The sequence below is a fragment of the Podarcis muralis genome, chromosome 3, assembly GCF_964188315.1.
Source record: "Podarcis muralis chromosome 3, rPodMur119.hap1.1, whole genome shotgun sequence".
NCBI lineage: Eukaryota > Metazoa > Chordata > Lepidosauria > Squamata > Lacertidae > Podarcis > Podarcis muralis.
In genome coordinates this window covers 32,915,971-33,060,149 of record NC_135657.1, presented here as the reverse complement: position 1 = coordinate 33,060,149, position 144,179 = coordinate 32,915,971, and the positions used below count along the sequence as shown (strand labels likewise).

Below are 144,179 nucleotides of genomic sequence, written 5' to 3'. Positions count from 1 at the left end.
TGTTGTAGTCTGTTACTCTGGTTACTTAAGCAGACAGGCGCATGGAGTTTTGCTCAATGGCCTGTTATTAAACAGAAGAGGATAATGTTACCTCCGAGATCAGGTTATAAGCTTAGGACTTAACAGCCTGTCTCAGAAGCCAGAGCCCCTTATTTCCATGCCTTGCTGCTTGGTGGTTTGCATGAGGGTTAAAGAGATGATGTTGCATTCTCTCCCCCCCCCCCTCAATGCCCCCCAAGACTGACTGGCAGGATGGGTCAGCTAGGGGACAGTTGCTCTGCAGATCCTATTTCCTTAAGGTCTATATGGAAAATAGCGTTGGGGGGTGATGAGGGGAGAGGTGTGTTCTGCAAGAGCACTTGAATTATCTGAGAAGCCTATGTATCAATTAGCTAAGATGGGAAGGCAAAATAAAGGGAAATGGTTGAGGTCCTGCTTTTATCTCTTGGCTGAGAGGTGGATGGCACAGCAACTGCGGTACAAAGGATGGATTCACTGGGACCCATGTAGGTCACTCAGCAGCTACAATTTTGACTAGAGATGGCAGACAAATTTGATCCAGTTCCCATATAAGAATAGATTTATCAAATTTGTACTTTCAAAAACAACACAGCCATTCTTCAAAATTCGCACTCATCCAAATTTTGCAATGCAGTTTTCCAGTCTACCAATGTTGGCCAAACATGCATCTGTTAGGTAAAAGTGTACATAAAGATGAATATATAAATGAAAATAACATACATAAATGCATTTTATTGGGATGCAAAAATGTGTACATGAGTGAAAACTGCATACACACATGTATTTATTAGGAGAAATTCAGACTGATAAAATGCTGGTGACTTTTCATAAAGATTAAAAAGAAATCACAAATTGCTACAAAATGTGGCATGATATGAGCTAGAAGCTAGCAGTGGGAAAGCAACATGCTGGCAGTCAGAGTGATGTTTTCTGTGGTTATGGAAGAAGTAGAACCCTCTTGGGGTGTTAATGCTGCGAACCTCTCCATTGCAGACTCAGGTTGTATATAAGTGTAAATAAACCATATATCATAAGGACTCCACAGTCTCCACTGTGCCTTCATTCTGATGGAAACACAAATCCTGAGTAAGTGCCTCAAACTCCTGGTATCTTGCACCACTCAGAGATTGGGGTGGTGTGCAACAATACTTTATAAGATCACTGCCTCTGAAAGTAACCAGTTCTGCTCTTTTGGCTGCAGAACTCTTCAAAAGTAATTATTTGAATGTGAGAGCCAGTGTGGTGTAGTGGTTAAGAGTGGTAGTCTCATAATCTGGGAAACCAGGTTCGCGTCTCCGCTCCTCCACATGCAGCTGCTGGGTGACCTTGGGCCAGTCACACTTCTTTGAAGTCTCTCAGCCCCACTCACCTCACAGAGTGTTTGTTGTGGGGGAGGAAGGGAAAGGAGATTGTTAGCCGCTTTGAGACTCCTTAAAGGGAGTGAAAGGCGGGATATCAAATCCAAACTCTTCTTCTTCTTCTTATAGACTGGTGTATAGATGGTTTCTAGTAATTTTCATTGTTGTATACTCTATCTTTTTCTGTCTTTAAATAACTTTGCTCACAGTTAAAAGAAATAAGCAAAGTAAGTAAGCTGTTCAGTATACATTTCTGCCCTTGAGAGTCCAATTCATTTCAATTACCATATTTTTCCATGTATAACACGGCCTCATGTATAAGACGACCCTTATTTGGGGGGGGGGGGATGTTGGTGTAAAGCAGAGTTCCGTGCCCAGCGGAAGGATGAGGAGTACGTACTACATACTCTATATTGCTTTATTTACAGTTCAAAGCAGATATATTACAGAAAGACATCTTGCCTCTGCCGGAGCAGAAAATGCATCCTCTCTCCTCGACAGCTTGGAGAGAATCACACAGTGAAAAACAGGAAACCAGTGTACGTCACATCCAGTCTCCCTTTCCCGTGAGAAACTCCAACAGTACAGACTGTGGAATGTAAACACCTGTCTCGTGACAAGCCCTTTCGCTGCACAGTGAAGGAAAGCAGAAACCAACATCCTCCCCCTTTCTGTGAACATCACTGGGCAGCGTGTTCGTACAATATCAGTACAAACCCAACTTCTGCACATAGGTACAGTGTTGATCCCTTGATACAATCTTGGACAATACATCAGCAGGAATTTCATTACCTGGCATATAGGACACCGTTACGAGTCCCTTCTGAATACATTCCCTAGCATGCTGCAACTTTAATTGCAAGTGCTTCGTGCTTTGCTTACAACCTTCAGACTTCAGCAAAGCCAAACATGCTTTGTTGTCCTGGTAAACCTGGATTGGACATTTGACAGGAATTTTCATATCTTTGCACAATTGTATCAACCATTCACAATCCTTAAGTGAATAAGACAGTGCATTCAGTTCGGCTTCACAAGTACTTAAGCTAACTGTTGTTTGCTTCTTGCATGACCAATCAAACAGACCCTGATTGTACATGTAGCAAACTCCAGACGTACTTTTCCTGTCTGCAGTGTCACTTCCAAAACTTGCATCTGCAAATATTTCAAGACCACCAGACTTCTGATTGTTAAATCTCAGTCTGTAATGCATAGTGCCTTTCAAATACCGCGCTATGCGTTTCAGAGCTTTCCAATCCTTGACACTAGGATTGTTGACTTGTCTGCTTAGCAAATTACAGCTAACAGCAATGTCTGGTCTTGAACATCTGGCAATGAAGTTTAGCTTGCCTAGCACACTTCTGTACAGTGTAGTGTCAGAAAATGCTTCTTCAGTGTCATCTACCTGATAACCTGTTGTCATCGGTGTGTCTACAGGGTTAGCATCCATCAGGTTTAGTTTGCTTAACACATCAGCAATTTTCCGCGACTGGTGTACTAGAATGTTACCATCTTGATCTCTCTCTATTTCAAGAGATAGGTAGTTGTTTACCTCACCAAGATCTTTCATGTCAAAGTGCTCTTTCAGTTGAGCTAGGGCGTTATTGTACATTGCGACATCTTTCCAAAAGAATAATAAATCATCAACATAAAACAAACAGTACAGTTTCTTTTGCCCCTCCTCTTTGACAAATACACATGGATCAGCTTTCCCTTGCTGAAAACCTAGAGAAAACAATACTTCAGTGAGTTTTGTGTGCCAACACCGTGCACTTTGTTTGAGACCATAAAGGGATTTCTTCAGAGCACAAACAAATCCCTGTTTTACCTGTACGCCATCAGGTGGAAGCATATAAAGTGATTCATCTAGAGATCCGTACAGAAAAGCTGTATTAATATCATGGTGACTAATGTGTAGATTTTGCTCTGCAGCTAGCTTGAGCATAAGCCTAATGCTTTCATACCTCACTGTGGGTGAGTAGGTCTCGTGATAGTCTTCACCTGGTACCTGTGCAAAACCTCTGGCTACCAATCTGGCTTTGTGTCTGACTATCTTGCCATTTTGATCTGTCTTCGCTTTGAAGACCCATTTGCTTCCAAGCAGTTTCATTCCTGGAACTACTGGAACTAGTTCCCAAGTTTTGTTCCTTTCTAAGGAATCAAGCTCAGCCTTCATGGCATTTAACCATGGCTCAGCTTCCTTTGAATCCAAATCCTGGATTTCTTGGAAACTTGAAGGTTCAAATACCTTCTTGGAGCTTTTAACAGCTGTTACTGCTATCGTAGCAAACTCATCAGCAAATCTCTTTGGAGGTTTGCCTTTTGTGGCTCTCTGTGACCTACGAATTAGCCTTAAGTCTTCAACACTCTCCTCTTCCTTCTTAGGAGAAAAGCGACCTATTGTGAACAATGGTTCCTCCAATTCTTCTCGATCAGAGCATTCAGAGGGTCGCATAGAGGCTTTCGCACTCTTGAAATCCTCTGAATCACCCGATTCAGTTTCAGATTCAGACTCAGAACCTTCATCAGTGGGTGTGGGTTGCTTTTGACTATCCTCAGTCTCATCACTGTCATCAGGATAACATTGGAAAATTCCCACATTCTCCCCCCACTTTGCATTGTACTCAACACTTCTCGTGAGCTTAATTGTCTTAGAGTCAGTCATCATTATTCTGTAAGACCCTTTCTGATAACCTAGAAAGATACCATGCAATCCACGCTTGTCTAACTTGGAGTTTTGTGGTGAGTGAACCCACATGTCAGAACCAAAAATTTTCATGTGTTTGATGTATGGCTTCTTGCCAAACATCTTCTCATAGGGGGTACAACCAATCGCTGAAGATAACCTGCGATTGTAACTGTAAACAAAACACGAGAGAGATTCGGCCCAATAACTCTCTGTAAGATTGGCATCATGCAGCAAGGTTTTTATCCCTTGAAGCAATGTCTGATTTGCCCGTTCCGCAAGTCCATTCTGCCATGGCGAGCGAGGACTAGACAAATCGTGTTGAATTCCTTTCTCAGTCAGAAAAGCTTCAAACTGCTGAGAAGTGAATTCTCCCCCGCGATCACTGAAAAGAGTTTTTATCTTCTTACCATGGACATTTTCCAACCAAGCACAGAATTCCTTGAACCTAGGAAAAGCCTCTGATTTCTGCTTGAGATTGTACACAAAAATATATCTAGAAAATGCGTCAATGAGAACCATGAAGTACCTATTTCCACCCAAAGAGGGCGCTAGTGGTCCAACCAAATCAGCATGAATAATCTGGTATGGTTCCGTAGCTTGCCTACTAGACACCTTACCTTTCGCAGCCATTTTCACCTTGTTTGCTGCGCATGCTTTGCACTTCATGTGGTACCTGCAGGGTTTAATAGTCATACCTTCAACTAAGGCAGGCATTTTAGATACTGCCTCAAAATGCAAATGACCAAATTTTCGATGAAAATCATGAATACATTCTGCATGCAAACTTTTGTTAGAACCTGCAATGCAACAAGTGTCATCCTGCACAACATCATCATAATACAAAACAAACAAACGATCAACATATTCAGCATGCAATTCATAGTCATTTTTCTTTGTGATGATGCACTTCTTGTTCTTGAAGGACACGTCAATGTTCCGCTCATTCAGCTGTCCAACGCTGAGAAGATTATGTTTGGCGTCTGGCACGTAAAGGACATTCTGTATCGATAAGTCCAAACTGTGAAGAACAACAGTTCCGTAGCCTTTACTGGGAATCGTGTGGTCATCCGCCTGGTGAATCGCACCTTCCTGCGGTGTAAAAGACACAAACAGTCTTTTATCATTGCACATGTGGTGGGTCGCCGCCGAATCAACAACGAAGAAAGATCTAGACGTCTTCTGGACCTCTGCAACCTTTGGAGTGAAGCGTGAAACCATAGCCTTGTGCTGCGTTGTCCTAGACACCGGACCTTTGCCTTTGCCTCGGCCTTTTCTGCGCGATGAGCTTTCGCTGCGCTGCTCTGTCTTGGCCTTGGGATATCTGCATTCCCTCTTCATATGGCCTAGACGTCCACAAGAGTAGCATTTCACTGCCTTCAAAGCTTTGGCGCCATCTGGTGGTTCCACTGCACTATGGGATGACGTCTGTGAAGACTCCCCCTTGCCCATGCAGCTAGCACCCCGGCGATCTGCTTCATTTAAAACCACGGCAGTAACAAAGTCCACTGTCAGCTGAGCTGTTGGCTGCACAGCAATCTGGGTTGCAACAGACTCCCAACCTGAACCCAAAGATTGTAGTATCATGAAAGAATACACAGCCTCTGGAAAGTTGAGTCCTCTCTGTTGCAGCTCATGTCTCAGATTTTGCATCTCCATCAGATGTAAACGCACATCTCCACCTTCAGCAAGAGCCATATTATGCAGCTTGTTAAAGTAAAACATAGTAGATCCAGCTTCTGTCCTTAAGTGAGCCTCTCTCAAAGATTCCCAAATTTCTCTGGCTGAGGTCTTATCACGCAATAGACAGAGCTCTTCTGGGGATACTATCAATGTAAGTGCTCCCCGTGCTTTGGAATCCTTAGCTTTCCATGCATCTGTAACTGGAGCTGGGGGGGGTTTCTGTAATCACCTCAAACAAACCCTCTTTCCGCAGAATTGCCTCTGCATACAAAACCCAGTCCGCATAATTTTTCTTGTTGAGCTTAGGAATCCCACAAGCATCCTGAAGGGCCATCATGACTCTGGCATTAGCCTTCAGCGTCATATATGCTGCTTTAAATCCTGCTGCGTCACTGCTGCAGCTGCTTTATTCCAAAAGCGCACTTAAAAGTTACTTTCGATTTCCCCAGCATAGAAACTTGTGCCTGGGAGCCTTTTGCGTATTCCCGGCAAAACGGCTTTAAAAGTTCAAAGTCCAGCCATAAAGCCATTAACTAGAAGCTGGCAGGCTGCCCGGAGCAGTAGTACATACCTCATCAATCACTTTTACGCGCAGAGCAGATTCCAATCCGATCTGTCCCTCTGCATTCCGATCCTTTGCCGGCACTCCGATTCGACTTCTGGAGCCCATAACCACGTGTTGGTGTAAAGCAGAGTTCCGTGCCCAGCGGAAGGATGAGGAGTACGTACTACATACTCTATATTGCTTTATTTACAGTTCAAAGCAGATATATTACAGAAAGACATCTTGCCTCTGCCGGAGCAGAAAATGCATCCTCTCTCCTCGACAGCTTGGAGAGAATCACACAGTGAAAAACAGGAAACCAGTGTACGTCACATCCAGTCTCCCTTTCCCGTGAGAAACTCCAACAGTACAGACTGTGGAATGTAAACACCTGTCTCGTGACAAGCCCTTTCGCTGCACAGTGAAGGAAAGCAGAAACCAACAGGGGACACCAAAATTAAGAAATTTAAAAATTAAGGATGTTGCTGAGAGCTAAAGTGTGAGGATGGAAAGGGAGGCCTAGGAGCTGTTGGAAAAGGTCCCTGACATCAGCTCCCCTGACCACTGAAGGTCCTGCTTTGAGACATCAGCAGACACTGTGCAATCGTATTAGAAACTTGTTTCTTCTTTTAATGGAAATATAAAAACCAAAGGAGGTCAAGTCCTGAATCATGCTCCATTTGTGGCCTTCCCACAGACACCTGGTTGGCCACTGTGAGAACATGATGCTGGACTAGATGGGCCATTGGCCTGATCCCTCAGGCTCATCTTAAATTCTTCATTGCACAAATGTTAATCTATTTGCATGTCACTGTGTCAATGGTTGGTGTGGTTGGCTACCTGCCTAGGTCCATGCCCTAATAAGCAGCCCATAGCTGAAGGTAGGAGTTATGGGCCAGCAATAAATGGAGGTCCACAGATTAGCTAGCACCACAGTGAGACCACTGCAGAGGTGAGCCTCAAACCAAGGCCTCCAACCTCCAAGTCAGACAGCTGCCTTAGCACTTGCACAATATAAATTTCCCATTCTCCATAGCAACCTCAGAGTGATGAAGTCTCTGCTGAGCTTCCAGACCCGACTTAGATTCCATTGTTGACCCTCTTCCTTGTTGAACCCTACAAAGACAACCCTTCTTTTCACGCCACTGACAGCTGGGACTAAAGAAGAGAGTTTTACGGGCACAGTAGATGGAAACACTCACCTTAGGAATTCTCATTCTGTCTATTAAGTTTAGACTCTCTGGTGCCTCTTTTATACCTTTCCTTTTTTATTAGCTTCTCCTCAAGGTCATAAAAGAGCTGGTCTGAGAAACACATGGATGCATTATCTGAAGAGAGTGTTTTTCTTAGGCACGTCATACACCTCAATATTTCCAAGTACCTCATCAGTTGTGGATCTGGGCCTGTGCATGCATGTCCCTAATTTGCTTCCTCTTTGATCATACATCAACATACTTGCGTATTCTGCCATTGAGAAAGGCGCAACCATGAGCTAGATGATCTTTATCTCCTGCACTAACATCACAACTCTTCGGGCTGAGCGCCAACTTTTCTCATACTGGTAACAAGTTGAGTGACAGCGATTGGTTTTAATTGAGAAATGGGATCCAGCAGCTATCATTACTGCTTACATCTCAAAATTATGTGCTGATGTGGGACATAGGAAGTTCTTAGGTCCGCACAATTAAAGAATACTGTGAGCTGTAGTTTGTTAAAGGTGCTGGGAATTGTAGCTCTGCAGGGGGATAAACTTACAGAGTTATATCCCATTCCCAGGATTCTTTGGGGGAAACCATGTGCTTTAAGTGTAGGGTGTGGATGCGACCTCATTTTGAGGCAGACCATTGGCCCTTCTAGCTCAGCCTTTGCAGACAAGCAGTGGTTGTTCCTAGTTTCCTGCGGAGGCATTTCCTAGACCTACCTGGGGTGCAAAAGACTTTGGATTTTTTGCATGCAAAACATGTGCTCTACCACTAAGTTTTGACCCATCCCAGAGCATGCAGAAGCAAGGCCCATTTCAAGCAAAACACTTGGGATTGCTGAGATGTAAGCTCTAATTGAGTAATTTATTCATATTCCCTCACCACCCCTCATTCATGTCCAAGAAGCTTATGATGGAATAGATAGGGTTTTCCTCATTTTATCCCCTCAGCAACCCTTTGAGGTAAGTTAGGCAGAGAGAGAAAGAGAGAAAGAGAAAGAGAGATCTTGCGAGCTTTATGGATGTGCAGGAATCTGAATCCAACTCCAATATTCTGTCCAGTACAGCACCCTGTTGTAATGAGATTAAAGCTTAACGAAAGAGGTGGAGAAGCTTTATTCTTTTAAGGTCAGTGTGCTTCATTGTCCTTCTGTCAGAGGCAATATAGTGGACTGGTCCAAAGCCAGTCATGGATGAAGCCAGAGCCCTTCAGTCAGGTTGACCATCCCCTCTTTTGAACATTTTAAAGGTGCATCAGATAATTAGACAAGCAACTGGAACGTTCCTAGACAGTAGGCTGGTCACTTGCACACTACACACACAAAAAGAGGATGAAAGAGGATATGGATCTGCTTTATTTTTTCATATGCTAATTTGTCAGCATGGGTGCAGATTTAGAAATAATAGATATAATTAAATAAGAAACACACCTCAGCTTAGTAGCGAGAACTGAGAGAAGGTGAACTGTGTGCCTGCTCAGTCTGTTGTCTCGATGCTCCCTGTCAATGAGGCAACTTCATGCCCCTTCTCTGCTCTCCCTTCTGATGGTTCTTTATCTTTAAACTGAATTTAGGCCTTCAAACAGAGGCCTGTCCTCTACGGAGTATGACACATGGCCGTCCTACCAAAGAGTACCTTAGCTAGAGCAAGGAAATGTAGAGTTTAGCAATGAAAGTGTCATGCATCTCACCAGTACGCTTCAGTGCCTTATGAAAGGGCATTCACTGTACATTTCTTTGCTCCTCTAAACCCAGTCAACATTGCAGCAGAGGTGGTATGCGGTGCGCACAAATATTATGGCATAACAACCCTGTGCAAATGATTCTGTCCATTAACAGAGATGGAATTCAACCGGGGGGGGGGGGTTGCTTGCAGAGGTACCCTCCATCTTTTGAGTAACGTGCAGTTCTGTCCTCAATCAAAATCTTTTCCGCTTCAACGGGCTTTATGTGTGTAAGCTATTATTAATAGCAACTATTTGTCATTATAAAGCACTGATATTCTTCTTGTTGTTTAAAATATGCTGCACCCCAGATCAAATGCCTGCAAGGCAGCTCTATGGGTCCCATTATCAGTACTTCTCACATAGCGATGGTGGTGTATAATGCCGAGGAAGATGCCTGAAATTCTTTCCAAACCACAAAACACTCTCCAACCCATCACAAAGATATCGTCTGTTGCTCCAGTCTCTGGAACTCTTGAAAATGCAATTAAAATTAAAAAGTTGGAGGCTGAAATATCTCCACTTCAGTCGGTTTCTCTGCCTATAAAACATTCATTAACAAAGCCAGCCTTATATGACATTGATTCAATAGAGGCAGCTGTCGGCCTCTATCCCAGATCATCAAAAGTTCATTAGAGCTCAGTTCCAAAACAGAACCCGGCTCAGAATTAAGACCGCTTTCCCAGAGGTTGTGGGGAAAGCTCATTTAATGGTTTAATGACCTTGAAATTGCCAGTTACTGAGCTGATGACACACTTCAGCGCCACGCCACAAACTCAGTGTTCGGCTGTGCAAGTTGCAGATGCAATCAAGAAAATGTGGGTCAGAGAAGGCTTGCACAACTCACTTGCTAACAATGTAGCATGTATGTGCCACACATGGTCCACATGGAATGCATTAGTACCATTCAAACTAAGTCCTATGGTCCTCCAGACATTGCTGAACACCAGGTCCCATCTTCCCTGGCCATTGCCCAGGCTCACTGGGGCCGATGAGAGTTGTAGTTCAGCAAATTATCCATTCTTAAGGAAATCAGCCCTGAGTGCTCACTGGAAGGACAGATCATGAAGCTGAGGCTCCTATACTTTGGCCACCTCATGAAAAGAGAAGACTCCCTAGAAAAGACCCTGATGTTGGGAAAGATTGAGGGCACAAGGAGAAGGGGACGACAGAGGACGAGATGGTTGGATAGTGTTCTCAAAGCTACGAACGTGAGTTTGACCAAACTGCGGGAGGCAGTGGAAGACAGGAGTGCCTGGCGTGCTCTGGTCCATGGGGTCACGAAGAGTCGGACATGACTAAATGACTAAACAACAACAACATCTGGAGGGCCAAAGTCTCAAACCTGCAATGGGAAGACTCACGTCGTTTCAGGCTGTGTACTAAACATGATTTGGGAGGTCTTGGCCCCAAAGGCCAAATCTGTTGCTCTGATCATCTTTTTTTTTACAATTCCCCCTTTGCCTTATTAGCTTGACCCCCAAGTCCATATACAGCTTTGCCTTCAAAGGCCATGGATGCCATTTATAATAACACAGGCAAGATCTCACCGCTTTTTACTGAGAATGTATATTTCTAGTGAGATAAATATGGGAATGATTTATTTGTGGGAACACGTGGTATCAGGAGCCACCTCAGAACATTCATCTGTTCCAGCTGTCCCTCAGTCACTGCTTCCTCATACCTGTCTCAGGTAAATCACATGGATACAGAAGGCCATTTTGCTGTTTCCCTTCTATGACTCCCTCTGCCCCCATAACCACTTAGTCAGAAAATGAGTGTTGATAAATACATGTTTGTCACGGGCAAGGCTTTTTTTCAGGGGGAACTCACAGGAACTCAGTTCTGGCACCTCTCAGGTGGGCCCATTGCCATTCTAAGCGAGGGAGAGAGGTGTTCAGGGTGAGTTGCGGCACCTCTTTTTCTAGAAAAATAGTGACCATGGGCATTCTCTAAATACAACCAGATCCATTGTAAGACATGCGTCCTCCATGTTTCTCTAACAGTTCTAGTAGACGAGAATCTAGAGCAGTTCCAGCCTAGGTTTAATTTAACAGTTCAGCTGAAAATCTGCCTCTCTATTCACAAACTAGGCCTGGTATGGTAACAATGAAAGGTTTGAGTAGGCATCGTAAGAACATAAGAAAATAGGAGTTGTGGGATGTCAGAAGCTACAGAAAATGTTGTAGAATCTTCCCATGTAGTTACAGGGTAATAAATAAATAAATAAATAAATTTCAAGCCGTGTTAAGTTAAAGGCCATTATTTAGCCTTTAGCTGGAGTCAGAAAAAGGAGTCAGAAGCACAAGCCAGCTGTCAGGACTCCTTCCTGCCCAGAAGGATCCAATGATCAGCTGGGGTGGGTAGAGTCAATCTGGAAGGTTCTTTGTCAAGAAACTGCTTCCTGCAACTCATTAGTTCACCACATGGAGGAGCTGCACACAGGTCCAGCAACTGTCGACAATGTGGCATCCCCTGTTCCTTTGAACAGGTACTTGCACCCTTTACTATCTCTCAAATAGATTGCATTGATGGATCTTTTCAATAGAGACAAATGTAAGGTTCTACACTTAGGCAGGAAGAACCAGATGCACAATTTTAAGATGGGGGACACCTGGCATGCCAGTAGCATGTGTGAAAAGGATCTAGGGGTCTTAGTAGACCACAAGCTTAACATGAGTCAACAGTGTGATGTGGCAGCAAAAAAACCCCTAATGCTATTCTAGGTTGCATCAACAGAAGTATAATGTCCAAATCAAGTGTGTCCAGTTCTGGGTGCCACAATTTAAGAATGATATTGACAAGCTGGAATGTGTGCAGAGGAGGGCAACCAGGGTGAACAAGGGTCTGGAAACCAAGTCTTATGAGGAGCAGTTGAGGGAACTGGGTATGTTTAGCCTGAAAAAGAGAAGACCTAGAGGATAGCCATCTTCAAATATCTAAAGGGCTGTCACATGGAAGATGGAGCAAGCTTGTTTTCTCCTGCTCCGGAGGGTAGGACCTGAACCAATGGATTCAAGTTACAAGAAAGGAGACTCTGGCTAAACATCAGGAAGACCTTTCTGATGGTAAGAGCTGCTTGTGGAATGGACTCCCATGGAAGGTGGTGGTCTCTCCTTCACTGGAGGTTTTTAAGCAGAGGTTGGATGGTCACCTGTCATGGATGCTTAGGGGGTTGGACTAGATGACTCTCAGGGCCTCTTCCAACTCTACAATTCTACAATTATATGAAATAGAAGTTGCCTTCAAATAAAGCGCTGTTCTCTGCAACATAGGGCATGTGGCCACCCACTCATATACATGGTGCTTTAGGGTGCATTCAGACAAGTGGAACACTGCATTAGTGTTGTTGTTTTTCATTATAATGCTAACGTTTCTCTCTTGTTTTCTAGCATTCCTTTCACACTGCAATGCCCATTGCATTATATAACTGTGACTTTTTGACAGATATACGGGCATGCTGTGCTCAGTTTCATGACATAACAATGAACATCATTGGACAACATGGCTACTCTCCCACCGTTTCCCCACATGCGTGCTTCTGTTCCCTCATGATTCACAGCAGGGAAACGGCAAGAAAAAGGCGTATGCCAGTATACCATCTCAAATTTCATCACTTAACTCCCACAGTTTTCTAGGTTAATGAGTTTTGGGGAATTTTTTTCCCCCTGGAAGCAATCAACACAGAAATGAGCACCAAACCTCTACTGTATTCCACAGAGTTCCAGAAGTGGCTCTTACATTGTGTGGAAATTCAAATTAACAGTTGGGGAGCCAGAATAAACTGCTGTGTGAATGCGGCCTTGTAGAGCACCAGAAGAAAGGAGATAGCAAGCAGACTGTCCCAGAATATCCAAGAAAATAGGTCGCCTTGGTCCAAAGTTTTTCAATGAGAAGTTAAACTTCAGATGTGAGAATGCTTTACCAACTCCCTTTATGATAATTTCAGCAGTGGACCCAGCCAAGATATCAGCCTTCTGTTTCTTTCACAGAGCTGAGTGTTTCTGAGGCACCCCATTCTTTACAGAGGGAACAAGATTAAAGTGAGCTACACGGTGTGCACAGTCTAAATGGCTCCTCCAGGGCACAGGACGTTGAAGTGAAGCTTGGGTCAACTTGAACCAGGCTGCCATGGTCTGGAAAGAACATTGTTATGTAACTTTGCTGCCTGGAGACATTTATACCCTGCAAGATTTCACAAAGGAATTGAGATGTGAGAGTTTTATGTTACAGGTGCAAGGGATTCCTAAGAAGAACCAGCAGGTTGCAGTGGTTAGGGTGTTGAACTAGGACCCAGGAGACCCAGATGTGGTTGCTACCTCAGCCGTGAAGCTCTCTGGGTAACCTTGAGCCAGTCACAATTTTCCAGCCTAACTTACCCCACAGGGCTGTTATGAGGATAAAACTGGGAAGGGAGGAGCCTCAAGCAACTCGGAGAAAAAAGTGGGGTAGAAATCTAATATATCATTAAATACTGTGTTAGTAAGCGATAGTTGATTGAGTTCTGTGGGAATTTGATTTCATACTTTTGAAAGGAAGGAAGCCACTGTGTATACTCAGCAAACAGCCCTTCCACCCTGCCACATATGTGTATCTTTAACACATATTTGTGTTAAAAATATAATGAGTGCATTAATAACACAAAGTGACCAACAGTTTTTAAGGGCCCTAAGGGTTGTTAGGAAATGCCTATTCCTCTCAGAGCTACAGTTCTCAGACTTCCCTGAGAGGATTTGACTGTTCATCCACTCTGAGAATCATAGCTCTGTGTGCACTCAGTATCCCTAACTAACTATAATTCCCAGGATTCTTTGGGAAAGCCATGACAGTTTAAAGTGGTTTGATACTGCTTTCAATGTGTAGCACCGATGAGGCCTTGTTTTCCTCAGCGTCATGATCACCAGAGATGCTACACTTTCACAGCATTCCTCCACTTATATTTTTATATGCAGACACAGCTCTTCAAATAATATTTAAATGTTGACTCTGACACTCTGGGAAAAGTAACAATTCGAGTCAGCGATGGACCCTGGTCAAGCCATTTCCCATGATCCTCTTCTCCCTACTACACCTCACATCGTATTTTAGAGATCGGGGAGCAGCAAAGTGTCGTCAAGCTGCCCTCTGGAATAACATTTGTCGAGAAACATGCCGGATAATCTGGAAAATGCATGAGTAATAGGGACTTCTGAAGAAACCTTTCCACAAAAATATTATCAGCATGAGAGTCTGAGCCAAAAGGGGAATGATTCATATTAAAAATGAGTGTGCCAAAAGAACCGAAGAAGGGGATAGGATAGCGCAGGATCCCATCATCTGACCCTCGCCAGAGGAAAGGAAATGATAAAGCAATGACTCTTTCAACAGCCATATAAAGCTATCTCAATGGCTTGTGGATGACGGATGCTCTTGGAAAGAATGTAGCAGAGAAAGGAGACGTAATGCTTGGCAGAGAGGCATCCTGGAGGTAGGAAAACTTGGTGCTGAGATTGACAAGTAACCGCCAAAAGAGTTATATGGTGTTTGCAGGCCTTCTGCGATTTCTTTGGCAAAGCCAGGCAAAATCACTTATCCTCTTTGAACCTGATCCTTTCAGAAAAAGGAAGAAAGAGAAGGGGGAAAGAACAAAATACTTCTCTCTCAGGAAGATTGTCTCATGCACTGAAGGTACTGCTTTTGCTATACAGCAGGAATGGGGAACATTTCCAGCCCAAGAGTCATGTTCCCTTTCAGACCACCTTCTGAGAGCTGCATGCCAGTGAACTGTGAGGGGGAGTAGAGGGAAATGTAAATGTTAACTTGGTTCTGTAGGCTAGTTTCCACACACACACTCACACACCCCTTTGTGTCTTCTGTTAAGATAAGCAAGAGGCATTATCAGAACTCAAGGCAAAAAACACTCCAGGAGCTTGTGAAGCAGGGCTGGCAAGGAATATGGCCTAGGGAGAGGAGATATGGCCTAGGGAGGGGGGTGTGGCCTGGGAAGAGTCCCAAGGGCCAGATTCACCCTCCCCTCAGATCTGAGGTTCCCCAGCCATGTTATCTGGGAAACTGAAGCTGCTAGCTCAGGGTGGACATGTGTGTCCTAATATCAGGAAGTAAAGGCCAGAAATGATGCTTTGTGCCCAAGAGGGAGAAAAACACTTCTTTCTCCACTTTCTCTGTGCCATGCCTAATTGGTGGAGACCACTTCTACCATCCCTCCTCTTACCTGACTTTTCTCGAAACTAAAAAGCCAAAATGTTGTAACCTTCCTTCATAGGGGAGTCGCTCCATCTCCTTGATACACTTTTGAGAACCCTTTCCAACTCCGCAATATCCTTTTTGTGGTGAGATGATCAAATACGGTGCACAGTATTCTAAGCACGGCCACACCATCGATTTGCATAACAACATTATGATGCTGGTACTTTTATTTTCAATTCTTTTCCTAATGGTTCCTAGCATGGAATTTGCCTTTTTCACAGTTTCTGCACACTGGGCTGACATCTTCACTGAGATATCCACTTTGCCCCCTACGGCCTCTTTCCAGGTCGGTCAACACCATTCAGAGCGTATATGTGAAATTTTGAAATTTTTTTGCCCTAGCGTGCGTCACTTTCCACTTGCTTACACTGTATTGCGTTTGCCATTTTACTGCCCACTCATCCAGTTTGGAGACATCCTTTCAGAGCTCTTCACAATCCCTTTTTGTCTTACACACCCTGAACAATTTGATATCAGCACACTTGGCAGCCTCCTACAGCCATGCTGGCACACTACTTTCCATTAACTATGAACATGTCAGTCTGGAGAATGCATCATATTCTATACTGATATTCTTGTTATCCACAATATGTGAAAGGAGAAAAATTGGGGCTTCTTCTCTACACGACTCCCAAAAGTCATTCTTGTGACTACAGAAATCTGCAAACATCTTGTCTGAATGACTAATGCAGATGGCTAGTTGGACTCACAAGGCATAACCTTCAGGAAGTGGCTGAGCAGTTTACAGGTCTGGCTGGGAGACAAGATGTTCAGAATCAGACATGATCTCTGCATATCTTTGCAGACTCTAGATGCAGGAGCAACTCTGGGGAGTATTCATCGACAATGTGTCGGAATCAACACGAAAAAGAAAAAGCTGGTTAGTAGAAGATTTAACTGAAGCAGCTCAATCATTGGCTGATTGAGTTTGCTGAGCGGGATGTCAATAAATAGGGGGGGACCCTTTGTAGGGGCTGGCAGAACAGAAAGGAAAGTCACAATGCTTTTGTGTGTTTATTATGGCGCGGCACATTCAGGTTTTATACTGTGTGTTGTATAATATTTTATGGGGTAAAAGTTTCTGCCCTCACTTTGCCCCTACAAAATGCATGCCATAGATTGCTGTAAAACTTAACTAGCCAGCACTAACTGCAAATGTTTAAATATCTGGAAGGTGGTGCTTTTTTTGTTTTTAACTTGCTGAGGTTAGTTAAGCTTAGAGGAGGCACAGCTGGGAAGACTTCCTACTTAGCCATTAGCAGAACACAGAATTGTAAGCAGGGAGAACAGCACTGGCACTTTCTGGTTATCTTTTAGAAGAACAAGAGATGCAAACATGCTGGAACAATATTTACTTATTAACCTACAACTGCCACCCCCCACCCCCCTACTCCTCAGCCATGCACAGTACTGTATAGGGAGGTGAAGCACATTTTAAGAACAGCTCCTCCTGAACTCTTTGTACAACACAATAAATAAAATGCTGACTGCTCTGAACTTAAATAAACTCTCATGAGAGCCACAGCCCTGAAGAATGCAGCCAGGGAACTTGGAGTCTGGGAAGAATTTCAAAAGGGGGAAAGCTTTGCTCGACGTCCGGAGAGCGAGACTGACTGCAACGATCCCAGATAGTGCAATTTGGTAGGTGGGAACTCTTTTTGAATTTAGCAGGAGGACACTTTCACATCCAAGCCTTGCCACTTCATTGTCCAAGCAAGCACTCTGATTTTGTTTCCACACAATGGCCATCCTATTCACAAAATGGTGCTTGATGTGAACATTCATGCTCAGTGGTAGCTGGTGTCCCTTCAGACTGGTGGGGCGGAAAGTGCCAAGAGGAGGTGGAGTGAGAGGCAATAATAGACAGAACCAGAGCAAGTCGCAGGCAGAGCCGACTAATTTCAGTTGCATCCCCAACCTCGGCCCCGCCTGTTGGTTTCCACAAGGGACAACACTGAGACGAAGGAGGAGGAGGAGACTGGCAGGCAGCCACCCACCTGGCCTGGATGAAAGAAAGATGGCAGGCAGGCAAGTGGGACCTGTCTGAGGGCAGAATCATCTAGGTAGGGTAGTGCCCCACCTGCCCTCTTGAGCCAACATCCACTACTCATGCTGTAATATTTTTATACTGTAACTTTTATGAAGTGACAACACTCTACTAGGTATAATATGCAGCAGGGATGGGCAATGATTTATAAGCTGGCAACTGTACGTCTAAATTACTGCTTGCAAAATCTATGCAGATTGTGTCTTCTTTCCTCCTCAGTTTTGGCAATGCGTAAGTGAAGAAACCTTAATGTTGAGATTTCATTTAGACACCGAGGCTATGAGGTATTGATAGAGCTCCCTTTTGGCAAGCGCAAACTAAGGGTAGTTTTCTTGTGAAAACATGTGACTTCGTCTTAATTTATTTCCACAAGGTGTATTTCTTTTCTTAAAAAAAAAAAAGGAAAGGAAAAGGAAAGTCAGGGTGACAAAATGGAAACCAACCAACATAACACAGAAAGAGTCTAAAAATACATAGCTATTGTTCCTTTATTTATGACCCAGATGAGGTGAATTGTTTTGGAGAGGAAGCTGGAAGATAAACAATTCCAACAGGCTGAGGGTTTTATTCCAACCAGATCCATGAATAAGAACTTGAGACTCTTTGCCACTGATGGTAACCTGCTAGCTGAGTCTCTAGCTGGGCTGAGCCAACAACTCAGGCTGCAGCCCACTCCTAAATGCAGGAGAGCAGGGACACTATTGGGGGAGCACAGCTCCCCCCCCCCCATAATAAGTCAAAGCCTGCATTGTTTATTTACCCCACCCCCACTTTTCCCGTCTTTCCTCCAAGGTTCAGAATTTTAAGAAAGTTATAAAACCTCATCTGTTATCCCAGCCATTTAATTGCAAGTTTTATTGTACCTGCTTCTTCTAACACAGTCCTTAACAGCATTTTTATACTCAGTCTTGTTTTAATTTTATTTATTGCTTTATGATCGGTTCTGTTTTATGTCATTACATCTGCTGTACACCGCCCAGGTATCCTTTGAAAGAGGAGCAGAACGGAAAGGTGTTAAATGAAGGTGCTCAGGCGACAACCACAGTGTCACTCAGCCACGGTTCATGGCTAAGCAAGAATTTGAACCCGGGCCGTTTTGGTTCCATTCCAGGACTCTGTTCGCATACTGACTTTCCACTTGAGGTTCTTGTGGACCAACTCAGGCACACCAAGGAAGAGTGGAAATATTTTGTTTGCTTTATCCTGGCCTAACATATGAGCTGAGCTTTGAAGGGAAAAGCACACGGCCGTAAAGGGAACTGGAGGAATGGATACTCTCTGGAAAGTCTGGTTGGCTTAACAAGCTCTGCGTCACCACTAATGTTTTGTGGGGGAGAAAGCTGGCTTCTTCTATGCCAGCTTGCATGCTTGGGCAAGCAATTCCTCACATACTGAAAATAAGCTATAATTACCATTGCTTTCAGCAGCTTTTACTTTTCTAGGCCTAGCCCAGTAATTACCAAAACAGTAATTGCAACTTTGCTTGGTCAGATTGTCCAACGTCTGAAATGCTCCCCGCCCTGCCCTTTGTCTCTCATCTTGTTGTGTGGCCTGTTCAAATTCCTGTTGGAGGCTTAAAGGCCGACACAAATCAAAGAGGCCCCATTGCGTTTCACTCTGGCTTCTTAAGGGAAGTTCAAGCAGGATGGGTGAATCTGTCAGTTTTGGTTTCTCTGTTTCAATTTTTTACAATCTTAAATTCAATTCCTCACATTTCCCCTTCAGACTGATTTTTTTTAAAAAAAGTCATCATGAAGAGTCATCAGCATTTTAGTGCAAAGCTCCCCGTTTTATGTACTTTTGTCAAACACCCACACATTTTTGCAAGCGGTTTCCTCTAATATAATGCATTTGTGTAAGTTGTTTTCGCCAATATATGCAGTTTTATGCACATCCCCACACCACCCCCACCCCCAGTAAATGCATTTTTGTGTGTTACTCGGTTGGAGAACTGCATTGCAAAATTCAGAGTAGTGTGAATGTTGAAGATGGCTGTGTTTTGGTTCACATTTTGCTTCAGAAAGTGCAAATTGCATAGGTTTGCTTTTAAATGCAGTATGAACTGAGCTTCTACCCCGCACCCCAAGGCAGAGAGGAGGATTCCTTCTGACAATATGGCCAGCTGCTGTGTTAAGTTCCTCTGAGGAAAGAATGCCTCTTACCCAAAAGCCCTTCCATCTAACTAGGGTGTATGGGGTGGCAAAGGCCCTTTATTCAGGTTTAGTACCAAAACGTATTACAAGGAAGAGCCACACTGAGGATGCATCCACAAAACAACTTTAGACAAATGGCCTATGGAGGGGGAAACCATGTGGAACAGGAACTAAAAGAACAATGCCCGTGAGCCAACTGAGGTAGTTCTGGTATGGCAACTTAGAAAGGCCATTATACTACAGAAACCACTCTACATGTTATTGTTTCACATGTTCTGAGACTGGTCCAGGATCTGAGGCTAACTTTGTTTTGGTTTTGGTTTGTAAGTTTTTATTCATAATTTTCATTTATATAAAAACAATAATAATTTCAAACTCTGGCTCCATTCCCCCTCTTTCTGTGGTTCTTTACATTTCTTTTCATCTTCCTACATACTCCAAATTATCTCAACATATTCTTTTATATATCTGTTCCTGCATATATCCCATACATATTTTGAAACTGCAGGTTTTTACATTAATCCTGACAATGTCTTAATCTGTTTGCAGCTTGATTGTAAATTCTCAATAAACCGTTTCCATTCCTTTCTTTTCTCGATTTCTTATTCTCCCTGTAAGTTTCACCATTTCTGCGTAGTCCATTAACTTCTGTATCCATTCTTCTCTCGTCAGGGCCTCATCTTCCTTCCATTTTTGGGCAAATAACATTATTGCAGCTGTGGTTACATAAATTTCTATACTGTTTAGGTAGTTCTGATCCCACAATTTCCAAAAGAAAGCTTCTGGGGTTTGTTTTTTTAAAAAAATAAGTGTTATCTTAAACATCTTTTTCAGTTCATTATATATCATTTCCCAGTACAGTAAGTTTTAACCTTATGGATCTGAGGCTAACTTTGAATCAGACTAAACTACGGATGGGGAACTTGAAGCCCCTCCAGATATTGTTGAACTCTATCTCCCATCAACCCCAGCCAGCATGGGGAGCAGTCAGGTATGAATCGAGCTGTCATCCAGCCAGATCTGGAGGGCTGGGTTAAATGTGGCGTATATGGGCTTTCAAATCTGGTTCAGCACAACCATTACAAACTTGCCACAAGAGCATTGCCTGAACTTTCAACTTGCCTCACCCTGATCTGTCTCCCTCTCGCTTTGCTCTGTGTGGAAGCATCCCTAGTGTTTGACATTTTGAGAGGGCTGCCAGGGATCCTCATGAATTTTGAAACAAATTGTCTGTATGTGATGGGTGACAGCTTTTGTAAACATTTCAGAGGTGGCTCCGGAAGGCCCCGCTGACTCTCTTTCTCCCTACCTCCGCCGAGGCGGTGCCTCCCAGGTCCCTCATTTTCTTCTCATCAAGCTGCGGTCCAGAGACAAGCAACTTCTCTCGCAGCTGGAAGCGGCTGACTAATGAAGATCTGAGAACATTCATCAGCTCCTGCATTATGCAGCGAGGCTCTAAAAATAGCGAGTGGTGCAGGTCTGAGTCCAACTTTGTCAAGAGAGATTCATACGCCAGATTCAAAAAATGATTAATCACTTGGTGGCCATGGCAACAGCCATCGCTGAGAGAGATAAAGGGGTCTTGGTGGAAGGGGCAAAGGCATGATAACCATCTCTGAGTCCAGAGCTGCACTCCCTTATCCCGGTGTCTGCAAACCATGAGTCCTATTCAATGCTAAGAAGCAGGCTTCTAAAATGGATGAGTGTCGGTACCCTTTGTGCGCAGACACATTGACTCTCCCCAGTCACTGAGGAACCAGAATATACAGGCCCTTCCTACACGCGCACACAAAATGATGCATTTCTGTAACTGCAGCTCTGTGACACAGGTAACTGTTATAACTGCTTTGCAGATGGAGAACAAAGGTATTTCCAAATGAAGCCTCTTACCTGGGAGGGGGAAATGCTGGTTGATGTGGTTCCGCCCTAAATCAATATTTCCATCTCCACATAACGGAAAGAGCAGGCCTGACTTGCTGTGTGTGTGTGTGTGTGTCGTGCTCTGGGTGTAATAGCAATGGCTCAGTGTTTTGTTTTTTTGTTTAAGTATGTACTGGCAATGTCTCATTTACATGTGTCCAAGGCGCATGTGAACTCACCTGGAGTACTGTGTCCAAGGTGCAGACCTCACCTGGAGTACTGTGTCCAGTTCTGGGCACCACAGTTCAAGAAGGACAGTGACAAACTGGAACGTGTCCAGAGGAGGGCAACCAAAATGGTCAAAGGCCTGGAAACGATGCCTTATGAGGAACGGCTAAGGGAGCTGGGCATGTTTAGCCTGGAGAAGAGGAGGTTAAGGGGTGATATGATAGCCATGTTCAAATATATAAAAGGATGTCACATAGAGGAGGGAGAAAGGTGGTTTTCTGCTGCTCCAGAGAAGCGGACACGGAGCAATGGATCCAAACTACAAGAAAGAAGATTCCACCTAAACATTAGGAAGAACTTCCTGACAGTAAGAGCTGTTCGACAGTGGAATTTGCTGCCAAGGAGTGTGGTGGAGGTCTTTAAGCAGAGGCTTGACAACCATATGTCAGGAGTGCTCTGATGGTGTTTCCTGCTTGGCAGGGGGTTGGACTCGATGGCCCTTGTGGTCTCTTCCAACTCTATGATTCTATTCTATGATTCTATGATATCACCGCAAACCCACAAGTGGCATGAAAAGGGGGGAAATGGCCCTTGAAAGAGCATGAAAATGGCAAAAATTATGCAAGAACAGCGTCTAGCAATCCCAAGAGCCTTTGCAAGTGCAATACCAGGAGCCCTTGCACCAACCTTTGAGGCCTGTGGAGAGTTGGAGCTTGAATGAGGCAGTTGGGAGGGAGCGACTGCTATGTTTGCAGGCTTTTTCAATGGTGTTCCCAATACAGTGGTACCTCGGGTTACATACGCTTCAGGTTACATACGCTTCAGGTTACACACTCCACTAAGCCAGAAATAGTGCTTCAGGTTAAGAACTTTGCTTCAGGATAAGAACAGAAATCGTGCTCCAGCGGCGCAGCAGCAGCAGGAGGCCCCATTAGCTAAAGTGGTGCTTCAGGTTAAGAACAGTTTCAGGTTAAGAACGGACCTCCGGAACGTATTAAGTAAGTACCCGAGGTACCACTGTATACGCAATTTAACTTAAATGTGCAGTGCCTCGGAAAGCAACCCCTGCATAAATGGGGAGTTGCCTGTACTGAAAAGAACAAGTACACACATGATCAATGAAGGAAAAGGGAGAAGGATAAAAAAATGGGGGGGGGGATTCAGCATGGTGTGGAAGGAGGAAGTGTGTTAAGAATCTTTCTGTGATGTCACAGACATTTAACCAAAGGCATTCACAGCAGTAGGACAGCCATATTCCACACAGCAACAGCGGTGTAATAATTACCCTTTACCCTGGCCTTTGTTACTTAAGAGTTTTGTGGTTTTCGTGAGACCACCTCAATTGCCTGATGTATTTTCTTTGATTAGTTTTCCATTGTATTATTGGATTTTAATATTGCATGATTGTAACCCACCCTGAGACCTTGTGGTGAAGGGTGGGTAAGAAATCTCTTAATTAATAAATCATGCTTTTTTTAGAGCAAGCGTTGCAACTTGAACAACAAGAGTTAGCAGTCTGAGTGCTGGTTCAATTATGACCGTACAGCCTTCTCGAGTAAATGTCAGTCTTCTTTGCTGCAAAATGAAATAGAAAGTTAAGACTGGCCATTATGGACAGCAATTGCTCTATTCTGTGCTTACACGGGAGGTCAAACAGGGTCAATTCCATTCTCATGAGAGATGGAGGTCATTTTGCTGTCACTAGAAAATCAAGACAAACCTCAGAAAAGAAAGGCTAAAGAGCATTTGATTCAGCTTGTTCTAAAGATAGGTTCAAAATGAAAAAATCCACCTTCAGGTTTTCAGTTTCAAGAACTTCAGCTTTTTGGTTTATGTTGGGGGTTCACTTTGCTGTGTTTGTCCACACACACTGACAGCTGAACATTTCTTCTTCTGCCAGCTTGTTTTGTGTGGCAATGACAGTTATAACCTTTTCAGAATTCTTCCTCGGTGCTTTCTTTCTTTTCGAAGCTGGGTGAGAATGGGCCGATCAGTGGAAGGAGGGGAGCGGAATAGAAAACATTCAAGTTAAAAGTAATTGTGAGACAGCTGTTCCATGTACCTTTTACAGGTTGGGCAGTCTCTCCTTGCCCCCCTCGGATGCCGGAGTGGCTTGAACAATGCAGATGAAATTACCAGCTCCTGGAAATGAAAGGTTCCCGTCTCCTGTAAAATGAGCACTTCAAGCCACAGTGTGTGCAGCGGGGACCAGACACACAGAGAATTCAAATAGGCCCCGGCTGCTCAATCCTATTAAACCATAATGAAATATAGTGTATCTCGGGGAAGTTGTTGACAGGAAGCGCTGTACGTGACTGGGAGCCACGGAGCACACATTAGCCCCAACAGGAGTAGAAAGCGTGAAGAGCAGGAAGGGAGAGCGAGGGAGAAATGGGAAATGAGGGCGGCAAGAAGGCAAGATGCTAATGAGAAGGTGGAGAGGAAGGCAGAAGGGACGTTGCTAACAGGAGGTGGCAGGGCTGAGATAAAAGGACATAAGAAGAACAGCTGTTCTGGACATGCCGCCCATCAGTTCTATCTGGTCTCCTGTCTCCAAGGGAAGGGAGGGCATGTGCAGGAAAAGAGAGCTCTTCTGCCTTTAATATACAGTGGTACCTCGGGTTAAGAACTTAATTCGTTCTGGAGGTCCATTCTTAACCTGAAACTGTTCTTAACCTGAGGTATCACTTTAGCTAATGGGGCCTCCTGCTGCCGCTGTGCGATTTCTGTTCTCATCCTGAAGCAAAGTTCTTAACCTGAGGTACTATTTCCGGGTTAGTGGAGTCTGTAACCTGAAGCATCTGTAATCCGAGGTACCACTGTACAGGGATAGCCAACATGGTGCAGTCCATATATTGTTGGAGTGCAGCTCCATTAATTCCTTACCACTGGTCTTGCTTTTGCGGTACCTGTGTGTGTGAGAGAGAGTGTATATATATCCTATATTTATTACTATGTAGTGCTTATTGTTATGAATTGTATTTATATGATGGTTTGGGTTTGCTTGTATTTTATGGATATTACTGTATGTATGTATGTATGTACGTACGTACGCACACACACACACACACACACAGTTTATTATGTTCTATGTTGTCAACTGCCCTGTGGTATTTTGATGAATGGTGGTATATTAGCTTTTAAATTAACAAATAGTAACATCTGGGGGCGCCATATTGGCTATCCCTGCTTTTAAAATTACAGGTGACTAATAGAGGTGTTAGAGGGATGTGGGTGGTGCTGTGGTCTAAACCACAGAGCCTCTTGGGCTTGCTGATCGGAAGGTCGGTGGTTCGAATCCCTGCAACGGGGTGAGCTCCCGTTGCTCGGTCCCAGCTCCTGCCAACCTAGAAGTTCGAAAGCACATCAAAGTGCAAGTAGATAAATAGGTACTGCTCCGGCAGGAAGGTAAACGGTGTTTCTGTGCACTGCTCTGGGTTTGCCAGAAGCAGCTCAGTCACATGACCCGGAAAAACTGTCTGCAGACAAACGCCGGCTTCCTCGGCCAGTAAAGCGAGATGAGCGCCGCAACCCCAGAGTCGTTCGGGACTGGACTTAACTGTCAGGAGTCTTTTATCTTTAATAGAGGTGTTGCTCTTCTATGTTCTGTCTCTATATGACCGCCTGCAGACATTCCTTCTGCTTCACAGAATTGAAAGTTCGGGAGTCCTGTCCTCCTCTGCATTTGATAAGCATTCCCAATATTCATCACAAGGATCAGTATGCCTATGGCAAATTTCCTACCACCACTCCAGCCAAATTGTCACTGGTAAATTGAGCGGCCTACGTAATTTTGTTGAGGACACTACACTTGATGTCATGGACGACCATATACAAAATAATGTGGGTTGATGCTGCGGCCAGTCAGATTCAATGGCAGTGAGGGCAACTAGGGTGAAAAGAAAAATATTTATGCAAAAAAGAATCACTACCCAGAGGAACAAAAGGGCATGCTAAATTTTTATTCTACTGGTAATCTGTTCAGATTTTTATGGTTCGTAGCCGGTAGCCATTACAATATAATCTGTTCGGCTTTGTTGAACATGCAGATTCTGCAGTGGGCATCAAAAATTAAAGACTATTTGGTAGGGCTTCTAGTTATAACAGCACAGGCTCCTAAAAAGAGTCAGTGTTGCGGATCTCAGAGCATGGGAAGCAAGCAGCATGTGAGAATGCATGGGAATTCTGCATTCTAAGCACACGTGATGTCCTTCACATCCAAGGTGTGAAGGGGTTGTGGGTTCGCACCACCCAGCCCCTCCACCAGCCACATGTTTGACCTGTGAGAAATGGCCACTGTGAGAATGGGTCTTATGCACATACAAATGTACAGATATAGAGCTACAGATATACAAATGTACAGATATACAAATGTACAGATATACAAATGTACAGAGTACAGATATACAGATATAAATGTACAAATGTACAGATATATACATCTCTATGTACACAGGGCCCCTTAATACGGTGGCTGAACATGTGGTTGTTGTGTGGCCGGCGGGCTGGTGTGCATGTTGGTGATGTGGGTGGGCCTATGCCAGGCATAGGCAAACTCGGCCCTCCAGATTTTTTGGGACTACAACTCCCATCATCCCTAGCTAACAGGACCAGTGGTCAGGGATGATGGGAATTGTAGTCTCAAAACATCTGGAGGGCCGAGTTTGACTATGCCTGGCCTATGCTGTGCAACCTCATAACACCTTGCAATAGGAGCCCTGCTGTTGACTAACAGATCAGATGTAGGGAACCTGTGATGCATCAGATGTAGCTGGACTATAGCTCCATTAATCCCTGGCCATGGGCCATGCTGATTTGGCCGACAGGAGTTGAAGTTCAATAATGTCTGGAGGGCCGCAGGTCCCCCTGGAATAGTTTACTAAATTTATCTTTGTTGAAAATATAGACCAATTCCAGACCATTGCTATTTTGTGGGTGGAATTCAGTTAGATACTAGCAAATTCTGTTTGCGCAATTAAAGTGTGGAGTCTATACTTTCGTGCAATAAGCCCACTTCCAATCTAAATCAGACTTTTTGCAGTAAGGAAGGTGATGGGAAAATTCACTGGGATAACAATTGCCTGCTGTGACATCACATCACTTCCCCACAAGAAAATCAGAATGCATGCTGAATAAACAGCAGACATTGTATATAACCTCCGCACAAACTTTGTGCAAATGAATCAGGATGAATGCTCAATAAAAAGGTCACCTCAAAGAGACCCGAGGTCCAGCATATAGTACTTGCTTTAAAAGTTATTGTTTGTGTCATTGGTGATCATTATTCTCATGAAATATTGTAAAGGCAATAAACATAATCAGAGCTGTCTTTCCCATAGGGTTTAGTGGTGTGTTGCGCCAGGGCGCCGGCCTCTCAGGGGCACCCCAGCAAGTGGGGGAGCTGTGCGGCTTTGCCTCTCCTTTCCCTGCACGCCGCCAGCTTCCCTCCCAAGCCTCCTTGAGAGAAGAGCAATCCCTGCAGAGGCTTAGGATGGAAGCTGCGTCCCACCAACCATATGGCTGGGGGGGGGGCGCACAGCTTCATTCCCAAGCCTCTGCAGGGATCGCTCCCCTGCAGCTGCATGGGGGAGAAATTGCACACACCCCCCAGATGGCTGGCAGTGCGCAGCTACAGCCACCCCAGCACTATCCGTGGTAATTTGGGGGCGCTGGGCTGATATTTGCACCCTGGTGCCGCATCTGCTAAAGACAGCCCTGAACATAATAAATAGATTGTGAAATGAAGTACTTCTTTTCTGCAACTGAGCCTTGAATATATCAGACAGTGAGTCTTTGACTCTTGTCCCCCCCCCCCCCCGCCCCATTTTCTTAGGGCAATCTAAAGTGGCACACTTGGATAATAACAATCATCACAGCCAGACTTCTGCTTCGGAGAATATATTCAGCTACTTTTTCAATTGGGCTTATTCAATTTAATTTTACCTCACTCATTCAAAATGAGGGAAAGACCAAAACAAATTATTCTTTTTTAATAACGCTGGATGGAAAGTGAAGTCCAAGCGATGGCAAATATATCAAAAACAAATGAGTTCCGTTTACATCCTGTAGGCAATAAACAAACACGGGTTAAAATTTTATGGCCTTTTAAAGGGAACTTTATGAGCTTTTAGGGAGCAGCAGTATAATTTTAAGCCAGTGGTGGTGGTGACAATATAATATGAAACATGTGTACCTGGAACACGCTGCTAACATTGTAATATATTATTATATAAAACAGAGAGAGAGGAGCACAGAGTTGTATCCCACACTGGGTGCTTCAGGTTCCATTCCTACAATGGGACCTCTCCTTCTCCTTCTTCCCATCACCTGGCATGCCCTTGAAATCTGCCCCTCAACCCCTCTGGAGCAGATTTTGAGAGTTCCCAGAGGGCTTCAGGGGAGAGGAGAGGAATGGGAATTTCTGTTGTGGAAGTGTGCTTCACTAGCAGAACAGCAACATTGGATACTGCCCAATATTTTGTCCCGTTTGATGGTTCCATGTGCCCCTTATTTTCTCAGTCACGTTTCTTCACTGGCCTTACCTTTATGAGTTTATCCAGTAGGGAGAAGTTACCAGAGTGGCTGCTCCCTCGGGAAGAGATTGGCCAGTAATCAGACAGAATGGGCTGCATGTGGGAAAAGGTGGGGCTGATGAAAGGCTTGCAAGGCTCCTCCTGAAGCAGGGTTTCTTTTTAAGCCAGAACTCACCGGAACTCAGTGCCAGCACCTCTTAGTGGGTGCCACTGCCGTTATAAGAGAATTCATATTGATTTTTATATGTTCGTTACTTTGTAACATTTCTATATGTAACTGCATTTTTGTAATATTAAGAATAAGTTGTCTGAGGCTGCTTGCGTTTTTCTGCACATTTTCTGCACATTAAATGGTATGTTGTTGTTGTCATCCATCTTTCTTGAGAGTCAATGGAGTGTGCCTCTGGGGGTGAAGCCAAACCACTGTGTTAGCAGCAGTGAAGTGACTTCCCCAGGGTGCGAGTCTGGGGAGTGTGTATGGAGGCCCTGGTGCTATGGAGATTAAATAATCAATAAATCAATCAATCAATTCAGGGGGGAAAGCTCATCTGTTATCTGAGAGTCCACTCCTGAATAGTGGGACGATGAGGTTTAAAAACTTGCTTTCTGGAAACAGTTAGAAATCTAAATTCTGCTTTAGTTACCAGATTTCCTGTGCAATCCGGTGTAGTTTAGGGGTGGAGATGAATAGCTCAGCTCACATTCGCTTTGCATGTTTTTCATTTCTGCAGCAAAATTCTCATGAGATCCACAGAGCTGATCACTGAGCCCTGAATTCTAAATATGGCTGTCCTGGATGAGAACAGCATGCATTGTCCCAAAGAAATACCTACAATGTTACTAACAATAGCAGGCTTTGGCTCAAAGGTCATCATGCCCAATGTCTCCCACAATGATGATAGGAGAGGTTGGCCACTGTCCATGACATTGAACCATGTGCCCGATGAGAAAGAGAGATTGGACAAGATTATCTCAGAGGCAATCTTCAAGTCCTTCATTTGCATGCAGACTAAGTCTAGCTTTTCCTAATGCACCTACTCAGCTTATTCTGCAATTATAGAAAGATCGTGTTTAATGCTAAATCACTGTTAAAAAAGAAAAAAGAAAAAGCACTCCTGAATAATCTGTCCATTGCCTGGTGTCCAGCTTTTCTAGCCATAAATGACCTTGAGCTGTGGGTTTCAGTTATTAGTTTTTCCAAATGTATTAATAAAGGACACAGAGTGGAAAAATATCTCCACATGACTGCAGCATTGTTTGCTGATGATGATATATTTGGCAGATTCCTGCTCTGCTAGAGGTTCATAAAATAGCCACTGTTGCTGTTGTTTTCTTTCCCCCTCTGTGGCAGAGATTGTAGCATGGAGAAGTCAAAAAAATGCTACTTAGAAATTCACGTTAGTAGTACCCACCCATCTGCATGTGCTCTAACTGGGACATTGGTTTTCCATGCTGTGCAAAAAGCCTCTGGCCAATGTAACTTACAGCTGTGCAAGTCAATCCTATGTAAGTTTCCCCAAAAGTATTCAGTGGGGTTGTCTCCTTAGTAAGCATGTTTAGTATTGCAGACTTCCTTTCAATATACACTCAATGGCTTAGCATTTTCTCTACAAGAACACTATTGTGTTCTATTGATTTGATCATCTCAGAAATCTCATGAATTGCTTGTGAACCCAAGACCAGAGTAACAGGATTTGCTAAGGCCATCAGAGTCTTTTCTCCAGCTATTCCTGACTTGGGCAGATGGTGACTGGGAATAAGACCTTTTGCAAAATCTCATTCTTGCATCCCCTAATGCATTGAGGGTGGAGCCTCCTAACCAAAGCCTGACATCCTTCACTGTGTTGGCCCCATCCCTCATCAACCACATGTTGAACACCAAATTCTGCAAAGGGAGGCCCATGTATTTGCTGCTTTTCTCTTCCAAGTGACAGTCTGAACATGACAGGGGTCCTGATCCAAGGAAATAATTCAGGTTTGAGCAAGCAGAGGCTAAACAGAGCAAGATCTAGGCTGAGGCAAGGGCTTGCGATTTAGAGACACCCTGGACACCTTCATGTTATACATGTAAGTGCCCTTCTACCACCTCTTTAACAGTCATGGTTTCCCCAAAGATTCCTGGGAACTGTGTAAAAAAGGGGTGTGTGTAAATGGATATATTGATTGATAATCCGGCTGTTAAAATTTCTCTCTCTCTCTCTCTCTATATATATATATATATATGAACAACTCTGGCTTACAGGCCCTGCGGAAAGATGTCAAATCCCGCAGGATCCTGATCTCTTGTGGCAGAGCATTCCACCAGGCCAGGGCCAAGGTCAAAAAGGCACTTTGAGAACTGCTGGGTGGAGCAGTGTGCTACTGGAGAATATATGTGTATTACTATGCAGATGTGGGCAAAGAGGCATGGTAACAGCATGAATAACGTAGCCAAAGCTGCAATCCTGCACATAATTGCCTGTGAATAACTCCCATTGGTCTCAACAGCTCTTATGTCTGAGTAGTAGACATGCACCATTAGAATGACTTACGGTAGCCCTAATTTTTAGAACTATACACACTGCTTCTCGTGAGCATTTCCAGCTGTCCCAAAATATGCTCCCCTTTCTCAGAATATCATTTTTTTAAATCGCTATCGTTTAAATGGCCTTCATGAGTTCTCATTCCCTGTCACCCTCAGTTACCATATTTTCCCATGTATAAGATGCCCATATGTATAAGACAACCCCTATTATTTTGAACCAAAAATTAAGAAATCAATATTTTAAACAGAGCATGCTCCACCAAGCATGTCAAGCTTTTTTGGCAGTTCCAGCAGTTTCTTCATGACAGCCACAGCAAGGTAATTTAAAAAAACATTGTCTTAAACATGGGAAAATACAGTATACGTGACGTAACTATCTCTGATTGATTGTATCAACCAAAATGATCCTAGATAGGAGGGTGGAGGTTGTTGGACACTAGTAAGCAGGAATGTGTGCCCATTCTATAAACAAAAGAGCATTAAGCATTTTCTACCCCTGGCCAGCAACAAATCAAAACAGAACCAGGATGGTTTGCCAGAGCTCTGATCCCACTGACAAATGGCCCAGGACCAAATCCCATTGCTGTGGATGCTGTTCACCAACATCACTCTCTACTTTGGATGTTGTTGACAGCACTGAAGCCGGAAGATACCCCATAGGGTGGGTGGAAAGTAGACCTGGAAATACTGGTAGATCGGAGTGATTTGCAGTAGCTTTCAAAGGCTTCCTGACTCCCGATTGTTTAATAACAACAGCAACAAAGTGACCCTTCTCCTACCCTAAATTATACTGCTGAAATGGAAAGAGGGGGGAAACACCTTGGGCAACAAAGCTTGCGTGAAAGGATTATGAGCTCCATTGAATTCCAAAACTCAAAACAAACTCCTGGGCTCAGAAATTTTTAATTCTATGACTTTGGTAGATCTTGAGATTCTTGTAAAAACAAGTGAAAGAAGCCTGAAGTCTGCCCACGGATGGTGTAAGGGACTGGATTTAATCCAGGGACCACCAGCTGCTGGTGTACCTGCATTTCCTTGCAAATCCTGAAAGATTCACTATTCAACCAGGAAATTGCTCATATGTTGATCCTTTGTCATTTCATTATGGACCATTTGTTATTCTCCCACCAAATTTCAGTCATCTAGTCAATGATATCCCACAGCCTCCACACGCAATGAGCAACAAACAGCAGAAACCAACTGTTAGCCAGGAAATCCAAATTAGTCCAGATTCTACTGTTAGTCTGAATATAGAATGTGTTTGAAGCTGATATGAGTAGTTTGGGAGTGATTCATTAAGTGCTGGTGAGTCCAGAGCACTTTGCGTAGAGTAACAATGAAGGAAAAACAACCCCACTCTGCAAAGAGTTATTAACCACTATGATGGAATCAAACAGGCTTGAATGGAGCTGAGTAATTTTCAGCATATCCGCACAGAAAAGAATTCTTCTGTTTGTTTTCTTACCATCTAACCTACCGGAGGATACAGACAGAATGCAAGGAATGAAAAATAGGATCTGTGGCTAAGGCACAGCTGTTGTGCTGTTCTTCTTATTATTTTTGCCACAAACTTGGGACAAGTTCACACATGAAAGCTCATCGTACGATGACTGCATGTGTGAATGGGCCATCAAAAACAACACATAACTTATTTTATGTTATGTCATATACAGCATTGTGATATATCAAACACAATGGCAATTCCGTGCAATCGGTTCATGCATTCAACTGCCTTCAGGGGGGTGGTAATCAAATGATACGTCCATATGTCAACTGTCCCTTTTTTGCAGGCAATCATCTCTTGTAACCAGTATTTATACCATAAACACACACACACACCTTTGGGTGTTCTTTGTTTTGCTTTAAAAAAAATTTTTTTTAATGTTATTATTGAAAGAAATGAGATATAGAAAAGAACAAAGGTGCTGCAGGAGATATGAAATCATGTAGGCATGATTTTGGAACTTTCTACAAAGCTATGTGCATATGAATATCTGAACAGTTGCTGAGAAGAAGAGGAAAGAAAAAGGAAGGTGGATCCATCTTGGGCAGGCTGGCTGCAGGCTGGCTGGGAGAGATGCCTTGGACTCCAGGGCTGCACTGCTGTGGGGTAAAAGCCCCTCTTAAAATGACCATGCGATAAGATCTGGACTCCCTCCATGCAGACTGAAGGTGTAAATAGGTGAGGAAACCAAATTTCTTAAAGCTACGGCAGTCTGCAGTGTGTCTCAATTCTCCAAAATACCACAGACCGTGGAACCCCATGGGCTTTTGCCACTGCACCCAAGTTTTGTAACAGTAACTGCCGAAAGTGAAGAACAGAGATGCAAAGACTTTGGGGGATAATAGGCTTGTGCTATCACACCCATTGACCTACATTTCTGGACTGAGCTAAAACCATCCTGAAAATCAAGCGGCTTCTGGCAGAACTTTGGGCTGAGGCCACTCTCTGCATCTTCTTCGCCAGTTCCTGTTCGACCTAGCTGCTTGCGCACTGTGTTGTGAATCACATCAGGTGACACAGACGCTGTGACACACATACACACACTGCAGCTCACAGAAAAGTGCTAATATGAGTAATTATTGCAGTATGTCACTGTGCTATTTAAAGGCTGCTCGCCGTGTGCCAGAAAGTGCTCTGTGCAGGGTTTTCATTGCAAGTGTCTGCCAAAGCACTTCCCAAGGGGATAGTGATAAATATAGATAGCAGAGAGCCAGTCTGAAGCCATTGGAGTGAAGAACGGCTAAGCACATGCCTCGGGGTCTGCAGAGCTCATAACCCAAGAGATAGTTAATGTGCCTGGCTCGACTCCCTGAAATGTTTCGGAAGAGTCTGGCAAACTCAAGTGATGGATTTTTCAGGTAGCCTTTTGATATCCTGTAATACCTCAATCTGGAGAGTCAGCTCTCATAGGCATTGCTACCTTTGCCTCTAGTCCCTAATTAATCATTTCTTTCGGAGCCATGAAAATAATATTTTTGTAGCTTTTTCTTATGCCATGGCTCATTGCATTCCATTGTCACAGGCAAACATATGACAAAGAAAGCTCACCAATTAAATGCACCCTTGCTAGCACTGTGGGGAAGGGCCAGCAGTGCAGTAGCAGGATACCATATAACACTGGTCCTGAAAGATCTTCATTGGCTCCCAGTACGTTTCCGAGCACAATTCAAAGAGTTGGTGCTGACCTTTAAAGCCCTAAACGGCCTCGGTCCTGTATACCTGAAGGAGCGTCTCCACCCCCATTGTTCAACCCGGACACTGAGATCCAGCGCCGAGGGCCTTCTGGCGGTTCCCTCATTGCAAGAAGTGAGGCTACAGGGAACCAGACAGAGGGCCTTCTCGGTAGTGGCGCCAGCCCTGTGAAACGCCCTCCCAGCAGATGTCAAGGCAATAAACAACTATTTTACTTTTAAAAGACAACTGGAGGCGGCCCTGTTTAGGGAAGTTTTTAATGTCTGATGCTGTATTGTTTTTAATATTCAGTTGGAAGCCACCCAGAGTGGCTGAGGAAACCCAACCAGATGGGTGGGGTATAAATTATTATTATTATTATTATTATTATTATTATTATTATTATTATTACTACTTGTACTGCATGCAAAAAGTCCCAGGTTCAATACCATGTATATTCAAGTAGCACTGGGGGAAATCCCTTGCCTGTAACCCTGGAGAGCTACCACACAGCAGTAGAGAAAACTGACAGCACAGAGCTAGATGGAGCAATGATTTGACTCGATATGAGGCAGTCTCCCATTCCAATCCATCTAAGCAGGAATGATCCTGATTTGCATATAACACCTCAGTCCTGGTGGATTGCTGGTTTTGACTGACTAAGCATATCAAGTACAATGCTTCAGCACCAGTGTTTTGTCTTGGGGAAGGCTATTGCTCCCACATGGATACCAGGCAGTAAGACAGTTGCACTATACTGATTAAAACAATCACTTAAGGATATTAGGTAGAAAGAAAGAATGATAAAGTAATGACCTAGAGAGATCACCTGTGCCTCTTCTGGTTTGTCTAAGTGACTTATTGGGGTCACCCAATGAAACGGATTGGCAGGAGATTCAGGACAGACAGAAGGCAAAAGAGAGTTGGTGATGCCACTGATTTAGATGGCTTTAAAGGAGAATTAGGCAGATTCGTGGAGGGTATGTCTAGCAAAGCCAAAAAGTCATGATTGCTTTATGTACCTCCAGCATCAGAGGTAGCATTCAATAAAGTTACTGGAGAAGAGAGGGCTATGACTTCCGTGCCTTGTTTGTGAGCTTCCCATAGGCCAGGGGTTGCCAGCTGTTTGGAAACAGGGAGATCAATTGGAATTTTGAAATAGTGCTGTGGCTCCATATAGGTGTAACATAACACAAAATGGTAACTGCATCTAAAACAGCCAAAAGAGAGAAATGGCCTCACCCTCCATCAGTGGGGGAAAGAACCTATATCAGCCTCCACCAACAGGGAATACTCTTTGCACCCTTCCTCTGTTCAGAATGGGACAGTGGATGTCCAATCCTAGCATCCAATGGAACGTTGGAGTGCTTAAGTGGATGTATTCAACATAAGAGAGACTGAATCAGTGCAAACAGGCACTGAGCAGGAAGAGCAAATGGTCTCTCATGCATTGTGGATTTTTGATGGGATATATACTGAGACCTTTTGCAGGCACCATAGGAGGGGCAGGGCTCTTCTTATGTTCTTGTATGTCACACAAGAGCACCCATCCTTGATGAGTTTTTCCATCAACAATAAATATTAAAGGCACATGACTGGAGTTCTCTTCAAACAAAAGCATTAGAAAACATACAAGTTTCAGTCTTTAAAACACAATGAGTATATATTAATAGCATTCCTGGGAGCATTTAGAACTAAGCAAGAACACAAGCACACACCCATTATTAGAAAAACTGTCTGCTGTAGCAGTTTTTTTGTTTCCTTATGAAGAACTTTCTCACCTGTTGGAAACAGGAAGAACAACTGATTTTAGGGCCTTCTTCCTTTCTCATGACCTCTAGAGCAGTGTTTCCCAACCTTGGGCCTCCAGCTGTTTTTGAACTACAATTCCCATCATCCCTGACCACTGATCTTGCTAGCTAGGGATGATGGGAGTTGTAGTCCAAAAACAGCTGGAGCCCAAGGTTGGGAAACACTGCTCTAGAGGGACCATTTCCACCATTCATTCCAGAGAGAGTCCTGCTGTGGGTAATGGAAATGGGCAATGAGAAGAGATAGCCATGAAAGCCTTGGATTGGGGTTACAGGTGTAGAAGACATGGAAAGTTCCACTGCAGACAGCAGGGTGATGCTCCTCTGACCCATGTTAAATATAGCTCTGGTGAGTTCCATTTTAGGAAATGCATTGATTTAAATCAAGGCCACTGTCAAGGGTCGGCATCCTGTTATGGGGCCCATTAACAACAACAAACCCTTGAATGACTGTGGTGAGGAGATAGGCGCACTTAGGGATGGGGTTTCATGCAGTGTGTCTTGCCCGGGGCCCCTCTAAAACCTGGAAATGACACTGAGCAAAATTTTAATTTTTCACTCCTGTCTTACAGATGAAAGACACTGGTTTCATGTTACTTTTATTATATATCTAATTTGTGTGGGGCTGTTGTTGCTATACAGTGGTACCTGGGGTTAAGTACTTAATTCGTTCCAGAGGTCCGTACTTAACCTGAAACTGTTCTTAACCTGAAGCACCACTTTAGCTAATGGGGCCTCCTGCTGCCACGCCGCCAGAGCATGATTTCTGTTCTCATCCTGAAGCAAAGTTCTTAACCCGAGGTACTATTTCTGGGTTAGCGGACTCTGTAACCTGAACCGTATGTAACCTGAAGTGTATGTAACCCGAGGTACCACTCTAAATAGGGAATGTTGCTGGGCTCCCATCAGTATAGTGAATGGTTAGGGTTGATGGGAGTTTCAGTTCAACAACATCTGGATGCCACAGGTTCCCAACCCCATATTAGGGAACCAAGGTGTTTCCTTTTGTCCTTGAAATATAACAGCATGTGTTTAACATATAATCATCAGGATGCCCACAGAGTTGTGGAATGCACATGGCAAACACAAGTGATTGTATGATTAGCAGAACTTGGGTTTTGTTTTTTGCTTGGTCCCAACCCTCAGAAAATATGCCTCTGCCCCCTCAATGCCCTGCACAAAACTGAGCTTCCAGACCCTGATTTTTCTAGTTGTTGCTCACTCTAGATGCATGTCTTTATTCCTTCTAGGGCAGTGTTTCCCAACCTTGTGCCTCCAGCTGTTTTTGAACTACAACTCCCATCATCCCTGACTAGCAAGACCAGTGGCAAGGGATGATGGGAATTGTAGTCCAAAAACAGCTGGAGGCACAAGGTTGGGAAACACTGTTCTAGGGTCACAAAGCATGTCAGTCTTTCCTCCTTAAGGACACAAGAAGAGCTCTGCAGGATCAGGTAAAAGTCTCATCTGGTCCCGCACTCTGTTCTCACAGTGGCCAAGTATATGCCTTTTGGAAACCTATAAACAAGGCCTGCTCTTTCCTTACTCCTGAGGTACAGGGGCATACAGATTGGTACCATAGCCAATGATGACACATGCAGTTCCTGGGACTAAGGGAGAGCTTTCTCTTTTGGGGGAAAGGTCCTAATTCGCTCAGACATCGTCTATTTACCTTATCTTCCATCTCCGCTTTCACACGGCTCTTTCCCCACCCAATGCTGGCAAAGCAATTCAAGAGGAAAAGGCAAGCAGGCAGATATGTGGAAACATTATTATGTAAAATGACACAAGGGCACAGGGGGATTAACACAGTTCAGTAATGTATTCTAGTGTTTGGTATGTGGGAAGCAAATTACAGAAAATTTATTACCCAGATTTTCCTGCTTACTCAAACTTTTCCTACAGAAGGCAGTTTTGGGCAAAAGACCAAGAAGCAGAGAGGCCTGAAGCTGAATCTTGTTCCAGGTTTCTCTGAAACAATCAAAAACATGACATCCCCTTCAAACCACTCAACTTTGTTTGTGTTTTCACTCCCCCCTCAAAAATTATGGTATAATTATGGGTCCTTATAAACCGGAGGTGGGGAACCTGTGGCCCTCTAAATGTTGTTGGACTCCAGCACCCATCAGCCCTAGTCCAAGGTCAAGGATGATGGGAGCTGTAGTCCAAACTGCATCTGGTTGGTCACATTTCCCTTGCCACTGCCTTGTGAAAAAGCAACAATCTAGACACAAGTGATTGATTCTTTGGTCTCATTTCTGCAGTGCTATTTTTTTAGAAAAAGAGGTGTCGGGACTCACCATGAACACCTCCCTCATTCTCTTAGAATAGCAATGAAGGTGCCAGAACTGCATTCATGTGAGTTCCCCCTGGAAAAAAAAGCAGCCCTGCACTTCTGAGAAATTAGAACCCACAGTTCTCCTTTCATCTTCTTTTAGAATTATAATCAGTAATTCCAGGGGCAAATACTCCAGTTCTATATTTAGAGATCATCAGCACTTCATGAATATCAAATTTGCGCTGTTGTTCTCTGCATACAAAGATGAACATAATTGTTAATTGTTATGCGAAATGTTAGGGAAACAGGTTGGGATCCCCCAAACAGGCAAAGAAAAAGATGCAGCACAACCACTAACAGAGTAAAGATATTAATACATCCTCATCATCATCTGTTTATTTCTAAAGCATTCATATCAATGGCTACTAACTCGTAACTCTCAGAGGTTGGGGTGGCATACAATAATAGATCTCTAGGTGTCATAGGCCAGGGTAACAAGGCAGTGGCTGGTGCCCATTGAGGCTGGTAGGGCAGAAGGCAGGGAGCTCAACAGTAGGTTGAGACAGAGCCAATGACAAGCAGAGCCAGCTAATTCTAGTTTTGTTCCCATCCTTCTCTCTGCTGCGTTCTACAGGGGCAACTCTGGCATTAAGCAGAAAGAAGCTGACAGGCAACACCACCCACAACCTGGGGACTGGATGAGAACCAGCCTCTACTGGCATCCTCAACATACAATGAAAACCAATGAAGGTGCCAGATTTGGGGAGGAAATTCCAAAGCTATGGGGCTGCCACAGAGGATCTCCTTTCATGCCCCCCTGAATTTTTGAGGGTGGTGGAATTACAACCCCTCTGCTGATCTTAACCGATGGGGTCTGTAGGGATGAAGGGCTGAGGGATGGAGGGCTGTAGGGATGGAGGGCTGAGGAATTTCATGGCTAATAATCCCAAAGCACTATCAGGTTTTGACCATGAAACCAGGATGCAACACCAGTGAGAGGGCAACGTGTTATTGGAAGCACACTAGCAACTAGCTATCATTGTAGGGAAAATATTTGTTTAACACTGACTTCAGTGACTCTGAAACCTTGGGACAAAAATAGCTGATCCCAACAGTTTACCAGGAGAAGAAAGAAAGAGTGAACTGCTTTGAGTGGGCCTTGGAGTTATTTGGCCTTTCACCTGTCTCACAAGCTGACATATCTTTCTTTTTAGGATGACATTGGGGGGAGGCAGTGTTGTAAGCGAACAGCCTACTCTTGGAAGAGACACGCTTGTTTGACAAAACCTGAATTTATCCATGTAATCCTTCCTCACATCTCCACAGCCAGATTGGAGCAGCCGGTGGAAAAAATTCCTGTCTATTTTCAGAAACAGATAAAAGCATTCAGATTATGAAGTGCAGATCTCAGCTCAAAATGGCTGGAAAAATCCATTCAGCACCCCTGTCACTGACCCCCATGGCCCCTCCAAGTAATGAATTTCCGCAATCCTAGCTCCCTCCCCTCCTTTCTGGCAAGCTTGCCTCACACTCATCACCACTCCCGGAACCGCTTTATGCACCCAACATCTGCAAAATGTCATAGTCCTGTCATAAGTGTTTATGCTGCGAGGGGATGAAGCAGGGAGGTGTTTTGTAAAACAGCTGGGCTTGCAGATATTGTTTACTAATTGTTTTGAATCCCACCATTCCTCCAAAGGGCTTGGAGTGACATGCCTGAGGTTTCCAGGTGGTCTCTCATCCCAGGACTGCCCAGGCCTAGATCTGTTTTACTTCAGACTACTATGCAGTCTTGGTTTTCCTACTTTCTCTGTTGTCTTTTTAGAAGAAGAAGATAAAGAAGACATAACTTAGTCTGAGATCCTATTTCTAGGATCAATCCAGAAAAAAAGCAAGGGTGTGTTTGCCTGGGTTTTGCTGAATATGCTGGTTCAGCACCTGAGGTTTCACAAGGAAAGTGGATGCCATCTGCCCTGTGGGAAGGAAGGCTGGCAAACGAAACAGCAGGGACTGCTCTAGTTGGACTGCTCCTCACACAGCACTACCACCCAAAGGGCCAACATTGCATTTAATATCATTTCTTTGTTTTGGTATTTTGAAACTAAACAGCTTTGGATGTCTCAGGAGGAAGGCAGTCTATATAACTGCAATACACAAGATTCAATCAATAATAAAATGACACTTTCAGCCCTTATGACAAATTGTAGGGCCAACCCTACCGTGAGGCACCTGCCTCAGGTGGCAAATGCCAAGAGGCAGGGAGGGGGACAGAGATGTATGCCTTGCCCTGCATCCCCTGCTGCCCTCAAGTTCTGTGGGGAGGGGGGCTGCCAATTGCCAGAGTCAAAGGAAGATTCAACTGCCAATCTGATAGGTTTTTGTACATGGAATGTGTGTGTTGGTGGGGAGGGCACTATCTTGTCATTCACCTCAGGAAGCACAATGTATTGTTCCACCCTTAGCAGATAGGGTAGAATGACAAAATCAACATAGATGGCACAATCTGTCCAGAAAAATAATGCTCAAAATGTAGTGCAAGGTAGCGCTTCCTTTTCTGAGGTAATGCTTTCTGAAGGAGGAGGTGGTTCATTCCCTCCTTGAGATGATGTTCCTCAGAATTGGGGGATGGAAAAGCCAGCTGGCTCGGCTAGAGCGTCTCCCCTCTCAGCTTTGCCGCTGTGGATATCCATCGACCTCTACTCCTCCAACGTTCATCAGTGACTCAAGCTGCAGTGCATACTTGAGCACACATTACTCAGCAGTGTAAACTACACAACAGATGAGGCTTGAGGCTTGGACACGTACTAAACTACACACTTATTATACATAAATAAGGACAAAGAAAACATGGCATATCTCTTTGCTGTCTTCTCAGAGAGAGACTGAAAACAAAAGCAATACAGAGCAGAAGTTCCGCTCATGCCAGCAATCTGTGCTGGAATGTAAACAGACATGTGACATGTAACAATCCACATATCTGCAGCAAAAGGTGGAATGGAATTCCCAACATCTGGACCCAGAAGTGCTTGGCAACTGTTGACTGAATGCTAACATCCCCTTCTTGGGCAAAGTGCTTGAGGAGCTGATGTTTGGATGAAACATGCCTGTTTCAGTCTGTCTTCAGGTCTGGTTTAGGGACCAAGGGACCCAAACTGTCCTGGTCAGCTTGGTTGATGGCCTTAGTTGCAGGAGAGGTATTGCTTTGTGGTGGCTCTGCTCCTAACTCCAAGGGCAATTCCAAAAAGTAGCATTGGATGATTATTGCTCAGCACTGTGAGAGTTGTCTAGTGAGATCCTGCAGAGTCTGATTTCTAAGGCAAATGAGCTACAGATATTATTATGTTATTTTATAATACAATGCAGTGCAGTTTGATATAATATTTATTTATCCTATATTGTTTATTTATTATTTACATTTCTAAACTGTCCTTCAACAATTATAATCTTAGGGCAGTTTACAGTCCAAAATGTCAGTGCATTAAAACAATAATATCCCAATAACAATTTAAAACCAACATTAAAATACAACCACAATTTACAATGCAGCAATTCATCAGTGCACAGTTGGTGTCATCCAGATTATCTTCCTCCAAAGGCCTAAGAGAGGTGCAACTGGCACTGAAAACAAACAGTGAAGATGCCAGCTGTACCTCTGAGAGCAGGGAGCTTCATAGACGTTTCAGAGAGTAGGATAGAATATTCATTCATAAGTCTATTGCTGATCTGAATGTGAACCTTTGATGACTGTTCATAATGGAATAATAATCACACATCTGGCAAACAAAAGAGTGAATATGCCTGCATCAAATTTAAATGTGAGTGGACTGCATTTAATACCCCTAAAAATGTCATTGTGGAAGTCTTCAGAGACTAACCATGTAAATATTTTTTTCCACTGCTTCGCCAGCACTCCTTTTTATATAAATGATTGCATCATAGTTTTATATAATGGTTGCATATGGCAGACCAAAATAATTTTGAATTTAAGCTGCAAAATACTAATCTCACTGCCCTCCAGCTAATTAATAATAATAGCAAAATTGGTGGGATATCAAAAATAGCCCATAGTGACTGTATTCCATTATTCTGGAGAACACACATGCCAGTTTTGACCTAAGTCTAAATTAAAAGCAGAGACATCAGTCTTGGAGTAGCCAATCTTCTACATAACATAGCTGAAAGATGCACAAATTCAACCCAGTAAAGATTCTGGATCATGTCATTTTTAGATAACTGGATACATATTCAACCTTCATTGCTTGTGAGAAGAAAGAGTGATGGCTTTGATCCAAATATTGTCATGCGTTACAGGCTGCCATGTGCAACAATTGGCCCAAGATAGTGCATAGTGGATAATTACAACTGAGAGAAGAATGATTTTGCAGCTTCCAATTGGCTGCAGGAGCTTCCTGCAGCCAATCAGAAGCCTTGCTTTGGTTTCCAAACGTTCTGGAGGTCCGTTCTTAACCTGAAACTGTTCTTAACCTGAGGTACCACTTTAGCTAATGGAACCTCCCACTGCCACCACACCGCCGCTGCACAATTTCTGTTCTCATCCTGAAAAAGTTCTTAACCTGAGGTACTATTTCTGGGTTAGCGGAGTCTGTAACCTGAAGCGTCTGTAACTTGAAGCATCTGTAACCCGAGGTACCATTGTAATCCTTTCCGGAAGATTGTTCAAGTTCTGAAACGTTTGAAAATTGAAAACTCAACAGCCAACAGCTAGGCCTCAGGATCTTTCACTCAACAGAAGCTGTGTGCCATGTTCAACTTCTGAGGCGTGTTTGAAAACCAAAGCATTTACTTCCAGGTTTATGGCGTTCGAAAACCGAAATGTTCATCAACGGCGACATTCAAAAACCGAGGTACCCCTGTATATGAAAACACATGCATGAGCTAGCCTTTGGAAAGGGCCATAGCTCAATGGTAGACCATAGGCTTTGTAGGCAGAAAGACCATGGATCAACCCCCTGGTTGTTGTTGTTTAGTTGTTTAGTCGTGTCCGACTCTTCGTGACCCCATGGACCAGAGCACGCCAGGCACCTCTGTCCTCCACTACCTCCCGCAGTTTGGTCAAACTCATGCTGGTAACCTCGAAAACACTATCCAACCATCTTGTCCTCTGTTGCCCCCTTCTCCTTGTGCCCTCCATCTTTCCCAGCATCAGTGTCTTCTCCAGGGAGTCTTCTCTTCTCATGAGGTGGCCAAAGTACTGGAGCCTCAGCTTCACGATCCGTCCTTCCAGTGAGCACTCAGGGCTGATTTCCTTAAGAATGGATGCGTTTGATCTTCTTGCAGTCCATGGGACTCTCAAGAGTCTTCTCCAGCACCATAATTCAAAAGCATCAATTCTTCAGCGATCAGCCTTCTTTATGGTCCAGCTCTCACTTCCATACACCACTACTGGGAAAACCATGGCTTTAACTATACGGACCTTTGTTGGCAAGGTATATAACCCCCTGGTATATCCAGTTAAAATGATAATGTGATGGGAAAAACTCTGGAGAGCTACAGTCAGGCAGCAAATGTGTCAGCTCGTCTGACCTGGTTTATAGCAGCTACCTATGTGTCAGTGTCCTTGATGATGTTGCTAACACTTTATGCTAACTTTCTCATGGAGTTGTTGCGAGGTTATAAACCTTGGATGCTTCTGACTGAGTGAAAAAAAAAGGGGGGGGGGAACCATCCAAGTAATAAAATTATGCCTTTCCCCACAGAAACCTCTGGAATGTTTTCTCCTCATTACAAATTATAATCTATTGTTCCAACTAGCAATATAGTTCAGGGTTGCTCTACATATCATGGTTTTCTGCATCAGATCAAGTTCTTCTTGGATGCAGGCCACCTCCCACTGAGCTCACTGGCAAAAATCCCACTGTTTCTGGATCGTATTCCTTGTGTCAAAATTCCATACATTTCTCAAGTGTAGCAACTTTTAATAACAATAGAAATAATAAAGATAATAAGATCTCATCGCTGTTCAAAATGTTCTAAACACGTAAGGCAAGCCCAGAAAAAAATAAGTTGAACTCTGTCATAACTGTCAAGGGAAAAGAACACATACTGCATGTATTATCAGGTTTACTCGACATATGGGTGTTAGGATATTTCCGTTCCACCTTAAGAGGGAGCAGGCTTTGAGAGTCACAGAGTCTGCGCATGTCCTAGTCACAGGATGTTTATGCTTGCTGTTTCCTTTCGTTTTCAGTCGGTCAGAGACACTGACACAGAACGGTCATGTTTTCCTTTGTTCTGTTCAACGCTAAATAAAGTCTATAAATTATGCTCTCTTCTGCGGTGCAAGCTTTCTGGCTGTGTTTTCTGCTGATAAAGAACAGTGTGCACAAGCCTGGAATGTGGCAATCTATTTCTGAGGCTTCGTGTCGCTAACTGCTGGATCTGCCTGGCTACGGGAGATCGATGGAAGTCCGGCAGCCGGCTTGGGGCCATGATGGACTATATCTCCCTGGCAGTTTCCCAACAACAAGGTTTCGGGCCCAGATTCACAGCACCTACAGGAGAGTAAAGCTGCAACAGACTGCGTTTGAGAGGTATGTGAAAAGCGAAAGCAGCGAGAGGGAGGCTTTTCTGTTTTACCTCGGACGGAGCCTTTGAACTCCGGCAAGGCTTAATTGGCCTGGGAGCCGAGCCAAAAGGCATCGTGATTAATGAGCTGCCGAGATAAGAAGGCATAAAGGCTCACGGCTCAAGTAAAAAGCTGGAATGGAGTTTTTCCACGCTTTTGAAGCTTCAGAGGCCACTGAGTGCCCAAAGTTAAATCGGCACAACTATCAGACCTGGGCAAAATGGTGTGAGAGTTTGCTGCGTCAGTTTAGGGTGTGGCATACCGTGAGTGAGGCCCCCCCAGTTCCTCTGACAGAGAGATGGAAAGCCGATGATTCGAGGGCGATAGACGTAATAGTCTTATCCGTATCTCTTGAGGAAATTAAGACGCTGGCTGGCAACACCACTGCACGTGGAATGTGGTATGCTTTGATGAAAGCTCACAACTCAGTTGTCCCAGCCCAGAGTTTGACTGCATCGGAGGTCCAAGCTGTTTCCCAGAATGCGAGTGTATGCAGGGATGCTGAGGGCACCGGTTGCAAGCTGCAGGGGGAGCAGACTGTGATGTCATCCCAGGCAGCATTCCAGCCTCCAGGGGGAGCCAAGGAGTCGGCAGCTGAGAGCTCTGTTTCTCGTGAGAACCAAGGTCATCGCCTTTGCAGAGGCCGGAAAGGCAAAGGTAAACAGGCGTCTGCAGATGGCCAGGAGCGAAGGGAGGGTGAAGAGCCCACGCCAGTGGAAAACAATGCTTTGTTAGCTGGCACTGCTTCACCAAAGGCTAAAGGCAAGTCTCATGGCCAGGAGCAGGGGGGCAGGCTGCAAAAGCCCACGCCAGTGGAAGACAAGGCTATGTTTGCTGGCACAGCTTCACCAAAGGCTAAAGGCACGTCTGCTGACCAGAAGCAGGGGGGCAAGCTGCAAAAGCCCACGCCAGTGGAAGACAAGGCTATGTCTGCTGGCACAGCTTCACCAAAGGCTAAAGGCACGTCTGCTGGCCAGGAGCAGCAGGGGGGCAAGCTGCAAAAGCCCAAGCAAGTGGAAAACAAGGGTTTGCTTGCTGTGAAGACTGCTCCAACAGCCAAAGGCAGCTTTGTTGTTGATTCGGGCTGTACCCGCCACATCTCGAAGGATCGGCACCTCTTTATCTCCTTCAAGCCTCAGGAAGGTGAGATCCACCTGGCTGATGGAAGGACGTTGCAAATTGCAGGAGAAGGGACTGTGAAACTTGCAAGTTTGCATACAACCATCAGTAATGTTCTGTATGTTCCTGGAGCTGCGGACAATTTGCTGAGCGTCCCGCAGCTTACTGGACGTGGTTTTCAGATTTCCTTCAAGAGGAGCATCTGTGTCATCAGTAAAGGCAAAGAGGACTATTTGCATGCAAAGTTTATGGATGGTTTGTTCCATATAACTTATGATGACACTGCTGTTGTATCTAATGCTGATTCTTGTTGTGTTGCACAAACTAACAAAGTTCTTCATGCAGGTTGCATTCATGAAGCGCATCGAAGGTTTGGTCACCTCTCTTGGAAGGCACTGGCCAAGATGCCAGAGGTGGTTGAGGGTTTGAACATCAAACCCTGTAAATTTCATATGAAATGTGTATCTTGTGCAGAGAACAAGGTGAAGGTTGCTCCAAAAGGCAAAGAGTCTAGCAGGCAGGCTTCCAAGCCCTACCAGCTAGTGCACGCAGACCTGGTTGGGCCACTTACGCCCTCTTTAGGAGGAGCAAGGTTCTTCATGGTTCTAATTGATTCTTTTTCTAGGTACATTCATGTGTTTTTGCTCGAACAGAAATCGCAAGCGTTTCCGAAGTTTAAGGCATTCTATGCTTGGTTGGAGAATGCTCACGGTAAACGTATCGGCTGTCTTTTTACCGATCGGGGTGGGGAATTCACTTCTCAGCAGTTTGAAGCTTTCCTGACTGAGAAGGGAATCCAGCATGACATGTCAACCCCCAGATCGCCATGGATGAATGGGCTTGCGGAGAGAGCAAATCAGACATTGCTGCAAGGAATGAAAACCTTGTTGCATGATGCCAATCTCCCTGATAAGTTTTGGGGGGAGGCTTTAGGGAATCTGGTTTACTCCGTTAATCGCAGATTGTCATCACCCATTGGTTGTACCCCCTATGAGAAGATGTTTGGCAAGAAACCCAACACCAAACACATGAGAATATTTGGTTCTGACATGTGGGTACGCACCCCACAAACCAACAAGCTTGGGAAGCGTGGGGCACATGGTTTGTTCATGGGGTACGAAAAAGGTGCATACAGGGTATGGATGACTGACTCTAAGTCCATAAAGTTCACAAGGAGTGTTGAGTACAATCCTAAGTGGGGGGAAAATGTGGGAATTTTCCAGAGTTACCCAGAGGAGGATGAAGGTGATGTCAAGCAAGCAGCTAAAGCTGAGGAAGCTGCTGAGGATGATGATGATGATGATCAGAGTTCGGATTCCAGTTCAGTGGGCGGCGCGGCTGCTGGTGTCAGTGACAGTGATGACACAGCAGACTACAAGAGTGCAAAGGCCTCAGTCAGACCATCTGATGCGTCTGACAATGAACTGGAAGAACCACTGTTCACCATTGGTCATTTTTCTCCTAAGAAAGAGGAGATGAGTCCAGAAGACTTGCGTCTAGTACGTAGGTCTGAAAGGGCGACCAAAGGCAGACCTCCAAAGAGATTTGCTGATGAGTTTGCTAAGACTGCAACTGCTGTTCTTAGTAGCTCAGAGAAGGTGTGGGAACCTTCAAGCTTCAAAGAGGTTCAGGAGTTAACCTCTAAAGATGCTGAGCCTTGGCTTAATGCCATGAAGGCTGAAGTTGATTCCTTGAACAGGAACCAAACTTGGGAACTGGTACCGGTAGTCCCAGGAATGAGACTGGTTGGCAGCAAATGGGTCTTCAAGGCCAAGACAGACCAGAATGGCAAGGTTGTCAGACACAAAGCCAGATTGGTTGCCAGAGGTTTTCCACAGGTACCAGGACAGGATTACCACGAGACCTACTCTCCCACTGTCAAATATGAGAGCATTCGGCTGATGCTCAAGATCGCTGCGGAGGAGAAACTGCATGTTTCCCACCACGACATTAATACAGCTTTTTTGTACGGGATTTTGAACGAGGAGCTGTTTATGCTTCCACCTGATGGGATGCAGATACAGAAGGGAATGGTCTGTAAACTGCGGAAATCCTTATATGGTCTCAAGCAGAGTGCCAGGTGTTGGAACACAAAACTCACTGAAACGTTGCTTTCTCTAGGTTTTCACCAGGGCAAAGCTGATCCATGTGTGTTTGTCAAGGAGGAGGGGCAAAACAAACTGTATTGTTTATGTTTTGTTGATGATCTTCTGATGTTTTGGAAGAATCAGGCTTTCTACCAAAGCACCCTAGCTCAGCTGAAGGAGCACTTTGACATGAAGGATCTTGGTGAGGTATCCAACTATCTTTCTCTGCAGGTGGAGAAGGACCAAGCAGGTAATTTTCTGGTACACCAAACACAGAAAATTGCTGATGTATTAACCAGGTTGAATTTGGTTGATGCAAACCCAGCAGACACACCGATGGTGACAGGTTACCAGGTAGACAGTACTGCTGAAGCGTTTTCTGACACAACGCTGTACAGATGCATTCTAGGCAAGCTGAATTTCATTGCCAGATGTTCAAGACCTGACATAGCTGTAAGCTGTAATCTGCTTAGCAGACATGCCAACAATCCTACGGTTCAGGATTGGAAAGCTCTGAAGCGCATAGCCCGCTATTTGAAAGGGACTATGCACTACAGGCTGAGGTTCACCAGTCAGAAGACTGGAGGTCTTGAAATCTTTGCAGATGCAAGTTTAGGAAGTGACACCACAGATGGTACAAGCACTTCTGGAGTATGCTACATGTACAACCACTGCCTGTTTGACTGGTTGTGCAAGAAGCAAACAACTGTGAGCCTAAGTTCCTGTGAAGCAGAACTCAATGCTCTGTCATTTTCACTCATGGATTGTGAATGGTTGATGCAACTGTTTAAGGACATCGGGGTTTCTGTGAAATGTCCTATACAAGTGTATCAAGACAATAGATCGTGTTTGGCTTTGCTGAACTCGGAGAGTTGCAAGCAGAGAACCAAGTACTTGCAGATTAAGCTACATCGTGCAAGAGAGTGTATTCAGAAAGGACTGATTCAGGTGTCCTACATGCCAGGAAATGAAATTCCTGCTGATCTGTTGTCTAAGGTTGTTAACAGAGAACAACTTAAGGTTTACACACAGAGGTTGCAATTGGGTGAACCACAGGTACAACAGGTTACACGGAAAGGGGGAGGATGTTAGGATATTTCCGTTCCACCTTAAGAGGGAGCAGGCTTTGAGAGTCACAGAGTCTGCGCATGTCCTAGTCACAGGATGTTTATGCTTGCTGTTTCCTTTCGTTTTCAGTCGGTCAGAGACACTGACACAGAACGGTCATGTTTTCCTTTGTTCTGTTCAACGCTAAATAAAGTCTATAAATTATGCTCTCTTCTGCGGTGCAAGCTTTCTGGCTGTGTTTTCTGCTGATAAAGAACAGTGTGCACAAGCCTGGAATGTGGCAATCTATTTCTGAGGCTTCGTGTCGCTAACTGCTGGATCTGCCTGGCTACGGGAGATCGATGGAAGTCCGGCAGCCGGCTTGGGGCCATGATGGACTATATCTCCCTGGCAGTTTCCCAACAATGGGAGCAATACCAGTTATAGAACTACATTTGCATGCAGATGCAAATATCTGCATATGTTATCTGCCTGGATATGAACTTTAAATATTATAGACCTCAGAGGAAATAAGCCATAGAAATGTACTCAGATATCATCCCTGAAAATCATCCAGTTACTAGGAACAACATTCCTTGTATATATAAAGATATTTTTGATTTGAAAAGAGTTCCAATGAATATGCAAACACTTTGCAGAAAGGCATTCATCCTTAGTATGGGAACAATAGGCAAAACATCATTGCTATACATCTCAATTTATTTTAGTGGGGCAATGGAAGAGTTTTGCACAGAAAAAGAACAGCAGATGTTCTTAGCCACTTCTGCCCCATCACTGACCTTGCTTGTATGTCGTTATAAACCATAGCTAAACGTTTACTTAGCTGCTTTGCTCTTCCTGCTATTGCATGGGGGGGGGGGGGACGGGACACAAACCATGATCCCTAATTCAGTGTTATGTCCAATATGGGAATCATGGTTTGTTTTTCTCCCAACAACCATGATCTGTGGGCCAAGGTTTATTTCAGGCTTACTGATTGTGACTTCTTTTGAAATAAACCACAGTCTCCAAGTTGGATGTAACACTCACCCTGGGGTTATGGTTTGTTTTCCCTACTCTCAAGAGGAGAGAAGTAAAATTCCCTAGATTGGAGCGCTCCTAGTAAACCATCAACTATGATGCACTGGGTCACTGTAATATTCCCTGTTTAATGATGAGCAGTTGAACAAGAAGTATTTTTCTTAAAGAACTATGCACAACAGGTCCTTGAGCTACTTTCTCACTGGCTTCTCCCTATCCTCCTTACCTAGATATTGGAGGCATCCTTAAAGGTATAGTCACGTTTATCCTCACAGCCTCTGCTATGATCTGTTTAAGTCCATGAAAGTGAATCTGCTTGCAGGTCAACAGGATATAGGAATAGAAACTAATGGGTAATTAAAATAAGCGTTGCAGGACCTGAGCTGCTTAGAACAAACCTTTGCAAGAATATAGAACTCCTTAAGATTTCTGCTTTAAATATGAGAGAAATTAATTCATTGGCAAATGGCAGTGGAGCATTGCTGTGGCAGAACATCATTGTGCACTGGTTTACAAATTAAAGAATTAGTGGTATGTGAGATCTGGTCAGAGATATCAAATAAGAAAATGAGAAAATCCAAATGAAAATATTTGGGTACCTGAAGATGGACTAGGCAACAGAAGTGGCGTGAACACAAGAAATGCTGGATTTAGGAACAGAAATGGCAAGTTTGTGATATTTCAAAAGCTGGAGGGCACTGGGTAGAGCAACAAGAGATTGCACACTTACTGCCCAAGATTGCGAATCTTAAGAACAGCCTGCACATGTATAAAAGAACATTCATTTCTCATAATCCATGGAGGATATAGCACTGCAACAATAGGTTATGGTGATGTTGCAGACAATGAAAGAGCTGTTCCACAAGCTGTTACTTTAAGTTATACACCAGGGAGTATTAAAACAGTGAATCTCATTCAAGGAGCTGAAAACCTGTGACAAAGGCAGGTAAACCTTTCATTGTGATTATGCTTAGCAGATGGAAAACATTGCATGGACCGTCTGGGGTCATGCAGTGCTGCTGGGTTTTGCTGTTGTACAATCATTTTGGTCCTGTGTCAAGGCTGAAAGACAACAGAAGATGAAATGCACAATAAAAAGCAGGTAAATGACATAAAAGCGACTAAAACAGTAGGCAGGTGTCCAATGCAGCTGAAAGGTAATTGCCTCCAGAGCCTCTTCTAGCCCTACCTAGAGATATTGGGGATATATTCACAGGCAAGATATGTGTTCTGCCACCGGTGAGCTATAGCCTTTCCCTATACTGTATTTATGCACAAAATGGAATTGGAGGTCCACCATCATTTTGCCTCCCTGACCTCCTTTGGAAGGAAGGGTAGGATATCAATGTAACAATAAATTAATTAAATAAACAAATCATTTTAATTGTATTTACTTCTTTAACCATCCTCCACAATATTAACCCAGGGTAGTCTACAAGGCAAATGAAAGCAACAACATAGAATCAACCCATGAAGACCAAGAAACAAGTGAAACAATTAAATATCAATTAAAACAACAGTGATTCTAGATTTCCACTGTTTCATAGACAACACTGTTCCAATACTTTATACATACAAACCCAAGAATAACCCAATGCCTATGATGCACCTAGTTTCATATCTGGGGCACTACAAATGAGAAAGCCTGCTAATTTTGGACTTTCTGTTCATACCATAGTCACGGGAAGGGCTTAGTGTAACCTTCAGCAAATCTGTCAATGGCTTTTTACCATGATGGCTAGTTGAAAATAGAGAGTGCCAAATATGTCAGTTTTGGTTTTTCTCAGTTTCTCATTTCTCATAAGTTGAGTTCTCTACTTTTCTGCATCAGTTTTTTTATACAAACATACACATATATTCAGCAACACTTTAGTGCAAATTTTGTATGTAATTTCACCTAATATGCACATTTTTGCAAAGCTATTCCCCCAAATGGAATGCACTTTTGGATGCTATTTGCACTAATATACATATTTATATGCATTTTTAATGCACACTTTACCCTAGTATGTGGATTCCTGGAGACCAACAATTGGGAGATGTGCTCTGATAAAAGAAAGAGTGATTTAACCAAGTGAAAGCAAATTGGGCATGCTGATATTATAATAAGGCAATTCAAATATTCCTTGGTGGATAATTTTTCATCATTCACACCCTGCGTTATTGACTACTTCCTCTGTCGGTGCTGACAGAACTCATTGTTTATGGCTTTCAGTGCAACACAAGGTTTTGGTTGAGGCTGCAGGATGTTCAAAAAACCCTCAATCTGAAGTTGCAGGAAACCTCCAGTGCTTGATTCGGCTAGGAAGGAAGGGGCTTGGCTCAGGCCTTGAGATTAGCTAGAACAGATTCTAGGTCTTAAAGCAGTTCAGGATGTCAGATTGAGATCGACCAGATAAAGCTGGATTTGCATTCTGCAAATTTGGAAACAAATTCTTTTTGGCATCTTCCAGCGACAATGTGGGCCGAGAGGGGAAGCGCATTTTCCACTTGTCTTCTCTCTCGCTTCCTTCTGGACACACAGTGACTATCCTAGAGGCCATTCACAGAAGTGGCTATTGATGCTTGAATGTGAACATTTATCCTGCATTGTGACTTTTAAAAAGTGGCAGCATTGTACTAGATATAATACACAGCAAAGGGCAGGTCATGTCAGTCTTGTCAGATCTCTCAGTGAGAGCCAGATGCAAAAGACATACAGATAGAGCTAAAGAAGAGGGTGCCTCTGAGCACATTAGTTTTTAGTACCAGAACTGAACTCAGCTTATGCAGTCTTTTCACACAACCCCCCCCTTCCCGGTTTACTGTCTTTATTTTGCCTATTTTAGTTGCCCCCCCCCCCCGTCAATCTTTATTAAGTTAAAATGAATACATCCATACAGTATTTGCCATTACAAGCTTATAACATAAGAAAGAAAAGCAAAAAGCAAAATAAGGACACGTGTATAAAAATCAAGGAAAAAAGAAGAGAAAAAACATGCGTAATTATGAGATTCCTCAACATTGAGTATTTTGTTAATACAATGATTATTCACACAATTAGAAATAAAAAGTGCTGCAAACATTTAAAAAGACTTCCAAGTATTCTCATTGTACTTTATCTGTTATGTACAGTTACCTGTTTCTTGTGATTTTTCATCATACCTCAGTTACCTTTTATGAATTTCAAGGATCAGTCTAATTCTGCCAGGAGATTTCCGTTTACACCATAATATTTTAGTTATTCTTTACCCAGTATATTCTCTATGAAAAGAGTGAACTCCTTACACACCCATCTAATGAATTATCAGATTCCTTCTCCATGGGCCCCACCTGCTAAACTGCTTACAGGTATCAGTATAATAATACAATGATAGGTGATGGGAAACAGGCAGACTTCAAGAGAACTTCTGCAGAATAAGCTATTTATGGACTTCAGTGTTCACATGTGCTATTTTTTTTGTTTTTCCACTGCTTCTCAGTAACTTTTTGATATTACATGAATGATGGCTAACTTTGATCTTCCTCTTCAGCAAAATGCAGCCATCTGTCCCAGTGTTGTTTTAAGAAAAATAGCATTCACTTCCATTATTTGGCAATGTTTCAAAAATAATAATAATAATAAAATTCCAGGATTCAGCTAAGGCTAATGTTACCTTGGGGCATTTTTGGCGTGCTTCTGATGTAAATGCATTGTACATGTGGCCAGGAAGAACAACATCTTGTTGCATCATGTAAAAAGAAAACACTGTTTCTTCCCTGATCGCTCATTTCCAATCTATATAAGCAGATGGCTGAACAAAGAAAAAAAGACCTGGTTTGGAACAAAATAATTAAACCCACAAAACAATGGCATGCATGAGGCCCAACTTAAACGCACAAGGTCAAATCATTCTATGTTTCCCTCTTTTAAAATTAAACTCTATTTATTATATTTCACTCTTAGAAACTTGACAATATTTTCCTTTTCTTTGATGACCCCAAGTTTTATTTGCAATATACAGTTGTGTTTTCGTCTAGTATTTAGAAAATGTCCTTAAATGTCATTTGTATTTTTATTCTTGTTCTGTAAACTGCATACAGATTTTAACTAAGCTGCACGGAAACTGTATAACTTAGCTAAAAGAAGAAGAAATAAATAAATAAGAGGCTAGGCTGGCATGTAACAGCAGCACCTCTTCCTACTTGGGGGAGTGTCGCTTTATTTATTTATTTCACAAAATTTATACACCACTTACTAGAACAAAAGGCTTCTTCTCAGTTTCCAGTAGGCAGTCTAAAATAATCAAAAACATGTTACATAACGTTTTGAAAATATCAAATAAAATCAGTAATATCATGTGCTAAAATTACAGGCCTGGGTAGTCTTGCTGGAACAAAAGGGTTCTTAGCAGGCGCCGAAAACAATACAGTGAAGGTTTTCTCCATAATCCAGTTAGAACTGGCTAGGGTGTGTTAGTCTGTATGCCTAGTGAGCACAAGCTGTGTGGTTTTGTTGGTGTCTGTTGTTCTTGCATGAAGAAAATTGAATAAAGAACATTAACCGTTACTCCTGCTGTTTCTTGGCTTTGAGGAGGCTAGTTGGAAGGTCATCTCACAACAGAGAGCACTCTCCTCCATGCCCAGCAGTGAAGGATACATGGGCCTGAGGATTGCTCCTGGAGTCTGGCAGAAAACACCTGTGGCAATGCTCTGTGCTTTTCTCCATCCCTGTCCTGACATGGCTGGGAGCCCCAAACAAGAAACCTTTTGTGGTCCTTCCTTCCTCCTGACCAAGAGGGCCCAAGGGCTTGCTTGGGTGGCTGGAGACAGTCAAGAGGAGCCTGGGAGCACATGAGGCCTATCACTTTACTTACACTATCGCAACCTCATACCTTCCAAGCACCCTGGGGCAAAAGGGACATCCCATTATTATATTTTGCACAAGATCTTGACAGCCTTGGTAATCTGCACTGGGGAAGGTGAACATAGGAAGCTGACTTATAGCTAGTCAGACCATTGATCCATTATGATCAGCATTGTCAACAATGACAGGCAGCAGCATGTAGTCAAGACTCTCCAAGCCCTTCCCGGAGACACCAGGGATTGAACCTGGGACCTTTCCCATGCAAAACATGTGCATCTGCTGCAACCCCCGTCAACTCTTCCTGCCTTACCCACTTGAGTAGAAGAGGCAGTGTGGCACCACTGGAATGTTGATGGCATTGCCACATGTTGACAGATGCCTTTCATTCAGGCTGGTATAAAGGCAAGTGATCTTGTGAGCTACTAGGGAGCTACACTGTGGAAATAGTTGCTCGTGTTGCTACATTAGCACTGGTTTCTGCAGCTGTTGAACTTCTGGCTTTGTTGCTGGTTGAGCAACAGATCATGACTCGTGCCCCACCTACACTATACATTTAAAGCAGTGCGATTCCACTTTAAATAGCCATGGCTTCCCCCTAAAGAATCATGGGAATTGTAATTTGTTAAGGGTGTTGTCAGGAGACCCCTATCCCCCACCTCAAGCTACAATTCCCAGAGTTCCCTGGGAAAAGGGACTGATTGTTAAACCACTCTGGAAACTGTGGCTCATACCAATAGTTATTTTAGTTGACCCATCGGTTGAATACAAAGCTACCTTATACATCAATATGTATGTTTATGTGGAATTGGAATTGCCACAGCTACTATTCTTTAAATAAAACAAACCGATATTTTGTTTTGAATGCATATTTCTTTAAACACTTTCAATTGTGTCTTGCAATGACAAACTGGTGTTACCTACCATCTCCTCCCACATTCTTCTTTGACCTTTTTGGGATGAAGTCTTCATCCTTAGTATTAGTATAACAAAGCCTTAAGAATTGCACATAAATTCCCAGTCTATCACATCCTTCCTTTTGCCGAATACTGAACATTCTTTTCTTGCCCTAGCTGTTGTCTTTGGCTATAAAAACCGGTCTTTCCATTTAAAAAAAATATCATGGAGGCTTTAATAGTGTATATATAGTTTCTGAATAAACATTTGCTTTCTATCAAAACAGCTGTTCTCAGTCACTCTACTAATTATTTCAAACTGATTAGTTTATAATCAGTTTTCCAGTATATGTATAAGGGTGCTTAACACTCTTCCCAGTACAGATTCAATTAAAAACCAGATTTCCGAAGTATTGTGTAAATAACCTTCAGTGTTAGAATTGTAGTGTACTCTGGGCTGAACCTACCATTAGGCAGGCTTAGACAACCTGCCCTGGATGCCAGATTTTGAAGAACCATCCAAGCACAGCAAATAGTCAATAATTGGGTTTAATATAATATATTTTGCTACCATGAGAGAACCTTTTTATTTTCTTCCTTGGGCTCCAAAGTGCCTCAAGCCATTTGTATGGTGAAAAGTCAGAGGTGTCTGCATTTCATCTAGTAGATAAGATAGTTTCTGTTTTCACAGTTTTGAACCAGGACTCCCAAATTCCAGAACATTACTTCCTTGGGCCACCAACACTCTCATTTCTGTAGTAAACCTGATAGGTAGTGTTCTGGACTCCAAGAGAACCTCCCAGTCTGCTAACTCCTAGGATCAGTTCTGGTGCACTATAAAGCCCTGGTCTCAAAGGGTGCTCCATCACAAAGTTTAGAGTGCTGAGGAGTAGACAGTCAAGTTGGTTTGAAAAATGAAGTATAAACAACTCAGATAAATACTTTAAAACTTCCAAAACCAGATTTCTCACAATATCGGTTTGACGCAGGAAATTCTACCCAAGCAATCAATGTAACAGATAGTCACTATAACAAAAATTATCACATTAATTAGCTGGAGAGGAATTTTCTACACCACTCTTCATATTCCCATTTCAACATTTGATTCTTAAGTGGGAATTTGGAGTCAAGCCTCCCAATCCTGCCAAAAGCAGAAATAACATGGCATATATGATGCTCCTTTGGTTAAACAGACTCCACCGGCTATTGCAGAGGCCCCCTTAGAAGGGAAAATTGAAACCAGAAACACAAATCCAGTCATCATGTGGGAGGTGATTAACAGTTTAAATAACCCAGCTGTACATGACCTGTTCAATATGCCAGAAACTGTATGAATGTGAATTGGACTCACTGCATTACAACTTCAAAAGTAGATACTGACCACACTTATGCCCCCCCCCCCGATTTAATCTAGTGATGTCATGAAGGAGGCATATATCGAGAGAACAGCATATAATTGTCCCTATGCTACACTCCATTGAAGATCCAGCAACAAAAGGCACCATTTGTTATGCGGCATATCCAATGAACAAGCCAGGTGGTAATGAAAAGAACAGACGTTAGGAGCAATTTGAGTCTAGTGAGCTGCTCATGGTTTCAGATTGGAAACGGCAGGTATGCGTGGGAAGGGCAGGACAATAAAATGAACAAATATTTAAAAACAGATGTTAAGGGAATAGGGACTCCACTCAGGAACACTTACGCTTTGGTTGCTGTAAGAACTATGGATGAATCCCAGTAAAGGCAATGAAGTACCGGATTACTGTTCTTTTATAGTACAAAGGCTGTGTACTGCAGCCCCTTCCCGTGTTATTAATCTGGCTCCTCTCTGGTTACAAATGCAAAAACATTCCAGTCAACATGAATCACAGCATGCAGAAATGGAAAAGACCTAGCAAGCCATCCACTTTATCACTTAAGCAAAGTAGCATCGCTCTTTGCATGGCTGCACACATGCTCTACAGAATAAATGTTATTGTGTTGCTGTTTTTAATCTTGAATGCTTTAGCATGGGAACCCAAAGTCTATACCCAAAATAGCCATGCAGCTGCCAGTTCAATTCTATAGTTTCTTGCGCAAGCAAAAAGGAGGACAGCTTCAAGCTCAAGAGACATATCACCAGTGTCTGTTGCAGCAGAACATAGAGAACACCGTCCTGGTTTTATATATCAGGGCAAGTGACCAGTGGAACTATGCTGGCATGGCCAAAAGCATGATGATGGTGATCACAATTAATTTATTATTCACCTTCCAAACCACTGTCTCAAAGCAATTTACCCATCTGGGTAAATTGCTTTGAGACAGTGGTTTGGAAGGTGATTAATAAACTGAAAGCAGTTAAAGTGCAAAAACAACAAATAAATTTAAAACAAGACTTAAACTAATGTTGCCGCATTTCAATAAGTTAAAATTTGGCATAGTTGCTCAGCTATGGGTAATCATCCAAAGATGTTGACCTTTTCTAGGGAGATAGGCAAGTGCTCTAAGCAATGTGGGGGCATGTTTACTCTCCGCTGGGGTTCTCTCACCAAAGAGTACTTGCCCCAAACTTGGGTTCTGGCTTCCAGGATTTACAACATGTTGCAAGCTGGACAGTGTTCGCAGATGTCTATCTGAAGGCAAGTTACAAAATCTGGGCCTTTTTCATTTGGAAAAATGTAAGAGGAGACTTGATAAAGTTGTTGAAAGTGTTTTTATTTAATTTTTTTTTAAAAAAACAACAACCCCAGTTAAAACAACAACTATTTTTGTGCTGGAGCTTCTCCAGACATTCATGCTTCATCCCCTCACACCATTCTCCAGGGATCATCTCTGATCTCTCTCATCCCAGTGTTTCCAGGAAACAAATGCCCCTACATTATTACACTGGCTACTCTGGAGTTCTTGAAAATGACCAGCTGGAATGAAAACATTTCAAAGACCAGAGGAGCTTAAAGTTACTGATATTTCCGTAGAACTGATGGAGAAGGCCCTGGAGTCCCATCTCTTTCCAGTGGCTGCTGTAGATGACAAATGGTGGAGGACCCTGATGAAGCCCTTCATACAATTTGAACACTGTCTAAATGTTATGGGGCAAGCTATTTTTTTTTTTTTACAATGATCTAGGCTTCTGTTTCCCCCATTTTTGGGGTGTGTGTGTGTAGTTTTAGAAACCCTTAGAATCTAATGGATTATCGCACCTTTCAGATACATGAGATGCTATCCCTAGTTTGCAAACATCCCCACGTGCACACACACGCAAACGCACCAGTGGAGGTTAAAGATCACGAATTGCTGTAAGTACATGAAGCCTGCCTGACCTTTCAATGGAAATCGCAAATGTGTTGCGAGATAAGCGCAGTGACCATTTACAACAGGAATAACACTCCAAGCTTTGCTAGCTTAACACTTAAGTGTTAAAAATAGGCATAGCAGTCAACGTTTTCCCTTTTTTAAGGGAAATTCCCTAATTCCGAATAGGATTCCTCGCAAGAAAAGGCAAAAGTTGACAGCTATGAAAATAGGTAGTGTGTGTGTGTGTGTGTGTGTGTGTGTGTGTGTGTGTGGTGGTAATTTTAATTATACTGCATTGGGGTGGGTGGGTGTGTTTCAGGGCATATAAAGCCACAACATTAAAAGAGGTAATTTCACAGCACGGGATAAATCCTTGTTCTTAATAACAACAACAGAGTGCCATAATTGGGTGGCTCGAGCTTCAGTCGTAAACTGAGCAGGGGAAGGAAAAAGAAAGAAGGTTGGTCCCTTGTCCTTCTATACAGAAGGCAGGCGTTGCTCAAAAAGGGCGCTATCTCTTTAAGAGAATCCGATTCCCCACGCGGGAGAGCGCGGAGATCACCTTGGCAACCGAAGCTCAGGCGACAGCGAACCGGAAGTGACCCGAGGGAGGGGGAAGAGTTCGAAGGTCGAAGGTGGCGGCGGGAGGAAGATGGCGGCGGCGAGGGACTTGCCTTTGCATCTTAGCGGCTGGGACGCGCTGATGGGGGTCCTCGGCAGCCTGAGCCGGGGCTGAGGCGCCCGTTGCTGGTGACGCTTCGGAGCGTCGTGAAGGAGCCGCGAGGGCTGAGGCCTCTTCCTCCTCCTCCTCCAGCTGACGCTTCTGGCTCCGCGCATCAGGTGAGGGGAGTGAGGCTGGAGGCGGAGAGGGCTGGGCAACGGCTCACCCTGCGGACGGGGGCGGGTAGTCTCCGGGTGAAGTGGGGTTGGTGCTCTAAATTTATCCCCCTCCCCTTCCCCGGTACAAAACGGCCTTCGTCACTTTCCTGCTTCGGTTCCACCTCTTTAAACAGGCTTTTCTTCCTTTTGCTCTCTTGATAGCTGGGTGTTGCGCACGTGTGACGTGTTTTCATTTCCTCAGACCTTTTAGAAAGTGACGTTGACTTGCATGCTGACGTGTCGGCATAGTGGTGGACGGTGGCAAGGGAAATCCAATTCAACCCCCTGGCCGGCTATGACTTCCTGGGGTAGCTTGGCCGCAATTGTCTTCTTGCAGCCCAGTCTGTTTCTCAGTGTGGTCGTGAAACGGAAACGCCAGCTTGAGATCTTTGAAGGAAGGGCTGGCGACGAATATAGGTGGGATTAAAATATGTGCTAGTTTCGAGTCCTTGCCTTTCAATTCCAGATTACAACGGGGTGCTTTAATTATTAAGAAAATTGGGAGGGGTGCCTCATTATGTATGCACTGAGACTCATGCTGTACATAATATAGCATTCTTTAATTAAACTGCCACCTGCCTCAGTTTTCTAATATTGTTTAGCTCAGTCATGACACTGCTTTTGCTGGATGAAGTAGACTGTTAATATTTCAGATGTTTTTGGACCGACTCCCATCAGCCTCAGTGAGGCTGCTCCGATGGTCAGGGATGATGTGAATTTGAGCACAACAACACTTAGAGGCCCACGGGTTCTCCAACCCTGCTGTATATTTCTGCTGATGTGCTAAAGTAGAACTCGCTCCCCCATGTACACCTGTGTAGTTACTGTCTTGTAAACTCAAGCTCTTACTGATCAGTGTATACATTTGGATGCCTTTTCTTCTAGGTCCTTAAGTTCCAGCTTATAACCCAAGACTGACTAACCCAAGGTCATCAAATGAGCTTCATGGCTGAATGGGGGTTCAAACCCCAGGTCCTAAGTCCAACACTCTAACTATTAGGCTACACTTACTCTATTTAGGCTTACCTCTTCAGTGATGCCCATAGCTACCAATCTTACTTAAGCACAGATAAGATGACAGTGTCAAAGGAAAGCATGAAACACTAAGAACTTCCCTATCCGGGGCTGCCTTCAGATGTCTTCTAAAAGTCAGTTGTAAACTTGTATGATTTCAAAGAGAGAATTTTGTCAATGTGTAAAGTCTGTTCTGTTGAACATACGATTTAATGTTTTGTAAGGACATAGTCAAAATAGATTAATATTGGCTTTTTCACTTTTAAATATTTAAAATTTCTCTAATTCAAAATCTGAATGTGATTCATTTGAAAGAGTGCATAAAGCAATTATGTACAGTGTTACCTCGTGTTACATACGCTTCAGGTTACATACGCTTCAGGTTACAGACTCCGCTAACCCAGAAATAGTGCTTCAGGTTAAGAACTTTGCTTCAGGATGAGAACAGAAATTGTGCTGTGGCGGCGCGGCGGCAGCGGGAGGCCCCATTAGCTAAAGTGGTGCTTCAGGTTAAGAACGGACCTCCAGAACGAATTAAGTACTTAACCCGAGGTACCACTGTATTTGTCATTGTTAATGTGTTCCATATCATTATCTAAAGCTTGCTAGATTCATATCCAGTGGCATGGAATGTTCTTACCTTGATCTTGTTTTGCTGGAACAGCCTTTGCTAATCTGGTGCCTTCCAGGTGTGTTGTACTACAGCCCATCAATCCCAGATGCTATGCCTGATGTGAATTGTACTTAAAAACATCTATAGGGCACCAGGTTGGCAAAGGCGGTGCTTGAGAGTTTGTGTGCCAGCAAGTGGGTGGTCCCTATTTTGTATCTTGATTCTGATGCATCACAGTACTGAGATCATGAGATAAAGCTGGCAGGCTACTTCACAGGCTGGAGCTGAGCTGTCAGACGAATCCCAGTTTGTTACTTTTGCCATTCCATTTCAACATTAGATTATAAACAAACCACTTCTACATATTGCCTTAGGCTTATTAGTATGGTTTCACATGCTGCCCAAGAGCCAATTTCTGTCTATTGGTTAACAAGACGTTCTTATTAACTCAACTATGCTATTCTTCTTTGTTCATTAGCAGTCCACGTGTCAAGGTCTCTCCCAAAGGCAGGTTTTTTTATTACATTGGGAGAGGTTACACACAGATTTACTTTTCCACTGCTTCCATCCATCTTAGTTCATCATGGCTACCCCAGAATTTGGGCTTGGGAGTATTGGATTAACAATGGTCACCCTCCCAATGGTGCCCTCATTGACTTGTAGAAGTTGATACATGTCATGGCAAGCCCCATTTGCCTTTGGACTTCTAGCACTTGTGGATTTGTGGGTGCCCTTGTGGTCTTCTACATCCTTGTGGACTAGGTCTGCACCAACTGATGAGGCTAGAAGCTGAGAGACCTGAGGTGAGAGTGAGTGAGGCTTGAACTATAGGTTTTATTTTTAAATATCTAGATGTCGGCACCACATCTTTAGGTACCAATTTTGTACAGGAGTGATGAGGGAAAATTAAACTACCTCATTTGTCCATGTAGTTTGGTATGGACTTCCACATACTACCTAATCCTTTTAAACTAGAGGCATTGAGGTTTGGAACAAAGACCGGTATACAAAGCATGAGTTGATACAAAGCATCAGTTTTAGAAGCTTGAGAGACCAGGCTTCTAGGTTTGTTTCTTTCAGCTCTGACACTAGGCTTTAAGGATCTAAGCACACATTCTTTCTTAGGGGAATGGTGTTTCAAATATTCAAATATTTCAAATGTTTCTTATCTGAGTTATGCATTTTCCCAAAACATGCGTGTTTCAATCTTGTCTTTTTCTTGTCAAGCTTTTCAGTTGGGTTTGATTATAGCTGTCAGCTGCTGTTTAAAACGTCTGTTTCACATTGCTTCATTGTAACTATTTTGTAGCATTGTTTTCAAAGTGTTGCTGCTAACATACAGTGGACCCTCAGGTTACGTTACCTTTGGGTAACGTAGTTTCACCGTGTGCGCATGCACAGAAGCAGTGCCTCTTCTTAGAAATTTTCAGGGTGCACACGGACCTCTGGAACAAATTAAATTCGTATCCAGAGGGGGCACTGTATTAATGTAAGGCGGTAATGCAGATGTAGTTATGGGATGAGTGCATTTATAGTTTTGTGTCTTTTCAGGTTACTCTCTAATTCCTCTGTTACGGATGTTATACTTCATGTTGGAATCATGTGATTCATATCTAGAAAAATAGTACTAACTTGTTTGTAGGGTTTAGTGTGTATGATTTGAGAAGTCCACAATATACAAGTTGTAACATAGTATGGAGTTGCATATGCTGCTTAAATAACTGGACTTACTCTTTGACTTAAATGAATGACAGTGAGTGATGGCAACACATGGACACATGTGCTTCCATCTTCTTCACACATATGAGAAGTTGAATCTGTGTTCACTTTAGAACACGGGTGGCTAACCTGTGACCCTCCAGATGTTGAGCTCAACTCCTATCAGCCCCAACCCACATGGCTGGTGTTTAGGGATGAGGCAAGCCGGGGCCTAAGAACCAACCACAGTTCCCATTGCAAACAACTTTAAAAAAAACAAAACTGGCTTGAGATCCTGGTTTGTCCTCTGCATTTGTACATGACTTGGAACTGTGGTTTCTTCTTAATTAAAAAGGAAAGCTTTCACTTCTCCTCTTGCACATGGCAGATGAGGCTGGGAAAGTGTGAAATCATGAAAGCATGCCATGCCTTGCTTGTGATCACCTAAAAACTGTGGCTTAAGTGAGTGTCTGAAGCAGGTCTCTGTCATAAAAATGGAAACTTTGCAAAGCTTTTTAAAAAGTTTTTTTTATGGTTATAAGGCACAAAATAATTTGCACATTGAACATATTTTCTTTACAAAGTTGTTTATAACATCTTTATATTACTTAGAATAATATTTTAAGTAGTTTATAATAATAATAAATACTAAATTTTGTTTATATCCCGCCCTCCCCAGCCAAGGCTGGGCTCAGGGCAGCTAACAAGCAATAATAAAAACAAGTTGACATAAACATGGGTTAGTCCCAATGGAAGTAGACCCATTGAAATTAATTGACAAGACTAACTTAGGTCCATTAATTTCAGTGCTCTACTCTGCATGGAATTTAGTTGGATACAGCCCAATTGAAATACAACATGGGGTAATATTGTAAAGCATAACATTGCATAACATAAAAACTAGTTAAAATGAGATTAAAAACAAAACACAACTGTATACCACATAGAAAACCAAATAGTGTTGAAAAGAAAATTAAAGTTCCCAAATCCAGTAGAGCTTGGATAAAAAAGTTTTTAAGAGGTGTCTGGCTCAAGAATTCCCCGAGGGAGGGCATTTTTGAGGGTGGGTGTGACCACTGAGAAGGCTTGCTTCTGCGTTGTCCCCAAGTGGCAATTGACTGATCATGGAATTGATTGGCTGGTCTGCACCTAGGATGTCCTGTTTCCAAGTTATCAAAGCAGAGGCAGATTTAGGTTCAGTCGCACTGGGTGCAGATCCTTGGGGGTCTGCAGGGGGCGCTGCAACTATGATGTAGAATGGAAGGTGAGAGGCAGCCCTGCCCCCCAATTTTGGCGTCACACAGGGCACCATTGAAATTTGAGACCCCAAAGTCTGCCACTGGTTAAGACTTTAAATGTCAACAACCAAACCTTGAATTTGCCTTGGTAGCGAACAGGCAGCCAGTATAGATTTTTCAGCACCAGTGTTATATATGTGTAAAGCTTGTTAGATTATTCATTCTACTTAGATGCTTATATCGTGGGATGATTTCTGTAGGATATTTATATCAGTCAAGAATTGCAGTCTAAAATAATTCACGGAAAGGATCCATTCTATGTACAAGCAATGTAGAGCTGAAAAAGATAATTGCATATCAGTGCCAGTTTCATCTTGAAGTATTTAGAAATCACTTTTGGTTTCTCATAATTACAGTGTTTGAAGAAACAGACATCTAAATGGAGGGCAGCATTTTGGAAGACATGTACTTGTTTTTCTAAAGTAGACCGTTTCTGTGGTGACATTTTCCATTCATTTTATAAATAGATGTAAATTTGTAGGAAAACTTTTTTTAAACATGTTCAGATGAGTTTCAGGAACATGCACTGCCAACAGAATCTTGCACATCTCCATGTGTGGAAGAAAGCAGTAAAGAAACTCAATCCCAATGATTCAGAAACACTGTGGGTAGACGGTTCTCATGTTTGGAGAGGTTTTATTCAGAGCTTTTTTTTCAACTGGAAGTTGCCGGAATTCAGTTCCAGCACTTCTCAGGTGGGTGCCATTGCCATTCTAAGAGAACAAAGTTCGTGGTGAGTTCCAACACTTCTTTTTCTAGAAAAATAGCATTGGAATCATTCATTCATTCATTCATTCCATTTACAGTAGAACCTCTACTTACAACCGCCTCCACTCACGGACGTTCCAAATTGTGACCACAGCAAACCTGGAAGTAACTGGTGGGTTTGCTGCCGTTCACGCATGCGCAGGAGTGGCGATCGCTCTTTGCGCATGAGCAGGAGTGGCGATTGCCGTTCGCGCCTGTGCACAATGGTGCCTCTCCCAGCAACCCGTTTCGCCATAAGGACGGGCCTCCGGAATGGATTGTGGTAGTGAGTAGAGGTTCCACAGTATATACAACCTTTATCTTCCAAGGATCTCAAGGTGGTAGCCATCTTTCTCCTCCCCATTTCATCCTCATAACAACCCTGTGAGGTGGGCTAGGCTAAGAGATGGTGACACTTCCTGGAAAATAGTAAATGTTCTGCAATAATAAATTGAAGGTAGGAATTTGGGAAAGACGTGCAAGAAAATCATCCAAAACAGTAGGCATAATTCAGAGAGCTTTGTTGGACCCAAGGGAGCTTAATGTTTTTTCTTCTCAAATACCAACCCCCAGATAGATTTCTATAGCCTTTTGTGCTGTGCAATTGGCTGTTAACAGGGAAAAATCCAACAGACCCCTTGCATAGAGATAATTGTTTGGATTTTGGTGTATGTGGATATTTGCAATGTGTTCGTGCATATATTGGGCTAGATCCAGAGTTGCTCTTAATGGTGTTCAGAGTGTACTGCAGGAAAGGGGCAGCCCAGAAGTTTTCACCAGTTTCTCCTTTGTCCTGCAGGGCTGTTCTGTTGGACTGAAGGACTCTCAAGCAGCATGGTGCTGGGGGCTGCGGGGAGAAAGAGGAATTGACTAAAATTGCCAACCCACTCCCCTCAGTGGGAAGCCTTCACTGGATCCTACTTTGCTCTGTGAATGGAAAGAACCCTTTGTTTGTGAAGGGCAAGAATAGTTCCAGTCCATTCACTGTAACAAAATGCTCAGTTGAGAAATATAAATACACTGAACAAATAAAGTAAGATGCCTTTCAGGGCTATGGCTTCCCTCCCACACATTATGTCCGGATCTTGAATCCTATTTTCCATTGGAACGCATTTCCTTCTGGTCTCCTGAATTTTGCACTGTGCACCTAACTGAGGAGTTCCTGACCTTGTTGAATATAATGTGATTATGGAAAATAAATGACTGTGAAATATTATAATGTGCATGGAAAATGTTTTTTTGCATGGTGCCTTAAATGCCAATAATTTGTTTCATTTTTAGGGTGTGGGTTTTGTTTGTAATTTGGTACATTCTTGAATTTTTCATTTTGAATGTTTGAAAATTAGTTTAATAATGAAAAGCAGCATACCCAAAAGCTACACTGATAATAGAATCACAGAATTGTAGAGTTGGAAGGGCCTCTAATAATCATCTAGTGAAGCCTCTGCAATGCAGGAATCTCAACAAAAGCATCCATGACAGATAGCCATGCAACCTCTGCTTAAAAGTATCTAATAAAGGAGAGTCCACTACCTTCTGAGAGAGTCCCTTCCACTGTCAAACAGATCTTACCATCATCTAGTTCTTCCTGATGTTTAGTCAGAATCTCCTTTCTTGTAACTTGACTCTATTGGTCCAGGTTCTACCCTCTGGAGCAGGAAAAAACAGACTTGCTCCATCTTGCATGACAGCCCCTTTAGATGTTTGAATATGGCTATCCTATCTCCTCTAGTCTCCTCTTCTCCAAGCTACACATACCCAACTCCCTCAACCGTTCCTCATAACTCTTGGTTTCCAGACGCCTGGTCATCTTGGTTGCCCTCCTCTGCATACGTTCCAGCTTGTCAATATCCTTCTTAAATTGGGGTGCCCAGAAGTGGACACAGTACTTCAGTTGATGTATGAGATTAATCTAATACAGGCATAGGCAAACTCCAGCCCTCCCAAGTGTTTGGGACTACAATTCCCATCATCCCTAGCTAATAGGACCAGTGGTCAGGGTTGATGTGAATTGTAGTCCCAAACATATGGAGGGCCGGAGTTTGCCTATGCCTGATCTAATAGGTATATATTACTGTGAGGCATCTCCTTTGCTACACATAAGCCATCTACATTCTTGGGAAAAGCCATAATTGAAAAAGTGGTTTAAAGTCCTGTTTGAAAGCATGTACTACACAAACAAAGTGCAATACATTTAGAAGCCACCACAGAAGCCCAGCTGCAAGCAACACACTTCAAATCATAAAAATAAATGAAAGATTGGAACCAAAATAGAATGTACTGTGGAATAACAGATGCTGTGGGCATTCTGGAGGCTCCAACTTGCTTATTTGAAATAATAGCTGCCCACTGTTTGGTGTTCTACAAAGCAAATTGTGTACTTGTGGATGTTCTTCCACATGAACGCTTTGCGTTCATTTTTGTTGAGTTGGATCTTATTGTTGGTGTACTTTTCAAATTTACTGAAGGATAATCCGAACATGATGTAACAAATTCATTCTTAGGGTCTCCCATGGCTTTTGCATTGCTGATTAGCAGCTCTGTATGCTCTTCCCAATTCTCCCCAAAGCTAATGGCATCTTTGGAGGGGCATTTGCATTGGAGAAAGGTTAAATGCTCTCTGATAGAGCTGCATATCCATAATCTTCAAAGCAGCTCCATGGGGCTATTGATTTGCACAGTGGTTCTCAAAGGGTGTGTCGCACCACATGGTGTGGCAGCAAGGGATGGCAAGTGTGGTGGTAGGATTCAAGGGCAATCAAAGAAACATTTAAGCATTTCAGTGTAATATAGTATCAAAATAAAATTATCTGCAGAATATTGGCAGATAGCTTTTCAAAATGAGAGCAAGAGCAAGGCTTTTTTGTGTTGATATTTGAGTTGTTTGTCTCTAGTTAGACTTAATATAAATGAGATAACCCAGCAAAAGCAAGTTCACACATCTTATTGAGTTTGTATATATATTTAAGGTACGTCTGTAAGAGGCTCGTTTATAATTCTATTTTGGGAATGATTCATGTTCTTATGTAGCTGCATTGCTTTATACTTCTGGATGTCCCATGATCATGTTATAAAGTAGTTGTGTTCTGTGTTATTTAAATCAAGTAGCGCTAGGAATTGTTTCTTTTTGTTTTCAATGTGTTTCTTATTAATTAAAAATTTGGTATGGCACAAGCAAATTTTTATTCTGAAAGTGTGACCCAGATGAAAAGAGAGTGAGAACCACTGGATTAGCAAAAGAAAATTGGTATGGCTCCCAGATTGCATTAAATGCTTTTAAAGCATTGCTCATGCCGTGGAATCATTTGTCAGTACAGATTGTTGACTGTAGAAAACAAACAAAAAATGATTTGCATCTATTGTTGTATTGACCCAACATCCAAAGCTAGCATGTGAATAGCTTAAACACAGATCTCCTTTAGCTTATGCATGAATCTAGACCTAGCCCTTGGTGGTCACAGGATTGTTCAGTCTTGTGCTTGGGATTGGCACCACTGCTTGATTCCTGTAACACTGGTTCTGGCACTTGTTTGGGAATATGTTCCAGTCCATTTTGCCTATGTTACTATGTGGTAAGGGCTTTGTTCAGCTAGTAATGAGCTCTGGAATTTCAGATGAATATCTTGATATTATGGAAACAACCACATCTTGGCAAAACAGTATGCCTTTGACTGATTCAAATAAAAAGTACAAAATACTCCATTAAGCTCCAGTTTGAAATATGAAGTGCTTCAGTTAAAACACTTAAAATGCAAAATATATGTAACATATGTAATATGACCATAGGAAGCTGCCTCATGCCAAGTCAGACTGTTTAGTCCTCTAACTCAGCACTGTCTGCACTGACTGGCAGCAACTCTCCAGGGTTTGCAGGCAGGAATCTTTCCCAGCCTTCCTTGGAGAAGTCAGGGATTGGAAATGGAACCTTCTGTGTGCAAAGCATTCCACCCAGTTATGACCCTTCCCAAATGCATTTCTGAAATAAAATACTGTCTTAATCCTGGAATGGTTTGTATAATTGAATCTTCAGATTGTATTGAAATTTATAGTTTAACAAGCACTTAAAAATAGGGTTTCAGAAAATTGTGGTTGGCCTTGGTAGCCTATCCCCTTTTCTTTTTTTCTTTTTGAATAGCCAGTGCTGTTTCAGGGCTTTATCTTGGTCAACGAACAACTGAAATTCTTGGGTGATCTCCAATGGAGTCCACCTGCGAGCAGAATGGACTTCTTGCTTGTGCAGTCCGACTGCTTCTTCCTTTCTTTCCCCCACATGCCCCAAAATTTCTTCCAGACTGCTCTCCAACCCTCTGGAACACATTTTGGAAGCGTTCAGGGGGCTGCAAGGTGGAGGAAGGAGAGGAGAGAAGACTATTGCCTGAGTGGATCTCATCCCCACCCCCAAATTTTTAAGCTGTCATTAATTTTGTTACTTGGCAGTTTTGCCCTTTTTTTTTTTTGCAATAAATCTAATAAAAGCTCAGAAGTATACAACATCTTACATTTTCTGGTCTAAAACCTCCAAATGTGGAAAAGTTAAGGAGTTGGGCCTTAACATGCCTCTTTGTAAACCCTTATTCACAAAAATTAGATTGTAAAAGTGGAGGGAAAACTCCTAAGCTTGCAGAGCTTCTATTCTTCAATGTTCCCCAGTTCCTTTCTTTAAATGATTACCTCTCCTCTGCTCTGCTCATTTGCCTGCTGCAGCACTGGAATTTAGTAAAATATCAGAGAAATATCTGCCTTTTGCAGGACAGGTGGACAGGAAAGCAGTTGCTCTCTCATGCTGCGATAAACATGTTACAGGAAGACTGCCATTTACAATACTGTGTATCATTTTTTTTAAAAAAAAAAGTGAATGAGAGGGAGATCTGTGCACTAGTGGATGAGAGCACTGGCAGGTTGCAGAGGCATTTTTAAAAATGTGGTGGTGTTGTAGCAAGTATTTCTTTCTATTTTCCTCTCCTCTTGCTGAGAATGAAGAAGCTTGGTATTCTCTCTTCTCTGTAACTCAACCGGACTTCATCATGCCATATAGTTGCTCATTTAAAATGGCACTAGACTTCACTACTCTCCCCTTTGAAATGTCAAGAGATACATTGGGTTTGTTTGGCGATCATCTGTTTGCCTTCATGAGTACAGAAAATGAGAAGCTGTCTTGAGGTCTCCCTCTTACTGCTATTGCTCTTTTATGCTGATAAATATTTGTGTATCCGTTGCCTAAAAGTAAAAGAAATGAAGCAGATGCAGTGTTAATATACTTGAAAGATTTCAAATGCAGGTGACTCCCCACTTATGTGTGGGTTACGTTCTGGGCCCATGTGCACATACAGTAAGTGAAATGCATGAGTGGGGAACTAGGTTGATTTCTTCTGTTACAACAATGAAGCTCAGAGCTATTTGGAACGCTACATAACAAAAAACAACCCATACTGTACCTTTGCCTACAGATTGCCAGAAAGGGCAGAGAACAATGTGTTTGAGCCTGCAGCAGTACAGCTTCCTGCCCGACAGCTGTTGAGCAGGGCAGTGCAGCAGCATTGAGAGCTCCCTCACGCCATTTTGGAGCCCATAAGTTCCCCCCTCCCTCCCTCCCTCCCTCCCTTTTCTAAAAAAAACTTTAAAACAGATTTGGGCTCTGGGGAGGATCTCCTCGCATGCTATGAGGACTTCCCAGCTCTCTCCTATCATTTCCAGCTTGCGTTGTTGTTTAGTCGTGTCCGACTCTTCGTGACTCCATGGACCAGATAGACTCCCGGCCTATAGAGTGAGATGAGCGCACAACCCTAGAGTCTGGCAAGACTGGCCTGTACGGGCAGAGGTACCTTTACCTTTTACCTTACAAATTTATAAAGCTTCTTTTAAAAGCCTTGCAATAGACCAGGCCTCTGAGGAGGCAGAGATGCGGCACTACTAGTTCCATCAAGGGCATTCTTCAATAGGAGCAGTGAGGTAACCACATTCCAAGCAGCATTCACAATTGTAATTGTTCACTCACTGAGGATCCTATTTTTCCTGAGGATGTAATTGTTCCTATGCTGAATTTTTCATGGCATTGGGCCTACTGTTTCAACTTGCTATCTCTAGAAAAGCACTTCAGTTTTACACTATGTTATCTTGGAAAGAACTCTTTGTGAGTTGCAATAAGTTTCTAAAATATATATATTTCTAATGATTGCAAGTGACAAGAGGATGGCTTTCTCACAAAAACTTGATTTTCAGAGAACAGAGTGTTGAGCTGTTGAGAACATAAGGTTTAAATTTATTTGCCTTCGAATAAAAGTTTCAAAGAAAACTTGACAAGTATCCACTGTTTCCAATGTTTATATCTGGCAACATTTTCATGCCAGAATGGACATTTCAATTTATAATTTTGTTATCCCACATCAGTGGTTATATCTTGGGTTTCAGGTCCCAGAGCTTAACCTTAAAAATACCTGTTTAAGTAGGAACTCAAGCTACTAGAAGCAATCTCTCACAACTTAAAACTGCATTAATGGTAGGCATGGAGCTCTTTCATATGAAAATTGTTTCATTCCTTCATTTAACACTGCAGGGTGGCTCAACACAGAACCTATGCTGACTACAAATTCTTGTTTTGTTCCAAGGGTTGACTCTTATTAAATGTATATAAACTTTGGCCAAAGCAGAAATGAGATTGAATGAAGACATCAACCTGTTAATGAAATGGATGTGTGCTCATTCAGTAGTCTTTTTGTCATGTTAGCAGTTTGTTGTGATGGTTCATAAAATAGCAAGTACTTATCAGTACTGTAGACTGTTAAATAACTGTCAAATATACTAATAGAAAACTTGACTCTCCAAATGTAACTGCCCAAGGGGGGGAGGTATTAGCAAGGAATTAGCATGCTCGGAAGTACCAACCCCCCCCAACCCCTTTATGGGGGGGGGCGCACTAGTGACAAGAGACGAAGCCCTAAGTGCCCCATTCAGCATGCTCATTGACAATGCTGACTGTTTGGGAGGAATGGGGGGGGGGGGAGGAAAGCTAGGGTGGGGGAGAGAAGTAGCCTATAATTGCCTGGAACACAGGAGCACTCCCTACTTCAACATTTTGTTGAAGACCTCACTTGTTTTACCTGTTCAAACACATCAAAGGAGCCTGAGTTCATCTCTAAATTCTGCTTTGAGTACGTAAGGGGAAAAGTAGCCTAACTGATGTAAAATATGTCTGGCTCTTGAACAGTCCTTTCTATTCACTTTTTCCTAATCAGCGAGGTGGGGTGGAAAAATTCTCCCTGCTGTTATTTTCATGGAAAATTTTCCATGTCTTAAAATACATTAAAAAAAAAAAAGCAATTAGCAACATAATGAATGGATGCAGCACCAGGTGGAGAATTTTCAAAGTAGTAATTACCTTTTTTCATGTTAGTAGAGCAAATTGTCCCCTGTAATAGCTAAAATGAGAGCTGGTTCATTCACATCCTGGCGTGCAGATTGTGTACACAGGTGCAGGACAAACTCTTAGACTGCAGTCTTTTGCCCACTTACCTGGGAGTAAACTGTCTTGACTTCATTTGGACTTTTGAGTAAACCTGTGCAGGATTTCATCCTCCCCGCTTGTAGAGTGTGTTGTGTGATTGAGTGCATACCTGCACACATACTTAACCAATGTGATCTGCCTTCTTAGTTGACCTTTTATGGGACTCTGCTTCATGAAGTTATTACAAGACCTCTAGATGCCCCAAACTAGGTATTTTAAGAGCACATGGGAAGCAAAGGCAGGAAAAAACAGAGGCTATGTAGTTTGGCTGAACTGTGCTGTTCTATTTACGTCAGTTCCAGCTGCAGAATTCTTCAGAATATAGTGACATCAGGAAATTCTGTCTTTAAAGTAATGACTGGCATTTAATTCTTTAGAATTAACAATTATGTACTTAAAATGGCGTGTTTTATATTGAAATAAAAATACATAACATCAGATGTTTGTTCCATACAGTTTTACACTAGAACTGCTACAGGAAAGAAATAGTTTTCTGTTCCCCCAAAATAGAACTTTAGCCAACATTATATCTTCAAAAAAAGTCAGTGGGATATTATAAAATAACATTTTAGAGCTAGTGTATCCCTCAAGACTAGAATTCCTCACACTTTTAGTGCCTTAACATCTTACACTGAAAGGAAATTAATTCTTGAAAGAATGCTGTGCACAATCCATTTGAGACAGTTTTGTTAAAGAAATACAAGCTGTCAAGAAAGCTGCAGCCAATGTTGAATTATTACAATAACATTTTAAAGGAAGTTTTCATTATGAGAATTCAAAGTAATGTTTCCAGAACTGAGTTGCAGATCTGATTGGAATGCTTCATCAGTTGGTAGGCTAAGAGTCTTGTGTTAGATTAAAGGACTCTAGATGATCAAATGTATGAAGGTAGCATGCAGACATCATTCATTCAAAGCTTTAGCTGGCATTAAAGTCAATGGTGGGGAAGCTTTAGCTCCTGCAATTCTGTGTATCATAGTACGGTTTAAAAGCACAGCAGGCAACCTATGAGTAAATTCCATGAAGATCATTGTTGCAAGTGAAAACTCAATAGACTGGATGTAAATTAAATTAGTTGCATTTAGATCCCATTGAAACCAGCAATCTTGGTTACCCCACTACACTGCTGAAATAATTGCACTGGCTGTCAGTTAGCTACTAAGCTAAGCTCAACTTTTGTTTTGAGGTACAAAGCCCATTGATGCCATTGATGCTTGACTAGCTGGTAACTGAAAGGACTAAGAGGACTGGCTAAGCTCCAACTTGGTTTCCTGGGCAGCATAAGACTGTACTAGCAAGGTTCTGGTTTGAGCCCTGCAAAGTATTTTAACATCCCACTTCCAGCTCACTGTTTGGTGTATGTCAGGAGATGTGAAAAGAACTATTTCCTTTATTAGGCATATAACTAGACTATCCCTCTGGTTGGAGACAAAGCATGGCCTTTATTTCTTTTACAGGCATTTTCTCCCTTCTCTGAATGCATGCTCTCTGTTAAAAATAAGTTGTTTCGGAGTTTCAGCATCTATGCTTTTATCTCCTGAGGCAGTCTTCCAACTCCTCTGAGTCCAGGCAGCCTGGGAAATGGTCCTCAAGTAATCCGCTCCCCCCTCTGTTTGTTGTTCAGATTGAAAAATGTCAGCAACGTGAACCAAAATAACAAAAGGACGAGAAGGTATGCTCAGTCATTGCCAGGGTTTACTGAGCAAAAATCCCTTCCTGCCCTCTCCCACCATCAACCATTCTGTAAAAAACGAACAACTTTTCTCTGTCTTCAAAATGTGTTTACTAAGGGTCCTTTCATACATTTACCTTTTAATGAGGAAATAAGTGTAACCAAGCCTCCCTCTGCATCTTTTGGCTTCTGGAAGCAAAGTTTATTTTCCTTTCCAGCTAATACCAGAGCACTTCTTTCCCCAACCTTGCCTGATGCTCCTAGAATGAGAAGGTTTCTTAGACTTTCTCCCTCGCACACTCATCCCATATTGGAACTGTTCCCTTCCAATTTCCTGTGGTGGCAACAACTTTTTAATGAGCAAACTACTACACTCAACAGCTTTTGAGATTAGGTCGAGGGGTATGATTTACCTGTACACAGTTATCTGTGACTGACATCTGTCTGGCATTTCAAGGAATTGTCAAGGAAATAAGATACTACAAACTCAGGCAAATGTTTTCCATCACCAGTGTTTTCCACTTACCATTAGGAGGTTTTCTTTTCTGATGTCTAATCTCACTTTACCTTTTCATAGTTTTAAAACAATTTCTTCTTGGTCCATTTTCTGTGCTGTTGAATAACTGTTTTGCCCATTTCTTTTAGGAAATATCTTGAGATGCTAAAGACACTCTCTTTCTCTTAGAAGTAATTGGAGTTCACCAGGAGATGGAGCAGCCAAAAATATTCCATTCTCTGTAATCTGAAGTGGTAGAATTGTGCTGTTTAATGTGCCATTTGGCTCTCATATGAACATTTAACTATATTAAGCTCTCTACTAAGGGAAACAGCTTTTACAAAATTTTGTGATCTTCCTGTACAAGTGGCTGCAGATATATGATGACTTCTTTCCATTATGCCAAGTTCTTGTAAATGTAAATAGGAGGTAATAGTCCCCAAAAATCCCTAGTTAAGTTTGATGAACTAGCCTTCCCAGCTCTTGCAGGTGCCTTTGAGCTGAGGTCATTGTTTTTCCTATGCATTGGACATTCCAAATTCTCTAAAATTAAATAAATGCACTTTTTACTGAAAGTGGAACAAGTGATGTCACAAATGTAATGCTCATGAAATAGAAGATGTTAGTGACCTGCTGGTTCAACATTTTATTGAGGAAAATGTCAAATATCTAATTGGGGATTGAGCTAAAAAGATGGTTCAGTTAAAAAATATGGTTATTTTAAACACCAGTTAAGGACAAAACCTTATCCAAACCCCATTTAAGAAGACTGTATACTTATATACACTTTATTGCTTATTTTTTCTTCAGTCCAAAGTTGCCAGTTTTTAATGGTGGCTTTTAATTGCTTCTTAACCCACCCTTTATGAAATGTTTTAAAAATACAAGATGCTTTCCACAATGAATTTGGCACTTCAGTTTGTCCCTGTTGTTGTCCTCTCCAAGATCATTACTGACGGAGCTGACAGGGAGATACGAAGTGATTTGATTTTTAATGCCGCAGAAATAGACATTGATATCGTTTTCAGTTTAAGGTGTGAAGAGATCAAAACATCCTGCTAACCAGGGTTGCCAGGATGCAACCTGTAGAGCAAGCATTTATATTCAATATGCATTTATAAAGCAGGAGATGAGGTCCCTACTGGAATTGATGGGAACTACTGAAGGAAACAGACTTTTTTTTTTCTTTTTAAAAAGACAGAACCAGTAACTATGGCTGAGGGTTGTTTTTGTTTTTAACACCCCCTCCCCAATTTTATTTTTTTAAAGTAAACTTCTCACATTTTTTGCATCTGAAAACTGAATTGCTAGAAAGCATAAGAGGGTTTTTTGTGCCTGTTTAAAAAGGAGCTGTGTTCTTTTCATAGCAAATATGATTGCTGCATGTAAACTAGTGTTACACTAGTGTTTCCCAAGTTAAGCATGTAAGGCACCTGTGGCCTGTCTGCAAATACTGGAACCCTGATAATGCCAGCATCTGTATGCTTTCTGTGATTCATAAATTTTGCTGTGGAAAAGGCCAGTTAACACTGGTGTCTTATGTGCCAAACACGTTTGGTTCTTAAAGTTTGGAGCTCCTATGTATGTGTGGAAGCATGAAAGGTTTAAAAAGGCCCTCTCAAAATAGAGGACGCAATCCATTTCTTCTTTGTAAAATAAAATTATCAGTGGAAATTTCACGAATAAGCCTTGCATTCCATTACAGATGTTTGTGGTTGTGACTATCCCAACAGAATTAAAAACAAAAACAAAACAAAACTGAATCCCTTGGGAGGTAGTATAGTTGCTCTTTTTTGACTCATTCCATTTTTCAGAGCAAAAATGACCAAAGAGCTATTGCATTTATTGCTGTTGAAATGAGCACCATGAGATGGTAGAAATGTAAAGAATGAGTTGACCAGGTTTGTGTCTAGAAAGATGTGAAGCAGTTACATGGAATTGTTCACACACACACACACACACACACACACACACACACACACAGAGAGAGAGAGAGAGTAATTAACAAACAGGAACAGTTTTGATGGGGGGAAAGCTACAAGCTGTGGCTGATTAGCTATTCCTCTCTGGACAATTCTTGCTACTGCTGCTCAAGTCCAGATTGTGTGAGATTTCATGAATAGGAATACAGCTGAGAATAAAAATGAGGCTTCTTTCCATCACTCTATTTATGGAGCAGCTGCTTCACTGTTTGACACCCCTTTTACAGCCATTTCTAAATAACTTACCTGGTGTTCTCAATATGGCTTTTTGGTTTAACGCTGCGTTCATTGAGAGTAAGGTCAAATGAGAAGAGGGAGGGAGTATTGAGCCATTCATTGTCTTTCTGTGATTTCCTTTCTTCTTTTAATGTGGGCGTTTTGTTCCCTACAAAAAACTTATGACCTTCTTGATCTGTCCTTGGTATTTGAGAATATAATTAATATTTTCTTATATTTTGAAAAAAAGCCCCTCTGAGGTAGTTAACAATGTTTTTAATAGAAACACAAATGAAATAACATAATCCTAAAACAACAACAACCCACTAAAACATCTGTCAAATCTGTCAAACATAATATATAAAACAAGGCAAGAACCAGCTTAACAGCATAAAAATCAACATTAAGCTACTGCCTGGGGGTGCTGGAAGTATGTACCAAGGCTGCTTTAAGGTCATATTTGTTTTTTCAGAAATCAAGATGCTCCTTCCTTCTTATATGTGCCTTAATAAAACACTTCCTGATTTCCTCAAACTGCTGTTTGCCATGACGTCCAAACTGGCAAAACTGTCTGTGACTATCCCTCCAAACCAAGATTACAAATCGGACTCACATTCTAAATCTAGCAGAATGTGCATCACACTTCTGTATGAATGATATAAATCCAGTGACCCACTCCCTTTTTGTCACCGCAATTTAATATTTGAAGAGCTTGAATGGAAGGGAGAGAGAATCCTGCCCAAGTCCTGCTGGGATTGTGATGGGAAGGGATGAAGGCAAAAAAAAAGGAATAACGGTCTATGCCAGAATAGATACTGTATAAGTTGGGACCAACAGATCAGCAAACTGGTAATGAAATGACTGTACGTGGAAGAAGATAAGTAAAACAAAGCATTAGTGTAATACGATTGTCAGAAAATACAAACTATATTCCATGTCACTAGCATAAATTTCACCCCAAATGTTCAATTCAGGATGTGTCTCACATCTTTTATTGTCTTGCATAATAAGGCAATTAACTATATGAAACCAGTTTTTGTCTTAAGTTTCAGAACTGATTTGTCATGTTCACAAAGTTCATAAACCTCAGAAAAGATCATGGGATTAAGTGAACATAAATTTATGCCAAAATAAATCTTGCTACTCTTTAAGATATCACAAGACTCCTTTGTTCGTTCATCCTTTTTAAACAATAGTACCTAGAGATGTTTGAGAAGAGATGCTGGTTTAGTTCTTGATATCCAGAGAAGTCCAGAAGGGTAAAAAAGTTCAGCATCTGCTGAGGGGAGTGGATTGAAAGATGACATAGCAAAATATAAAGAAACCTACCTAATGATTATTTCAGTTTTTTCGATACTTGGTGGAGAAAAGTGTGTATTTATATTCCTTTGATGATGGTGAAGTCAGAGTTTGGGGGTGGGCAGAGACGGGGATTGCAGCTGATTTGAAAGTAGGCTTCTAAATTGGATCAATGGTTCTGAAGATTTTTCAGAAGCTGAAAATGCACTTGAACGTAGAGGTCGGATTTTGGCTGCTGTGCAGCTGCTTGGACATTTCTTAATTTTAGAAACAGTTAAGACTTTTATTTTTAACCAGAAGATAGGAATAGATTTCATATTGTTTCATGTATTTCATGGGATGCAATTCTTCATGCGTGCATTCTCATTTACTGTAGAGGCCAAGATCTTGTTTTAAAGCATTTCTGGAAACCATAAAAGGTTTTGATTTAGTTCAACTGAACTTTAGAATATGGGAAGAAATCATTTTTGCCACAAACTCACAATAATACTTCTCCATGAATAGTAGTAGTAAAAATAAATATCTGAATATTCTCAAGCTAAAAGAATGGAAAATAGATAATCACAAAGACTAGCACTCGCTTATAGGAATAAGAAATCAATGTCACAGGAAACATTGAGATTATGTTTATCTTTTGTATATAGAAACCTGCCCGGAGAAGCAGGTTTCAAAAAGTTTGACGTGAAACTTTAAGCATGTGATAAAAGTTAAGTTGACATTAAGGAATTAAAGGATTAGTTTAAGCAGCTAGGAACAATGGTGTACTGGTAAATTTTGATGGGTAGGACTTAGAAAGGAAGCTGCTTTATACTGAGTTAGTCCATTAGTCCATCTAACTCAGTATTATCTACACTGAATGGCAGCGGCTTCCATTCCTCAACAGCACAGCCTGGGGATAGATGCCAAGGATTGCATCTGGGTTCCTCTGCATTTAAGAGACATGCATGGTTTGCAACTGCTGTTCTACACGTCCCCAAAGGCCCTTTCTAAACATGACAGTCCCATAGCCCATATTCCTAGAGGGAACTGATATACCCTCCACAAGACTTTGAAGCAGCTGGCACTCATAGAATACTAAGCTGCAAAAGGTGGTTTTTTTTAGTATGTTGGAATTTGTCTGGGAAGATAACTCAGATCACTGATCAGTCAGGTGGCATGACTGCTATCCTGTGCATAGGTATCTGAAAAGCATGTTGAGTTTTAACAAAAGAGCTTGAGTCAGCTGCAATGCAGCCTTTAGCTATTAATTGGAAATGAAAGAAAGACAGCTTACCTTTTAAACTGCTAGAATAAAGTAGGAACCCATCAAAGGAAAGAAGTATCCAGCCCCTGCTTGATTATTTCCCCCAGGCTCTGACTTGTTCTGTGCTTACCTGGCACAAATAACAGCAAAACTAAAAGCCTCATTATCACATTGTTCACTTCCCAGAACCAGGAGGGCCTGTTAATTACCCAGGCCTTCTAGGAGTTATTTTTTCCATGTTTGTTTGACTGTAAACACAGGATGCATGAAAGAGCCAATCAGAGAAAGGAACATTGTGATGCGTGGAATCATGACATCCATACTGCACACAACTTGTTCCCACAGTGGAGATCTGGAGAATGGAAATGAGAATTTCTGTCATCTAATCAGAAATTCTTATACCTGTATACCCAGTATACCTGAAGGAGCGTCTCCACCCCCATCGTTCTGCCCAGACGCTGAGGTCCAGCGCCGAGGGCCTTCTGACGGTTCCCTCATTGTGAGAAGCAAAGCTACAGGGAACCAGGCAGAGGGCCTTCTCGGTAGTGGCGCCCGCCCTGTGGAACGCCCTCCCATCAGATGTCAAAGCGATAAACAACTACCTGACATTCAGAAGACATCTTAAGGCATCCCTGTTCAGGGAATTTTTTAATGTGTGATATTTTAGTGTATTTTTGGTCTCTATGGAAGCCGCCCAGAGTGGCTGGGGAAACACAGCCAGATGGGCGGGGTACAAATAAATAATAATAATAATAATAATAATAATAATAATAATAATAATAATAATAATAATTTCATTGCAAAATGGTAATTGACACCCTAGAAACTTAAGAAATTGTAAGAATCCTCTGTCTAATTGCTTGTGATGTGAAACCATAACAGTTAATTTGATGCATGTATTGTGAAATTTCTTTTGCATTATTTTTTAAAAGAAAAATACAAGAAATAACAGATTATACTGATGAATGCAGTAGCATTTATTTTAGGACACTGGAAGGTTTTTGCACAAACAGGAGACTGGATTGCTATTCTACTTGTTTAAAATCTACCAAAAAAATTCTTTCTCAATTTTGGAAGACAATGGAGATACTATTTCTTGAATTATAGTAAACAAAAAATTAAAATGATTTGTTCTGAAGTGATGGGAAAGTACAAACCTGAAATTTGGAGTTGCTGAATGACTAGGGCTGTAGTTCTAACCCCACTAATATGGGAGTAAGTCTTATTTAATTCAGGAGGACTAAGTGGACATGGTTAGGATTGCACTGTCTGGCCGCATTCTTAACTCATCTAGGAGCACACCTCATTGAAGTCAAGTAGGCTTGTTTAACATTGTACTGTACTGCTGATGGCCTGGTTTGGAAGCTCAGTTCCCAGCTTCCCAATTCATAGTTTAGCAGCCAGGTTAGGAAAGTGGTGTTAAATCACGGCATCCCATTTCAAATGTAATGACTAACTTCAGTTTAATTAAACCAAGATGCAAGTACCGAGGAAGGAGGCAAAGGAGTACATGGTATTGCAAGTTAGGAACTGACACTGACTAGATCTAACAATTTGTTAAAGTTATTTTTGGAAGGTTATAGTCAATAAATAGTGTTGAATGATTTGGGAATATTTGTACATTAGAGTTTCTATATAGATTAGCATGCTTTTGATGCTCTTAGGAGTTTTGGCTTTGAAATATTTTTGTTTTATGTGATTTTGTTATGTGTGTTTTGGATGTTTATTACAATAATAAACACTGGAATAAAAATGCAACTGTTTTGGAAAGTTACTTTCTATTCTTAGCCAAGAATGTTTAAAATTAACTGAAAAATAAAACAAAATATTTTAGGATTTACTGTCCCCTGTTACCTGGAAACAGAAAATGTTTTTCTCTTGCTATGGCAACAAGAAAATGTGAATGTACGATAAACCAATAACTTGGAGTTCTGCCACAAAATAGATGAGAAATCTGTTTAGTGCTGCAGTAGAGTTGTATCTCAAAATTTCCAGCCTCCACTTTGACCTAATTCTTCCCCACACTTCTCAATCTTTTTGTAGAAGTGGAAAATTACTTGGAATAAAGCTTTTATATGGTATTTTAGAAGGTTTGCAAACTTGTTCCTGTTATAGGAAAAGATGGCTGTTGAGTGTAGGAAAAAATGTTTCCCTAAGCTGATTAACAAAATGGACCATATTGGGATGGAGTTGCTTTTGCTTTGTTTGGACAAAGTAGTAGCAATGTATTGAATTCAGATTTTGAATGACTACTTCTATTGTGTCATTCAGGAGTGGACATAATGTATACTTTTAAATTCCTAAGTAGCCTTAGCTTTTGAGAAGCAAGCAGTGGATCATGGAGAACTTTGGCCAAGCAAGTATCTGGGTTGAAGCTTTTTATTTAATTCACAGACAGAAACAAAATGACAAAAAGGATGGTAATTTAGTATTTTTCGGTGACAGGAAGGTTTTAAGAATTTATGCTGAAAGCTCACTGAGAGTTTGCACTGTTCCCCAAGTTTACTGAATACATTTTAAGTTGACATGAACCTAAGAAGACTGAGATAATGAAGAGCAGCTACTTTCAACCCAACTGTTGGTGTTTAAAGTTCCTTGTTGTTGTTGGCGTCTGTCTCAAGAGACAATGCAGTGCGCCTCCAGGGGTGATTATTCTTGCTTGCAGAAGGTGAAATGAGACAGAGTGACTTACTCAGGCTCTTATCCTGGCTGTATTCAGAGGCCATGCTTTTACTTCTGAACCTTTGTCAGCTCGCAAACCATCATTTGGGAGGGGCTTGCTTGAAAATTACAGTTTGTGCCTGCTGCTTGCTGTTATACTGTATATTTGCTCCCCCCACCACACAGCTCACCCAAAATGGAGATAAATAGAGAAAGAAAGGAGAATGAAATCAACTACATCCAGTCCACACAACTCCCTTTCCTTACCAAGTGTTTTCCTCTTTTCACACTGCACATGTATTGGAGCATTACGATGGACAAGTACCAATATAGTATGGGATGACAACCAAATTGGAAACCATCAGGTGCCGGTGCTCCACAGAGGTGGGAGTTGCTGCACTTCAAAAATATTAAGCAGAGTGCTGAGCAGATGGATAATGAAAGTGGGCAAGCAACTCTAAACCATGGATTGCCTATTATGTATTTGGAAGCATAAGCCATGGTGTCGGTTCTTAACTATGGTTAGCAGAAAGCATGCTTGAATGAAACCCATGGGTTGGTTGACACATAACACTTTCCCATTATTTAATGCTACATGGATGAGCCTTAACAAGCCTCATGGCCCGATTGCTCACCAGAACAAGATGGTTTGACCAATCCTGGCCCAACTTCATTGGCTGCCAGTTAGTTTCCAGACCCATTTCAAAGAGCTGCTGTTCACCTATAAAGCCTTACACAGCTCAGGACCTCAGTACCCTAAGTACAACCTCTCCCCATGCAAACTGACCCAGATCCTGCACTTATTATCTCTATGTCTCCACTTCTGAGAGTTTTGGAGGATGGCAACACAAAAACGGGCCCTTTCTGTGGTGGCTTCCTGACTGTGGAATGCTTTTCCCCAGAGAGGCTCACCTGGCACCATTATTTACATTCTTTAGGTGCCAGGGGACATTTATTATGATTATTTTATCACATTGTTACGCTTTTTATTATGTTTTTACTATTGACGTTCTGTAAAACGTGTTCTTAATGCTGTACACCACCCTGGGATCTTTTGATAAATGGTAGTATATAAATTGAAATGATGATGGTGGAAGTGCAAGGCCCCTTTCATTCAGGAGGAGGACTCCTGCCAAGTTTAGTTTCAGCTTCAGAGAATTTTGGCTTTGTATTACAGTGGTGCCTCGCAAGACGAAAAGAATCCGTTCCGCGATTCTCTTCGTCTAGCGGTTTTTTCGTCTTGCGAAGCAACCCCATTAGCGGATTAGCGCTATTAGCGGTTTAGCGGCTTAGCGGCTATTAAAGGCTTAGCGGCTGAGCTGCTAAAAGGCTATTAGCGGCTTAGCGGCTTAGAAAAGGGGGGGGGGGAGCGGAAAAAAATGGCAAGACTCGCAAGACATTTTCGTCTTGCGAAGCAAGCCCATAGGGAAATTCGTTTTGCAAAGCACCTCCAAAACGGAAAACCCTTTCGTCTAGCAGGTTTTCCGTCCGGCGAGGCATTCGTCTTGCGGGGCACCACTGTACTTGTGAACCAGCAATTCTGGCTTAAAGCAAACAGTGGTTAGTTTCTAAAACAAGCAGAGCTCAAACCATGGGTTAGCTGGCATGTTTTAACTGCTGATTGTGTTTGCACATGATGTTAAGCCATCATGCTTTGACATTTAAGGTAAACTTGGCAGAGGAGGACAAGGAAAGTAATGTGAGCCTGATGCTTTGTTGAGACTTGCCTCCATAATGCTGAACCATGATTTAGTGTTACATGCAAACAAGCCCAGCAGCTGCATACACCTCCTGCACTATGTGCATGGACAATAAGCTTGTGCATTGCTACCTCCAGTGCAGCTGAGAAGAGGATATCAGAAATTTCTGCTTCCGTCTTCCATTTTCAACTATCCATGTGTTCCTATTATGCCTGAATCTGGACAAACTGTAGTTAGAGTTAGCTATGATTTATCGAAATAAGCAAAGTTCAAAACATGATTATGGACCCTGATCTGTTTTAGTAAACCATAGTTAGCATTGTGCACAAAAAGCTAAACCATGGTTCAGCATTATGTGTGAACCAAGACAGTGAGTCAGTGGCAGAGGTGGAACTTCATGCTAGTCCTCCCAAATGCAAATTAGGTGGATTGGATAATATTTCCTGTATTGCTTACTAAAAATACTCTCTGGCATTCTGAATGAAAAGCTTGAAAGACAGCCCTCTCCTTTATAAGCAGTACGTGTGTTTGTGTTTTGTAAACAACAAGAGACTTTCTTTCCTTGTTCTGTTATTTACCAAAACTAAAAGCCACAATTTTAGAAATTCTGTGCTTGTTTGACACAATGTATTTGTTAGATAATTCAGTCACCACTCCATTGTACTCACATCTTGATTTGCTGGAGAGAGCCAGGTTCTGCATGTTCATGCTTTACTGGAACTTGAAAATAAATGGGCTCCAATGGCTTTGCGTAATGGGTTGCTTTTCCATTGCTTTTCCTCTCCACTTCCACCAAACTGAAAGCACTAGTTTCCTGTCTGTCTTGTGTGATTTCTTGCATGTAATTTTAAAGCTGCCTTTTAGAGAGCTCTTCAGAGTAGCGAACAAGAAAAGCCTGTGCTAAGCTCCTCATCTTCTAAACAACCAATTTAATCCTAAATAATGGAAAACTGGATATTTGCAGATTCTAATTTAGAAAATTAGTGTTTCCATATTTGTTTAATGATAACAAGGTGGCTGCTATGATGGAAAGTTTCCTAGACAATAAATAAGATACTCTTTGGTCCACATTTGGCCAGCAACATTTCTTATTGTATCTAGCACATTTAATAACAGATCTACATTATGGTTCCGACAGTAGAGCTACTCTGATAGTCTTTTCATAATTTATATTATCTTAATTACATTTATAATTTTATTCTGATTATATCTTAATAGAGATTGGTTATGTATTGTATTCATCCCAGAGTCTGTTGCAATGGTGATTTGGGAATTGATGTAGCATTTTTTCTTACAGAGGGGTCAGTTCTGCAGTAACATATTCTGCAGCAGAAGGTGAGAAAATTTTAGAGTAAAGACAGACAGGGAGATATGCTCCCTTGGACACCCTCATTTGAATTCCCGTTAGGCTGAAGGCCAAACTAAATGTTATGCTAGTGCTGTACATGATTTATTCAAAAGCTGACTTGGGGGCCAGAGCTGGACCAGTACCTAGAGGGATCAGGCTTTAACCCCTTGCCTCTGGTATGGCCTCATTCAGAATCGCATATTCTCACCCCCACCTCAGCGTTTCATGTTCCTTTACTTTTTGAAGTAATGGTTTTATTTAATTATTTTAATTCAACAATTTATACACAGCTTAGTTTCTAAGCAGTGTACAGTGAGGTTACAAAGGAGATGCAGCAGATAAAACAAGTTAAAATTTTTACCAAAAAAGCTTCCTTTTGTTCACAAAGTGCCTGTAGTTCAGGGAGGCAGGCGGCCTGTTTTGATTTCAACTGGGCGAGAGAATTAGGCTGACAATACTGAATGCACGGCTCCTGGCAGATTATAGGGTGCAAGTTATCTAGGCAGCTGTATTGTGGGTTACGCTGGAGGTACAGAGTGGCTTTAAGAAACTGACCATCTCTGGCCTGAGGCTGACTTGCCAACAAACTAGTTTTCTTCCCTTCTCTGTAGTTTCAAATCCAAAATGTATGACAGAAATTGAGTACCGCCAGTTGAAAAGCTTGGAGAGGAGCCAATTCAGGAAGACACTGAAGCTGTTTCCATAAACACCTTTCTTTCTCTTTTTCAGAGCCATGGTGTCATGGAAAGGGATTTATTTTGTACTTACACTATTCTTGGGAAGTTTTTTCGGAAGCATTTTCATGCTTGGCCCCTTGCTGCCATTGATGTTTTTCTCCCCATCTTGGTATCGCTGGATCACTGATCGCGTTGTGGCTACTTGGCTTACACTTCCAGTGGTAAGTTGCTTATATCTTATATCTTACATCTTATGAAAAGTCCCAACTGCTCAAACCACCCAGTCTTAAAATGCCAAACAATGACTTTTTATATTCAATATTTGGACTTAGTTTCAGGTATAGAATTGTAGCCATGCAACACAACCTTGCCCTGTTCAGTAGACCTTATTATCCTAAGTGTACCTAGGATTGCAGGCATAATCTTCTATGTCCTGCCAGGATAAGCTTCAGAGCTAATGGCAGAAGGTGATGGACAACTGTGTCTAAACTTGAGACAGAGATGGGAGGTGTCTGGACTGGAAAGACTTTGGCAGATGGCCAAAATGACAAACTATAGAAGGGCCAAGGAAGAACAGTTATCAGATAAGTTAACAGTACTCCTTGTTCTGTTCTGGAATGGAAAATTCAATTATAATATTCAGCAGTCTGCTTTATTGTAAGGTATCTTTGTTTCTTCGTTCTTTGAATGATCCGCCTTTAATTATTCATCAACAAGTAGTCATGTTTTTTCCTTCTTTTCCATGTAAAATATAGTAATTTATTTGAGAGAGAGAGAAAAAAGATAGGATTTCCTGGTTGGAATGGTTTGAGATGAACTGCTATGCTTAACAGCTATAACTCTCAGGTCACTTCTTTCCAGCACATAGTGTCCTCAGCCTGACAAGGTCACCACCTATTAACCCTAATATATCAGTGTAATGACAGTGAAGAGTCTTTTAAAAATAATTTGTAAGCTTTAGGTGGTTAGCAGACCAGTAATACATTTTTTAAAATAAAATTTTTACCAGACCTCTTAAATGTTACCTATGTGTTTGTTTCACTGTACAGTGGACCGTCCAGTTACATACTGCTCTGGTTATGTAACTTTCAGGTTACAAATGCGGCAAACCTGGAAGTGTATCCTTCCAGGTTTTGCCGCATGTTCAGAAACGGCGCCTCTGGTTATGTTTTTTTCGGGATGCACACGGACCCCCAGAATGAATTAAATTCGTATCTGGAGGTTCCACTGTATTGATGAGTTTCTTGTTTTTCTGCTGTTTTAACTGTGCATCCCGAAAAAACAACTTTGTTGTTGTTGGTTGACATGATTTTTGTTTGTAAGCTTACTTGAGGGGTAAGGTGACAAGGCAGAGTAGCCATCAAAGCAATATCCTATGCTGGGTATCTATGTTAATCAGGAGTACATGTGCATACATCTCATATAGACTTTAAGAACTATAGAAAAGAAGCACCGGGCGAATGAATGTGAATGAAGCTTGACTACCGTTGCAGCAAAACGCTGGCTGACTATTGAAGGAAGGGAAAACCAGAGGGAATGGAACAGAGTGTCCTGTAAGATCTTGGTTGGCCAGCTGGAACCCTGAACAGGAACACTTCACACTGCAACATTTTGTTGCAGGTCCCACTTGGATTTTAGTGTAATGCTGAAATCAGAATGGAAGAAAATGTATATTTAGGTCTAAAGTGCTGTAGTTCAACCATCTCATCTCCAGCACTATGTTTATGAACTGCAGTCTCACAGAAACACATGAACACTGCTGTTCCCTGTTTAAAAAACAACAGCAGTGGGGAGTTATAATTGTGCCCTGAGACTGCAGCCCAAAGAAGATTAATTTGAAGCCAGCTCCATTGAACTCAGTGGGAACTTGGTGAGTCTTTGGAAATAAATCAATGCAGGAACAAACGGTTTTCTTCTGATCATGTATTTGATTCATTTCCTGAATTATCGTAATGCCAGCATTTTTAGAAACTCTACCAGGTGTGCTTCCCTCCTCTACAATTCTATGATTCCTGTCTTCTTAAAATGGATTTCAAATATCTAATAATATTGCACAGAGGCTATGCATTTAGAGGTTTACAAATATTTAGAATCCGTAAATAATCTGTACCATATAGTCACTTACATACAGTGGTGCCTCGCAAGACGAAATTAATTCGTTCTGCAAGTTTTTTCTTCTTGCGAGTTTTTCGTCTTGCGAAGCACGGTCTCCCATAGGAATGCATTGAAAATCAATTAATGCATTCCTATGGAGACCACTTGCCAGGCTGGCGGTGCGGAGAAGGGCTTTTCTCCCCACCGCAAGCCTTCAGGACAGGTACGGGAACAGAGGGTAAGGCGCGCAGCGCTTCTTCTCTGTTCCCGGGGCTTGCGGTGGGAGGAGGGTTTTTCCTCCCCACCGCCAACATTCAGAACAGCATTCTGAATGTTGGCGGTGGGAAGGAAAACCCTCCTCCCACCGCAAGTCTTCTGGACAGCCATCCGAAGGCTGGCGCGGGGAGAAGGTCTCTCCGCCCCACCGCCAGTCTTCGGAGGAGCCTTCCGAAGGCTGGCGGCGGGAGGAGGTCTCACCGCCCCACCGCCAGCCTTCGGAGGAGCCTTCCAAAGGCTGCCGGTGGGGCGGAGAGACCTCCTACCGCCGCCAGCCTTCGGAACAGCCTTCCGAAGGCTGCCGGTGGGGCAGAGAGACCTCCTCCCGCCGCCAGCCTTCGGAGCAGCCTTCTGAAGGCTGCCGGTGGGGCGGAAAGACCTCCTCCTGCCGCCAGCCTTCGGAGCAGCCTTCCGAAGGCAGGCGGCGGGAGGAGGTCTCTCCACCCCACCGCCAGCCTTCGGAGGAGGTCCGAGGACAGTGGGGAAGACGCGCTGCGCTTCCCCGCTGTCCCGGAGATTTCCCTATGGGTTTTCGTCTTGCGAAGGAAGCCCATAGGGAAATTTGTTTTGCGAAGCGCCTCCAAAATGGAAAACCCTTTCGTCTAGCGGGTTTTCCGTCTTGCGAGGCATTCGTCTTGCGGGGCACCACTGTATTACTTTGTTTTCTCTGAGCAGAGCTCTGAAATAAAAATTCTGGCTAAATAAGAAGTAAAATTCATTTTACTTCTTTCGTTCATTCTTTGGTTCAAGGCTGATAGCATATTAAAAACCTGTTTTTAATAAGGAACAACTTATTGACTGATAGTAGAAGTAGTGGAACTTACAAATATGTCCCATGGTATATGTTTCTTTGTCTGCTCTGTCATGCATAAGCCCTGAAGTGACTAATTCTCTAGTTCTCATTTTTTTCATAAGATGATGATCTCATTTATATCCCACCTTTCCCCAAGGAGCTCAAGGTGACGTAAATGCATAGAATTTTAGGTACAGAACCACTGATTTGTACAGTTGGAAGGGACCCTGAGGGTCATCTACTCCAACCCACTGCAATACAGGAATCTCAACTAGATCACACATAACAGGTGACTATCCAATCTCTGAATAAAAATCCCTAAGGAAGGAGAGTCCACCACCTCTCATGGAAGTCTGTTCCAGTCTCAAACAGCCCTGACCTTCCCCATTTTATCCTCATAAGAACCCTGTGAGGTTAACGAGGCTGAGAGGCAGTGAATGGCCCAAGGCCAGCCACCCAGTGAGCTTCATGACTGAATGGCTCAGTCCCTAGTGCCTCTAATCACAGCACCACACAGGTATTACATATAGACTGATGACACCCAAAAAATACCTCCTGTACCCTACGTATCTGATCCACTTCCTGTACCCCATGTGAACCAACCATTGGAGGACAAAAGTGGCTTCACGTGGGATGGAAAACTTTCCTTCTGTGGAATTCCTTAAGGTGCCTTATTTTAAGATTTAAGCCATAGAGTCCAGCAATCTTACCTGTATTTAATTATTTAACTTACTACATTTATGTACTGCAAGAAGCTCAGGGGTGTGTATGTGGTTCTTCACCCTCTTCATTTTATTAGGATAACAACCCTTTGGGGTAGGTTGGATTGAGAAAGAGTAGTAGACTGGGGATTTGAATCTGTGTCTCCTCAGTCCTAGTCCATCTGTTGCACCACGATGACCCCACGATGCCTTTAGAAAGCTTACAGGTGGGGCATGAGGGCCACAGAACCCACTCTTTTCCTCTTTGGAGATATACTGCTTCTGAGCGTGGGGGCTCCGGTTATCTATTATTACTGATAGGGAAGACTTCCATGGGCAAAACTGAGGTTGAGAAAGTAGGAATGGTTTTGATGGATGAACCTGGGCTGGGGAACACTTGCAGCACACACACTTGTTGGAGGCACCAGCTACCACTGTGTGTTAATAGTTGTAAGCAACATGTTAATGAGCAAAACGATCTCTCTCCCACCTCGATAGATGGTCAGTCCGAATAGCGGTGCAGAGTTTGCTATGCTTTCATAATGGTTCATTTTTAACCTTGATCAATAATAACATGCCAGTACTGCAGTTAGCTGAGTCATCCATTAATGCTTTATGCTCTTTATATAGTTCATTTCACACAGGGAACTAAAAGCCCTTCACAGAGGTAAGTGACATCTCTGTTGATTAGATGAGACATTGTCTGTCTTATTTCCTTGTTCCTTCATCTTTTCTAATTCTAATGCTGTTTTATATTCCAAACGTCAAGGTTTATTTTGGGTTAGAAGGCTTCACTTTTCCCCTTGGGTAGTTCCGGGAAGAAAATTGGTGTTTTGATTCTGTTGTGGGTCTGAGTGCCTTCGTCACCTTTTCTGCCATTGCAATTGGTTGTTTTTAACCATTATCTTTGTATCCCAACCTTTCTCTGAAAGGCTCAGGATTACATGTCCATAGTTACTTTATTCTCAAAGCAACTCTGTGATCAGTTAGACAGGAAGAAAGTTATTTCCTCTATAATTTGAAGCTGGATAACCTTCACTGTTCAAATAGTGTAAATACTATTCACTTGCGTAGTAATTTTAAAATGTCTTTTCTAATAACAATTCAAGCTGATGTGCAACTTTTTTATATAAAAAAGACAAAACTCATAAAAATTATAACAATACCGATTAATTATGTCAGGGGTAGGGAACTTCTGACTTACAAGCCAATATTGGCCCATCCTCAAGTTGACCCACAAAGCCATTTTCCCAAAGCCATTTCCACCCATCTGCTAATGTCACTCATGACATCATCTGATGGATGGGAAGCTATGGTTAAATCCTGTGTGGGCTACATTCCTGTTCCAACCAAGGAACAGGGGAGCAGCACAGCTGAAGCAGCAGGATTTGACCTCCATGCTTGTCAGCTGATAAATCCTGCTTGGTTTGGCTGGATTCCATGCAGCACCTCCCTGATTCAGAAAGGGGGCCTGTATGGAAACTCCTGCTGAAATGAAGGGGGGCACTGGCCTTGCAAGGTGCTTTGAAGTCCTGACTTTGGGACTACAAAGCACCCTGCAGCTGACATAATAGGGAAGTCAGGAGATTGACAGATGGGTTGTCCTGTGAAGCGTATCATTATCAGCCCATGGAGCCGAAAAGGTTTCCAACCCCTGAGTTAAATGATTCTGCCATGCAGCAAACCACAGCCTGACCAGTCTATGGACAGAAAGAGCAGTGTCAGAGAAAGGCATAAAAGTAGATTGGTGTGGGATGAGGCTTCCCAGAAGGAGTCATCCAAAGGGTAGATGCTATCAGGCAGGATATCCCACAGCACAGGCAAATCTTGCTTCATGCATGGAAGGGTGAAGGTGTTCATTGTTTGGGGAGATAAATATGACTGCCTTGAATTAATGTGTCGATTTTCTGCTGCTTTCACGATAACTATAATGGTTCTTCTGAATCATGTGGTTATTTGACATTGCGTCCTTTGAGTATGCAAGATCTGCATTTTTTTCCTGCAGTGGGTGCTCTGTAATAGTCCCTTTGGTACTGTGCCGTTGAACAGTATGCTACTCCTCAAATGCTTTCCCCAAACCATTGTGCTAAATACTTTTTAAAAACTAGGTACATCTTAGAAACATGCACTGGCTACTATAAACCTTTGTTGCAAGATAATGTCTTGATTTATATCATTGTAAATTATTTGTTCTCAGATATTTGCATGTTTTCAAAGTTAATATAAAATCAAATTATTTCTCTTAGGCCTTACTGGAGATTGTATTTGGAGCAAAAGTGGTTATAACAGGTGATGGATTCATCCCCGGAGAAAGAAGTGTCATTATCATGAACCACCGAACTCGAATGGACTGGATGTTCCTATGGAACTGCCTGCTGAGATATAGCTACCTCAGACTTGAAAAAATATGTCTCAAATCTAGCCTCAAAGGCATTCCAGGATTTGGTAGGTCACCAACATGATAAAAAATTTCTTTTTTGTTTAGCTTTATATGTTGTTGTAATATTTGCTACCTTATATGGTAGTTCAGAATATTTGATTTTAGCTCTGCTGTTTTTATAATGATGGGTTTCATTGTTCTATTTATTATTTTTCGGCATTATTGTTAGCTGTCTTAAGGGATCTGTGGAGCCATGCAGAAAGAGAAAAATTCCAAAATGATATCTGAAACCTTCTATCTGTTAAGCATGTAAACTGCTTTCCAATTCACATAGTCTAAAATAATTTGTTTTCAAAATGTGTCTTAAAATATTACTCTCTTCAAATCAGATGCATATTTGTTTGTGCTGTCTTGTTTTATTGCACAGTAGTCAAACTCTTAGAAGACAAATCCCATTTCTTTTTCTGATAGACATACAAGTTTTGTGGATCAGGGACTGCTGTGGACATAGTCTATCTTGATTTCAGTAAGGCTATTGACAAAGTCTCCCATGCTATTTTTGCAGAGAAGCTGGTAAAATGTAGTCTGGATGAGGTAACTGTTAGGTGGATTTGTTGGTCGGCTTGATGACCTTCAGCATACAGTAGACAGGGCCCAGACTAACAAAATAAATTTCAGTAGGGACAAATATAAGGTTCTATACTTTGGCAGGAAGAACAGCTGCACAAATATACGATGAGGGACACATGGATTACCAGTAGCTTAACATGAATCAACAGTGTGATGCTGCAGCAAAAAAGGCTAATGTTTTTCTAGGCTGCATCAACAGAAGTATAGTGTCCTTATCAAGGGAAGCAATGGTAGTGCTGTATTCTGTCTTGTTGAGACCCACCTGGAGTAGTGTCTAGTTCTGGGTGCCACAATTTAAGAAGGATATTGACAAGCTGGAACATTTGCAGAGGAGGGCAACCAAGATGATCAAGGGTCTGGAAACCAAGCTGTATTTGAACAGTTGAAGGAGCTAGGTATGTTTAGCCTGGAAAAGAGGAGGCATAAGAAGCGCTCTGTTGGATCAGACCAAAGGCTGCTTATTTTTTAGCATCCTGTTTCCCATGATGCCTTTTGAGAAACTTGTAAGCAAGACCAATGGGCAGTAGCCCTCTCCCGCAACCGTTATTCTGGGGCATGCTCCCTCTCTACCTGATGGCAGCATATAGCTACCATGAGTAGTAGTCATTGATAACACTATACTTTTTTATTCTTGGTTTAAAACTTACTAAGAACACTTATTCTTACCTACTCAGTACTGAAGATTCTGCTGTTCACAGCTGTGTTATTTTGATGGAATGTAAGTGACAGAAAGGAAATAACAAAGAGCCCATTCAGTTGTAACGAACCATCACCTTTAAAGCCAACAATGCATGTTGGGCCTGAAGTGCTCCTCTCCCTTTTAAACAAACCACAATAGAATCTCTGAAGCTAATGTGTGCCATAATAAACTCAGGTTTATTAGGCCAAGTTCATCACGTCGAAACTGGCCTGTGAAGTAGTTCTGCGCTTTCCTTTTGCATTTAAAAGGGGTAGAAAATAAACAGCAACTCTTCAAATGTAGCCGTGGCACTGTCAGCCTCAATCAACTTGAGAAGTCTCAAGGCATTGTTTGTATTCTCTTTATCTTATATAGAGTATATCCTAGTGTGGTGATAATAGATAGTGTGGTACACATACCAATTTTGTCAGGGGCTACGCATGTAGCCTGTGTTGAAACTTTCTAAGCACACAAGTGTAGCCCTCCTGGGTCAGCTCCAAAGACCTATCTAGTCCAGCCTTCTGTTCCTCATAGTGGCCAGCTAGGTGCCTATTATGGAAATCCCACAAGCAGGATGTTCATTTAGCAAAAGCTGTTCACTTCACTGGTTCACAAAAATATACTTTGTTTTATGTGTACACTTGTAAAAATTAAGTTAACTGGCCACCCTCCACTATTTAGAGTTTGCCCTTTCAGAAAAGTTCTGATTGTATTTATTGCTTTCACTCACTATTCTACTATTACTTTGATTTCTCAGCTGATATCATCAGAAACTATTAAGGTACCGGTTGCATTGTGCATACCAATCTTCAGTTTTGTTCTGTTGAACGTATAGGCTCTAACAAGCTTTCACTTCTCAAACAAAATTTTCATCAGTTTAATCATACCCATTTATTGCTAGGTCATCTTTACTCTTTCACCAATTAACTTGTGGAATGTATGGTATGGTACAGTTCACTTACCAGTGCTATAACTGTAAGAATGAACAAAGAGTACCTTGGAGAGCATTTGCCTTTTTTCTTTTAATTACTTACCATTCTTGAAACTTAAATTACCCATTAGAGCTTCTGCCAGTAATAAGCAAATATCAGCAAGGACGGCGTGATGATGATAACTTCAATTTGTTTTGCCAAAATCCTGGAGTTGTATTCAATGCTGCTGCAGTGGGTTTCCATGCATGCATGTGGAGCTTCCTTTTTATCTCCTATCCTTTCCAGCCCCCATTCTCACATTCTTATAATCAGCTCTGAAGGTTTGGGGATTTCTTCAGAGAAGATTTTGGGGGTGCACAGGGAAAGAGAGGAAACAGAGGTCCCATTTCACCTCTGGAACTCTGCACATGGAACATTTAATACAACCCTTGCTATTTACTGGCTGTTCAGTCAGTCAGTCAGTCAATCAGTTATTAAATCCTATCTTTGGGGATATAAATCCTTCCAAAAAATACATTAACAAAATCACAATAACATTAAAATGTAACATTTTATCAGTATCCTTCTCAGTTGGCAATTGATGCTAAATGACTCTGTATGAGGAATGGGAACATCGAGCAAGTTCTAAGGTGTTTGCCTGCCTCTCTCTCTTCCTCTCCTGGTGTTCTTTCCACAGCAAAGTGGGAAGTTATATTAGAGTTATATTAGAGTTGCACACTTTCTGTGCAAGTGAAACGTGAGGTTACCAGAGCATGTCCCACTGTGGCCAGTGCAGGAATGGCCACAGCTGATGGGTCCTTTTCACCACCAAATCCACCTGAGCCTCAAGTGGTGATAGCACTGGATTTAGGAGTATCCCCAGACTCTGAACCTGCTGCTTATGGATGAATGCAACTCTGGGAATCACTTACCAACAGCACCACCATCTTGTCAAAATTCAACCTCAGTTTATTGGCCCTCATGCATCCCACTGCTGCCTCCAGACACTGGACTACCACCAAAGCAGTTTCACCTAGTTCAGATGGTATGGAGAAACAGCGCTGGTTGTCATTGATGACATTGAGCCCCAAATCCTGTGATAACTGCACTCAACTTCATATAGATGCTAGATAGCACCAGGGACCACATGGAACTTTGCCAAACCCCACAGCACAATTGCCAAAGGGCTGAACAGAAGTCACCCAATGCTACACGCTGGAAGCAGCCCTGCAGGTTGCAGCGGAATCATTATAATATTATGCCTCCATCTCCCAACCACAGAGAGGGTACCATGGCTGATGGTATCAAAACCTGCTGAGAGATTCAGGAGAATCCAGGAGTTGTTTGAGGTGGAAGGCTATGGTGGGATAACTTTTCTAGAAGTCTTTCAGTGTTAGCCATTCCCTGATGGCTGCTTCCCTTGCAATTTTTTTAAGATAATAAAATTCTCATATAGTGACTTTTGCAGGTTATTTTTGAATTGCATTTTGGGTGTTCCACACAATACCACACATGTGGAAATAACCATGGCATGGCGTTAGCTGCATCAGAAAATTGTATGGTTAGACCTTGGTCTGTTTTTCCAAGTTATGCATAATGCAGTAATAAAATTGTGGAAATGGTCAAGTCCACAGCTCCTCCACAGGGAGGCCACCTCTTTCTTTGTGAAAGATAGTATTTGAGTAGGGTCAAAGGTTTCTGTTAAGCATAGGCCTTCCATTATCTAAGTGCTGTATAAATAGCTTGTGGTTTGCTTTGTGGACTGGAGGCAATGGACTCTTTAAGTGAGAGTCTGAGCAACAGTGACATGTGATATCTTCCAGCAATTTCATCAAGGGCTGTCAGACTTAATTACTTTAGAGTTATTTATATTATGAGGTAGCTTTGGGAGTGTATGTTGGAAAGTGTTCTCTGTAGTGTTATCACTCTTGTAGAATTGTTTACATCAGAAAGATGCATACCAGATTTATTATTATTATTATTTTGGAAGTTGGAACATTAACTCTGCTCTAAATTCGTGCTGGGAAAGGGGAATAAAATGACTATTGTAATAACTTGTAATTCTGCTTTTTATGCTTTAAATAAGTCTGGTCTCATAAAGGTCTGTGTTGTAAGGGAACATTTTGTGAAAACCGATGGCTTAGAATAATAATTTGAAGGAACCAAAACACAAAGGCCAAAGGTTTGGTTAAAAAAGCGTTCATCTAGTCTCCCATAGGTAAACTCAATTCAGGCCAGTGTGTTAAAATCACTAAAACAACTAATTTGCATGTTTTTGCCTGCTAAGCAAATGTGCCAGATGACTCAAGTAAGCAAATCATTTACTAAACATCCTATAAAAGTTTTGTTTATACAAAATAGGGGTGGGGGAGAGGAAATAATATGTTCCGATTCACTTGAAATGTCCATACCTTCCAGCTCAAGCTTCAGAAACATCTTAATGTAGAGGGCAAGGAGCCAGTGTACTACCTGATTAACTAGAGAGGGGGGTCTTGTCGTCTGGCAGCCCAGGACCTCCATGCACACAGCCCAGGCTAGTACCCTGGGGAGATCACTTTGGTTCCAGTAATGACTTCACCCTTGGAGATACATTCCATTGTCTCCTGAGACAGATGGATGCCAACAGCCTTACAGACTGAGAATAAGTAGGCAGACTTGAGGTTGCATGTCAAGCAATGAGACGAGCATCTGGATTAGGGGTGAATACTGCATACCAGAGTTCAAAGAAATAATAGATGGATATTCAGCTGAGGTTTTGTTTTGCTGCAGCAGTCCTTACTGATGATTAAACTGAACCTTACCTGCATGCAAGTCTTCCTCCATTCATTCAAGTCATTTTGTTGGATCCTGGCTGTAGAGAAAGGATCAAACAAGGAAGCACTCGCTTTTCCAGAGATGGCTGGTGATGAAAGATGCTAGTGTCCATGGACATAAAGTAGAATTGCAGAGGGATGCTTTTGCAATTTTTAAAAAATAATATCAAAGCTGTAGCTTTGTGACATTTTCTTTAATTCATAGCTAAATTTTCATGTTTTTCGTCTCACATATTCCCCACAATATTGAAGGCTTTCACATTTACTTTCACATATAAAGGAGAAAAGAAGTAAATGTGTCTTGCACTTTGTGCAAGCTTTAGAAACGGCCAAATTTCTGCTTCCTCTCAAAAATCATCTATGGGAAACAAGCCTGAATATTTTTTTTTCCTAGAGAAAAAAAAATATTTCTTTATTTTGCTCCACTTAGAGTGTTGTCTTTTGAAGCAAGTGACTTAGGCTGAAAGCAACATAGAACTCATTGGCTTACTCCTTAGTCAATATATGTAGGATTCTTCTGTTAGAATTTGAGGGTTTCCTCAGTCATGATAGTGCATTTATTAATGGGATGATTACTACAACACCAGGAAAAGAACTTTACATGGACTAAATCCTAGAGAACACAGAATCCAGTTCTCTTCCTTCCCTGAAGAGATAGGTCTTTATTGGGTTATCTGAATGCCCGTATTAGATCATAGTGTTGAAATTAACCTACTCTACTTTCAGCCACAGAAAAACGATGTAAAAGTCACTGATGCAATCTGTTGCATGCATTTTTATTTATTTATGTATGCTTGTTTATAAATTTTCTTAAGATGTCTTTTGACTCCTGTGGTGCTCAAGATGATGAACAATATTCCAAAATCCACTGTGGTTTTTTTTAGAACACACACACACACACACACACACACACACACATATACACACAGGGAGAGAGAGAGAGAGAGAGAGAGAGAGAGAGAGAGAGAGAGAGAGAGAGAGAGCGCAGATACCACCCCCAGTATAACTGAAAAACACATTTTCAATTTTTTTTCAATTACCTACTGGTGGGAGCTACATAATGAACTATTGGCTGATGTCCTGGAGTAAAGGAGTTTCTTCCAAATTTCTACAAGGAGAGATGGCTATGCAGCATGCCCTACAATGAATGATAGTATGTGCAACGTGGTCTCTGACATATTATGTGGTATCTTGTAGTTGTTTCCAGCTTGAGGACCCTTCAGCCAACATGGTACTCTCCACATGCAGTAGACTACATTTCCTATCTGACCCAGCCAATATGACCACTGGTCTTGGATGATGGGAGTTGTAGTTCACAATATCTGGAGGACCTCTCATTTGCTTTCAAATGAAGGACTTTTTTTGTAGTGGCTTCTCCTGCATCTATTTGGTTGGTGAAACTGTAACACTCAACATTTTCCCTTCAATACAACTATTAATAGTGCAGCAACTCTGCCCCATATTGAATCTGGTAATTGTTTGCCAGGTCACTGAGTTCACATGTGAAAAGCATTAATTTATGCAGCACAGGTCAGATTCTGCAAAAAGAAAGGAAAGATCAAGTGGTGTGCATTTCAAGGACTTATCACTTTACAATGATAGGCAGTTGAATTTGCAAATTGAAATGAGAAGGCAAGATGCTTGAGTTTCAGTAATGATATTGAGCTAAAAAGCTGTAAAAATGTACTTCTGCTAAAAAAAAAACTTAATTATAAGAAAATTTCGCCTGTGTATTCTTAATAGGTCCCAAGTATGTTATGTTCTAGCTCATGTTTTTAATGTTAATCATGACTCAGTCTCTTAGTGTTATTTTGCACCCCTGATTTAATATCATTAAGAATAACACAAAACCTATTTCCCCCCACACCTTTCACTAACGCATTTGACATCTTTTAGTGCTAGCTCATACACTTTTTTCTATAATAACTGTATTACATGCAAAGTGGTCTTCCCTAAGAATTGCTTATGTTTTCATACAAAATTATCTGTTTTTTTAATATCCTTTTTATTATTTTTATTTTAACAAAAGTAATAATAATAAATACCGTATTTTTCGCTCTATAACACGCACCTGACCATAACACGCACATCGTTTTTAGAGGAGGAAAACAAGGGAAAAAACATTCTGAATGAAACAGTGGATGTATCATTTTTGTGCTTCATGCTGTGGCCACAGACATGTGATCTGATGGTGAATTTGGGGTGACCCAATGCAAAAATCCTGAGAATTCCTGTGGATCCATGCTTTGCAACCACGTTTTTGCACCATTGCAGCCCCAGGCAACAGTGGGTGCGTGATTTTTTGGGTGCAGGCTGTAGCCATGGACATGCTATGTGATCTGATGGTGAATTTGGGGTGACCCAATGCAAAGATCCTGAGGATCCATGCTTTTAAACCACGTTTTTGCACCATTGCAGCCCCAGGCAACAGTGGGTGCGTGATTTTTTTGGTGCAGGCTGTAGCCATGGACATGCTATGTGATCTGATGGTGAATTTGGGGTGACCCAATGCAAAAATCCTGAGGAGCCATGTGGATCCATGCTTTTTAACCACGTTTTTGCACCATTGCAGCCCCAGGCAACAGTGGGTGCGTGATTTTTTTGGTGCAGGCTGTAGCCATGGATGTGCTATGTGATCTGATGGTGAATTTGGGGTGACCCAATGCAAAGATCCTGAGGATCCATGTTGATCTATGCTTTGTAACCACATTTTAAGTGGGGAGCGAAGGAAAAACAAAGAAGGGACATGAGAGGGGTGTGCAGAGAAGCAGCTGGCTAAGAATGCTGGAGAGGGATTTAAAGGGTGGGAGGAAAGAAAGGCAAAAGTTCCCCCCCAAGCCAGCCATATCTCTCTCTCTCTCTCTCTCTCTCTCTCTCTCTCTCTCTCTCTCCCTCCCTCCCCCTCCCTCTCCCTCCCCCCTCTCCCTCCCCCCCCTCTCCCTCTCCCTCCCCCACTCTCTCTCCCTCTCCCCCAGCAGCACCGGAGCACAGAGAGGAATTAGAAAGAACGACACTCTGCTTGCCTGGAGGGGAGGGGCTTTCCTTCTCCCCCAGCAGCACCGGAGCACAGAGAGGAATTAGAAAGAACGACACTCTGCTTGCCTGGAGGGGAGGGGCTTTCCCTGCTCTTTGTTCCGTTTCAGCAATCACAGCAACGAAACAGAGGAGGGTGGGCAGTAAGACCCTGAGGCAGAATGCAGGAAAGCTGCCACTTCCTCTTTTCAGGTTTCCCTTCTCCGTGACTCGCGATTTGACTTTTGCTTGATTTTTTGGCTCCAGGGACCACACATTCGCTCTATAACACGCACAGACATTTCCCCTTCCTTTTTAGGAGAAAAAATCTGCGTGTTATAGAGGGAAAAATACGGTAAATACAAATAAAAATGTGCACCCCCACCCCAAGACCATTCCATTGTAACTATCCAACCTCCCAAATTTCAACACCTCTTGCAATGATTTGACCTCTTTCCATTTTAACAATACAAGTTCTACAAATACCTTCCATATTTCATCAAAATCATTTTTCCTGCATATTCCCTGTCTTACCTTTAAGAGCACATGGTAATTTATCATTAATAGCTATATCTCACACCTCTTTATACCATTCTTCCATTTTATATTCACCTCACCCCTTCCACTGCCAAGCTATAATACCTCGTGCAGCTGTCAGTAAATTTGTGAGCAAGTCCATCATAGCCTGCGAACCTTCCACCCCATCATAAATTGAGAACAGTGCTACCTCTGGACTTTTGGCCAGCTTTAACCCAGTGATTTCTGTTATCTCCTTAAACACCCTTTGCCTCTTTCAATTTGTTAAGATTTTCTTGTTCTTAGTCTTCTAAATTTCTTGATATATTTATTCCCAAGCACTTTATTACATTTCTTAATTTTATATCTATTTTATTTCCTTCAAAAGTTTTTGTTTTACATCTTCATTGTAGTTAAATATCATCATCTCTGATTTGGACCAATTAATTCACAACCCTGTTTTTTCTCCAATTTTTTTTCAAATGTGCCTCTATTACCTGCATATTTTCCAAAGGATTTTTGATTGCTAGCAAGGTGTCATCTGCAAATAAGCTTATTTTCTCTTTTCCATTATTTCTTATTCCTTTTATATTTCTATATTCTATAATTACATTGACCAGAGTTTCAATGACCAGTACAAATAAAATTGGGGAAAGGGAGCATCCTTGTCTTGTCCCTCGGGCTAGTGTTATTTGTTGTGTTATACCATCGTTCACTAGGGCATATGCCTTGTTCCTCAAGTATAATTGATTTATTAAACCCTTAAATCGTTCTCCAAATCCTAAGCTTTCTATAATCCTTTTTAACACAGTGTTAGAAAATTTATGTTTGATAATTTGAGAACTTAAGTTATGGACAGGCACAAGCAAGAAATTTCCAGCACGGTATTTAAAAGACTCTTCAAAATTGTTCTAGGCTGGGCCATGCAGGTTGCTGCCTTCATTTTTATTCATAGAAGATGGGAAGAAGACAAAAATCATTTTGCAAATATGCTGGATTACTTCTGTGACATTAACGAACCACTGCAGCTTCTCATCTTTCCCGAAGGAACAGATCTGACAGGTACTTTAATTCAATTCTCTCCCCACCAATCTTCTCAGGGTAGAAAAAATTGTGTCACAATTATGCCATTTAAAAGTTTACAATTGAAAATTGCAAGTTTGACCTGTCACGCGTTAGGTGGTGTTTTATCTTGAAAAGTTATGCTTTATGAGACTTTTACAAGGGATGCTAGTACCCATAGGGCGTGAGAGCAAATACTGCACATATTCTGAAGTGGGTTCAAAATGGCCACAACCTTTTTTGGTGTGGCGTAGGGCACAGATCAACTGTGGATCATCCTTACTGCTATTTGATAGTGCAGCCACCCAGCCCACATTGATGGGAAATTTCTAAGGTGTGAACTGGTACGGTTGGCCGTTCTACGACCTGGATGTTGGATGGGTATGACATTCCCCAAACTCGACTGGGTTGTGAAGTGACATCCAAAGGTTCCTTAAGTGGATTAACTGTTTTTAATAATCTTACATGTAAGTTGCCTTGAAACAACAATCTCCCAGTGGGGAGCAAGGAATCCCACCCGTGCTTCTCCCTGCTATACATCCAGCCCAGTGCTTCCAGTGTGTCTATAATGAGACATTGGCCTGGTTTGCATGTCACAGTAAGGCCAAGCCATGGTTTAACACGGGACAATGGTGGTGCTGTGGGTTAAACCACAGAGCCTAGGGCTTGCCGATCAGAAGGTCGGCAGTTCGAATCCCCGCGACGGGGTGAGCTCCCGTTGCTCGGTCCCTGCTCCTGCCAACCTAGCAGTTCGAAAGCACGTCAAAGTGCAAGTAGAAAAATAGGTACTGCTCTGGTGGGAAGGTAAATGGCGTTTCCGTGCGCTACTCTGGTTTGCCAGAACCTGGCCACGACCCGGAAGCTGTACGCCGGCTCCCTCGGCCAATAAAGCGAGATGAGTGCCGCAAACCCAGAGTCAAGTCACGACTGGACCTAATGGTCAGGGGTCCCTTTACCCTTTACCTTTTATGGTTTAGCACGAATGCACAAGTGTGTAGGTTCACTGATAATTTTGATGGTGTATCATACTGTCTCTGGACTTTCTTCTTGTGTAAATCAAATAAAAGTGATTTTTGTCACTTTTTCCATGTGAAGTGGCCTTCAGAGAGGAATAAATGTCATTGCTTTGGGTATAGTCACCGCTTCCTGGTGATGGTCTGTGGCTCAAAAGTGCACTTTTGGAATTCTATTTATAAATAGAATTTATAAATGTATTTGAAGTGCTGAACGCTTCCGAGTCACATTCGTACAATCTGAACATTACTACATTAAATTCAAAATTGTGGAATGCTCTCCCCAGGGAGGCTTGGTTGGTGCCTTCTACACATATATTTAGGCACCAGGCAAAAACTTTCCTGTACTCTCAGCTCTTTAGCTAATTAAATTAGGGTTGCCATATTTCAAAAAGTGAAAATCTGGACAAATGTTGTTGAGCTTTTTCTTTTTATATTTTTCTGGCAAAAAAAATGAGCTGACATGGGTTGCCGATTTTCAGAAATTCTGCTTGGACTTTTAAGTTCTCTGTCTCCCTCTCCCTGTGTGTGTGTGTGTGTGTGTGTGTGTGTGAGAGAGAGAGAGAGAGAGAGAGAGAGAGAGAGAGAGAGATGGGGGTATTGTTTTATATGTTACTATGTTTTGCATTTTTGTGTTTTATATTGTAAACTGCCCTATGATCCTCGGATCAAAGGCGGTTTAGAAATGTAATAAATAATAAACAATATTTACTTAAGGGGTGAACAGACTTACAGCTTTGTTTTTCACTAGAACTCCTAGATCTACCAGCCAGAGCTAGCCGTAGTAATTAGTATAGTATAGTATAGTATAGTATAGTATAGTATAGTATAGTATAGTATGAAATTAAAGAATGTGGTGTCTACGAGCACATTCTGAACTTAGAAATTTGCTTTCAGCAGCAGAACAGTTAGCTTTCTTCAATTTTAGCAGCCTTATTTAGGAAAAGTTACTTTTTACTATTGTTAAACAACAGGGAATCAGAAATTCTTGTCAATCTACCACACAGATGTCCCAGTATACTCATGTTCATCCAGAGATATCCCAGTATACTCATGTTCATGCCTTTGAGGAGTTAGTATTGCAATATTGTCAGGGAACATGGGAAAGAAATATAAGCAAAATTAACAACATGCTGCCCCAAAGAACTTACAGTAAGTTTGACAGTAGGAAAGGGAGCACAAGCTGGAAGGATGGGAGAGGATAATAAAAGAATGGCAGCAGGAAAGAAGGGGCAGAGATGCTTGAGAGAGCAAAGCGTGTTCCAAGGAACTGGGGGCAAAATTAGAAGAGCAAAAGTTTTGGGGATATACCTGGTGCATTTTAAAAATCAGGTCACAGAGTTTGCGCTGGTGTGAATGAAAATGAGTAGCATCAAGATTGGCATGGTCTGCACAACTAGAAAGAAATTATTTGTCAGCAGAGTTCTGGACTGACAAGCGAAAGGGAGGAATTTAACAGTAGTTCAAGATGAGAAATTGGATAGAGAAGACACACTTTTGCCAGAAGAAATGGCATTACTTGGTGATAAATTAAATAAAAGCAACAAGAGGAAAGATAATAGAAGAGAGTAAGACCTGAAAAGAAAGATGAGAAGTGCAATCATCTACATACTGAGCTTGGGGTGGCAATATAGGAATAATTTTTTTGCTGCAAGTATTTCTCTCTATGCCTCCTATTCTAGCACTGAAATAGTTGTTTATATACCAAGTGGGGGGTCCTGATGTCCCAGAATTAATCAAGCTGTGAAATAGTTCCAGAAGTTGGTCAGGTTGCTAGGTACTTAAAGACATTTTTTCTGTTATGTGTCTGAGAGTCACAAAGTTCGATTATTCTTAGATTGTGTTGCCAGGCAAAGTAGCGCTGTGTGACAGCAGGTAACAAGTGGCTTTTTTTTCTTCTGTGCGCTCCATCATAAATAGAATAAATAATAAACCAAATGCAAATGTTTGCTCTTGCATATAGCAGCTAGGTTTACACGGCAAGTAAACTGAAATGTGTTCCTGTAAGGAAGACAGCACAAACAGAATACTTTCTAATGACTAAGAATATCATATTCTGTTCAGGTTGTTTTGATTATGAAGTTTCCCACTATCCCCTTGCCCCCGGAATGTCATGATTTTCCGTCACCAATATATTTCTGTGAAGTTTAAACTCAGTACATTTGAAACATTAAAGATGCAAAAGCATTTCAGTACTATCTTCCCAGATTTTATTTTGTACATTTTCTTTTATACCATTATCTCAGCAGAACCAAGTATTTTTAGGGGCTAATAAAAATATTCATTATTTATTTTATCACTATTTCATAAAATGTATACAACGCTTGATTGTTAAAAAAAATCTCAACAGCATTTACAAAGAGAGTAAAACAATAAAATTATCAGTTAAAAAAACAAACAACTCTGTAAATCATTCAAAACATAAAATCAAGAATAAACTAAAAAGGTTCAAATATATATCTGCATATTACATGTCTGAGTAAGCTTGGGTAAGAAAAGTGTTTTTAGCAGGGACTGAAAAACGTACAGAGATGGAGCTTGCCTGAAGTAAATAGGCAGGGAGTTCCCAATTGTAGGCACTGCCACACCAAAATATTTATTTCTTACAAATGCAGAACAGGTATTATGTGGTAACTGTGACAGCGCCAGTTCTGCGAATCAAAGTGGTCAAATATGGGGTATGGTGATCTTGCAGGTAAAATGGCGCCAGGTTGTTAATGGCTGTAACTTGTAGTAACTTATTGAACGTGGCCCGGTAGCAAATCGGCAACCCGTGCAGATCTCTGGGCTCAGGTGTCATTTACTGACAAGGCCTCACTCCTGCCAGCAGCCATGCTGCAGCATTCTGCACTAACTGCAGCTTCTGGATCGAGTGCAAAGGAAGCCCTGCATCATATGACCTCTGTACACGCTGGAAAAAGTAAGGTAGTGTGATGTGTCCAAAAGTGTATCAAATTTGGTTAGGGATGTAGGAGATTTCTCTCCACCCCCAAAAAATGGTTAGACCTAGGAAGAACCTGGTGGAGCTTCATGTGGCAAGAAAGTGAAGACTTCCTATGTGTACCACAGATCAAACGTACAGTGTGTGGTACCTGCTCTTTCTCCTAATGTTGTTGCCTTTGGTTGCTAAATGCTAAATGCCCCTAATATTGCCCATCTGCTAGCAGCTTCAACTGGCATACTGTCAAATCTTAGTGCCTGAGAAGGATTTCCCCCCCCCCCCCCGATCTTGTTGATTCTAATGCCTTAGCCCCACCTGACCAGTTGCAGCCTGATTGACTATTGATGAAGCCTTCTGGAGCAACCAGTGTCTCTTGGGAATAGAAGCTGCTGGCTAAGATTACACCTTTTTGTGTGTTTTTTGTCTGACTCTTTATCCACACTTTCCTGTTTTTCTACCTGTTTGCCCCTCCCTCCATGGGAGAGCTGGAATAATGTCAAATTGACAGAATGTTTGCCTCTAGTTCCTAGGGCATCATTCTGCAAAAGCCTTCGTATTTGCTCTGAGTTCTGTTGTTTGAGGCTGAGTCCTACAGCTCATGGAGGAGCTAGCTTAGGGCTAGCTTTGACCCAAAGCTTTGCATCAACCAACTTTCCCTGACTCTCTGCATAATAAGAACTGAACATGGGGGGGGGGGGGAGAGATGTTTATGTAAGAAAGCAAAACAAGAATTATTTCCTGGTGTTATTAATCTCTTATAATCTCCTTGATCCCTTGCTCCACTGATGTGCTCTATGATGCTAAAATGTTCTAAAGCTTAGTCACAACACTGATTTTAATCAATGTTTTTCATGCTCTTTATAGACAACACCAAAGCCCGCAGTAATGAATTTGCTGAAAAGAATGGACTTCAGAAATACGAATATGTCTTGCATCCAAGAACTACAGGCTTCACTTTTATAGTGGAACGACTAAGAGATGGTAATGGATCTTTGGATATGCTTTTCTTTTCTTGTCATCTCAAAATAAATAATATCTGGTGAGGAATGTAGCTGAGAACCAATTGCTTTCAGAAGGTTTCTCCAAAAAGAGTTTTTTAAAAATGGATTCTACATTCTAAAGAAGAAGAAAATTTGTTACATATTCTGAGTAGTGGCAACATTTCTAGTGTCTTTAAAAATGAAATGATTTGATGAATAAAGGCATAGATATTATAGCAAATTAAATTGCTTCCATTCTATACAGTGCATTTTGTATGCTGGTATTGGGAAGCACTTAGATGAGGTTGGTCTTGGGGCAAACTATATATTGTATGAAAATGTTTGTAATGAGGCTCCAACTTCAAGAATTACTATTAATGAAAAACAACCTTAGAGCACTGTGATTTTGAAGGGTGAAGGGGGAGCTTGATGCTCTCCCTAGGGGCAGTTTTTCTACTCAAAATAGCACTGAAGCAGCTGCTTTTCCATGTGGGGTTTCAGAGTTATATTTGCAAATACATGAGCTTGTCAGCAGCCATCTAACTTGTTTTGTATCAACTGTTAAAGCTCAGTGGATCAATGTATTGTCTGCTTTAACAGTATGCCAGACTCAGGGTTAGCATGACATTGTGTTTCCATTGTCAGGGGAAAATGTGGGATATTAATAAATATAATAATCATAACAATCATAACTACTACTACAATTAGGGTGTTTTGTTGCACTGAACATTGCAAGAGTTTCAGTTAGTGACAGGTGCCCACTCTTGTGGTTTTTCAGAAAAAGGAGAGAAATTTTGACAGGCACTGAAAAGCTGATCTTTGTATGTTCTCTGATGCAAAGGGAGGAGTGTATCGGTGTTGTTGTGTCCCTTGTCCTACTCTTTCATTATATCTGGCGTGAAATTCAGTCCTAGCATCTTCATGATGAAATGATGCATTTGTCATTCATGGCGCTACTTTTTTTGAAGTGATTCCAGCCTACATAACACATGGAAAGGTTAATTTTTCTGGCAATAAATCTGTGAGCAAAACCTGACAGGGATAATAAATAGGATGCTATTATAATACTGGAGGGAGCAACTGAGCACAAAATAGGATTTGATCTAAAATGCAGACACGGCCTGAGAATGGGGCCTAGTCAGACAACTACTTGGCAGACCATGTATTCAGGTCATTTTGTTCAGCCAGTGGGTCTTTTTGCTTTTTTTTATTTTAAGTCCCGGAAGATTATTTTTGTTGAGAGGTTAAATGTATGCATAACAAAGGAATATTCTGACTGCTTGGCTATGACCACAGATTTCTCTCTACTGCACTATAACAAATAAACTTCAGCAGCTTTTGTAGTGTTGTTGTCAAAAGACATCTGTGCCTTATGGTGGACCTCTTGAATTGCCTTTTCACTAGAGGTACTAATTGCGTACAGACAACAACAGCAAAAACTAGTGCATTTTGAAATTAAAACCCATTAGCAGCTTTGTTATTTGCAACAAAAATGAAAAAATAACATTGATGCTACAATAACAAATTCCTCCACTTCCTTGTGTGTGGTTTGTTTTGTGTGTTTTTTCTTTATTTTTTTGCAACAAATTCATTTGCTGCCCTTGAAGGTATCTGCTATCACTCACACCTGTCTGAAAGCTGACAGGATTAAGAACACGGGGAAAGTTAATTTCCAGGTTGTTATGGTGAAGTGTTCAATATCATGCCTACATCTTCTCAGACTGTTTTTCCCTTGTGCATGGATGACAACCTTAAATGCCTCATACTTTTCTGTGAATAAATTTTTGGCTCATGGCAGTTTTCCATTCCTCAGGCTGAAATGCATTCCCTTCAGGCATAAGTACATTATTTAGCTCCAAAAATAGGTCAGTGGCGAAGGGGGGAAATGTCATGAGAAGTTTAATTGCTTTTTTAACTTTGCAAAAATTAATTTCATTTGTCAAGAACCTTGATTAATCTGTATTGCAGGCTGTCGTATGAATGAATTACCTGTTATATTATAAATGCCACTGTTATATGAACCGTAAAAATACTAAGGAAGAATCTGAAGTAATAACCTTCAGAAGAGTGTTGCTCTCTCCTTTTTGTATTAAGCATTGGCAAGGGTAAAATGACTGAACCTTACTAGGTCTTCATTTGCTGTGGTTTACACCAGTCTCAAAACCACACTCCTATATATTTTCCCTTAGCATAGCTGTCTCTATTTATAAATGCATGACCTCTATAATCAATCACAGCTAAACTTTTGCTGCTGAAGTTTTGATTTCTTGCAGGTATTAGTGGAATTCACAACAAGTACATTCTCGAGGGGGACTGCTCTTGAAGCCACAGCTGCTCCTCCACGTCTGCTTCCAGACATCTTTCCTGTTTGGGTTCCAACACTTTTCTTTTCTTTTCTTTTCTTTTTACTAGCAATCTCATAGTTCAGAGCTTGTGGACCCTTTACACTTCTGCAGCTTTTGTCCTGGGTTAAATTAGTTTTCACCTGAGGCAGTTGCCATCTGTGTGCAGAATGCTAGAGCTACATCTAGTAGATGCTCACTTGCCCCGTGTGAGTTGCTTTTATCCACTGCTTACAGCAAGAAGTAGAGGAATTGCTTTCCAGAGCTAATATATATATGTACTCAACTCTTAGCCATTCTCAAATATACTCAGATTTGTTTCGCTAGGATGATATGAGAGAAATGGCACCTTTCCATAATTTGGTGATACAACATCTCCTGTGATGGTCTGGGCAACTACAGTGGTTTATTTAGGTGACTGAATTACCTAAGAATGCTGAAGCACACCTGAGATGGTTGTTTGTTCTCAGAGAGCAAACTTTTGTAATTCTGTATGTAAACTGAGCCTGTTTTCCTATCTTGAGTGGGAAACTTAAATATCTTATTAATAGAAGTCTGGAAGTGGGTGCTGGATCAGACCATAAGGATTCTGTTTTCACAGTGGCCAAGCAGATGCCTAAAACAAGAGCACAATGGGTGCTTTCCCACCTCTGATCTCCAGCAGCCACTATTCAGAGGCACTATCTATTTATAGATAATAACATTCCTATTGGTTTCCTGCTTCTTAATCTAATAACAGGTTTCTCAAAGCAGCTAACAAAACCAGTTAAGCACATCAAACATTTTAAATACAAAACTCTTTTTAAAGAAGCATCTGAAATAACAAAAAACCCTAAGTACAATAGGCCTCTTATTCTGTCCAAAAGGTGGTGGATAGAACTGGCTACGTACATCTCCTTGAGCAGGGAGTTTGAGGTGCAGATTTTTACTAAAAAAAGAGGCCTAGGATTTACTTAGCTGCAACCATGACACTTGAAAGGAGGGGATGATAATCTGGGCCTCCTCTTGACGATCTCAATACACACTTGGGAGCTTTAAAAGTTTAGCAACATCACTTTCAACTGAGCACAGAAACAATTCAGTCTGTAACACAACTACCCAAGAATAAGTTCTTTTCAAGTCCTTTGGCTTGCCTGCTTCGAAAATTTATGTGCAGCCTCACTCAGTTGGCATTCCAAGTGTAGAAAGGGGAAAGATGTTTCCTGGCCAGTAGGGCACTGTCTGAAAAAGAAAGTGCAGCATTGGGTCCAGTTAGCACCTCTGAATTGCAAACCTGTTCCTTTAAAATGAGTGTATACCCAGTCCTTCGTCACCTGGCCTACTCCACAACTCTGTTATCGCAGGGTTGAGTTTGTTTATTAGTCCAGTCATCACTTGTTCAGGGGTTCCACTGCTTCACTCTAGTTTGGGGATAGTTAAGTAAGTAAGTAAATTTTTATTTATATTCCGCCCTCCCTGGCCAAGATCAGGCTCAGGGCGGCTAACATCAAATATCAAATACATTAAAACACAATCAAACAATGAATTAAAATACAGCTCAAAAATTAGAATCAGGATAAAATTAAATGACTGCCCACAAATTACAACCATAGGGGCTGGGAACCTCAAGTATTCATCAGGGTCAGCTATCCATGTTGGTCCCACATGAGCTGATAAAAGGGCCAAAGAGGTAACTAACAGGGTCCCATAGAGAGGGGGTGTCAAAACTGGGCCTGGACCGAATGCCAGGCGGAACAGCTCTGTCTTGCTGCGGAAGGATGTCAAGTCCTGCAGGGCCCTGGTCTCCTGCGATAGAGTATTCCACCAGGCTGGGGCCAAAGCTGAAAAGGCCTTGGCCCTGGTTGAGGCCAGTTTAACCTCCTTGAGGCCTGGGACCTCCAAGATACTATTATTTGCGGACCGTAAGGTCCTCCGCGGGGCATACCAGAAGAGGCGGTCCCGTAAGTATGAGGGTCCTAGGCCATATAGGGCTTTAAATGTTAAAACCAGCACCTGGTCAGAGTCATTGGTTTGGGGATAGTTTGGGGATAGTTAAATGACAGAACCAGGCAGAGGGCCTTCGGTAGTGGCACCTGCCCTATGGAACACCCTCCCAACAGATGTCAAGGCAATAAGCAACTATCTTACTTTTAAAAGACATCTGAAGGCAGCCCTGTTTAGGGAAGTTTTTTTAAATATTTAATGCTATATTATGTTTTTAATATTCAATTGGAAGCTGCCCAGTGTGGCTGGGGAAACCCAGCCAGATGGGTGGGGTATAAATAATAAACTACTACTACTACTACTACTACTACTACTACTACTACTACTATTATTATTATTATTATTATTCTACAGAGTGTTGTTGATGAAAGTAGTTAAAAATGGGCTAAATTTAACTTTTGATTCCTCGGTAATGGCCCAAGACTTTTTTTGGTAAAATTTATTCTAAATTTTCTTTTAGGTTGTTCTTTAGTAAAACTGTTGGGGTGTCATATTAAGAATGTGGAAGATAAATCCAAAATTATGCATGGGCTGCAACAGCTAACTAAAGGGGTTAGAGCTAAGGAGACATTGGCAGTAACTTTGCCAATACACCTTGCGTGATACTGCTTTGCCTCATATGAACAACTGGACCTGCCTTATTGCAGGGAGAAAAAAGACATGAAGTATGCTTTGTGACATGGCTAGAAGTCCTTATATCCTGTCCTGCTCTCTTCTTCTACTGTTCCACAGCACAAGGAACAGATTTGTGTAAAGAGGAACCATAAAGAAATGAAGGTAGCAGTCCTAGATTTCGATTTGTTTAGGGGTGGATTGTTGAAATACTGTGAATTTTAAAGCTGATCCAAATAGGCTCAGTGTATGCCGAACCAGAGCTCTTAATAGCACTCTGCTTTCCATATAATCATGGAACGAATTGGCTCTGCAGACTGTGCTATTACCAGTGCACTGGAATTGGTGGTTTGGCACACCACTGCAGTGAAGTAATGCCTTATATTCCATTATGTTATTTAAAGAAACTGAATTACTTGGTATTTACTTAGTATTATATGCCCTGATGAAGGCATTTTAGCCATCACAGGTCAATCTGAATGTCACATATGTAGCGTGTGACAGTAAAATAAACCATTCCGCATTTTCTGTAGAATGAATGTAATTTAAAGAATTTTGCCCAGGTACTCAGAAATGAGTACGGACTTGTTCTCATAACTCAGTGGTCCTAGTAACTTGCAGAAGAATTTTATTTTCTGTAGTTGCAGGACAGGGTTTATATATAGCAGGAAAGAATGTACTTGTTTTGCCAACGGTTTGAGAACATCTGTTAAAAACTTCCATATGAAAAAACCAGAGAAAAGGGGTTGCATTTTTGTGTGTGTATGGGCTTTGCTACAGTATGGAATTTTTGCACTATTCAGAAAATCGGAGCAATGGGGAAAAGAGGATGCAGCTACAGATAAAGTCAAGGTAGCATTCATAGTTACACATACAAACATATGAAGTGGCTTTTTACAGTGCTGTCAACACAGACTCACAGCAGCTTCCAGGGTTTCAGACAAGGCTGTCTGCCAGCCCTACCTAGAGATGCCTGTAGTTCGATGTGAGGCCTTCTGCTTGTGAATGCTCTGCCACTGAGCAGCCCTTAAACAAACCATCCACTAGTCTTCAAATGTTATGAAGAAGTTAGGGGTCATCTCCCTTGTCATTAGTGGCATGATGAGAGGGTTTTTTGGGTTAATGTATGGGGGGGGGAGTTTTATACAACTTTCTGTCTGGATGCAATAGGCTTTGCAATCTTCTCCTAAGATAGTAGTGAGATAGCGGAAAGATGGTTGGTTGATGTGTTACATTCTCTTGGAGGTAGCTGCAGCTGTAAAAGTTCACTATGCCCAGATTACTGTGGAAATTCAGTGTGTGAAATTTTGAATTTCTTCCCTGCCTGCCTGTGAGCTCTGTAGTCAGTCTTGAAAGATTTCCTTGCATGGGTTGTTAGCAGAGTGATTTACACATACTGCAGATCCAAAGGAACTATTCACAGATGATACCTTGTTCCTGCAATCTGAACCTGTGAATTAGGAGCTGTGAACTCTGCTTTCTGAAGATGACTAAAGTTCGAATTGTCTCTTCTTAAGTGTAGAGTAGCTTGATGAAAAATGGTACATGTCCCAGATTTAAAGCCATTGTTGTTTTATTCAGAGGAATAGCGGTGTAGCCTTTACTTCAATAAAACAACACTGGCCCCTAGAGGACAATCATGTTAATTTGATATGGTTTTGCTGATATAGATGCTCAGTATGTGGTCCTCTAGTTTGCCCCTTGTTAATTGGCATAATTCTGAAATGTCAAATTTAAATCATTTCTTTCCTACATGAGCATTCTCTATATTTTCTGCACATATCCTGAATCTCTAGGGTTTTTGGTTTTTTTTATTTATACTGAAACTGATTATAATGAGCAACCCCAGAGTTGTCCGTGACTAGACCTAATGGTCAGGGGTACCTTTACCTTTTTACCTCAGCTTTCAGTAGTTGCCTTGTGTCTCCTCCATATGAGGGCTCATTTTCTTCAGCTCTGTTTTTTATTCCCAGAGTGTACACATTTTGGCCTGTTGTTTTGAGGTGACTCACATTTTTTGGTCTTGATAGTCAATTGCTGGATTTTACTGAAAAGCTCTTGAAAGCATGGGCATATTTATTTTGGCTGTTGGATGTTGCCATGGGTACTGAAGTTGAAATGTCAAAACACACAGGGCAGAGATGCTTGGGAAAAAGTTATAGTGGAGTCAGGACTCCTCTTTAAACAATATATTTACTGAAAAACACAAACAGAAATTCATTACTTTGCCCCTTACAAAACTGTCATATTATTAGAAGCATCATTCTTTTTCCAGACTTATTTTTACCACTCTTGCTAAGATACGTGCAGGCAGGCACATAGGCCCAGACCTAGCCAGTTGCCTTGCTGAATGAACTGAGCTCGTGCAGGAGAATCAGTATTATTGATTTGGGCATTGACAATTGACTTTTTCCTACTAGCATGAAAAGCTGATGAACTGTTAGAGCCCCTAGACCTTGACACTGCAGGCAGGACCACCATATACTGTATTGTGTGCCCTCCCTATAGAAGAGCTTGCAGTAGTGTACTTAGTTTGCCAGTGTAATAGGCTAAGGTGATGGTCAGGCTGATGGGACCATCCCCCAGTTGAGCAGGTAAGCATAAAATAACAGCCCTGCTGGATCAGGCCCATGGCCCATCTAGTCCAGCATCCTGTTCTCACAATGGCCAACCAGATGCCTGTGGGAGGCCAGCAAACAGGATTTGAACACAAGTGCACATGGAAAATCTTGCTCCATCCGTGAGCATCACGCATGTAGCATGCAAGTACTGTATTAAAATTGTAGCTGAATGCTTTCCCATAATTAATGCCATGATGTATCCTTCCTAGAATTAGTAAAAATGTGAAAGTGATCCTCAGGGCAGTTGCAGCTGTACATTCCAGCTTTAGATTGTCACAATACAGTGGTACCTCTGTTTACGAACTTCTTTCTGGAGGTCCGTTCTTAACCCGAAACCGTTCTTAACTTGAGGCGCGCTTTCGCTAAGTGTGGTGTACTGGTTACGAGTGGTAGACTCATAATCTGGTGAACCGGGTTCGCGTCTCCGCTCCTCCACATGCAGCTGCTGGGTGACCTTGGGCCAGTCACACTTCTCTGAAGTTTCTCAGCCTCACTCACCTCACAGAGTGTTTGTTGTGGGGGAGGAAGGGAAAGGAGACCGTTAGCCGCTTTGAGACTCCTTAGGGTAGCGATAAAGCGGGATATCAAATCCAAACTCTTGCAATGGGGCCTCCTGCTGCTGCTGCGCCACCGGTGCATGACTTCCACTCGCATCCCGGGGCAAAGTTCGCTACCCGGAACACCTACTTCCAGGTTAGCGGAGCTTGTTACCCAAAGCATTCATAAGGAGGGACGGTACGAAACCCAAGGTTTCACTGTAGTACAAAATAGGCATGGATCAGAAACATTTCAGCTCTGTACAACCATATAAACGATCACCACAGCTTTGTGGTATTCCCCACTGACATTGCATTTAGCAATCCCATCTTTAAGTTATTTTTAAGTTTCAGTAGCATAATCAGAAGCCTGTAAAGGCCCTCTTAAAGTAATTTTAATTTTGTCATGGTATATGCATTCTGCTGGCCCCATGTAAAAAATCCAGTCCACTGTGAAATTGAATAATAATGCTACAGCAATATTTTTAAATAAGCCATGAATAGTAGGCCTGGTTGGTTGGAGGATGCTAGAGACAATAACACAGAGAGCTTAGCCTTCAGCTGAGCTTTAAGAAGACTTAATAGTGTAGTGATCACCATGGGAGGCAGAGAATGCCAGTCCCGTCGCAAGTGAGAATATTATCTTACAGAATATATCATATTAAAAGAAATTTGGTGAGTTGGCTCCCTTCTAATCAATAAACAAAGGGCCCTGCCCCAAAGAGCTTGGCTGCCAGAGACAATAATTCCATCCTCTCCATCTTAGTGTCTAATTCTGTCCGTTAATTATCATCATGGGTATACTGCATTCAGAGAGTCAAGTTCTGTAGCTCATTAGCCTGCCAAGAACCACCAGCTTCTGCAAAACCACATTGCTTTCGTCTGCTTTCAGCATAGCTGACAAAGCAGAATGTATTTGCTGGAACCAACCAAGTTTATCCACATAATTGTAAGAAGCCGAGCTGGTGTTAACAGGCCCACCTCATTTGTTCAAACTTTCCAAGAAAGCAGATCATTCTGGAAAATAAGAAAAGCCAAATCATCTCGGATCTTTGTCAGTATTTTAAGTCTCCTGAAATTTTATAATCCTTCTAGCTAATGCTTTAAAAAACCCAGCCCCCAAAGAAGCAGCTTACATTCAGGTAAAACCAACTAGTTGAGTATAACTTTCTGGTTCCGAACATATTTTTGAATAAGAGTGCTAAAAATAATCCATTGTAAACTGCAACCACTTGAGAGGGCTCGTTTATCCTTACAGCACAGAATAAAAAAGTGGGGCATTAACAGCCATGGACTTCTTAGCCTGTAAATATGATGAAATGCTAAAAGCAACCAATTATTTTCTAACCACCATGTATATTCTTAGTTGTGAGCAACACTCATTGTAATGCTAATGAAAACCTTTTTTCTTTAACTAAAGTACTTGGAGGATATCCTGCCTCTGTTGCATTATTAATACTGCCAAACCACTGGAAAACTAAGTGCAAATGCCAATCCACTTAGTGCTATCATTCGGCTCAACAAAACTTTCCATTTTAAACTATATAGCATGTGTAGAAAAGCAAAGGCAGAATGAAATATACATGTACTTTTTCAGTAGCTAGTTGTCAGTCTTGGAGGAAAAGAGTGCAGTCAACATGCTCACATTTAACAATGTTTCATCTTACTGTATATGTTTTTTTAAATAAGAGAATACTGGCAAAAATGATAGCAGTTTCTATTAAAAATTCTACCGGTTTTACACATGATTTTCTACACAAACAAACCATAATCCCTCTAATACCAAATTTAGGTAATCTGAAACCACTCACTTTAAAAATAAGATAGTGATGTTTACATATTTAAGAGATTTCAAGTTGATCAAAAGTATATTTGTTTGTTTTCATTTTGTTTCGTTCTACAAACAAAAATAGCTGTACAGTGACCTACACTGGCTTCCCAGGACATTGGGGATTTTCTACCATGAAATATTAAGGGTGTCAGTTTTGGGAGGGGGAATTGAGAGAAGATGGAATTGACCTATTTGAGTCACTCACAGCTTATTGTTAGGGGTCTGGGTGTGTGCCATGGTGTTCAAAACAAAACAAAATCCTCCTTTCCCTGCATTATGCAGGGATGTTTCTGGAGGAAGAAAGGGACTTCTCTTCCCCAGTCTTTCTAGAACTAAAATGCTCAGGATCAGGATCTGTGCCTGTAAGCAACTACAGACTTGATTCATTTCCTGTTGGGGTCCTAGGGGCACCATGGTGTCCGCCAAGGTACCTTGCCCTTCCCAATTTTTAATTATTATTATTTTTTAAATAAATAATTTTGAAGGGTTGCTTGGGCTTTCTTTGTTTAGTCAGGGTGCTTTGTCAGACTGGGGTCTGACCATTCATTATCAGTCCTCCAGTGAATTTGGGGTTTTGCGGTGCCCGCAACAGTTTCTTACATTTTCATAAAGCATGAGAGTCTTGTAGCGTCACTCACTGGAAAAAATTACACAAAAGGCATAAGACTTAGCTGTTTGTGCATTGATGTCCTTCACAGCTCCTTGATGGCAGGGACATTGTGTAACTGTTTCTGTAACAATGAAATGTACCTTTCTATTTACTCCTTTAAGTGTGTTGCTTAGGAAAAGTATATCAAAACAGGAGAAGGCAGAAGAAGAATTGCATCTCGCCTATTAAATGGAAACTTGCTGTTATATACGATCATCTTCAGTTTCACTGCTTGAGCTCAGTAAGAGTTCCAGGAACTAATTATTCAGCAATGGCTGGTGACATGGAAATATATTAAATATACATAGATGGTTACCCATGAATACTTTATTTATACTAAAGTGGCATCATAGTTTATTTTTATGAGCACTGTACAGGGTTTATACTGGAAAAATCATACACAAAAGTGAATTGCAAAGCCGTCCAATATTTTTACATGATTCAAAGCAACCAGTATGTCCAAATACTTGGGATACTTTACTTTTGCTTTATACGTTATTTTTCAGACTTGGTTTTTGTTATATTATGCATATGTATTAAGGTAAGACACAAGTGAATTGTAATTTGCTTAGATCCAAATTCAGCCTACATAGTGGGTTTCAGGGCAGAAGGAGTAATTGGTGAAAAGTGCCTCCCTGTCCCCTTCCAGGATCCAAACTAGATCAGCCCTTTGTAATCTGATTTTTAGAAGACATCTGAAGGCAGCCCTATTTAGGGAAGTTTTTAATGTTCGATGTTTTATTGTGTTTTTAATATTCTGTTGGAAGCCGTCCATTGTGCTGGAGCTGAGCATGTCTAAATCTGGTCAGTGCCAGAATGGGAGACCACCTTTGTATGCCATCATGAGCTCTGGGATGTAATAAGGTGGGATATAAATGTACTAAATATATTTTAAACATAAATTTTGATTACAGGGTCAAGTAGCTAGTGCATTCAAATGAATTCAGTGTGTCCCCTTCTGGAACTGTCTTCTGCATTCTGAGCACGAGAAGTATATGGCCCTGAGACCTGTTCCTGATCTCACAATACTTAAAGATTATAGGTGTGACGTTTGGCTGTATGGGCCTTGGGGGAAACCCCTGACTGGGGAAATAACTGGAGAGCTTTGTTGCAGGAACCAAATTTCTCTCTGAAGCTCCTTTTATCTGGTTTTAACTGCAGCTACCCACATTGTTGGCATTCAGCAACTCCTCTGGCATGCCGAGCGAGCTTGCCAGGAATCCAAACATTTATAGTGTGGTAGGAGAAAATAATACTTTTTTTACACTGGAATTAAATAATAGGCTTCAAACTTTGCTATTTCTAAATTGCTAGTACCATGTCAGTATAATTTATTATAAATATACAACATGAGGCTGTTGAATATAGCTTTCTTCCCTTCCCTTTATCAAATCAGCTTCTTTTATAGCCTCCCACTTAAGAAAAACATCACGCTGACCTTAGCCTTACTGTGATGTAAATGTTATGATTCTTAAAATTCTTTAGGTTCAGACTGTTCAGGCTTATTCCTTAATCTCCGCTTGAGGTTGCTCTCAGGACTAGCATATGTTGTGTAAACTACTTTTTCTGCATTTGTTCTATTAATACCTATGGCCTTTAGGTCACCTATGTTTTTCATTCATGGTGTGTTATATCATATAGTAATGTTAAGTGTGCCCTAAGAAATATGTGCTATGGAAGTGAGAAAATAGCAGCTACCAGCAATGCGTGGGGAGAGCAGGGTGCTGCTGAGAATGAAGGCAGCGTGTGCTGCCTTTGGGCAGGACGAGAAAAGAGCCATTCAAAGGAGCTGTCGGTAGAACTGTAAGGTAAGTTGATGTTACAGATCTAACCTTCAGCTATGTGGCAGATTTTCAGTCTCAATAAATGTTCAGCTGTTTATTTAGGAAGCAGTGTTGTAGCCACTCACTCTCTTAAGAACCATTAAAATGTCTTGAAGTAATTGCCGTAGCTCTTAGGAGAATTACATCCCCGTGGCAGTGCAGATGTGGGAGAGAACTTCTAGCCCAGAAGTTATGGAGCCAGAAGTGGCCTCCAAAGCCCCACCCCACCAAGAGCCCTTTGTTTCACTTCTCATCAGTTTCCTACCAATCAGCTGTGTTTCGCCACCAACTCGCCCTCAGCTGATCAGAGAAAAACAGTAGAGACAAGGCAGGTACAGCTGCAGAGTCCCATTGGACAGCTGTCTCTGTCTTCTTCATCTGCTGCAGTAGCCCTGCCCACCTCCACCACACATCCTTTATGAACAGTTAGGAAGAGGAGACTCCAGCAAGCTGGCATCTCGGGATGAGAGACCAAAAGCTTTGGGAGTGGGAGGGTTGTAAACGTCACAGCACCTGCAAGTCCTGGAAATGTGGGGAGGGTAGATTCATAGAGGCTGAAGTGAGAGATACTAAAGCTTTTAAACAATAGCATAATTTAAGGAACCTTTAAAATGCATATTACCACCCCAGTTGGCATGTGGATGTGCTGCACACTTCTGTGGATATTGGTTTTTAAACCATTTTCAACTTTCCTGCTACCTCGCCTTTGTTCAGAATTAATTATGGCTTTTTGGAGTGTGTTTTCCTCTCTTTCTATGTGGCTGAGAACAGTTGAAAGGAGAAGTATTTTTCATTCATAGTGTGCAATATCATGTAGCATTGTTAAGCAGAGATCTCAGGTGTGACCCTTTCTCCCTGCCACCTGTTCCCTTTGAATGCCTACAAAGCTTCCTTAGAGCTTGGTATAATGGGCTTGTGCATGAGATGGACACCAGCACTGGAGACAGAATGAGCTATTAACCAAGATTGCCTATCAAAGAGATATTTCCACAAGGGAATACTGATAGGCTAGGATCTGGACCATGGATTCAAGAAAGGAGATTCTGATGAAACATCAGGAAGAATAGCATGAGCTATTCGACAGTGGAACACACTCCCTCGGGAGGTGGTAGACTCACTCCTTCCTTGGAGGTTTTTAAGCAGAGGTTGGATGGCCATCTGTCATGGATGCTTTAGTTGAGATTCCTGCATTGCAGGGGATCAGACTATATGACCCTCAGGGTCCCTTCCAACTCTACAGATCTATGATTCTCTCCCTCTCCCCTTTCAGAACCTTTCTTGAAGCAGCTACCACTACATAGGCCTACCACATAATAACAGTACAAGATCTCCAACAGTTAAGGTCTTTGACAGTTAATGTTCTGGCATCAACAGAGATCACAGAAATGTTTGGCAAAGCACAAAAGATAAACAGGAAGACAGACAGACGGACAGACAGACAGACAGACAGACAGAGCTTTTCTCCACAGGTTGATTTGGCAAAAATTGAAGCAGGATAGTTTTTATTCTGAATCACTTAACCCAGAACATTTTTGGCTCTGGCCCTTTTAGTTCCAGTGCTACCTACCACTGGCATGCAGGCTCAGAAAGGTTACTCTCAGAGGTTATGCTAAAGCTGTGGAAACGGTACCCTGTCCCTGCTGCACAGTTTTTGAGCCCCAGTGAACTGCTAATCAGAAAAGGGAGGAAGGAACAGAGAATCTTCTATTCACACCACTTTTTACCAGAGATAAAAAAAATTGGAGTGCTGCAGAGACAGGGGGAGGGAAACAATGAATTATTCTCCAGCTTGGTTTTTGATCCAAACCACAGAATAATTCAGGGTTTCTAAAAGCTCACTTTTCATTAAGTCCAAAGTTTGTCTGAGCCAGGTTTGGAAGAACTTTCCTGCTAATACTACTATACTTTTCATAGTGAGCTTAATGCAGCCCCAAACAGACTGATTACTTATTTAAACTAGTGTACACATCTAAACTAGGGACGCAGGTGGTGCTGTGGTCTAAACCACAGAGCCTAGGGCTTGCCAATCAGAAGGTCGGCGGTTCGAATCCCCGCGATGGGGTGAGCTCCTGTTGCTCAGTCCCAGCGCCTGCCCATCTAGCAGTTTGAAAGCACGTCAAAGTGCAAGTAGATAAATAGGTACTGCGCCGGCGGGAAAGTAAACAGTGTTTCAGTGCACTGCTCTGGTTTGCCAGAAGTGGCTTAGTCATGCTGGCCACATGACCCGGAAGCTGTCTGCAGACAAACGCTTGCTCATTCGGGCTAGAGAGCGAGATGAGCACGCAACCCCAGAGTCGTCTGTGACTGGACCTAACAGTCAGGGATACCTTTACCTTTACACATCTAACAAACTCACCAGTGAAACATTGCCAGGGGTGAATAACTGTGGAGTAGAATGGGAAGCAAGATTGAAAGTTCAAGAAATGTTAGTTCCTGTAGTTGAGGAAGTACTCTCAGGGTTGAGTCCCTACAGGGAAAGACTGCAGGTGTGTATTACCTTTTCATTTGAAATATAGATAGCTGAGGGCAGCGATCAAACTTAAAACATTTGAAAGTTTTAATGAACGATTTCAAAATAAAGAGTAACGAATTTATTGGCAGGAAAGAATTTTTGAATATAACAATGCTTATGTATTGTGGGAAGTATTGTATAATGAAAGACATGAACTATGGAAGTTAGAATTCCTGTTTAATGAAGCCTTTAGAAACAGTGTCACTAAATACTTATCAGGAATAGTTGTTTTAGTAACACTGCCCCGTATGGTTGGCAAGGGGTAATGATCTCTAAAGTGCTCTCCTACTGATTCACTTATGTGCCAGCACAAAAGAGTAAAATAAATCAAATGTTCTGTTCTCTGGGACTATTATCCAGCCATTTAAAAACATTTAGACCAGAAGTAATAAGCAAACAACACATTTCAAAGGATACTTGTTAATTAAGTGCTGTGTGCCGGGTGTGAACATGAACACAGAGGCACTTCTGATAATATATTGATTTGTACTGCAAGGTACTTCACAAACACCACACAATCTTTTTCAAGAAAAAGGGAGATGTTTGATCTTCATGTTCTGTCTGAACTGAGTTTTTAGTATGTATGAATATGTATGAATACTGAATACATACTGAGTTTTCAGTATGTATTAATTTATCACTTTTCATACACAGAAGAGTGCTTCAAAGCAACCTAAAGCATGAAATACATGAAAACGCAATATAAAGGAATAAAACACAATGCATAAATGTGCCTCCACCGGAATATTTATAAAAGGACAAATTTTACCCATCCAACTAAAAGTCAAGTATAAAGACCACAAAACCCCCACTACCCTTCCAGTTAATAGTCAAGGGTATTTTTTAGCCTGGGACCTAGATGCACAATCATGATAATAATTACTGGAAACTGTTTAAACTGAAGGATCAGACTGATTTTAAAAATGGCTTGGAACCAAGTGGCAGAACTGTGACCTGACCAGTCAGCCATTTATACTGAAAGAAATAAAGGATAATGGAGAGAAATAAGGGATCATGGGTTAAAAGCAATAGTAGGACAAAAGTATTGTGCCTCTCACAAATATGAAAGCCTGCGGGGAAGAGATGAAATTTAAGCTATCTTGTTTTCTCCACCTTGCTTTGCTTAGTTCTTATTTACATCCTTCTAAGAAAACTACAGAGCTTGTGCATTATGTATGTCTTCTCTGATTTTTTATACCCTAAAAGGCTTTTTTTTTTTTAACCGTTCAACCATTGCTTGCTTCATTTGGACTGATTCCTACAGGATTACACTTTGAGCCTTCTCACTGCATTGACAAATTGGAAAATACTGCCCTAGAACATAGGTTACCAAATAAGGGTTTTGTTGACAGAGCCAAGGGGGTAAAATTAGCACATGTTCATTTTATTAAATTTATGGCTTCAAAATATTCAACTTAGTATTTTGCAGGAAAGCCAACTGACCCCCATCTTGCTTGGGCTGATGGGTTTTAGAATGCATGCCAAATACTTTCAGAATTACATATTTCAGGACCTGTTTTTGCCTCTTAGAAACTTGAAAACGTCTTTCTCATTTTCTACTTTTTCGCCAGCATCTTGGTCTGTGATTCACTAAAAAAGTTTCCTTTATTCACTTCAGTCACTTTGAAAGTGGCATTTCTTATACATATGATTTAATTTCTTCAGTGTGGCCTTACATTCTTTATTAGGAAAACACCTGGTTTTATTTTTAAACCGACCTTTAGTTAATAAAACTGGATGGTCTTAGAACCATAGAAAATATTGATAGTATTCCTTCTATAATGGCAGAAATATCTTTAGGGGTGAAAGAATGTAAAGTGTTTGTTTTCAGAATACAATCCTCCTGATTTAGTAACAGTTTTTGTTCTTTAGAGGGTGGGAAAAATAGCTTCCAAGAGAGAGATGATGTCATTCTTCTCTGTAGGAATTTTAACCATATTAAATATTAAACTTAGCTTCAGTATTTCATCCTCTGAATATCAACAGCATTTGTAATTTTGGTGAATCATTCTTAACACTGACATTCTGCAGGGTAATGTTATCATCCAAATTTGTTTACAAAGTCTAAATTTATGATCCCGAGAGGTTTACTTTCTGTATTCTAATTTATGGGTTTAAATTGCTTTGTAGTTTAAAAATGCTGTGATTAAATAAAGCTGCCGTTTTCAGATGGGCTAACAGTATTTTCTCACAGCTTATACCAGTGTTGCTGAAAACCCATGCCTTATATACTGTTAAGTGGATCTAGTCCAATGCTGTCTACCTTTGGGTGGCAAAGGATTCTTACAGAGGTCTGTTTGTATTTGCTGTTTGAGATCCTTTTAAAGTGGAGGTGCAGGGAATTGGAGACACACAAAAAAGGATATGACCCCAACTTCTGAAGATGAACTGAAATACTGAGTTGGGTGAGGAGAAAAAAATAATAGTAAGTACTCCCAAATAGCATGAGAAAATAAAACGCAACTTTAATCCCACAAAAGCATGCTAAAATGCAAGAAGGGTATAAATAAAAATGCTATCCAGGTCAAGGCCTGATCAATGTGATAAACAATAAATAAATAAAGCCTGTGTCTGAGGTCTCCCTCAGTGATCAAAAGATTTTTAACAATGCATTTCCTTCCATCAGAGAACCCCTTCTAAGTGATTTCCCAGCCCCGTTGCCTTAAAAGCACAAACTTTTCAGTTGATGAAAAACATTTGGGAAAAGCCGCCTTGTCCCTACTGGCTCAGCCATAGACCAACACACACCCTAAATTGTTGTTTTTTGTTTGCTAACAGCTTCTTTAATAACCAGTACAGTGTAGTGGTATCAATCCCACGTGATCTTAATTTTGGTCTAAGGTAGCCTTTGCCAACTTGTAGCTCCAAACATCTGGAGTGCACCAACACCCAGCATTTCTGACCACTGGCCCTGCTGGATGGGTCTGATGGGAACTGTAGTTCAAAATATCTAATTTGTAAGGGTGCCAAGTTGGCAAAAGCTCATATAACACGATAACCACTTTGCAGAGAGCTGCAGCCCCTGAGTTCATCAAATGTGGGAGTAAGAATGCAAAGACTTCTGGTTATTTCACATTGCATACAATTCTCTCTTAACCTGGGTCTACTGCTTCATATGAATGTCTGAAGTTATCTTCAATACTACCAGGCCATCAGGCCATCTAGCCCAGCCTTCCCTAACTTTGTGACCCAATTTGCTACTAGATTACAACCCCATCACTCCAGCCAGCATGGCCAGTCATTGGGGTGGTTCACAACATATAAATACAAGATAGTAAAGGTAAAGGGGACCCCTGACCATTAGGTCCAGTCGTGGCCGACTCTGGGGTTGCGGCGCTCATCTCGCTTTATTGGCCGAGGGAGCTGGCGTACAGTTTCCGGGTCATGTGGCCAGCATGACTAAGCTGCTTCTGGCGAACCAGAGCAGCGCACGGAGACGCTGTTTACCTTCCCGCCGGAGCGGTACCTATTTATCTTTGACGTACTTTTGACGTACTTTTGAACTGCTAGGTTGGCAGGAGCAGGGACCGAGCAACGGGACCTCACCCCGTTGTGGGGATTCGAACTGCCGACCTTGTGATCGGCAAGTCCTAGGCTCTGTAGTTTAACCCACAGCACCACCTGCGTCCCAAATACAAGATAAAAAGCACAAAATACATAATAACAAACAAACCAACCAACCAGTATCCCTCCCTCTTCCCACCCAACCCCCCTCAACCACATTAAAAACACATAATCTGAGAGGGCCAAGGTTGGGTAAAGATAATCTAGCCTATCAGAGTCTACTTGGACTAGCAGTACTTCTCAAAAATCTTAGGAAGAGGTCTTTCTCAGCGTTGTTGAGATCTTTTAGCCAGAGATCCTGGAGACTGAAACAACAGGGAGTAGTCACTGAGTTATACATACTGACCAAGGTATTATTTCCTTTATAGGTAAGTAAGAAGTTGGCCGCTATATATAAGCACAAATACATTGAGATAAATTTGTGTTTAGAGATGCTGAGATGGTCTGGTACACATACTTCTGTAGAACATTTCTGTGTATTTTTTAAAGTATAAAAATGTGGGGCTGGCGTGAGGGGAAGAAAGCCCCATTGTTTCATTGTTGCTTTCTGTGCACTGAAGTATTTTAAATCAAGCTTTTCATTGTGCTTACGTTTGAACAGGCTACTAACCAGCCTAGGCATGTTTGCACACAGCAGTGTCTTCTCATTTAAATTCAATCACAGTCACAAAACAAGCCTGGCTTAGACTAGCTGAGGATATAAACTTCATTTTCATCTCATTAGGCCACCTGGAAGCAGCAATCAGTGAGTAGTCCTGACGTCAATGGTCTCTCTGCTTCATTAAAATGTTAATTTCATGGCTTTAATTCCTTTTGTAAAACGTGCTGCTGTGGGACACTGATGATTCTCCCCTCAACCCCCAACTAGACTGATCTCCATGCCATATTTCTTTTTATTGCCGAAGGGATTTTTCCTCCTGTTTTATTTTTTTAGTTCTCTAAGAGGACACTGAGGACATTGGGCACATGTAAATATTTCTTGAAACAAGGAGTCCGTTAAAAAGCTTAAGAAGCTCATGAATTAATCATGTCAAAGCTATCTAGGTTATATTGTTCTTTCACTATTTTGAAATGATCACAGCTTGGATAAGCATTTTACCCAACATTGGATCACTGAAATAAATTTACTATAGAAAAGATCCTATGTGAACCATTTCTCTACCAAGAATATTGTTGGAAACCTTCTCTATGTGTGCATTGTTTGTTACTACCTCTAAAAGGTCCAGTCCCAGACAACTCTGGGGTTGCGGCACTCATCTCGCTTTACTGGCCGAGGGAGCCGGCGTACAGCTTTTGGGTCATGTGGCCAGCAGGACTAAGCCGCTTCTGGCGAACCAGAGCAGCGCACGGAAATGCCGTTTACCTTCCCGCCGGAGCGGTACCTATTTATCTACTTGCACTGCTTGTTTTCGAACTGCTAGGTTGGCAGGAGCAGGGACTGAGCAACGGGAGCTCACCCCATCGCGGGGATTCGAACCGCCAACCTTCTGATCGGCAAGCCCTAGGCTCTGTGGTTTAACCCACAGACCTCTAAACTCAAATATTATCAAAATTCTGTTTTAGTGTTGTCAGGTGGAAGTGTAAAGCAGCCACAAGTGCTTCATGGTTCAGGAGCATTTGCCAAACACCCCTTAAAATGTATAACCACCTAGTGGTGATTATAGAAAGGTATATTATTAAGAAAGGTTAGAATATAGAAACATAGAATCTTAAGAGTTAGAATAGACTCCAAGGGTCATCTAGTCTAACTCCCTGCAATGTAGGGATCTCAGCTAAAGCATTCATGACAGCCATCCAACCTCTGTTTAAAAACCTCCAAGGACTCTACCACCTCTCACCAGAGTCTGTTCCACTGCTGAACAGCTCATACTGTCAGAAAGTTTTTCTCAATGTAAGACATTGTTGGTGAACCTGTCGGCACTTCTCACAAATTAATGCAGAAAGTATTTTTTATTTCATAAGTATAAATTGTCAGCACAAAAAAGAGTTGTATTTGTGGGGGCTTTATGGAGATTTTATAAAAGTATTATTTTCACGTCAAATTTTACCTTTCTCTCTGGAGTGAATATTCACCTTTTCATTTAAGGCTTCATTTGCTTCTGTAGTGGTTTCTTCAGAAAATAAATCTTTTCCCAGTTCTTGGTCAAACCAACCATGGAAAAAATTAGCTGGAAAATTATGTGAAGGCACCTTAGAACCTGCTCTAAAGGAAACCACCGAAATATGAGGAAAGCCATATGAATAAAAGTGGGTCTCTTTAGTGAAACTGACTTCTTGTATAAAAGAAGGGATTTTTTAAAACCAGGATTTGTGTTTGTGTGTGTGTTTTGTTTTAAGATTGGACTGGAATCTGACCAACTCTATTTCACCTTGGGAGGTTGTTGATGATGATGAGAATCATCATCACCATCACATGTCCATTATGCTAATATGCACAAGTATGTAACTTTTTCATATTCCCTCCACTCTTGTTCCATGCTCACAGTCCTACTGTGTTTGGAATTCTACACGTTCTAATAATACATTAATTGAATGAATGTGCATTCATGATAAAGAGCAAAAACAACTACCATGTGATAAACTTTGGAGGCAAATTAACTGAAAATGGCAGCTAAAACAATACAGCTTTCAGTGCCTGCTTAAAAGTTGGCAAGGAGGTGGTCTGTTGAACTTCTCTGGAAAGAGTCTGGGTTCCATGATGAAAAAGGCCCCACCTAATCTCTGCCATCTGAAACTGTCAGAGGAGAGTTAACAAGAAATGCCTCAGAAAAAGTTATCGAGCAAGTTCACATATGAGGCAGCGGTTTCTGATGTACCAAACTGTTCCCATCTTGTTCTAAAAAAAATTTATTTAGTTTAAAATGGGAAAATATGCTAGAAAACATATCCCTTTATCCAACTGAGGGTGTGTGTGTGTGGAAATCAAGCCTTAACAGAAATGCTGGCTTGGATCCTAATATAAATGAACAAGGAATTCTAGGCAAGGAGAAATTCTAGTCCCTTCCTCTTCTCAGCATCCCCCACTCCTGATCCCACAGTCTTCAAAAACCAGGGGGCGACCTTTCAGAGAGGTTGTTCTGATGCCTACCTCGAATGATATCCAATTGTGGCATCCCATCTGTGCAACAGGCTTCTGCTTTTGTTAGCAAGAGTTCCCATTCCTCCTCTTCCCACCTGCAGCTCCCAACACATCCTCAAATCTGCTCTAGTGGGTTGGAGAACCTGCAGAGCAGATTGGAGGGGGGAGAGGAAGTCCCACTGTGCCCACTGACTATCTCATATTTGGGACAGGGTGATGGAATTAGAGTCATTCCCCTTAATAAATATTGAAATGTGTATTGGCAGGCAGCAACATCCTCTTTAGTAAAAATACAACTGGACTCGCTTTCAGTGCATCCTAATTCTGTCTGTCTCTCTCCTTTATATTATTGCATTTTTAAATGGCCTAGCACAGCCAATGAAAAACAATTGTACTAAATAAATCATATGTGCTACAAAGCAATATATCACAATTAGAAATCCATTATAGTTTAATTAGGCATTCCATTATTAAGTTGATGTATTTGGCTTCCTCCAGGTCTCTGGCTAATCCTGAAACAAATTCTTCTTTGTGGATAAATATTAGTCAGTCATAATTAAAGAGTGTTTATTGCAGCCGAGACTTTTAATTAAATCCCTTTCTGATTAAGATGGCTCCCTGAGTACTGGGTTTATTGAACTTAATAAGATTTGTCCACTTGTGTATTGTGGCATGGCAGAAACTGTTTCAGTGCCAGCAGATTAGCAGCTATAAGATCGTTTCTCCTCCTGTCCACTCATGGATTTAAACACCTGTCATTTTGAAAACTATATATAAGCTGCAGTCTGATCTACCACTTTATATTATAAGGCTAGCAGGCTGTTCACACAGTGATATATATATAAACTATAATGACTGCATAGGAAACTTAATGTTGCCGCATCTTTAATGCTAAGTGGTTTTTAAAAGAGCCCCTCTTCTGCTGATCAGGGAACAATGCACGTTGAAACACAAATAGTTTATCCTTCTGAAACTGGTTTCCTTCAGAGGCACATAGATGAGCTTGTTTCTGTATGATGCTCACCAAGCTCTGCTGGGAATGTTCACTTACTAACACAACTTATTTGAATAGTTTTAATGAAACAGCAAGAAATTTAGGCAGAGCATTAACTGCTTGAAGGAGCATGGGTCAGATTCCATCTGATTTGATTTAAATAACTAAGGAAAGAGCTTAAGAGATTGCTTAAACTCCAAAATTAGTCATCTTAGATTGGATGACAAGTTAATGCCTTACTATTAGTTGTATTTTCAAATGGTTTTGACAGAAAATGTGTAAGATGTAAGCATTATGAAGCAAAGGAGAACAATCAGTTACACCACTGTTTACACGGTATGTGAAAAAAGAAACGTTTTAAAATCTGCTAATGGCTTCTTTCTAATAATTGCTCATTAAGCAGTTTGGCAGTTTGTATCATTCCAGTAAAGCCAGTATATGTTATGTCTTGGGAGGGATAAGATTCACAAAATAAAAACAAAAACACTCATAAGGAGCCATTTCATGAGTTATACAGTCATTTTCAGAGTTTACTTGAACCCAATTCCCCCAAATGACGACTATGTGCTTGAAGTTCATTAGAAAAATTCCAGTGTTCCTAGTTTAAACTTATTGTTAAACTTACCCTTTTTTATCTCCACTGGGACAGCACTATTCTAAAGACCCACTGATCTAATGGAGCTAGTTGCATGGTTCTTTGGATCCTAGCTAATGTTAATAGCCTTGCTGTTCACAGTAAAGCTCTCTGAATTAAAAACTGTTTTGTTATTTTGTTTGCTGCAGCTAATCTGTCATATTAGTGAATATTGTAAATGAATCGGTTCTTAACTTTATAGCTGTTTTCCTAAGCTACAAAGGGCCAGAAGGGTCCTTAATGATGACTGAGATACAGTTGTGAAGATCCCTGAGCAGCTAAAGAGAACTCTCTAGTGGTTGAGTTGGGGCACTGATGAAAAGTGCAGAAATGAATTTTTGCATGGAGTATCTGGCAGCAACAAAATCGTACCTGCATATCTGGTTGGGGGGGTATCTCCCATTTTACTGGGAGATGAGACTTCCAAGTGTGAGTTCTCTTTGAATAAGATTTTGAGGCAGCCTCTAATTACAAAAAACAGATACTCAAACCTTCTTAAGAGTAGCAAAGGCCGCTGGTTTGTCAGGCAGTGTTAACTCTTGCTATTACCTACACATTATCTCACTTAAAACAAAAAACAAAAACACTTGAACTGTCCATAATTCAGGACATGTTAAATGAGATAATCCACTTTATTGTAAAAACTAGGAGTATGCACTACCATCAAGATTTGGTTCAGTTCTGGATTTGCTACCTCGGGAAGTAGCCCACTTCATCCCAAAATGTGTTGTGGCCTACCCCATTCAACTCTGGCTCCAGAATCAACTTCATGAATTCCCTTCATGAAAAATGAAGCTCTGCCCCTTCCACTATTGTGGGGAATCAAAAACAGCCATTGCTCTGAGATAGGTGAAAACCCCACAGGACCTAAGCCAATCTGCCTGCAGGTAAAAATTCCTCCTTGATGCTGAGAACAAATCACTGTCTGATGTCCATAGGAGTGTTGCAGATAGAGACCTCCTTCAATGAAGAAAGTCACAAAAGTTATAACTATATACAGTGGTACCTTGGTTCTCAAACTTAATCTGTTCTGGGAGTCTGTTCAAAAACCAAGGCGGGGCTTCTGATTGGCTGCAAGGGATTCCTCTACTCAAGTGGAAGCCACATAGGATGTTCGGCTTCCAAAAAACGTTCACAAACAGGAACACTCTTTTCTGGGTTTGCGGCATTTGAGAACCGATTTGTTCAGCAACTAATCTGTTCAGGAACCAAGGTTCCACTGTACAAAGAAGTGCAGGTGGGGAAGTTAGAGGTCCTTGACCCACACAAGAAAAGGCCGGCTGCCTCCACTCCACACAAAGCTGCAAGTTGGGGAACCAGGACGTTCAGCAACGTGAAAACTATTGTCAAATATGTGGCATGCTGGATTTGATTGCAGCAATAGGCCGTCACCCCTGGAATTTAATGGTTCACGCAAGCAGACTAATTTCATGAACAGGGTAGTGTTGAGGCACATTCATGGGTTTTTCACACAACAGGAGGGATTTTGTGTGAGGTAGTGACTGTTGTTACGCTGATCATATGAGCAAAGGGTTTTAGAGGCGGTGCGGACATGGGCCTATTGTCAGAACTCATTCTCTAAAACTTAGAACAGGGCTATTTCAAGCCCGAGTGCCACATTCCCTTCTGGTCAGAGGCGTCAAGTTGGGTGGGGGGTGCATGTGTGTGTGATGTCACACATGCGAAGCAACTGTTTCAGACACAGTGGCCGGGGGCAACCTCCAGCTAGGCTGTTCCAAGCCACACTGCCTTGTGGGGTGTCCTGCCAGGCTGTGCGGCGACGTTCTGCTAGACCGTGCCAGTCCTCACTGCATCTTCAAGTGCTGCGCAGCCTGAGGCAACCTGCAGCCAGGCCTTCTGGCATCTCCCAAGGCGGGATTGTGGGGAAAACGTAAGAGGAATGGAGAGGATGGGCTCAGCCTGTTCCACCCCCTCAAGATTGGTGGGTTTTGGTCCCGTCCCAACAGACTTTGTGGGAACTGGCACCTATGCTTCTGGTCAACCTTTCAGGGGTTGTATGCCAGGGGTAGACAGGGGCAGAGGCAAAAGTAGGCAGAGCACCACATGTAAATTTTACCCTTCTACAGCAGGCTAGTTTCTGCACACACTCGTAGACATTTTTCTATCCTCCGCTCAGACAAGCAGGCAAGAGGCAGCAGAGTTTAACGACATATTCCATCTTTGCAAAAACACTTGAGATGTGAAGGAGAGCGAACGAGAAGAGGAGTTAATTGGGGTGAGTGTGGAAGGTTGGATAAAGAGACCTCAGTCCTGCGCTTCCCTGCCTCAGACGCAGGCAAGGTATCATGATTTAATATCCAAAATCAGTTTAAATATTTCTACCTTATAATAATATGTGCATTCTGGGACAGCAGCACACATGCAAGTTCTCCACGTGGCATGGATTTACGCATTCGCTTCAATGCCAGTAAGTGTTTCACACAGTCCATTGTACACTGAAGTGAAGGGGGGGGGGGGGTATTGTTGCTTATGTAGGCCATGCATGTGGACTGAAGCTGCCAAAGAGCTCTAACTTTGACCATGCACCATTTATTTTACGTCCCATAACTGTGTTAACAGCGATGGCTGTGAGAACTTGTCTACATGGATTCAAAATTATGTGGTCCTGAGAAGGGAACAAGTTTGCATAATTGGGAGAAATGTGCAGTTGTGAAGCCTGTAAACTGAGTTAGATAAACAGAGTCCGTGAGTCAGTTCTGCCTGGTCATCCTGAAGAGGCTGAAAATAACTTGTTTTTCCACCCTTTTGACCTTCTCCTATCCCATCACTTTTTGTATGTTGTCTGTGCTTTATTTATAGCTCATTCGCTTTGTAATTCATAGAATAGCACTTCAGAAGCTGCAGGAGAAAGAGAAGCATTGCTATGAAGGCTAAAATGCAGCTGCCAGGTTGGCACTAGGATGAATGCAGTCCCTCAGTTAGAATATTACACATCACAACAGCTGATTTTGTCCTGTTGCCCATATCCTTTATGTGCCCAGCCGTTGCTCTTCAGTGAATCCTTTCTCAGCACACAAAAGGCAGCCTTCAAAGGACAGTTGTATTGGGGGGGGCAGTTGACATTGTTTGAACTTTGGAGCAAATGAAGGGCTTTTCTGCACAAAGAATGCCTCAAATGCATGTTATCCTGGACACAATAAGCTTGAAAGCCCTTATCTTGTATCTCATAAGAGATGAAGAAGAATAACTATGCAGTGGTCCACTTCCTTTTCTAACAATGTAGGTAGCGTCGGCACTGGAAAGAAGTGCACAGCCTCTCAAGAACTTTAAACACAAATAAAAGCCTAAAGTGCAGGGATGGGGAACTGATTGACCCCTAGATGTTGTTGCCCTCCATGTCAACCAGCATGGTACATGCAGCAACACCTGGAGGGCCACAGGTTCCCCATCCCTGCCTTAAAGGGTGGGACAGAAAAAATGAGTTTAAAAAAAGGTTGCACTCCTAAGTGGGAATAATTACTTACTTGGCACAATAATACAAGCAGTAGGAATTTACTGCTGACTAAACTTGCATACGATTGGGGTGCATTAAAAAAAAGACAACCATTAGCAATCTGGCCAGGGTTACAAATTTTCAGGACATAGGTGGCAGATCTCTTGTCATGTAAAGAAAGCTTGGGAGATAATAAGGGTCCTGTTGAACTCTTTGCTGATATCTGGGTAAAGTTGCTTCTTGTTGCAAAGGCAGGAGTGCACAATGACATTCTTAGGCGCGCATTTAGGATTCTTTCCTTGCCTCGCAGTTGGCCTTTGGCAGAGGTTTCATCAGCTTTTGGCAGTTAGATTTTGTTCTGGCAAGATGCCAGGAGTACAGTGCAACCTCATTCGTCTGTACGGCCTGCAAGACACCCAAACCCTTTTGATAAACATGCAATTGAGAAGGCAAAAGTGCTATTTATTTTCCATGCAGATTCATTTACATAGCTTTCGATAGCTAGACTTTCCTGACAACCAGAGTGTTTACCCTGTATAATGTTCAGTAGCATCACTATGGTATCGTTAAAGTCGGATTGAATGATTGGGTTTTAATTCTGCAAATTGTGTCTTTGCTCTATGGACAGGCGTATCGTAGCCGGAAGAGGGGATGGGAGTGAGCTAGATGCTTAAGGCTTGGTTTCACCCAGTTTTCTTTAAACCTACATTCTCATAGAGCTGGAAGGGACCACGAGGATCATCTAGTCCAACTCCCTGCAATGCAGGAATCTTTTCCCCAACCCATGTCCCTGAGATTAAGTCTCATTCTCTACCAACTGAGCTATCAGGTTGCTGTGTAATGTTATTGATGTTATTACTGAAATGCTGTTTGAAGTATATGCCCCCTTTACTGATTTTGTTTACCCCAAAAACTACAGGTTGTGGCTTCTGCTTGCATTGTTCACCAACCCCATCTACCCCCTTCACCCCCACCCCATTGCCAATCCCCCCTCTCTTTACAACTCACCCCAAACCCCTCCTCCCCATCTCCTCACATCTCACCTTTTCCCCTTTCCATCTCACTCACAATTCACCCACCCCTCCCCCATCAGATTGCCCAACCCCTTCCTCATAGGTCACACACACACACACCCAAAAAAGTCCTGCATCACGACTCCCACATATTGCAGCACCCGCTGGACCAGCTGTGCTTTGCACTCTCCTCAAGTGTTTTGGCCTGTCTTGAATGCATCTTTCAAGTGTTATGTCTCTTGCTTTCATGGATCGAGAGATGAAGGGCAGGAGAAGGGGTGGAAATCTCAAACTTCCGCGCATCTAGAATGTACCCAAGTATACAAAAGAAAGTCATATCCATTGCTCTGCCCGAACTGGCCTGTGGCTTCTGGGAAGTTTTCCAACTGTAGCCCTTGGGCTGACAAACTCGCCTGATTTGGGCAAAGTGAACAGCCAGCTTGGTGATCCATTTGGATGGCATATGCTGCCCTGGATTCCACCTCAATAAGCCAGTTGCAATGTAATTTTGACCATTCCAAGTCTTAACTTCTGCTTCCCAAGATCTTTGCAGGCAAACCTACATTCCATACTACATCGTTTGGATTTTTTCACCCACTGGCTTTTATTTTAGCCACCTCACAAGATTAATGCGTTATTTTCATAAACCAAGTAAAGAAAAGCTTTCAGATACATCTTAAGAGATTGATATGTGCCAAGGATGAATAATTTCCCGTGATAGTAAGATAGAAATTTAACCAATGAAGTTAAATTTGTGTAAATTCAAGCAAGATGCTTTTAATAAAAGGAGAATTTCAAAAATCCAATGCGATAAAAGTGACTTTTCGTTTGCTTTTGAAAATGCATTTAGCTGAAGAGAGTGATTTATTAGGGAAGCTTTTACTTTGGTCACAAGCTTAGTTAGAGTTTTGGGAGTTGCCTTTTGCTGGCCTCAGACATAATGCCTAAAAACAATTAGCTTTGCATTGTAATTATTGAGAGAAAGATGTGACGTCTGTAGATCCTGAAATATGAGCGACTTTAAGTGAAATGCAAATAGGTCAAAAGAAATATTAATAGAAAGGAGCCACACAATAATGCTTTCTGGATTGTCTTTTGCTTAGTAACTTCTAAGTAGCTGGAGCCAGTGCCCATTTTAGTGCTTTATCTTTATTAGGAATTGTTATGCATGAGTTCCTATTAGTTTGCCAGCAGTGGAATACTGATGCTTCTGTTTTCTGAGCTGCTCTGTTCTTAGAAGTGTGCTAACCCCAGATACAAAGAGCATTCTTCTGCTTAGTACATTCATTTGGAGGGTAGATTCATTCTATTAAATTATTAAGACTCCATTAGTCAAGATTAGGTTAGAACAGACAAGATTTTTCACTTCCTTTTTGTAAAATTTTGACTAACTTTTTACAAATAAAGAAATTGTTTAGACAGATGATTTGAATGATGCATTAAGTCCCAAGCTGGATAAACAGTGGTCCAAGGAAAGAAAGCATCAGTGAAATTCAGGTTACCAACCAATGTAGGGTTATATATGAAATCCCTGTTATTAATAGATTGTGGGAGATACTGTGCTAAAGAGATTGTGCTTTTTATGCTATATGACATTTCGGTAAAGAAGAGATTATACATTTTATTCTTTACCTTATTACACATACTTAAATAATGACATTATTTGGATTGCCCCTACTATAGTGTGGGAAGTTCATCAAGTAATAATAGCAGTAGGTACAATGGAGTTCATAATCTGGTTATACTAGGAAGGAAGGAAGGAAGGAAGGAAGGAAGGAAGGAAGGAAGGAAGGAAGGAAGGAAGGAATTTTCAATGTACTATAGTGGTAGAGAAAGTACAAAGCAAATATTATGGAAATCAAATATATTGGTGAAATCGTATGCATGTTTACTCAGAAGGATTCAGTGGGACTTCGTATGAGGTAAATGTATAAACCAATGTGGCCTTAAAGAGTTGCACTGAGGACAAGCTAGTATGATCTGTTCTGCAGGAGTTTTAGATTGTGCATTCTGTATCCTTAACAAGTAGATCTTGTTTAACAAGATTGAATGTTCTGGATCTGTAGGGGAATGTGGACAGGGCTTTTTTTCAGCTGGAACTTGCTGGAACTCAGTTCCAGTGCCTCTCAGGTGGGCGCCATTGCCTTTATAAGAGAACAAGTGAGGTGTTTGTGGTGAATTCCAGCACCTCTTCTTTTCGAGAAAAACAGCACTTAATATGGATCACAAAGAGCCTTTCTTGTGAGACAGATCTTAGGACGTTTCAGACATACTTGAAAACTGTTTTCGTTCTCACCCGAGGCATTATTACAGCTACTGCTGCTAAGGCTCATTTACATTTTCTTAGTTTTCAAATGAAGGCTTACCGTGCTTTGAAAATTCATGCAGGCTGTTCCAGGAGAGGGCACAGCCCCACTTGTTGGGACAAGAAAGTATGCAGGTGTATGCTATTCATGTTGGATGGAGGGCCAATCATTCATTCCAGATGCTCTCATAAGTGACATCCAAAGCACATGAAGCTTGACAATTCAGTTGTAATTTCTGTTCCTTGCATTGACCTCAGTCAAACTCAACAGTGGTTTTCCTGCAGTTTTCAAAGTGTAGTAAAAGTCACACAGAACCACAAGGTGATTTTAGCAGCATAGATCTCCATGTCTAAAGGCTAAAGTATTTCTTCAGATGTACCGTCAGGAGGCTCTTTGAAAGCTGCCTGCCATACTTGAGGAGTATAGATTTCAGCTTGTAGCAGAGTGGTAGCACCAGAAAAATATGTGAAGTGCACAGAAGGAGCACTGTATGTTTTGGAGAAAAATGGGAAGGGACCTTACTCACATTTTAGATTTCTGAAAGAGATTCACTTTAACACTTCCATCCTTGACATTTTCTCTATAAGTATTTTCAATGGATTTTTGATGAAATGTCAAGTAACTTTGCTCAAAGTTGAAGCTTTACTTTAATTTATAGTTTATCATTTGTGTGTGAAAACTTGCTTTCCTTCAACTAACCACAGGGATTTCAAGTGACAGAAGGAGCCTATGACATGGGGGACCAGTGTGGCACCCGCTAGATGTTTTTGACTAGAGCTCCAATCATCCCTGACCATTGGCCATGATGGCTGGGGCTGATGGGAATGATAATCCAAAACATCTGGAAGACACCACATTGGCTACTTCCGGGCCATAACATCTGACAGAATGTGGAAATAAAATCCTATGCTAAGAGTGGCTGTGCCGGCACATAAATTTTTAGAACCGGGTCATAGCAAAGGTACGCAGTCACAATACTACAAAGCATATACTCCCATTAGCATTGCAACAGTGTTGTGATGACATGGGAGAGGTATGCCAATGGAAATATTTGACAAAAATGCCAAAGAGCAGAATTTTGAAAGCAAAGAGAGAGATATTTTATACCCAGCTATGCAACATGTTGCCCATTTCCAGTATGTGTACAACTATTACAACAACAAAAGCCCTCCTGAAGTAGCCGGCCTGTATTTCCAGACAACCATTGTTTTAAATCTCTAATGCACTCAGCTCTACCCCAGCCAGCAGACTGAAGTTTTAAAAGGAAATGCAAAATAAATTAATGTGCTGGCACAGCTTATCTTAAACGTCATATCCTGTGAGTGTGGCACCCACATCGAATTAGGCAAGCTGACTTTAGATTGCATAAAAATAATGTATTATTGCTATTTATTATTTATTTAACTTACTCCTCTTTTTGAATGAAAAGTAACTCAAAGCCACTTTTAAAAAATCTGGGACACTGTTAGGCAAAAAAGTAGTGCACTGTGTTAGAGCTGCCATTGGTGCACGTACACAGAATGTGAATAATACTGTAGACCACTTTCCATCTTAAAAGGAAGCCGCAATAGAATATACCTAGATGACTTAGCTTGCAGTCCTAACAATGCCTACTCCAAAGTAAGTTGTATTGAATTCAGTGGGACTTACTCCTTGATAAGTGGGGTGAAAATTGCAGACTTCACTTCGGTTGAATTTTTGGAATGAAATAGATAAGATTTTCAAAAGTTCTTTTGATTGAAGAGGAGAACACAAATGGCAAAACATAATCTTAAAGGTTTGTGGCCTATTTTCCTGGACCGGGAAGACAGAAAATGACATTTTATAATGGATCTCTTAGATTTTTAGGTGATTCTGGTTTCAGTTGTTCACAGTATCTAATCAGTGCTCAGTTCCGTGAATACTGACTAGCTGTATTCATAGTCTTTATCTATTTCCCCCTAGGCAACAACCTTGATGCTATCCATGACATAACAGTGGCGTATCCTCAAAACATTCCTCAAACCGAGAAGCATCTTCTGTATGGAAACTTCCCAAAGGAGATTCATTTTCACGTCCAGAGATATCCAGTACAGTCTCTGCCAACCTCTCGGGAAGAACTGCAACTCTGGTGTCAGAAGCGCTGGGAAGAAAAGGAAGAAAGGCTTCGTTTGTTTTATGAAGGCAAAAAATACTTTGATGCAACAGGAAGAAGCAAAATTCCACCCTGTAAATCTGAGTTCAGGGTCATGGTTGTTAAGTGCATTTCACTCTTTTACTGGACATCTTTCACACTGGCTATGTTTGTGCTGCTATACTTGTACAGCTTTGTGCGGTGGTATTTTGTGATTCTTGTTGTCATTTTTGTTATGCAACAAAAAGCATTTGGTGGGCTTGAATTGCTGGAACTTGCATGCCATCGGTTTTTTAGTAAAAAATTACGCAACTCAGAAAGAGACTAAATTTGGTGTATGTTGTGGGGAGGGGGGTTAGGTTTGTGGACATTTTTCAAATGTACCACAGGGTTTGCAAAAGTGGGAGGAGATTTTGCATGAGAATCATTGGTCTGTCTTAATGCTGTGGTTGGTTAATACACTGTGCACTTATATTGTAAAAGGAGAAAGAACAGTCATGTGAATTTTTAATTTTTGAATGTATTTTCAGAGTTTCTCTCTTTGGCAGCTAGCATATACAATGTCTCTGCAAACTAATTTGCCAACCAATCACATTTTATAGCTCTTGAGCCTTTCGGGAGCTATAAATAGCTAGGCAAATTGTCGTGCTAAAAGCAGTGGCCTGTGATCCCTACATGGCCTTGCCATAAATAAATTGTCAAATTTGAAAGTCCCCACTCATTACATGGTCCATATTGCCCTTTCTTTAGCTCTTTTCCCCTTTCCCTTTCTGTGAGAGAATCATCATTAGTATCAGCAAATTTTCTGACCTGCAGAATGAGAAAACAAAAGATGTTAATTTGGATCTATTTTATTATACTCCATTTTTATATGCCTGTTCTGTCTGTTGATTAAACTGGTACAAATTGTACACCTCAGTTTTTAAACAAGCTTTGAAGCAAATGAAAATCAGTTGTGTTGATCTTGAGGTAAATATTATGGCAAAGGATTTTCATGAAGTTTCAACAAATATTTTGTCAGCAACCCACCTAAGGCTGGCTGTATTGAAGTCCTGTGAATGGTTTGTAATATTTTAAGGTAGTAGGCAATCTCATGTTTGAAACTGGATTGGCCTACAACATAAACACATACCAAACCATCCACAAGATAGTAAACAAGGAGCCAGCACATAACACGATTGTTCAACACCAAAAAAGCATCTTTATGCCCACAAAATTAAAAGAACCAGTTAAATTTTTTATTTTTTAAAAAATCTCCCATTTGGATTGTGATGAAACATGAGAAAAGTTAAGAGTTTTTGTTGTTTGCTTGTTTGCTTTAATAATGTGTTTTTAGATCACAAATGGCACATGTATATATGCTCACCTCACAAAGATTCACATGATAGGTGTCATCACTGGATCACCCCTCATTTCCTATCCAGGTGCTGAGCGTATAAAGAGAATGGACATTGGCTTTGCAATTAAGGAAATCATACAGATGTACAGGACTTGAATGTTTGAAAAACATGATGGGTTTTCACACTGTATTAGAAGCATGTGTTTCAGCATTGCTGTGAAGAATTTCACCTTGATTATGTGAGAGAAAATATTTTTATTTTTTGTTTCGCTGCTTAGTTCTACTGGTCAACATTTGGAAGCCCCAGCCAGTAGGAACACCTTTACCTGCTGAGGTTAAAGGGGCATCCTATAGATAGCAAGTGAAGTTGAGGCATCATGTCCACAGTCACTCCACCCACCCCAGTGTAACTCCCCTACAGCAAAGAAACAGGTGGCTGAAAAATGACTCCTAGAATGCCAAATAGGACTCTCACAGTGCCACCTACCCTTTGCTCCAGAAAGTCCTTTGCACAGGACCACTTCCCAGTAAAAGGCGATGCCTGAACAACTAGTGAGCCAGCAAGCTAAAACAAACAAACACCAAGAGCCACCTATCCACCAGGGAGACTGATAAATCTTGTGTTTGCTGCCTGCCAGACAAAATCAGGTTGTCAAGCCCCTGGCAGGCCGCAACATGTGGCAGGTTGGACCTTCTGTGGTCTTGGAAGGTCACCATTCTCAGTGTCTCAGACACTCTGGTTTATATGCTTTCATGAACTGCTTCCTGTTTTCTAGAGCACCTGTTACCTTTGCTTTTGACATAAAAATAAATGGGGGGGCCGCTGTCATGCAAACTACCAGAGTGGGGAGAGCTTTCTAGGAAGAAGAAACCGATCTCTATTCAGTGGAGGGAAGAGGGACCTGTGACCCTCCAGATATTGTTGGACTACAAATCCCTATATCCCTAACTGCTGCCTGTGATGACTGGGAATTGTAGGCCTGGCTACATCTTGGCTGCCCCTTCTCTATTCACTCTCTTGGCCACTCTGGAAATAACCCCACACTTGCTAAGAAGCAAGTTCCCTACTCTCTCTAGTGACTTGAGACTACATATATTCCTTGAAATGTCCTAGCTTAGTTATACGTCATCTCTGTTGACTAAGCACTTTCCCCCCAGCACTTTTTCTTAGAATTACAGTGAACTCTTTTTACGGACTGTATTTGTCATCAATTGGTTATAGCTGACAAAGTTCCCTTCCCTGCACTGAATATAATTAGTAAGATGGAGCCATAAGCCAACACTTAAGGTATTTATTGTTGATCTCATTAAGTGTCATGTCTGCTTCCATGTCTTCATTCAAATCTTGTTGCTTCTGCAATGCATTTTTATAGGTTCATTTTATAAATCAATTGTATTAAGAGACAACTGGGGTACAAAAGGTCTCCAGACTAGCCTTAGTTTTCAGGTTTTACCAAACTGTTAGAATGTTTTAGCCACAAACGAACAAACCTATTCTACAGCAACAATAAAAGAATTTCAAATGCACATTGGTGTTATTGTATTCCTTGGTATAATATCCATGGTGATTTAGACCCTTTTTCATAAAATGAAGACATTGCTTCTTTCTGCAGCCTTTTACTGAGAGATTGATTTACTATTAAGGCATCCAATCTCAAAGGTTCAAAGAGGTTGTGATATTGCATTGTAGCAGAATAATAACAGCAAACCAATTCAAATAGGGTGAGAACATGGCATGAGAAAAGCTTGCCGGATCAGGCCTGTAGCTCAGCTAATCCAACCTCCTCTTCTCCCAGAAGCCAACCAGATACCTATGGGAAGCCAACAAGCGGGACCTGAGCACAACAGTACTGTCTCCTCCTCTCGTTTCTGGTATTCAGAAGCATAGCACCTCCAGCTGTGCAGGGAGAACATATCCATTGGGGTTCATCAACCCATCAACAGCCTTACCCTCCATCAATTTGTCTAAGCATCTTTTAAAGCCAGACAATTTGGTGGCCATTGCTTTCCCTTGCGGGAATTAATTCCATAGTTTTAACTACGTGCTGTGTGAAGGAGTAATTTGTTTTGTCTAGCCTGTATTTCCAACATGGAACAACACTGGATGTCTCTGAGTTCTGGTCTAATGAGAGAGGGAGGAAAACTTCCCCCTAACTACTTTCTCCATACCATGCCCTTGCCAAAATCATTCTTGGGTCGGCATACAGTCATACCTCGGGTTACAGGCGCTTCAGGTTGTGTTTTTTTTGGGGGGGTTACGGACCCACCAAAACCCAGAAGTACCGGAACAGGTTACTTCTGGGTTTCAGGGGTCACGCATGCGCAGAAGCGCTAACTCGCACTTTGCGCTGAATCGCAATCCCCACATGCGCAGATACGCCACTGCGGGTTGCGAGCGTGCACCCCACACGGATTACGTTCGCAACCCAAGCATCCACTGTTCTCTATGACTATTCAGGCATTATCAGGCTTACCAAAAAATATGTTTAAAATGAATATTTTGAGAGCATTTCAGCAGTTCAAAAGAAAGGTTTAGAAATGTATATTTCTGTTGACAGTTTAAATCACAGATTAATACAGAAACAAGATGGATGAATATATGAAAAAGTGACGCAGACTGCAAATGGACTGATTTGCACAATTGCTCTGTAAAATGGGTGATTACCCAACTGCAGTCATCAAAATTACTGTGTGTCTCCTATTTGCTTCTTCAGTGTTCACAACAGACCCAGAGGCCTTTTAAGCTGGAGAAGACTCTAAACAAGTTTTCTGTTAAATGACACAACATTATCAGCCAACCTTTCCCGTGCTATTCAGTTCCAATGTTTGGTCTTTGATGCAGTCTGAGTGTAGTTTTTCTTCTTTGGATGACCATGCTGAGGCAAGATGGTGTGCACCATGAGCCGGTAAATACACAACTTTGCTAGGCAGTGACAGGGATGCAGCTCATTCTCTTCATTCCTGAGGCTTAAAAAATGCATCCTGTGGTCCCCCCCCCCATTCACTATAATGGAGACAAAGTGGTATTACAATTTGAGTTTTGTGTTAGGTGAGAAATCATCATAAGCCATAAGTAATTTATGTCTTTTTCCTTGTAGATTTTTCACTACCCCTTTCCCCAGTCCCATTGTTTCAGTGGAAGTGGAAATAACCGCACAAGCGCCAGTGCTGGCACAGTTTCACCTTTGTTCTGGGGGCATGTCTAGGAAATGAGGGGGACTTTAGATCGGGCAGATCCAAAGGCTTCCCTTGGATGAAACGGGGCTGCATTTAGAACACAAGAGCCCAGCCTGGAACAGGCCGCCTCTCCTGGTACGCCCCACGGAGGACACGGTCAGAGAGACGAAACTGCCCCAGAAGGAGCTTCAGCTAGGGAAAGCTGTGTGTATGGGGAGCTGTGAGGTTCCCCTAACTGTGTCCCTATATTACATTTAAGCTCAGTCAATCAGCTTATAGAATTCATGGTCTGGTTCCAGACTTAAGCTCTCTCAATGATGCACAGGGCAGTAAGATTACTTGGAACCTGGAGTTCTTCCAGGGACAACTGAAATTACTGAGTCATTAATTAGGTAAATGTGACAGGAAGTCACGAAAAGACTAAGATACTGAAACAATTTAAAACAACAACAAGGAGGAGAAGGTGACGCATCGTTTTTCACTTGTGACGTAAGTACTTTGTACGCGTTCCCAACACAAATAGGAGGTTGCTCACCAGGCTGGGTAAGAAGCGAAATCAAAACACATCTATATTTATCAAGGTTGCATAACACATGGATCTAAGGTCAATTCAGGAACTGCTAGTGTCATAGGTGGAGTCAGCAAAGCTGATGGCCTAAAAATGAGCATATATTTAGCTGACAGGCTGTCACAGGGTTGTCTGTGTGAGAAAAATGGGTCCTTTAATAACCACAATGCTCTGCTTTCTTCAGGCCCCTCCAGATGTCCTGTTCATTGAGCCGTCATCATGATTTGCTTATTCAGAGGTTAGGT

At 41.8% G+C, this 144,179-nt stretch overlaps 1 protein-coding gene across 2 annotated transcripts; it reads left to right on the top strand.

Annotated features, from left to right (window-relative positions):
* The first annotated feature begins 59,554 nt into the window (after positions 1-59,554).
* LCLAT1 (lysocardiolipin acyltransferase 1) lies at positions 59,555-139,780 on the top strand. Of its 2 annotated transcripts, XM_028724473.2 has the most exons (6): positions 59,558-59,779; positions 86,036-86,204; positions 92,094-92,292; positions 101,704-101,850; positions 106,669-106,785; positions 138,682-139,780. In XM_028724473.2, the coding sequence occupies exons 2-6, from the start codon at positions 86,040-86,042 to the stop codon at positions 139,176-139,178; spliced, it is 1,125 nt and encodes a 374-aa protein (XP_028580306.2). In that variant the 5' UTR covers positions 59,558-59,779; positions 86,036-86,039; the 3' UTR covers positions 139,179-139,780. The 2 variants fall into 2 exon arrangements, with proteins under 2 accessions (XP_028580307.1, XP_028580306.2); XM_028724474.2 differs by lacking the exon at positions 101,704-101,850 and having other exon boundaries at positions 59,555-59,779.
* Positions 139,781-144,179: the final 4,399 nt, after the last annotated feature.

Excerpts from the sequence above, each read along its gene's own strand:
- LCLAT1 (XM_028724473.2), top strand. The coding sequence starts at position 86,040 with ATGGTGTCATGGAAAGGGATTTATTTTGTACTTACACTATTCTTGGGA. Across the intron at positions 86,205-92,093 it reads CTTGGCTTACACTTCCAGTG|GCCTTACTGGAGATTGTATT; the intron begins GTAAGTTGCTTA and ends TATTTCTCTTAG. Across the intron at positions 106,786-138,681 it reads AGTGGAACGACTAAGAGATG|GCAACAACCTTGATGCTATC; the intron begins GTAATGGATCTT and ends ATTTCCCCCTAG.